The 144,179-nt window shown below is 41.5% G+C and overlaps 2 protein-coding genes and 1 long non-coding RNA gene across 4 annotated transcripts; 1 reads left to right on the top strand and 2 right to left on the bottom strand.

The window, feature by feature from the left end:
- The first annotated feature begins 41,610 nt into the window (after positions 1 to 41,610).
- SLC2A12 (solute carrier family 2 member 12) lies at positions 41,611 to 89,686 on the top strand. The gene is given in 6 exon segments (XM_036318369.1): positions 41,611 to 41,897; positions 61,436 to 62,776; positions 75,224 to 75,346; positions 81,065 to 81,197; positions 87,287 to 87,387; positions 87,390 to 89,686. Coding segments are annotated over 6 exon segments (1,899 nt in total). The 5' UTR covers positions 41,611 to 41,782; the 3' UTR covers positions 87,476 to 89,686.
- Positions 41,946 to 46,679, bottom strand: LOC118660697. The gene is made up of 3 exons (XR_004969014.1): positions 46,105 to 46,679; positions 42,776 to 42,915; positions 41,946 to 42,225 (listed from the first exon to the last, which is right to left on the bottom strand). It is a non-coding gene; the product is annotated as an uncharacterized LOC118660697 (long non-coding RNA).
- On the bottom strand, positions 88,085 to 118,716 carry TBPL1 (TATA-box binding protein like 1). Of its 2 annotated transcripts, none has more exons than XM_036318370.1 (7): positions 118,419 to 118,716; positions 98,703 to 98,881; positions 96,114 to 96,196; positions 95,896 to 95,959; positions 94,016 to 94,119; positions 93,833 to 93,927; positions 88,085 to 88,526 (listed from the first exon to the last, which is right to left on the bottom strand). In XM_036318370.1, exons 2-7 carry the CDS (start codon positions 98,835 to 98,837, stop codon positions 88,411 to 88,413), a joined length of 597 nt encoding a protein of 198 aa, XP_036174263.1. In that variant the 5' UTR covers positions 98,838 to 98,881; positions 118,419 to 118,716; the 3' UTR covers positions 88,085 to 88,410. The 2 variants fall into 2 exon arrangements, with proteins under 2 accessions (XP_036174263.1, XP_036174264.1); XM_036318371.1 differs by lacking the exon at positions 88,085 to 88,526 and adding an exon at positions 91,320 to 91,851 and having other exon boundaries at positions 118,419 to 118,713.
- Between the last annotated feature and the right edge of the window lie 25,463 nt (positions 118,717 to 144,179).

Here is a 144,179-nt window from a genome sequence, read left to right as displayed (position 1 = left end):
TGGGTATCTGTCTAACATTTCCCCCCTCAAGGATTTTTGGCATTGAATTCTTTCAGGGAAAAGGTGGGTGTAGGGACTTTTCTATAGCTGCTTCCTGCTGAAAGGGGCTGACGTTTTTTCCTTCAGAGCCAAAAATCTTTGTGCTTTGTCAGAGGGACAATGAGGCCTGGACACAAAAGGAGGTTGTGATGGTGTCTAGGGATGCTATTTCCTGAGTACAAGTAGGCCCATCCTGGGATTTGGCACCAAATGTTAGGGTCGCCAAAGGAGGTATGCACGAGCCCGAAAATGGTAAAAAATTATAAATTTATTAAGTCATCTGGAAACCAGATGGGCTGAGCCCCAAGACGGCATCAGCACTCAGGGATGGGGAGTCAGAGATTGTAAAGGACTCTAGGTGGGGTTTTTTTTGACGGGGAATTATCTGGGTGGGTCCAGATCTTGGGCAAGTCCAGAGGGGAAAGTTATTGGTCATAGCAGATGGAATGTGGTCTAAGCGAAAGGGAATGTCAGTTGTGAAATGATCTAAAGGTCAGTTTTCCAGGGGAGGGGATATCAATTTGGTTATTTGATCAAACCTAACAGTGAATATCTCATCAAAACTGAACATTCACAGCCTTTGGCAAGACTAATGATTTACATCTTTGTTCCAAAGGTATTGTTTATAAGACCTATCCTTTTTTGTTCATAAACCGACCTGTCAACTTTCATATTTTAATTTTCCAGTTAATTTATAAAATAATAAAGTCAGATACAATAAACTATTTTAGAAATTTAATCCGCCCTGCTGCACATATACATTACAGGAAGTCCAAATATATCTACTGGCTGGAAGGCAGTGACTCTGTGCAAGAACTCAAAATGTTTATTCCTCAGCTAAATCTACAACAGTCTAAAAGAAACTCCCCCACATGTGGACTGGGGAAGAGTTGGTTGTTTCCAGAAAAAGGTATCAGGATAGTCTATCAGTTGGGACAAGAGAAAGAAAACATATTTGTATGTTGCCTTTTATGTACTAGACACTCATATATTGTTGACATTTCCAACTCACAAAAACTATGAGAGATTATTTTTTCCATTTTTTAGATGAGAAAACTTAGGCTCAGTGAAGTTCAATAACTTGCCCAAGGTCATTTAACTATTACAATAAATGCATGGCTAATCCAGAATTGGAACTCAGAAATATTTAGGTTGAGAAATTGTGTTCCTCCCAAGCAGAAACAAAGTGCTCAAAGCAACTCTTCTTCCTTCAATGACACTATGATTACAAAATTTGCTGCTAAGCTGCTGCTGCTATCACTATTGTTAATATTGCTATTATTTGTTTAACTACACTGAGGAACTTGAAGTAGACCAGTTTCTCTGTCTCTCTACACACTAAAAAATACACACACGCACACACACACACACACACACACACACACACACACACACACACACACCTGGCAGCTCTAAACACAAACATAAGTTATTGGGAGATGCAGAAAGCTTATATCAAAGATCAACCATCTTGGCTTTGTAATATCCTTTTGACTACCAATATTCATTGGCTTCAAATCTGATCACCTTTAATAAATTTTCAGAGACTACATATACCAACATGAAATATATATGAAAGTAAAAATCGAGGAGAGAAATTAGGTATTTGGCCCAAAGGACAATTTTTGGAAACTTGTAAATGAAGAAGCACAGACCAACCAAGCTATTTCTGTTAATCAGGTGTTGTTTCTTGTGAAAGCATTTGGCTGGTGAATCATCTTAGTAATGCTTTTTTTAAAAAAATCAGAAATCTGCTGAGCTAGCTTTATAGCTGAACTGATGTGGTTGAACATGATTCTAATGCTTAGTTGACTCAGAGAGATTCTGTTTGGCCAGCTGTTACAAATGAGATCACTTTGTATGAAAACAGAGCAATTCTTGATACTCTAGGTCCCCATCTGCTTGATTAGTTAGATTTCTTAGGATTTATCTCCACAAACATTTGGAAGGGTCCCTGGGTCTTATGTGTGTCTGAATCAGTTTCTTTTGCAATCTGTTAGGGAAATGGATAATCCCAACTTACTTTTAAGGTCAGACTCCAAAAGGCAAGATGATAGTTGTGGGAAATCTCCCATTGTCCTCAGCTGATTTTTTAAAAATCTTAACTACATGCAGTAAACTTCACAAATCTTTAGTGTACGGATTAGTGAATGCAAGAATTTATTCTATAAGATAAGGCACCAAACCCAGGTTAAAGTACTCCATTTGTCTATGAGGTAATCATTTGAAGAAATAGATAAAAGAAAGGATAGGCTTTGATGAGGTTTAAGATGGGAGAGTTTAGAGTTTTAGTGAAGCTCCTGGGATCACCAGGTGTCAACAGGAGCATTCTTGAGAAAGCGAGTAAGCCAGAGAAAAGAGGTGGAGGAGCCATGTGGGCCCCACATTTGGACAGCCTTGATTTCATGAATGCAATAATTATTTGTAAGCACTGAATTAAGACCCATGTTCAATCTTTTCTTTTTATTTTTAACAATTGATTTTTAAGTATACAAGCACTAAATGACCTTTTGGGTTGTTTCTATACAGGAGATAATAATAGCAATTGTGATATCTAATACAGAACATTCTCTGCGTGGGGCTGTGTACGTGCTTTGCAAGAGGTCCTTTTAAAGATAATTCTTTGATTGAAGAAAACTTCACCAAAGATTTTGAGTTAGTTTGGAGCTGAGAGAGAAGCTTGAGTTTTAAAACTTTAAATTTCAGTCATCCTTTTTTCTAGTTAAAAAAAGTTTCAATCTAATAAACATAAATGTTTATCAGAAAACCGGAAGAGCAGGAGCCCACTCCACTGCCAAACAGGCTATTGTAGTAAGCAAACATATTGGCGCTCGTGTTAAATATTTAGTAAAGGTCTGTTTACAAAAATATATAATGACACAGAAAAAAGCTTAATGACATCATGCTAAAATTGTCTAAATGCCCAGGTTTGAATTCTGGTTCTGCCACTTTGCAACGGTGAGATTTTTTTACTAAGTTACTTAACCACCCTCCGTTTTGTCATTAGTAAAATGGAGATAATCGAACTGTCATGAGTCTTAACTGAGCTAATGCAGATGAAGTGCTCGGCCCTGCACCTGGCACATGTAAGCCCCCTGTAAGTGTCAGCCATTGTTATTACCACATCGTCATCTGTGAGTACAGCAAACACAAGCTACTCATGAAAAAAATAAGAATAGAACGCACAATTTGGAACAAGCCAAAGAACTACTACAAGCAGTGATAAAGAACTTTACAAGACTACAAGGCAAAACTTTACAATATGAAAATAAGTATCAGTTTATACTAGTAGCTAAACTAAGCCTTAAATTTAGCGACATCTGCTGGGAGAAAGGTGAATTCTTCAACTCATTTACTAAAGACCTATCAATGAATTCAATTCAATAATTTATTGAGCACAAATGCGATTTTAGATGCTTTTCTAGATTCTGTGAACATGGTGATTAATTCCTGTGGTCAAGGTTAGAGACTAGCAGTTCAGCTATAAGCTACCTGTGCCTGAGACAGAAAAAAAAAATGGGCATTATCACTATTGACCTTTTAATTCTGTTCAGAAAATGAGATCTATCACCAAGAAAAATATTAATGGCAAAAAAAATTAAATGGCAATACAAGGCTGATCTATAAATCAAATATAAAAATGAAAAATATCGGTGTTGGAAAAGATAGAATGAGACCAATTAATGGAACACTTGGAAAGTGTTTCAAAGAAGTCGAATTTTTTTAAATGACAGGGGAGAAGGGGAGCTCTGAATGTTTTTGAGCAGAGAAGTGATAATAAAATTACCATGCTTGGAAAACTAACTTCTGGTAATGTATAGTATGGATTGATTTCAGGATTGATAAAGAAGAAAGAATGATTAGGATACTGGAATTATTAATAGCTAGGATGATAAGGATCTGGACTGACTTGATTCCAAAATAAGTAGAATCAATAGTCAACTTGGCCAAAGTGATTGTATTGGACTTCTATTTTTTGAGACAAACATTAATAAAATATGTGCGTCTGTAAAAATGGACAAAGGAGTATATATGTGTGCCCATAACCAACATCTGCTCCCACAATCAGATAATATCAATCACTGCTTTATGTGTGACAGGCTGCTATAAAATCACACTACTAAGCACTTTTATCTCTACCTACTGAAAAATTATCCTTCTGAATATAAAATGAGTTCAAAACATCTCAATTAAATATTTCCCAAATGACAAGAAGCAACTCTATGTAGTTCCAATCTCATATGGAAAGACAGGGTCAGAACAGAATCTTGATCCCTCATACCACAAATGCAATGGACTCACTTACTCAGCCTGCAGAGGCATGAATTCAAGTGCTCAAGGAATGCTTAAATAGGATTGATTTTGAAACTTACATCATTGACAATTTTCCAAAAGGTATTTTTTCTATTATCCATAAATGAGTGAGATCATGTGGTATTTTTTTGTTTCATTGACTGGCTTATAAACTGATGAACAAAAATAGATACAGAGGCAGAGCAGCATCGAACAGACTGTCAAACTACAGCGGGAAGGTCGGGGAGGGTTGGGGGGCGGTGGGGGGGAGGGTAAGAGATCAACCGAAGGACTTGTATGCATGCATATAAGCATAACCAATGGACACAAGACACTGGGGGTAGGGGAGGCCGGGGGAATGTCAAGGGGGGAAAAAATAAGACATATGTAATACTCTTTGTAATACTTTAAGCAATAAAACAAAATTTAAAAAAAAATAAAAAATAAAAAAGATACTTTTTCTAAATATGCTTTTTTGCCCTAGTTATAAAGAAAGTATATTTTTATCTTTCCTCAATTTATTAACTAGCAGTACCTCAGAGTGGACCTTATCATCGATTGCTCAAATTGGGAGAATTTTGAAAGTGAAAGGAGGTGGGACAAATTCTAAGCTGGATGGACTGCCGAGGCCTCAAACCCGTGGACAATCGGGATGTGTGCTTGTCACGGTCACAAGTGAAATTCGCCTCGACTCCTCTGATTGCATCTACCATGAAGTTCCGTATGCACATCCATCCCTCGCTGGTGTACCTCTCCTCCAGACCAGTTTGGCCTAGTGTTCTTCTGACTGCTTGCCTCTGTCTTTTGAAGGTTTGCGATAATACACAGCTTCCTGAGTTTCGGAAATCTCAAACTAGCCACTTGACCTTGTGCACAGCTCCAAATCTACCTCAACCGCAGAAGGGCAGTTTGTTCATTACTTTGATGCTCCTCCCTCAAAAAAATAATAATCATGAGAATCAAAGGAGATCATCAGTGTGAGAGAATTTGAAAACTAAATGTACATGAATAAAGAGACACTGGTAAGGGAAAGCAGAGAATACATGAGTCAGTGGGAGCAGATACAGATTTCATTTGCTACTGTGAGGTGGTTCATCCTGTCTGTTGAATGATAGGAGCGAGCTTCCCTGTGTCACTCAAACCAAAATTCTCCCTGTTGCACTTAGGGAAGTATGCTAATTATATTGTTCCAATTTGTAAGAGACAGAGGCACATTGAGGCTATCTTGGGTCCAAGGTTGGTGGTTAAGGACGCATTAAGAAAAGAGAAAGCCCAGCCAGCATGGCTCAGTGGTTGAGCACTGACCTATGAACCAAGAGGTCACGGTTTGATTCCCAGTCAAGGCACATGGCCAGGGTTGTGGGCTCCATCCCCAGTGTGGGGCGTGCAGGAGGCAGCCTATCAATGATTCTCTCATCACTGATGTTTCTATCTCTCTCTCCCTCTCCTTTCCTCTCTGAAATCAATAAAAATATATTTTAAGAGAGAGAGAGAAAGAGAGAGAGAGAGGAGAGAAGAGAGAGAGAGAGAGAGAGAGAGAGAGAGAGAGAGAGAGAGAGAGAGCCCTGTGGGCAGCTGCACAGCCAGGGCTCGGCAGGATGCGTTCACTGAGCACAGCAGAACTCCAGTGGCCCGCCAGTCTCTCCGGAGCCCAGCTCCAGCTCCAGGTGATGTCCCTTCAGAAGCTGGTGTCTGTTGCTTCCTGTCCTGGGTTTTGCTTCAGCAGTTCCTCTGCTGGTAGCTTCTGCTCCTGTGGTTAATGACTAAATCTGCATTCTCAGCTGCAGCACAAGTCTTGTGTATTCTTGGATTCTACGCTTCTTGCTTTCTGCTTACAGCAATTCTTTGTGTGTTTCTCTTCTGTGTTCATATCTGAAGGTATGCCATTCAGGAGCCTCAAGGAGGGTCTCTGACTGGCTGAGGGAGTCACCATCAATTGTAGAGCATTCCTGCTTGGGCAGAGCAAACATTTCAGAGATTATTAGCTAGATAACAAATAGCTGTTTTATGTTAGATGCTGATTCCTGGTATAAGGAGCATACGAAGCTGGTGATGTGTTAAAAATCTTCAGCTCTGAGCTGCCATAAGTGTTCTCCTGTTTGATGAAACTCTAAACCATACCATTTCATGTTGCATTAATTCATTTTTCTTCAAGACTTCAGTTATATTACTTTATCTCATTTATTCTATATTCATAAGGCTTTCATATTTTGAGGTCTTAGAAATTCACACTTATCATATAATTCATAACACCTAAAATAATCAAATATATCATCTTTGAATATGAGCACTCTCTATAAAACAATAAAGTAATGGTAATTATAATTATCTCTCATTTAATTGTCATATATTTAACATATATTTATCTCTCTAATTGTCACAGGTAGGTATGATTAACCTCATTTTGCAGAGGAAGAAAATGAGTCTTAAAGAGATTGAATGACTTGTTTAAGGTCATAGGACTGGTCTACAGTGACAAGTGGGGAGTGTCTATACCCAGAAAAGCCTGTTCAAGTCTCAGGGTCTGAAGCCTAATGGAGTGCTCATCACGTAGGCATCCTTGTATCCTGCTCTTCAACCAGCCATGGTAACTGAAACTCAGACTCCAACAATGAAAATAGGTGCACCTTGTTAATCTTGATGTTTGTGCAAAGCAACCTGACAAGTTGGTAGAGCATGGTCCATTGCTCCAGAGCAAGCCACAGAATCATCAATCACTAACACAAAGGACATTCTGAGGGCCACGTTCCCAGGGGTCGCCCAAGGGTTCATCATGGTTCCTGGTTCTCTTGAAGGCGTGTAAAGAATAAGAAACCAGATCTGTGTTACCTCTCTCTCTTTTTATTTACATTTTAAGTATAATGTGAATTAGAAAACCAATAGAGTTCTATGGAAGATATTCACAGTTTATTAATTTTAGGCTACAATGAAATGATGGAGTATATGTAAAAACACTTTTGATAACCATATTTTTGAAAATTTTTATCTAAAACACAATTGGAAAGTCAACATAAAAACTCAAATAGTAGCAGGAGATGATCTTTTAGAAATTATTGATGCATTAATAGATTCTAGCATACAAGCAAAAAGTATACTTTTGAAAAATAAGTGTTATTACATTTAATCTATATAAATTTAACACAATATTTTAAGTTAAGTTAATGTTATAAGCAAAAAAAGGCAGGAAACAAAATTCAGTGTACATATAGCCTTTGAAATAATCAAAAGTACTAAGAAAATTTGAAGAAAAAGAAATTGTGTTTATGAAAAATGTATAATTGATACTAAATAAATGACAGAGCATGTAGATATTAATGCCAACTTATCTACATAGAAAAACACTTAGAAATATTAAAAAGATTTATCTCAACTGTAAATTACAAAGTCTGTTCCATCTATGACCCAAAATTAAATTTTAAAATCAATTCTTTTCCTATGTAGGACATAACAACACTATTAAAAAAAGAGAGTAGCTATATCGAAAGAACATTGTAGCCTTTCAAATGCCAAAGTAACTTGCAGAACTATTGTAACTATGAAACATTTTCTATTAAAATGAAATGCTGACCACAGTAAGGAATGCGATATTGATGAGCAGCAACATAAAGTTTTTTCTTAAAATATGTTTTAAGTCCCATTGTAATATAGCACATTTTCAGGGATAATTTCTTTGATGCATTTCTAAAAACTTCTTTTTAATATTACAGAATGTATGTAACTTTGCCAAAATTGGTCAGTGGTGGAGAATGTGGCCCCTCAAAATCAAATTTATAAAAAATGGCATAATGTTTACAATGTCACATGAATGTCTAATCTAGTAACCATTTCTGTAGAAAAAAAAAGACATTGGAACTATCACAATGAATTTTCTTTCTATGAAAGAAATATGGGTGATAATTTTATAACAAATTATTTATATTCTAGTGCCTTTGAGTCCCTCATTATTGCAAATAAAATTTAGATTTTATGTTAATTGACTTTATTTACATAAAACATACAGAATGATTTAATTTTTTTATAATTATTATCTTTTTCTCCACCCTCCCACTTCCACTCCCATGCCCGTATCCATGGCCACACCAACTTAATTCCTTTTTTTCTAAAGATTTTTTTTTAAATTTTTAGGGAGAAAGAAAGGCAAAGAGAGAGAGAGAAACACCAATGTGGGGACTGAGCCCAGAACCTGGGTGTGTGCCCTGTCCCAGAATGGAACCACCAACCCTGCAGTGCACGGGATGACTCCCAACCAACTAAGCCACACCAGCCGGGGCCAACTTAATTCTTTGCTGGTCCTAATCATCCAAACAAAACAAGGTAGGGTTTTCTTCAGCAAAATTCCTAGAAAATAAAGAAGCTCAAGAATATTTTTGTGTTTGTTGAAGCTGAAGAACATATCTCTTGAAATCAGAGCCTTGACCTTTTTTTCCCCAAAAAAATTGGCAATTGGGGATGAGAAGGTACTGTTTCTTCTCTCTATCCTGATATACAAAGCACTACAGATTATCCTGCCACAAAAATATTTAGCTCCTCTCCCTACCAAAAAATACCATCAAAATGACAGAAAAGATATAAGAATATGATACATGAAAAAGGGTACCATCAATGGAAAAGAAATTTCTAAGAATTCCTAAAAGACAGATATCAGATGGGCTTTTACTGATGAAGCACTTAGTAAAGAGAAGCCACAAACTAAAATAGGTGTAGCTGTGAGAGAAGACATTTACAGAGATTGAAGCTGTTTTTCCTAAGAGTGCCCTGGGGGAACCCACAGATCCCAGCCTCTGTGGGCAAGTTTAGGTACAGCAACAAGGTCATGAATAAAACTGGCTCGGGCAGTCACCTCATCTCACTTGCCCACTATCCCAACAGACCAAGCATACAATAGGCAATGGCCAAATCATATTTTTTTAAAAGAATTCTGACCCACAGCCTGCAGCAAGCTGCCCAAGATGCCAAACCCTTATTTATACTAACTAGCCCAGCTAGAAGTCAAATTTGGAGGAAGTAGGAGTGCTATGTCTAGTAATAGTCCAGGAAGCTGAACAAGTTCTATAACAAGTTGCCTTCAAATGGCCAGGACTTGAATAATAACTGAGAGCTCTAATTTTTGTTCATGCTTTTAACTTAGGACCAACGAGAGAAAGCCAAATATGTACCTCCAACCAATCACATAGGATGCCCCACTTCCAGTTAGCCTGCCTACAACTTCTTTATTCCTAACGGCCCCCAACTGGGGCAGGCCTGAAGCCTTCTCTTTTTTCCATTATAAAGCTTTCCCACTCCTCTGCCTGCCTTAAGTCCTGCCCAGCACGCGTGTTGGTGGCTGACTGCTTTGCAGCGCTAAATAAATAGCCTTTGCTTGTCTCATTTGGCTGGTCTTTGTTATTTCCAGTTCTCCAAAATAAGTGGTGCCTGCTTCACAGAGCTCCCACCAGAGGCTAAGAGTTACAGATGGAAGCCCAATTTAACGTCCAACTCTACCACGGGCCCAGTGGGACTCAAAATAAAGATTGCTTCATCCAGTAACGGATTGCAGAGAAGTCTTTTTTTGCCAAGTGTGAGGGCTTTGTCCCACCTGCTTACTATCCACAAAAACATCATGAAGGTGTTTCTGGCTGTCTGCCTCGCCTGTCCACATCACACACACAGGTCTCCCATTAAGACATTGCATAGGTTGCAGTTTCTCTTTCAATACTTCGGCTCGGGCAGTGTGGTGTATGCATGAAGAATGAAACCTTGAGGATACGTTACTTGACATTTGAAGTGTTTTATGTTCTCCAATCAAGAATACACACTCCTGAAGTAGTTAAAACACTTTAATCAGACTACCTCACTCCAGACACTGCTGCTACAGGCTTCAACTATTTCCATATGCATTATAAGGATGGTTCATCATAGTAAGAGCTGTTAGAATTCGTTTTGTATCGTTAAAGTGAATAACCAAGTTATGTGATTTGCTTGCATGACCTGGGGTATAAGAATCTGATGAGGACAGCTGCCTAGCCCCTTCAGAACTCTCATTCCAGGCCTCCAAATAAGACCTGGTCACACCAGTTCATAAAAATCACCTGCCAGGACTGCATTGGCGAACTCCTACTGCCAGAGTATTGCCACAGTTAGTGAACCCTCTGTGCAAGGTCGTCACTGAGCTTTCAAAAACAAGCTGCAGAGCTGGCTCCCATCTGTTTGCCTGGCATATTTCGACCCGAATCTTGCTTTCATGGTAACACATACCAATAGTAAGGTTGTATAGTGATCCTCTCACTCTCTCCTACTGTTAGTCGCTGGAGACTGCTGACATGTCCCCAAAAGAACCTATCTCAATGGACAGAGTAGCTTAGGTCAGTCTAAACCAAGGGGAAAGGCTTGTTTTGGAAACTTATCTATAAAATGTCTGAGAAAAATAGATGCCATTTATCAAAAGTAATCAACAACTTTCTTACCTTTATGAAAATGAATAGGTAACCAAGGCCATCAGGCAGTTGAAGAAAACTCGTAGGATTCTTTTAGCATTTACTGTGAGGATTAAATCAGACAACATGTGTGAAGCTCTTAGTGTAGTATCTGTCTTTTGGTGAGTTCTCTAAGTGGTAATTTTACCTCTAATAATTAAGTGTAATGTCTGTGAAATAGTCCATTGAGACCCTGGACTTTTATTTACTCAATAATTCTCACATAAATTCAACACATTTAAAAAAATTCCTCCTTTATCGTATGCCCTGGGGGTATAGCAGTGAACAACAGAAAGGCCCTGACCTGCAAAAGCGTACATCTTAGAGTGAAGACACACTGCCAACAGACAGACAAGCAGGGAGCGATTCATGTTCCAAATTAACATAGAGCTAGTTCAGGAATGGAAGTAATGGGACAAGGTAATTAGCATGGTTGGGGGAGGCCTTGCCTGGAAGTCACATTTGGGCAGGGGTGAGAATGGTGGGGGGAGCACACCATTGCAGCATCTGGGGGGAGCGTACTTCGGGTGGATAAACAGCACGCGCAGAGGCTCTGAGGTGGGGTGAACTCAGAATGCTCAGGAAGAGCTAGAAGGCCAGTGAGGCCCAGGCACCATGTGGAAGGGTTCTGGGAGGAAATGAGTGCGGTCATCCCTTGCCAATTTCTATAGGGCCTGGAATTCCGGTCAGGAGTTTGAATTGCTTCCTAAATATAATGGGAGGACATTGAAGACTTAGAACAGAGAAAGGCCATGATCTGGTTGACATTTTTAAAGATCAATTTAAAGACACCTCAGTAGTCCGGGGAGAGAAGATAGCCACTTGACTTGGAGTTTGGCCCTGGAGGAGGTTAAAAAAGGTCAGATTAGGAATGTTATTTTGAAGGTAGAGCTGATGAGTTGTTTGTGAACTGAATTTGAGATGTGAGACAAAAAGAGAAATTAAAGACATCTCTAAGACTTTGGACCTGAGCAATGAGGTCAAAGATGGGTGTCATTTACGAAGAGGGGACAAGAACAAAGTAGAGCTGGGGTAGGATCAGAGGCTGTGTGGTGACCCGAACACCAGGCTTGGATGTGTTGTGGGAGTTCTCTGCAATTAGTATAAAAGTCTCAATGCAAGAAAAGTGACCATTCTGATTTAACAAGAGTAGGATTCAGAAAAAGAGACAATGAGGAAGTCAAATGACCAGAGAATTAGACCCTCAAGGACTGAGGCAGAAACATCTGGTAGCAGATTCATTACGTTTCTGATGATGAGGAGCATGGGTTATTATTTAACGGCACTGTGTGTTAATTGTAATTTATAAAATAGGTATATGACTGAGTCACAGATATTATGATGGCAGCATCCCCAACCCTCCTCCCCATGACCTTCTGAGGAGGACTCTGAGGGGCCTTCTGTACTCCTGGACTATTTTTTTGACATTGATCAAGAAAATCGATGAAAATTTGGAGCTGAGAAAAGAAAGGCAAATTTGTACTGTAAAGGGCATGAGTCTGCAGAATAAATTTTAAAGGCAAGGGACATGATGGCTGACGGGAGAACAGAAGAAGCATGGGAATGTCACAGTAGCCTACCCTCAATGAGTTTCAGATCTGAGATTGAATGGAATGCTGAGCTCTTGGTCTTCTGTATTCTAGAAGCTGTTCTTAGCGAGTATATGCTGCATTCCAAAAGCAGGACTCATTTTTTATTTATCTTTTTGAAATTTTGTCACCATAATAAACAGAGTTTATAGAAAAAAATGTAAAACTTCAAAATAAAACTAGTGCTGCTTATTTTTAAAAAAGAGGTTGTAAACTAAAAAATAAATATATTTAAGAGATTGATTAACTTCGAGTGAAGAAAATGAAACATCAGTAAAATTTCACACTTTCATTATATTCTGCTACTGTAGGGCTATTGGAACAATGGGAAATACCTTAGCAATTAGGGGTGTTCTCAGAAAGCAATAAAGAGCCTTTCATTCAGTTTTGCCTGAAGAAGAAAGTAATAATACTAGCTAATACTCATAGAGCAAAGGTTATATGCCAGGCACTGTTCTATGTTTGTCCATTTTATGGACGAGAAGGCAAAGACCCAGAAAGCTCTAAGTAACTTGCCAAGGTCATACAAGTAGGAGACAGTGCATCCGTGAAAGCCAGTATGCTTAGTCACGACACCAAATTGTGAAATTTGTTCAGGAAATAGAAGAAACCCTCTTCTTCCATCTATGCCAATTTGAATAAAAGTCATAAAACAGGCCCAAATAAAAGGGAAACAAAACCGTCACCAAAATTGCATTTTGTAAGAGACTGAACTAACATTACCAATAGGTGGCAACGTTGGCTTGGGAAAGTCTGGCCAGCACCCTGCAAATAATCCTCACAAAAAATTCCAGCCCTGAAGCAACCAGCAGCTCTTCATGGCTTTTTCAAAGAGGATTTTTGCTTCTGTTTGCAGAGGGATGCTGTTGCTTTCTTCTTTTATAATTTCTCTCTAACCTTCAAACATTAAATTTGATTTGGAGCAAAGAAAAATTCTAGAAAACATTAAGGTTTCACAAGATTTCTGAAGTAACACTCTGGTTGGATAGAAATAGTACACAGATGAAAATAAAAATTCAATATCTTTGTATGTCATTTCAAAAACTTAAACATTCATTTTTATCTTTATTTACTTGAGGAGAGAAGCAAAACACATTTTCCCATGATTGATGAACTATAAAATCACAGAATTTAAAAGCTAGAAGGTAATTAAATTTTAAGTTCTTCATTATATTGCAGACTCACTGAGGTGAAACACTGTAAAGTAAGATAAATAAGATGAGTTAATAGAAAAGTCTTTAAATCATTTGTCTTATGTAATGTAAATTTTTTGTAACTATTTAGTTGCCTAATTTTTCCAGGATATTGATTGTATTGTTCAACCTATGTTTTCCACTAATAGTAGCAAAAATCACTTTTTTAATGAGTGCATGTCAAATAGCCATGAATGCTGCTAATTTAGCCTCTGCCTGAGGCTACCCAGCAGGAGCTAAGGAGAGATCTGCAGATTCCTCTTCTTTGTTTGGGATTTGGAGGTGCCCAAATGAGGCCCACCTGTGAAGCAATGCAAGCTACTGTGGACCTTGGGCCTTCTTTTGGAAGTTCTGGGTCTCTCTGACCCAGCTACAGTTTGTTAGGTAATGTTCAGATTGCAAAGGGCCAGGCCTTTCATACGCAAAAGCCTCTGTGCACAGCTTGGGTGGGGCGGGGTCTCAGGGGATCAACAGGGTGGAGCAAACAGCTATGGCTGCTCCTCAGCCTTGCCCTACGAGGCTCCATGTCTCAGTGTCCCTGTAATCTCCACAAGCACCTCTGAGAGAAAGCCGATGCCAGATAGTCCAGTTTCTCCCCATATTTGTCTGGGTCTCCAGAGACTCGCCTGGAACTGGAGTTCAGAGCAGTCGGGAGCTTGAGACTCCCTCCCGATTGAAAAAGACAACCATGTCCTCAGTGGCCAGCCCTTTCACGTGCGCCTCCGTACCTCTGCACTTTACTTCCACACCTCCTCTGAGTCTCAGTGTGCTTTTCTCTTTTCTTCTAGTTGTAGAATTTCCACTCAGCCAGCTTTCCTGGATGATTCTGGATGATGTCTGTTTTGTCTTTTAGTTGTATTTTTGAAATGGTTGTGTGAGGCAGCAATTTCCGGTGTTTACCTATGCCGCCATCTTGGTTTCTCTTGAGCTTCTTTTCTGTACCAGCTGATCTGAGGCTGTAACTGAGGATGGGTTATGGAGGCTCCAACATGACTTTTTTCTTTGAATGCACCTGTGAGGTCTTCAGAGGACCCCATGAGACCTCACATTGCCCAGTCCCCTGACATGGGTGATACACTCCCTAACTGAACTGTTGTGACAACTCCCACCCTCAGCATCAGACCCAGTGGGGTTCCTTTTCCCCGAGACTGACAGGACTACTTCATTAGGTTGCTCTCTTGCGTAAGGCTCCTTCCAGGTCCATCCATTTACAGTCCTCACTGTCCACTTGGTCCATGGTATACTCAAACATCCTTGAGTATACCACCTGCCCCCATCACAAGCCTCTTTCCTTCCCTGTCTTCACCTGTGGTTTCAGCTTGGTCTTTCTGCGTTGGCTTCATAGGTATGGCTCACCCACGTCCCCAAACTCTAGGAAGCACCCACCAAGCTTCCAAGTGTGTCTCTGAAGCCAAAGCAGAAAGACTGAAGCCCTTCTCACGAGGCTTGAGGAAAGAGGAAGCAGCTCTCTCCATCAGCTTGCCAGCCTTTTTTCAAAGGAACTCCCTCTTCAACCTTCACCTCTTACATCCTTTGGTGAATGTTAGAATAGGATGTTAGGGTAGGTCAGGAAAACAGCCCCTTTCAACAGCACCTCCTTTGGGAATGTGAGAACACTTCCACCTATTATTTTCAACTCAACCTTTGGAGGCTATAGTCAGAATTGAGAGCAAAAGTGTCCTATATTAACACCTTATACAAACACAAAAGGCAGGGTTCAGAGTACCCTATTCTTTCAAGCCCAGACTCCTTTTAAAGTAAAGGGGTTAGGATTCTGGCTCAAAATATTGGATGAGCATATGTATTACAAGTAAAGAAATGCAGAGGGGAAAGCAACCCCAACAGGCAATGAGTGGATTAGAGATTTTGACTGATTTCTGGAATATGAAAGAAGATTGGGGTGCACTGTATTGAATGACAAGACAAGCCATCCGTCAGGAGAAGGCTGACATATAGGTGGCAGCTGTCTCCTTTGTAAGCTCCAGGGAGGCACTAAGCTTAGCTCTTGCTTATTCAGAGCAGAAAGGGGGCTGGCATGTATTGGGAGGCTTTCTACAGAACAGTGATGCTGGTGGCTGCTTTCCCATCTGTCTTCACACTTAACAGGCAGCCAGCCACTATTGTCTTCAGTCATAGGGAGGAAAAACTTGGAGATGTGGTAGCTGAAGAAAAAGTGAAAAAGTGACCTATTACACTGCAGTTAGGGCTCCAAGAGTAAACACTGTCACATCTAAGTAAAGCCTTAGCCCTTTTTGTCAACAAAATTAGCATATGTGTTCTCTGAAGGGCTCCCACCTGAAAGTAAACCCTGTCATTCTCACACACACACACACACACACACACACACACACACACACGCATGCCGGAAGCCAGTCCATCCTTGCTGCTTGACACAGTCGCTGCAGGAAAGAAACATCTGCACAGCATATGTTTCAAGGGACCTGGCGTATATAGCATACTGTTCTTAATATGTTTGCTCCCCTTAGCGCTGTGTGTTTTAACCAAGGTCACCTCTCCGAGAAAGGTTGTTTCCCCAGGTAGGAATTTTTCCCTGAAGTCAGGGAGGGGATGCCTCTCCTAGAAAGGTTGTTTCCCCAGGTAGGAATTTTTCCCTGAAGTCAGGGAGGGGATGAAACTCCTTAACTAAGTGCCAGGTGGGTAGTTAATCACTATAAACAATCATGCTTAAGCTACATAATCTTTACTCCCTGGAATGGAGATAAGAAACGCCCTAACCTTTGTAATAGAAATTGAGAGGATTAAAATCAACTGGGATAAATACGGATGTAACAAGACAATAAACAGCAGAACCTCTCTGGAGATCCAGACCAGAACTTGGCTGGAGATCCTGGCTGGAGATCCTGGCTAGGCTGCTGATCAACTGAACGCTGTCTCCGTGTCCTTCCTTCTTTGCCGACTCCGTCTACGCCTTTGGGGACCCCTGGACCTGCTGGGGCAGGACCCCGGTGCACACACACACACACACACACACACACACACACACACTTCTCCCCAGACAGTATGCCAGTTTCAGATGCTCTTTGGGAGAAGAGATCTATGCAGGGGCTTTGGAACCCATGCCAACCACCCCCATTCATTAGTGTAGCCTTTCATGTAGAAGCAGGAAAAGACAACCAAGAGCCATTAGACCAGTGGTTCTCAACCCGTGGGTCGCGACCCCTTTGGCGGTCGAACGACCCTTTCACAGGGGTCACCTAAGACCATCCTGCATATCAGATATTTACATTACAATTCATAACAGTAGCAACATTACAAGTTATGAAGTAGCAACGAAAATAATTTTATGGTTGGGTCACAACATGAGGAACTGTATTTAAAGGGCCAGAAGGTTGAGAAGCACTGCATTAGACCATCACCCAAGAGATGTAGGCAAGCACCACAAGCAATGTGTGGTAGAAGCTGGAAGGACCCTGGCCTCTCACAATCTTGTAGAGAGACGCACTTGATCTGGGGAGCAACTGAATACATGGTGGGGCTGGGCTCCAACATAGAAGTCCAGATTTCTGTGGCTCTTTGTTAAAGTGAGTATGACAGTGGTCTTGAATGTGAAAAACAAACATTTTGGCCTAGTGTTTTAAGAAGTCTGAGTTTGGGTGCCAGTTATTTAGGAACCTCCTGGGAAATGCCAGCTGTCCACATCTGAAAAATTTGAGGGTGCTTGCTACTGTGAGAAGTTGAATTTGGCCTCCCAGTGGAGGCAGGCAGAACACTTGATTACATAGAAAATATCAGGCTCTGCCCCTGAGAGGCGTGAGCTATCTGTCTCAGCCAGCTTGTTGCCAGGTAACCAAGAGCGATTTCCCAAAATTAATCATCTAAAGAGAAGGACCAAGAAGAATAAACAGAATGACTAATTATGAAGAAATCAAAGTTGGCCCAGGAAGCCCAAGAAAATTAAAAAACAGAGAAGATATTGTGCCCACCACACTCCCCAGTAGCATCTGCTCGCCTCCTTGCCTTTGGAGAAGGGCTGAACGTCACAACAGACTCACTTGAACAATAGGTCTCATCCAGCACCAAACTTGGCTGATAATTCAGAGACAACAGGAAGAGCCAGGCACAGATGTGGCATTTCTTTTGGAAGGAGCCCAAATCTGCCAAACTCAGCTTTTAAAAATGTCTCTCTCAGCCTCGTTGGAGTGCATTTTGTTTTCAGGTTAACAACTGGTTTCTGAACAATGTATATGTTGGTTCCCCAGCCAGTCACACTACATAACTCCATAAATTCCAGGCTTATTTACCGTAAGCCATCTTGACCTGATAATTTTCCTTCCTTGGATTTATTTTAAGTTTTGCTGAAGAAGTTCCTCAATTTTTTTCCCCAAAAGGGTAAATAGTAGGACATTTTCTGCGGTATGCATGTCTGAAAATGCCTTTATTTTGCTTTCATGTTGGAGTGATGGTGTGGGTTGCTATATAACTCTAGGTCTCTAGGTTCTCTCTCTCTCTCTCTCTCTCTCTCTCTCTCTCTCTCTCTCTCTCTCTCTCTCTCCCCCACCCCCTCCTATGTCCCCTCAGTGAGGCAAATTCCTGCTATAAACCTTTGCCTTTCCAACTACCATCTTCCCTCGAGCATCAGACTCTGTTGTCCTTTATCTATTAAAGGTTATTGTTCCAGCTATTGCCTCCTCTCTCCGGAGCCACTTTATTTTTGCTCTTCTCTCCCAGGTCACTACCACCAGCATATAAACATGTACAGGGACCAAAACTCTGCCACCGTGAAGCTGTCCTTTTGGGATATTGATTTTAAGCTCTTTATTAAGAAACAAAAGACTCAGAAGGAAACTTTGACCCTCCCCTCTTTCCTGCCCCAAAGATTCAGACAGAGAAACCTGCTTCAGGAAGGAGAGTTTAAAATGTTTCCTTGGCCTAGTTTGAATTAAGTATAGCAACCGAGAGGGCCTCGGGAAGGCCCTTGTTTGCTGGACACCTCCTGTGTCCCGTTGTTTTTGAGTTGCTTAGCAAGGATTTTCCTGCCTGTGTGTTCTGTGCCTCTCTTTCTCAACTATCACCCTTTCTCACTTCTGAAATCTAACACCCATCTCGCCCTTCCCCTTTTTCCTTTGTCCAAAAATGTCTTACATAGCCAATGTTGCCTTACTGTCTTTGGAATATTTATGGTGGAATGATCACACCTATGTGAATTCCCCATGTGCATGCATGAAACTTTGATTTTCTCCTGTTAATCTGTCTGTATTAATTTGATTAGAAACCCAGCCAGGAAAAAAACTTAGAAGGTGGGAGGAAACGTATTCAGATTTTTTTAGGCCCTGCACATGCAGTGACTTTCCGCATGTTAAATACTCTCTCCTGATCCTGCATCCCTGTCCAACATATCTCATCCACTCTATTTAACTTAATAGAAAAACTCTTCCAGTATGTCAACTATGTTTCAATAAAACTAGAAAAAAAAAATGAGTTTTTAAAAGCCCACACCTCCATAGCATTGTCTATAGTTTCTGGCTCTGGTTTGTCTCTTCCCATCCTCTTTTGAACCAACCCCGAATGGCTTCTACCCCCAGCATTCCACCAAAATCGTTCTTGCGAAGGTCACAGTGTTCCCATGCTGTTAAATACAATGGGGAGGGGGGAATTATCAGTCCTCATCTTTCTTGACTCATTAACAGATAAAATATAGTTTTGACCTTGTTGACCACTCCCCTTTCTTTGAAATACATCCTTCATTAGACATCCAGCACTCCACAGTATTGTGATTTTTCCCTACTTCACTGGCCTCTTATTCTCAGGAGGAACAGGCAAATGAAGAGGAAAAATCCCAGAGCATAGATTAAAGGAAAAATATCTGGTCATGAATATGTGTATAGAGGGTGGGGGTGACTAGGAGGTCTGGGAGGCAGCAGACAGAAGCTAGGATGGCCCCTCCATGATCCCCACCTCCTCCACCTTCTGGTGTTTATTCTCTGGTATAATCCCACCCATCCACCCCCCCCCCCACACCCGCCCCCTTGAGTGTGGGCTGAATGTGTGCTTTCTTCTAGTGAACTGACTATAAAAAGGTGATGGGATGCCACTTTTATGATTGTGTTACATTATGTAAGATCCTTTCTTGCTCTAAGACTAGTGCGAGGGATTCTCTTTCCCCAGAGGGCTTTGAAGAAGAGAGCAGCCACGTGGGAGGCCGTGTGGCAAGTATCTGAGGGTGGCTTCTAGGAGCTGAGGGTGGCTTCTAGCCAACAACCAACAAACCAGGAGCTCTCAGTTTCAAGCTGCAAGGAAATGAATTCTGCCAAGCTTGAAACTAAGTTTTCCCCAGTCAAACTCCAGATGAGACTGCAGGCCCATTGGTATCTTGATTTTAGCCTTTGAGACCCTGAGCAGAAGACTCAGCTGAGCTGTTCCCAGATTCATGACCCATGGAAACCATAAGATAGTAAATGTGTTTTGCTTTAAGCTGCTTTTTGTAGTAATTCATTGTGCAGCAATAGATAACTGATACAATGAGAGGTCAACCCCAAATCTGGTGAATGGGAGTTCCAGAAATAGAAACTAGTAAAGGGGAGAAAAGAGTAAATTAAATAATACAAGGATATTTCTAAAATATAAAGAAATTTAACAACTCAAGTTGAAAACTGCTGAGAGTGATTAATGGATAGGGAGAAATAATATTCACACCAAGATAAAATTTCAGAATACCAGATCTTGAAAGAGGGGGAAGAAGACAACAATTTCTCTAAAAGGAATGAAAATTAGGTGGCCATCCTATTATTGAGTGGCCTCCAAGTTCTAAGGAAAGGTTGTTTTAACCTAGAGTCATATATCCACTCTTACACCATTACTCCAACATGAAGGAAAAGTACTAGTAAAGGTATTCTCAGATATGCATAGCTCAGAAGGTTTTCTACTATTTATTCTCTGGAAAAAATAACTGAGTGTGTTTAGGAAAATTTAAAAAATGAATTCAAGAAAGAAGAAAGTATGAGGTCAAGGGAGAGGAGACTAACCCATGGGGAAGACTATGCAGTGGACCTGGAAAGCAACCTGTTCAAATTAAAACAAGACGTCAAAGAAGGTCAGTGGATTCACCTTGAGAAATATCACTAAGAAGCTAGATGACCTTAGTGAAAAGGTAGCGGCATATGCTTCTTTTAGGAAAATAGAAAGGCAATTAAAAACTAAAAAAAAAAAAATTCTATAAAGAAGTGAAGGTTCAAATATGAAGCAATCTAAAATGTGGTATAATTTTGAGCAATTGATATAATACAAAACTATACATTTTTTTATTTTAACATTTGGGCTTTTTCTTTTCTAGTGTTGTTATTGCCATGATTGTCTAGTTATTAATTTAATAAAGGGAAAAGAGCAAAGGGAAGTCAGACATTGTTAAACCCTCCCTTACCCGCTCTGGTACCTGATTGAGTGTATGAGTGAAGGGATAGAACAAAGCGGGAGGCAGACACTTGAGCAGTTGAGTGAAAATGGCACAGGGGAGGGGCTTGCCTGTCATTCTAACATGGGAAAAAAGATAATTGGCTGGAGGGGTGGAGCCACTGCAAGCCTGCAAAATCTTGGAAAGTTAATTGGTTAATTTGAAGAAACTCCTGCTTAAAATCTCCAGACAGAGTTATCCCTGTCTCGTTCTCTCTTGCTCCGTGACCTGTCCTCTTCCCCTTAGCCATGTGGCCTTAGCAGCCGCATGGCCCATGGCTGTGTGGACTCGACACACAGGATGCTGGTCTGGACTCTATTTCTTTTTCTTTTTTTAAACCATCATTAATGATTTATTCCAGTCTTTTTTCTTGGCACATGTTTGTCTTTATACATAAGAATATAGTTATTTTGCAAAGTAAGGACCATATTCTATGTACTGCTTGCTTTTTATTTAACTTATGATGATATATTCTGAAATTTTGTTATTAAATATTCTTTGAAAACATAATTAGTAGCATCATTCCACGCCTAGACTTCTGCCTTCATTTTCTCACTTACAAACCAGGTCTCAGCAGTCCTCCCCAGAGGGTAGGGGTTGGGCAGGGGGGGAGTGGAGACCATCCCTGCATGGTCACCAGGCTGGCCCTGCCACCTCACCTCTGAGTCTCAGGTCAACACCTGTACAGTACAAGGGTCATAGGGGGGCCCAGGGGTGACTACTGGAGAAGCCCCTGCACAGCACAGGATGAGCATTCGGCACCCTATTGTGCCACCCACCAGCCTCCTGGCCAGTCTGCTGTTTCCAGGACAACCAGGGAAGCCCAGTGAGTGACAGGTCCCCCACAGCCTCTCCCTTGTCTCTTAGGGCTGTGCGACCAGCCCTCCCTCCTGGGGCCTCAGGCCAGCCTGCTCCATGTCCCTGCATGTCGTACCCAGCCTGGCCTTGTTGAGGACGTCACATACAGCCTCTGCTCTCTTGGATGCCACACCGGCCCTGAATGGCTGCCATTCTCCCGGCCTCACTGCTGCCAGTCCTGACCACCTGTGAGTGGGACGCCTAGGCTCAGAAGCGAGGGTTTCTGCTAGGAATACTGTGGGCCGTTGGACTCTACTTTAATATAAAGCAGAAACTATGGGCAGGGGCTTTTTCTGGCCCTGCTGAAAACACGGTTGGACTTTTTCCATGGTGAGAATGAGGGACATGGGACATTGGAAACCCAGGGGTTTATTTCCACCCAAATAAATATTACTCACCCTCCCAAGGGAGTCTCAGGAAATTCTCTTCCTCAGGGCATGGCAAGAACTCCACTTCCACTGATAACAGTGTTACAGCTTTTAGTGACATATGAGTACATTTCTTTCTGTATCCCATCATACTGCTTCACTTAGTTCTATGGTGAATAATGCATTCAATAAGACATTCATAATCGTCCTGTTGTAAATGAGGTATAGCGAATAGCAGTTGTTATAAACCATCTATAGACCAAACATACATAAAGTAATTAAAGCTGGAGGCACTAAAAACATAAATGCCATAAATATTGAGAATGTAAAAATAAGTTTAGTCTTAAAAGTTGGGAGGGGCTGTAGTGAGAATTGCAAGCATGTGGGAAAAGCACCATAATGAACTGGGAAGAGAAAAGAGGACGGGCAGGTCTGTGCAAGTGAAGGCGCCAGGAGGAAGAGAAACCCCTTATGCACTCCGTTCATCCCGGCTTTGTGTGAGAGGGGCAGGTTGGGGCACCTCTCTCTAATTCCCAGAAGGACTGGGTGGGGGAGAGGCGTAGGCTCTCTGGGTGCCCCTAGAATCAATCCATTCCTCTGAGATTCTGCCAGCCTTGCTCCAAATGCTCAAGATATTGTGAATGTGTGTTGAGGGGGGTGGGAGAGGGAGCACAGGGAAGTATTGCTTCTTTTAGGCCTGGAAATCATAAAAAACAAACAAACAAATACCCCATTCCCTCCTCAGTTCTGGAGGGGGCTCTCCAAAACCTCCCTCCCCTGCAGTTGCTGGGGTCTTTTCAACTCACTCCACTCCTCTTCCTCTTCGGCAGCTTAATTCCCCTCAATCAGCCCGGCCTAGGCAAGACAAAAGCCAGGAGGAGGGGTGTCTCTGGGTGCCTGGCAACCGCTCCTCCCTGCAGTGCCGCACAAAAGCGCAGGGGCTGCTGAAACACAAAGGCCTGGCTATCTTCTGGGATAGGGGACGCACACACACCCTAGCAGCTAGATCCAAATGCAAAGGGATATTTTCAAAGAATGATCTCACATCATTCTTCTCTCCCTCCCTCTGAAAACTACTTCCTATTCTGTCGTCCCTCCAAGAGAACCAGGTCTAAGTTTCCCAGGAGGTTAGTTCCCCCCAGTGCAGCTTACCAGTTAGAGAAGGGTCTTCCTCAGAAGTCGTGTTTTACACTCACATGCACCCCAGGCTTAGAATTCTCTTAGTTTGCTGAACCTGGGCTACTCTCCTCAAGTTTGGGGGAGCAGTGCTTGGCTTAAAGGCAGCTGGCGAGAAAGAGAGTCCATTTTTGACAAAAATAGATCTGGTTTTGGGTCAGGGGACTGTGCCCTCTTCTTCCTCGCTATTCTTCCTCCTGTTTTTAGGACGTTGGTAGGGTGGAGTAAAAGGGAACACTAGAGGAGGCAGCTCAGCTTAATTTTTTATTGTTCGGAGTGTTCCCACTCCCTGAACCCTCCCTGGTTCTCCAGTCACCCAGCACTGTGACCAACCTGAGCTTCCTCTACACCATAAGAACAGCAAACACAGGGCCTCTGGCTTCCCTAGCCTTCAGTGGTTGCTCTGAATCTTCCCACCATGAAGCTAAGCAGGACTCCTTGTCTTCACTGGAGCCCCTGAGAGCCTCCTGCATGTGGCAATGGCTTCACTTGGGTTCCAGGCCACTCCTTCAAGGACTAAGGAGGAGCCATGTCTCTTTGATAGGGCACCAGACCAGAGGGTACTCTCTGTGCCTCAGCATCCAGCTCCCAGGAGACTTGGAGAAGGGTGCCCACACCCCGCTCCCCAAAGCCTGCAGGAAGTCATCAAGGCTTTTTGTGGTGGTGGTAAATTCCCATTTATCACAGCAAGCAGGATATGGGCCACTGAAGTCAACCCATCCATGTCATGCTCCTAAACTCATTGAAGTGACCAATAGCTTCCTGGCCCCTCCCTCCCCCTTTCTTCACCTACTTCAATGGCTAAGAGAGCAACTGGGATGGGGGAGGGATACACAGAATCCAAGGAGGGTGAGTAAGCAGCAGAGTGAGACACACAGCTTTGCACGTGCCCAGGCCTGTTTTAAATGAGTTCTGAGCTATATGTGTTTAAATCTCCTGGGTCAGCTCCTTCTGTACCAAAGACTCTAATCTGAGAATAAATACAGACCCAGCCTTTTCGACATTCTTCGGTTGGGCACTTAGGGAATAGATGTGCAGGCAGAATCGGCTGGTTTTCAGTGGATCCTAAATCTTCTTCTAAAGTTCTTAGACATTCTGGGGCAATGTCTGAAGAAAGGTAGTTCTGAGCAGAGTCTCTATTGTGCCCCCTGCCCCCTTTAATATGTTGAAGTCCCAACCCCAGGATTTCAGAATGTGACCTTATTGGAAATAAAATCTTCACAGACGTAATTCGCTAAGAAGAGGTCATACTGGAGTAGGTGGACCCCCTAATCTAATAGGACTGGCATCCATTTTAAAAAGAGGACATTTGGACACAGACACACACAGGGAACTCCAGGTAAAGGTTGCAATTATGCTGCCACAAGCCAAGGACTCCTGGAAGCTGGGAGAGGTACCCACGCCCCTGTAAGTGCACCAGATAGCCACTGTGACCGAGGCCCTGGCGCTTCCCTGGGGGAGGCATTTGGGATGCTTACCAACTGTGGAATCACAAAACCCTCTACCTCCTCCCCAAACTCTCAAAGCCCCACATGGATGGAGAGGGTTGCTTCTCACTCCAGCCCTGTACTGGATTGAATAGTGTTCCTCCCCCAAAGGTATGTCCTTTCTGCAGCCTCAGAATGTGATCTTATTTGGAAATAGGGTTTTTGCACATGTAATTATTTAAGATGATGTCACACTGGAGTTGGATGGGTCCTAATTCTATATTACTGGCATCATCCTTATAAGAAGAGCAGGAAGGCCACAGACATAAAAGGCGAACACCAAGTGACAATGAAGGAAAAGGTTGACGTGATGTGTTTACAAGCCAAGGAATGCCAAGAATGGCCAGCAACCACCAGACACTAGAAAAGGCAAGGAAGAGTTCTTCCCTGGAGTCTTTAGAGAGCATTTTGACATCTTGATTTCAGACTTATAGCTTCCAGAACTATGAGAGAATGCATTCCTGTAGTTTTAAGACACCTGGTTTGTAATACCTTGTTACAGCAGCCTTCAGGAACTAATATAAGCCCCAAGCACTGTCCCACCTTCCCTTCCTGCTGGCTATTGGATAATTCAGCACAACCCCCTCCATCAGTCTGGACTTTGGTAAAAACCAAAGGCAGGAGGCAGCTTGTTTTCTCAGGGTCAGGCCACTGCTGCCTTCAGTCTACTGCTCACCAGCCTGAAGCAGGGCATCCAAGCCTTGCTTCCCTGTGAGAAGCCAGATGGGAATGGGCCAGGGGTGAAGGACACACTCAATATCTCCATAGATTATTTATGTGGATGTCATCCAATACTTGTAAAGCTGATGGGAGAAAAATGTCCTTGCGTCAGTTTTTCTATTTGAATTTTTTCATCACCAGATATATTTGAACTCTACGTATCTGGTGTTATCGCACACCAGTGAAGGGTTCAGAGTCAGAAATAAGCACACAGTATGGCTCAGCCACTCAAAAGAGCTATCCCAGGTCTGCGCATGCTGTTCACAGGAGAGAGAGCGTTACTCCTTCCTTTCTCAGGCTCAGAGCCTGTTTCATTAGGTAGAAGCTTACAGGTGTCTGTTTTCCTTTAGCCTGAAGTTCCTTCTTAGGTTCCAAGTAGGAAGTGGAGATGTAGAGAAGATAAGGTTCATGGAAAGAGATGTGTGAAGAGCTATACAGCCTGTCAGGCCTCTCTGGCACTCAGCAGGCTGCTCAGCCATCAGAATTTATAAAGGAGGGAAAAGATCAGGAAGCTGCTGCTCTGCTCCCATCTCAGCCTTTGTCCTGAACACAAGACCATTGCCTCAACACCCCACTATGTAGCTGTGAATAGCTGCAACCTTTTGCCAAATCTGTAGACAGTACAGACACCAAGAATAACAGCTCAGAGGTACTGGACTGGCCTTACGCTATCTTCATTGCTATCCACCTTCCTACCTCTGGGTCCAACCCTGGGCCTCCAGCAGGAGTTCTCTGAGCACATCCTGGCCTCTGTAACCACACAGGAACTTCATTGATGGGAGATAATCATGCATCGGCTGCCTCTTGCACACCCCACACTGGGGATCGAGCCTGCAACCCGGGCATGTGCCCTGATTGGGAATTGAACTGTGACCTCCTGGTTCATAGGTCAACACTCAACTACTCAGCCATGCCGGCCATGAGCTTCATTTCTTTAATATAACTTTTTCCTTAATTCAAGCTAGCTTTGTCCATTCTAATACCCCATGACCCATTGCTGTTGAAAGGTCTCCTTTCAACCAGACCTTTCCACCTTTGTACATCCTCCAGGTCTACTCCACCTTAATCTTTAGCCCTTAGGACATTATATTCTGGCCAGCATCAAATGGTCTTACGAACAAAGCCTCAAGCCTGTTGACCACAGAAAGAGTTTCAGTCAAACTAAAGATAACATCTTAACTTCAGTTCTGTTTCAGCCCCAGGCCCATGAAAGTGGAATGACCCTACCGGCGACAACCTCATGAAACCAAACAGAATGACGCCATGGCTGACATGCAGACCTGATTCAATGATCAACAGCTCTGTACCCTGGCCCAAACCAATCAGTAGAGCCTATGATCCCAATTCCCTTAGGGACCATGATTAAGAATGTTTTCCTGTATACTCTGTCTGTGTGTGGGTCATCGAAGATCCAGGTCTTAGTGTACAAGCTCATTTGTGTCTCTGGGCTCAGCACCATTTCCTTAAATAAACCTTTAACTTTTTGTGCTGAAAACTACTCGTGTTTTATTGAGCTTTGATGCATGCAGAGAAGTGAACTCCTTTACCAAACACCTCTCCTCCCTGAACTGTTCTTCCCCAAAGTCCCCCAAAAAAGAGCATTTCTCTCCCACCTTGTCCAATCTCATCCCTGGCCTTGAAGTTTTTCTTTTTGATTGCTAGATCTGCTCTTTTTCAGGATGATTGTGGAAATTTCCACTTGATTCCTGGAGTCGTATCCCCATTCCAGAGGGGTTAACCTTCTGCAGCCTCAGAAAGACAACAGTTTCCACACAGTAGACCAGCATTGGCACAATTCCCCAGGCCAGAAGGATTTAATCTGGCACTATAGCACTAGAGACCAGTTCAGGTTGAGCTTGGTCAAATGTAATCCAGTTGCTTTTATTTTTTAGAAAGACTTTTAAAAAATAGTAACTTTAGATTCACAGCAAAATTGAGCAGAAAGTGCGGAGAATTCCTATATTCCCCCTGCCTTCACTACCAACATCCTCCACCAGAAGATACATTTATTACAATTGATGAACCGACATGAGCTCATCATAATCACCAGAGTCCATAGTTTACATTAAAGTTCACTCTTGATGTTGTACATTCTATAGTTTTTTACAAATGTATAAGGACATGGATCCACCATTACAGTATCACACAGAGCAGTTTTACTGCTCTAAAATTCCTCTACATATTCATCCCTCCCTTCCCCAACTCCTGATAACCACTGATCTTTTTATTGTCGCCACAGTTTTGCCTCTTCCAAAATGCCTATAGTTGGAGTCATAGTCATACAGAATATAGACTTTTTATATTTGATTATTTCGTTGAGTATATGCATTTAGGATTCCTACATATCTTTTCATAACTTGATAGCTCTAGTTGTTTTTTTTTTTTTTTTATATATATTTTATTGATTTTTTTACAGAGAGGAAGGGAGAGAGATAGAGAGCTAGAAACATTGATGAGAGAGAACCATCGACCAGCTGCCTCCTGCACATCTCCTATTGGGGATGTGCCCGCAACCTAAGTAGATGCCCTTGACCGGAATCGAACCTGGGACCTTTCAGTCCGTGGGCTGACACTCTATCCACTGAGCCAAACCGGCTTCGGCAGCTCTAGTTGTTTTTTGTTTTGTTTTGTGTTTTGCTTTTTTTTTTTTTACAATTTTTCCAATATGAAATGGGTGTTGGGCCTGTCTGCTCCTCATGCACACTTCAGGTCTCAAGTTCCAACATATGGCAAATCCCCACCCTTCTTTCTATCTACCATCAATCTATTTAGAACAAGAATTCAGAAATGAGAAGACTGTCAAAGGAAATGCACACTAATGTGGTTATTTGAACTTAAAAATGAGTTTAAATATTTCCTGGTAAAAAATAGGTATTATTCAATTGTTTGGTGTGACACTGAAGCCTATCATGATATATGACAGATATTATCCACAGACTGAATCTATAGTTTCTTGCTTTTAATTAATATATTTAAACATATATACCTTATTCAGTACTCTAGAAAATACAGATTTTGCAACTATTTAAGTTTATGGTAAAACACTTAGATATCAGCCTTAAAATGTGTAAAGAAGTACAAAAGTTCTCAAGAGTCTTCAAATTCTTTTAAAGTGTGCTTGAGCAAAAATGTTTGTGGCAACTTAGTAAAGAAGCAGAGTCAGCTTCATATTTTACACAACAGTTACTCTTCGAGACACCATTGTTGAACAACTCGATACACTCATTACCAAGACTAATCCAGGAAATACTCCATCTATTCCTGCCCAATGTTAACTAAGGCAGGGAAATGTGTAAAGCATAGTAAAATAATGACTAAAATAAAATTTCTTTAAGAATGTTCATAAAAAAAATATACTCATCATCTAATTTCCTGACCATGGCGAAATTGGCCATTCTATACATTTTTAATTGCTCACTATAGTGTTTAAATGTTTTAGCATGTAGAGAAGGAATAGAAAGTACCTGAGTAAAGAAGGCAAGAGAAAATTATATTTACTAGGGCATGATGTTAATAATCTTTGTCCTGTTCCTTACCCGTCTCTTGACCTTGGACTCGTCAGTCCTTTGTCAGGAGTGAGGCAAAGTGATAGTTGTGTCTGTAGGACATAGCAGCCCCACATCAGGTTCAGCAGCACAAGTAATTTGGAGTTAACATATGTTTTTTTAAAATAATTCTAAGAATCAACGATAATGGCTTCTTTTGTAGATCAGTTTTCTTTATATATATAATTGATTTTTTACAGAGAGGAAGGGAGAGGGATAGAAAGCTAGAAACATCGATGAGAGAGAAACATTGATCAGCCACCTCCTGCACCCGCCCCCCCCCCCGCCCCCCCACTGAGGATGTACCTGCAACCAAGGTACATGCCCTTGACCAGAATCGAACCCGGGACCCTCCAGTCCACAGGCCGGTGCTCCATCCACCAAGCCAAACCGGCCAGGGCTAGATCAATTTTCTTAATAACGACTATGCATCAGAAAAACATTCCTTATACACCTGAAACTAATCTATAATAATAAAAGCATGGGAGAACATATTTGCCAATGATACCACCGATAAGGGTTTAATTTCCAACATTTACAGGGATCTCATGAAACTTAACAAAAGGAAGATAAACAATCCAATAAAAAAAATGGGCAATGGACCTAGATAGACACTTTTCGAAAGAGGACATACAGAAGGCCGAAAGACATATGAAAACATGTTCAAAGTCACTAATTATATGAGAGATGCAAATCAAAACAACAATGCGTTATCATCTCACACCTGTCAGATTGGCTATCATCAACAAATCAACAAACAACAAGTGTTGGAGAGGATGTGGAGAAAAAGGAACCCTTCTGCACTGCTGGTGGGAATGCAGACTGGTGCAGCCACTGTGGAGAACAGTATGGAGCTACCTCAAAAAACTAAAAATGGAACTCCCATTTGACCCAGTGATCCCACTACTAGGAATATATCCCAAGAAACCAGAAACGCCAATCAGAAAGGATATATCCACCCCTATGTTCATAGCAGCACAATTCACCATAGCTAAGATTTGGAAACAGCCTAAGTGCCCATCAGCAGATGAATGGATTAGAAAACTGTGGTACATATACACAATGGAATACTATGCTGCGGTAAAAAAAAAAAAAAAGGAACTCTTGCCTTTTGCAGCAGCATGGATGGAACTGGAGAGCATTATGCTAAGTGAAATAAGCCAATCAGAGAAAGATAAATACTACATGATCTCACTCATTTGTGGATTATAGAGAACAACATATACTGATGAAAAGGGACAGACCCAAAGACTGAGAAACAGCGATCAGGCTATCAATCCCCAGAAGGAAAGTAGGGGAGGGCGGGGGTAAGGGGAAGAGATCAACCGAAGGACTTGTATACATGTATATAAGCCAAACCAATGGACATGGACAACAGGGGGATGGGAGCATGAGTGTGCGGGGCGGGGGGGGGGGGGAGGTTGGGGGTTAATAGGGGGGATGAGGACACATTTGTAATACCTTAACTAATAATAAAAAAATAAATAAAAATAAAAATAAAAGCATAATATGCTAATTAGACCAGACATCCTTCCAGATGATCTTCTGGACAAAGCCAGGACTGGGAGGGAAGCCCAGGTCCTGGGTATCAGAGGAAAGCCGGTGCCGGCAGCCGGGGAATGAAGACCTACTCTTGCACGAATTTTGTGATCAGGTCTCTAGTATACAATGTCAACTGTATTTGAAAAATTCAAGAAAGAAATAAAATATTTTTTAGAACAAGAAAAACCTCTCTTGAGCCCTAGAAAGGTTCATGCTCAGGATAACACCTTCACACCTGAAGCACTAGCACTCCAGTAAGACTTCTTCCCAGAGCGCACACCCTTCTATGCCCAGGATTGCTTCAAGTGGTCAACTCTGCTTCAAATCACAGTACAGTGGGGCCTTGACTTACGAGTGTCCCGACTAACGAGTTTTTTGAGATACCAGCTGTCTCTTGGCCGATTTTTTGCTTTGAGTTGACAGAGTAATTTGAGTTAACAAGCTCTTTAACGAGCTCCTTAACGAGCTCGGTCTCGGAACGAATTAAACTCAAGGCCCCACTGTATAAGACAATGAAATAAGAATTTTGGGGAGGAGGCCATTTATGACTAAAAAGCAAAGTGTTCTTACTAAATAGTATTTGGGATCTGGAAAATTATAAAAAGATGGTCTTTGGATATATTAAGAACAAAGAAGTTTCAATCAAAGGTTTCAGTCTTTGAGATTCACATTTAGAAAGGAAGGATATGAGAGTCAAAAGAAGGTCAGGCACAAGTGCAATGTAGTCAGGCAGTCTGGAAGAGTCTCCTGTTCTTCCATAGGAGTGCCTTGTTCATTGTGCTATTCCTGTTACCTTGCATTGTACGAGGCACATAGTAGACACACAATAAATATTTGGATGGATGGATGGATGGATGGATGGATGGATGGATGGATGAGCTTTTGAATCAATGTCCATATTCCCTTTACTCCAGGACCCAAGGACACCTGGTCAGGCATAGATAGAGCACAAACAAGCAGATAACCAGAGCCACAACAACTGAACAGAATGGTGGATAAAAGCAATGCCCAGGATTGACATGGTGTTTTGTTCTCTCTTTTCCCAGGAGATATTGGCAGCCAAAGTGCCATCCTCTCAGTCCCTTGCAGCTGGGAACCTGCTTTCCCTTCTATCTATCAAAAGGAGGAAGCAGAGAAAAGCAAACTCAGATTTGAGCCCTGCTGTGAGCAGTGCCATCCCATCCCACAAATTATCTTAATGGCGATTTCCCAAACTGTGCCTTTCTAAAAGTGAATACATTTGTTTTTGGTGGAGAAATTAAGGATTTGAAATTAAAGAAGTTAGGAGAAATCCACATTAAAACTAGTTTCTGTAATGAAAAAAAAATTTTTTAGAGATTATAAATTTTTTTAGTGACTCAGGAACAAGCATACAATATGGAGAGTTTCTCATAAGTTTTACTTTTTATACAAAAAAATGTTTTTATTGATTTTAGATAGAGGGGAAGGAAGAGTGATAGAGAGATAGAAACATCTAATGGCTGCCCCTTGCATGCCCCCTACTAGGGATTGAACCCACAACCTGGGAATCAAACCAGTGACCTCCTGGTTCATAAGTCGATGTTCAACCACTGAGCCACACCAGCGGGGCTCAAACTTTTTAAATGATGAAAGAGCCCTATCATTTTTAAATTTCTCAGAATGCCTATTAACATCTCAAAGGACACCAAAGCTCTGTAGAGCACAAATTAGGATGTGGCGTCCTAGCAAATTCGTTCCCTTCTTAATGCCTAAGTTGATTCTCTCATCTTTAAGGTATCAACTCTATCTATGGAAAGACAAGAACTGCAACATTGACCCCTGCCATTTCATGAGTAACCTCTTGTGTAGAACAAGAGCAGAACATACTTTTGAGATAACTTTGACAACCTATTATGGAATCACTGTCAGCCATGACAGTTATGTCAAGTGCTATGTCAAGACTGAGGTAATGGAATGTAATGGGAGCACCTTTAGGAGAGGACTTGAACATCCAAAAACATAAGTTTGGGCATTTAGATAAGGACTTCATCAGGACACTGATATGAGTGGGACCTCCACCTCTTATGGGCTGTAAGACTCAGAGCTCCAACCATCCAATGCTCAAGCTTGGCTGTACCATGGGTCACACTTGGAGCCCTTTCAGACTTCCACTCCACCAGACATGCACTACCACTGTAGCTGCCTGGCTTGAGATCTACACCCACTTCTATCACATAAGCTCCCCCTCTGTGTGTGTAACTTGCGTGTGACTCTATTGGCTCTTTGGGGAGTTCTCCCCTAATAAACCTGGCATTGTGGAAAGGCACAGATGTGTGTGAATAACTCATTTTGGGGATTCTCCCTTGCTCAAGACACTTCTCGAAAGATGGAGGTTGAAAAATATATCCTTTATACTTGACATTTTCCTTTCTCACCTTCTGTTCTGGTAGGTAAGGCCAGCCCCCAAGTTTTCATCTGAGAGTTAAAGATCTCACCAGGGGCCTCCAGCTGGGTATGTGGCTCTGTGAAATGTTGAGTCAGGTCATGTTATTGTAAAGGCTGAAGAGTCATAGACCTTTCTGGTTTATCACCATTGTATCAGTTGCCAGTCTACTGTCATGTGCTGTTTCCATTCTTATTTAGAAAGAGAGCATGATTTGAATGGACAAATAGACAAAGATTTGATTCTCTTCTATACTTATTATTGCTGTACCGTTGATGAATAAATGATATTTACATTGTACCTTAACAGTTTTAAAATGCTTTCAAATACTTTTTCTGATTTTTTTCTTAACTAAAATTCTTTGAGAGAGTTTGTGTTAGGGAATGTTTGAACTCTGGCCAACACTAGAAAAAATGAAGTTGCTGCTTGGCTTTGAAGTGATTTACAGAACTGAAGGGGAAAATAAAAAGAACAAAGTCTTGGGAAGAATGAGGAAAATTCTGGAGAAATGGATAATGGGAACTAGCGGATAGTGTTTTCTGGGTTTTGCCATGGGGAAGGACTGACTTTTCCACCCAGATGTAGTCCTTCTGTCACCCCTCAAGATTTACATTCCAGAGATAGAACATCTGAATGTCATGGCAGGTAGTTACAAGCCTACCCCTTGGCTAAGGGATGGTCCACCATAAAACAGCATGTAATTTTTCTAAAAAGAAATTATAAGAAGATTTCCAAAAGAAGAGAGCTTGGCAAAAAGAATTAGTGGCTTTAGGCAAAGCAAGTGTTTGTCTCCCTATCTTAGAGTTGAGGAAACCAAGGGATGATTTGAATTACCTAAGGCCATGTGGATACTGAACAGAAAAGCTAATGGTATAATTTATACTGTCTTATTTTTGAACCAGCATTTTTTCCATTATTACCTTATACTTCTATGGAGTCTCTTGGATGCAGCAATAACAAAAGCTGTCATTTATCTAGGATCACTGTGGTCAGATACTGATCTAAATACTTCCTGTATTAATTCATTTAATCCTCATAAGAGTTCTATGACATGAGTGATATTATGATTCCATTTTAGAGATAAGGAAAGGGTGTATAAAGAGGTTCAGAGCTAGTAAGTGGTATGGTCAGAATTAAAACTAAGACTAGTCTAGAACCTACTTTCAAAATCATGTTGTAATGACACAAGATCAATTTAAAGTTTTATTGCTTACACCCTCTTCTCCATCCTTGTGTCTGACATTTCTTTCAGCAAATATTATGTGTGGAACTCAAGTTTTCAGATGTCATGCTAGACTCTAGAGGAGTTGCAGTGAACAAGGTGGTCACGACGTGCCCTCACAGGGTTTACAGTCTAGTAGGGAGAACAAGTTAGTAAATCATTACTAACCCTATATACTCTATGCTTAACCCTATGTCAGTGCTACACTCTGGGCACGGACACATAGGCCAGCCTGGTGTGATGGAGGTCAGACAAAAATGCACCTTTTAATCTTTGTTTTACATGCATGATAATGTGGAATATGTGTATCATGAGTTGGCCCAGTGGGTAGCGGGAGAATTCCTGGAAGACCTTCCTTTACTAAGAGAACAAGCACCAGTTAACTATACACTCAAGTGCTTGTAATCCAACTAAATGAAGCCCAAACCAAATGTTTTTCCACCTTAACTGTTCCTAAACCAGATCCCAAATATTCCATGGCCACTCCTATGTCACCTGACATAAGGAATACAGTGGGGCCTTGACTTACAAGTTTAATTCGTTCCATGACGGAGCTCATAACTCAAATTACTCGTATGTCAAATCACTGTGACGTTCGCTGCACCAACTAGCGGTGGGGTATCTGAAGCTGACTCGTAACCCGAATTTTTTTGAGCTTGCAACTCAAAGCAAAAAATCGGCTGAGAGACGGCTCATCTCAAAAAACTTGTTAGTCGGGACACTCGTAAGTCAAGGCCCCACTGTATGCGACAGCAAAGATGTCAGTGTCGGGGTGCAAAGAGTTAGTGGTCTTAACTGAGTGCAGTTAAGTATTTTACTTTTGCAAACTTTACCAAAGTGTATGGTCATAGAATGCATCGCTGGGCCCCTTCCAGGGCCTTGGAAGGCCAGTGTGAGTGAGGGCCTGAAACGGTGTTAGCTTTGTGATTCATCTGCCTCTGCACATATGAAAAAGGACTCAGCTAGATGAGTTCAGACAACAGCTCCAACTTGGAGACTTTACAGTTAAAAATAACTCCCAAAGCCCTGCTCTGAGCTGGTCCAGCCACCACTGGGCCCAGAACTCTCAACATATATCTAGTAACCTTGAACACTGGACATGGAAGCCAGAACCATGGCCACGTCCATGGCTGGAATGAGGCTTGAGAATCCTGTTACTTTGTGCTGCCAGCTTCTGGTGCAAAATCCAGGGTGTGTGACCTGCTTGGCACAGCCTGGTCCTAGGTGTAAAGGAAGCCAGAAAAGAGACCTTTTCTAATTTCTCTGTGGGAGACAGTGTACTAGTGCCCTCATCATTGACCAGCAAATAAGGAGACATGTAATGAAGGTGGACCAGAGCTCCCACGCCAATAAAGGCTGTTGTTGTCACACGGCATTGAGCAACTTTTTATGACATTATGTTATAAAAGGAAGGATAGGCTTAGTCACTGAATAACTTTATGTGATTGCCTCCAGGCAAAGAATATGGTAATAGTACTGAAGATTTAAAAATTAGAAATAATTTATTTGGAAAAACAGCTGATCAAATGGAAAAGTGTGCTCATTTTATATAGCTAAGCAATGCCAAAGCAGACTTAGACCATGCTAATAGATACGACAATGCAATTTAAAGGAAGATTATAATTTGAACAACCCTATTAGTTGGCCAAATGCAACTTTGTGCAAATTAGAAAAAGCTGCTCCTTCTTCATGATTTTTACTATTTTTTTCTGGAAATATTTTTTAAATAAATAAATAAGCAAACCTCTGCTGTCTATGAATGGGGATGGCCCACCTATACCAGTACTTGTGCAGTCTATAAACTGCATTAATTTTGCAGTTTTTTTTCCAGAGTGTGCCTTTATGTCTCTTCTGAGTAACTTTCCACCTCAACCTCTAGAAGCACCAATGTTCTGATGAGTTTCCACATGGCTTACCTCTGCCAGTTCTAGCTCTTCGCAGAATGAAATCAGAGTGTGTTTCCATAAAACATGCCAGCCCTAATTTTGAAGAACTTTTTTCAGAATTATATTTAGATATAAAATTTTATAACAACATCAAGAAAACAACTTTTTTTTTTAAATATATTTTATTGATTTTTTACAGAGAGGAAGGGAGAGAGAGATAGAGAGTTAGAAACATCGATGAGAGAGAAACATTGATCAGCCGCCTCCTGCACACCTCCTACTGGGGATGTGCCCACAACCCAGGTACATGCCCTTGACCGGAATCGAACCCGGGACCCTTCAGTCCGCAGGCCGACGCTCTATCCACTGAGCCAAACCGGCTTCGGCAAGAAAACAACTTTTTAAAGAAAATACTTTTTACACAAAACTAAGATTGATAAATTCCTTAAGATGATCTAAGATTGCTATTCCAATATATTGTTTATTTTCAAAATTTCCAAGTTCCCTTGTAAGTCTATACTAATATGCACATAGATCTTAAAAATCATGGTAATGGTAGTCAGCATGCAATTTGATACTCTGATTTTCCCATCTAAAAGCATAGAAATTATTGCTATTAATGATTTATCAAATAATTTAATACCTAGTGAACATATCAATGAATTTAAGCATACTTCTGTAATCTGAGGAGCTTTAATCAATCTTATGATTGGTATTATTCTACACATGAGAGAAAAGGTTATATTTAGAGATAAAGAAAACTTTTAGAGAAGAGTTATTTAGATAGCATAATCAGATAAAATAATAAATATTCTTCCAAAAATCATACCAGGTGGAGTATTTTATTGGAATATGGCTAATAAAGAGCTGAATTTATATCTGGATATTTTTTGTCTAAATGTCATATTTCCTCAGTTGTGTTTACACTGTAATGAACCATTTTAGAATAAAAACTCCGGGGGTACATTTTATATAACAGTGCAATGGGATGCACCATGGAGAAGCAACGGGGTGTAGTGAAAAACATGTGGATTTTGGAATCAAATGGACCTAGACTGCTGTGCTTTGAAATGTTACGTTCTGCAAAAAGACTTGCACAAGAATGCTTACAACAGCTTTATTTATATTAGCCCAAACAGAACAGCCCAGGTGACCATCAGCAGGAACATGGATAAATAAACTGTGATAGATTCACTCCTGGAATACTATTTAGATAAAAGCAGGATGAACTACTAGTACACACAGAACCATGGATGAATCTCAAAATTACGGTCAGTGAAAAAAGCCTTACACAAGAGTACACACTCTGATTTCATTCTGCGATGGGCTAGAACTGGCAGAGGTAAGCCATGTGGAAACTCATCAGAACATTGGTGCTTCTAGAGGTTGAGGTGGAAAGTTACTCAGAAGAGACATAAAGGTACACTCTGGAATAATGAGATGTGGATTGTCCATATGCATGTGCTTTTCTGCGCTCATATAATGACACCCTTAGGATTTGTGCAGTTCATGTCTCAAAGGAAAAAGAAGAACCTGAAGATATGTTGAATTCCAGTTGATGATACACACACCAAAGTATTTCAACTTACTTTGACATGCATGAAAAGTAAGATGGATCAATGGATGGATAGAGGGATTTATATATAAGTAGCTGGGTAAAGAGCATGCATAGTAAAATGTTGATTATAGGATCTAGGTTTTCCCTTATGATTGACAATTGTCATGCTTAAAATATTAGAAAGTGGTTTTTGACCTGAGGTATGTTCCATAAATTTTGAAGTTTCAATTTCTGCAAAATGGAGGCAATAGTGATACCATTATAATAACCTGGTTTTTAAATAACAGGAAAGGAGTAAAGGGAAGACTAGATAATACAGACATGCCATTTATACAGCTCTGTCAGGAAGCTGCAGTTAACATTCTCCAAGGCTGTTCCCCATAGATCGCTGAGGGAAGGGACTGGACAATAGACACATGCCCAGTGAGGTCTGGGTGACATGGGAAGATATTTATCTGTCAGTCACATCTGGGAGCAAGTCAGTGGCCAGAATAGGTGTGGCCACTGCAAGGGTGCAGAATCTGAGATACTTAACTCCTAAACAAAGGAGACCCACACCTCTCTCTCTCTCTTGCCTCTCCTGCTTGCCCACACTCCTGGGACTCCTGTTGCAAGGGGCACAATCCCCAGGATTCATGCATGTGGCTCACAGCCATGTGGGACCCACACAAAGGACGAATGAACTGAATCTAGTCTGATGTTACGTCAGACCTGGCTCTCCCATGGAAGGGAAACTCTGGACACTGGTCCTACTTTGGGCTCTGCTGGGGCCCCAGCTGCACAATTTCCAGGACTGGTTTAAGAGACATGGGACTTTGCAAACTAAAAAATATAATTCCCACGCCAATAAAAACCATTCACTCTCCCGTGCGAGTCTCAGAAAATTTCTTAAGATAGCACAAGAACCCTATTCTCACTAGTGTCAGGGAAATTGGACCCACTGATTTCTCCAGCAACAATAGTATTCACTTCACAAAATTGTGAATTTTAAGAAAAATTGCCATCAAAATGGGCTTGGTATATAGATGTTCACACGCTATATGAAGTTGCTTGCCTTCTCTTTCATCCCCTCTTACCTGTCTTGTCAATTTACGTAATGATATGTATTTTTGGATTTGATAGCATTGCCTATGAGCCAGTGGTCTAAAATGGTATGTATCGAAATTAAAGAGGCCACATGGGATGAACTATCTGCTGATTATACATCACTTGAGTGGAGGAATAGCTTTCAATGATGGTAGTGGCTCAAACTCCATGGAGGAGGGACAGCCTGTGTTGACACTTACTTTAAAGTGATTGACAGGGAGGAGAGAGAGAATGGACCAAGCATTGTAAGTAATCCTCATATAGGTTTTGATATTAAAAAAATAAATAGTTATTTGACTCACATTGTGAGTGCTCGTTTACTTAGATATATATTGAGGTTTCTACTACATGCCTGGTATTGTTCTCAGAGGTGGAGATACCAAGATGGGTGAGTGCACAAGACAGATGTGTGCCTGTTGTCTTGGAGTTTACATCCTGGTAATGATAAAGTTAGTTGGATTCATAGGGGTCAGTTTTTTAGCCAACAAATACTGAGTATTTACTCTGTGAAAGGCACTTGGAATATCATAATACATCAATACACATAGCCCATGCACTTGTGAATCTTACTAACTAGCAAGTCAGGTAGATTTAATAAAATCATTGCATGTAACTATAATAAATACATTGTAAGTGCGCAAAAGACTGGGTTGGGGCAATACAAGGTTCTTAAACAGATTTAGGCAGGAGACTATTCCACTCTAGGCTGGGTAAAAATAATTTCCTCCCTAAACTTTCCTCTGAGTTAAGAGAGTAAAGTCAGCACAGAACAGAGATTGGGATAGCCAGTGGCCCAAGTCAGGCTAACAAAGGAATGTCAACAGAATTGGTGCACCAGGAGGCATTGTGGCCAGTCGCTTCGTTTGCTTAGTCCTTTTGATTTCTTGTTGGCTTATGCCTTAGGAGTTCCTGTACAGTTGGGCTACAGATAGCAAAGTGAGAACTGTTAAATTGCTTTCGGCCATTGTAAGGATTCTGGAATTAGGTTTATCTTTTGCCTAGCCAAAGACTACAACAAACACCCCAACACTTCCATGGTGCCAAAAAGCTGCTGGAGACACAGAGCTGGAATTTAAAAAAAAAAACACAATTATACCACTGATTCATTGTAAGAACATGTCCCCCAGCTGAGGTCATTAGTTCTGAACAGAAGGAAGATTAAAGCCAAGAAAATATGGAGAGCTGGTGAGAAATATGTGCCTCACAGATAAAACTGCTGCTCCTACAGTCGCCACACATTCTGGGCACAAATAAAATCTAAGGCATCATTGCATTACACATTTTTTTTTTTTTTTTTTTTTTGTGGGGACAAGCTGATCTGTGGGATTCTGAACTAATCACTTCTTCATCAGGAGGGGACTGAGCTATGTTTGGAGACTTCCATTTTTCAGCACTATTAGCAGACAAACAAGAGGTGTATAATAAATACTAGTTGAGTTATTACAAGTTTGTTTCTATTTATTACCTGATTCCCTGAAGGATAAGAAAGATATGAAAATATCTAGTGAAGAGCAAAGGAAATGTACAGGTGATATATTCATTTAGAGCTATGTCATGATCCAGCCAAAATACTGAAAGTGAGTCCTGTGTGAGTTAGCTTCTGCCTCTACCAGCATAAATTTGTCCAGAGGAATGCCTAGTCTGCAAACCATATTTCATGGCATCTTCTTAAGGTCAAGATGGGCTGAAAGTGAAGGAATCCAAGAAAATCAGAGAAGGGCAAGGCTGGGAATGTAGGGTATAGAAAAGTTAGAGCATTAGGCCACCTGGCTTCATGGTCTCAGCTCTGCCACTGCCTAGTTGGGAGGCTTCAGGCAAGTTACTCGGCCTTGACTCTCCTGTGATGTGGGTGTCTGCCTCACACATTTTTCTCAAAAGAATCATTTGAGTTCATCCCCTGATCACAATTTCTGGCACCTAATAGGTGCTCCATAAATTTCAGTTTTCACTCCTAATGGTTTTCTACAATAATTCTGATTTCTGCTCAAGATTTTTCAATAAATAGGATTCGTGACTACGTAGCTGAAGGCAAACTATCCTAAAACTGTTAGACATTTTCTATAAATATACTCACAACTCAGGAAAACGTCCTCTTTCCCAAGGCCTGATCTTGTTTCAGATTGTATGACCATCACACCCACACGTAGGCACTTAGTCTGGCCTCTCTGAGTGGGAAACACCTCCTCCTACAGTCAGTCTATCACACAACCTGGCAGACTTAGGGTTGGTTCTTCTCTTAAAGACAACTGTGCATGAGTAAACTGGATGACTTTGCTCTCATCCCAGGGGCTAAGGAGTCCAAACAATCTATGCATTCTGAGTGCGTGTATGCCTGGTCTCGGCCTTGATTTGTCTGACAGGCTCTGGAGAGGGAGCGTCCATAAGGCATTCACCAAATCAGGTTGAAACAATTAAGACGTTTCATGCTTTGTGTACACTGGTGAGTGTCATGACTCTTGGAATAACAGCATTCTTGCTGAAAAATTGACACACTTTCCCTTCTGGTGTGTGTTGGCATACAGCGTTCCTCTCTCTGCAAGGCTAACTGATACCATCTGCGAGCGTTCTGGGCCCTCGCTCTCAGCCCGCGTTTGAATCTGCGCCTCTTTGCAAAGGTGCAGGCAGCAAGCCTAAGGGCCAAACGCGGTGCCCGACCTCCCTTTCTCCCCCAGCCTTTTAACCCCTGGCGCCCCGCTCTGCCTCCGAAGGCGAAAACAGGGCGGGGAGACATGGCCCGCCCACTGCCTGTGATAGGCTGCTTGGAATAGCAACAGCCTGTGTCACCGAAAAGGGCAAAGCCTTCGGAAATAGAAACAAAGTTGGTCACAAATCACATTGGCTTTGCCCGAAGTTTTTTTCACCTTCTTGAGCATGCGACCATGGGGCGAGTGACCACTACTGTCGCGGGGGGCAGCCGCGGTGGTGCGGTGCGGAGGGAAGGGCTGTAGCTTCTGCCATGGGACCTGTTGAAAGCACCGAGGGCCCCAGTCTGCTGCACCCGAAGGAGAGCCCGGCCGAGACGGATGGCTGCGACAGAGCCAGCGGCGGCCGGCATCCTCCCCGGGCCAGAGGTAAAGTGAGGCAGATGGGCTGAACTCGCATCTCCCCCGTGTGTGTGTGTGTGTGTGTGTGTGTGTGTGTGTGTGTGTGTGTGTGTGAGAGCGTGCTGGGTGCGCGGAGAGAAGGGGACAGAATCTGGTGGAAGGAGTGACAAGGAGGTATAATGTGACAATCGAAGTTCCACGAATTGCTGGGCTGGGTCCCAACGATGGTGCGGACAACGTAAGGCATAAATCTTTTTTCATTTTGAGACGGTTGACCAGGTAGTCACGTGTCAACACACAGGCACCCACACACGGGCACACAGACGTTTTCTCATTTGTTGTCACAAATGGACAGCTGTAACAAGTGGACATTTTAAAATCAGCACTTTAAGTAGGCTCCATGAAGTTATTAGTTACATAATCGATGAACACAACTTTGTTTTTAAGGTCCCAGCATCTGTTTGTAATGAATTAGAGCTTTATTCTATTCGGAGCCTAACACCGCTGCCGCCTGGCTCCTGCTTTCTTTAAACCCAGCCTTTTGAACGGAGGTTCAATATGTTTTCTTCTGGAGGTGAAATTGGCAGAAGTTTTAAATCATTTCAGTTATCTTTGCTACGCCAAAGATAACACTTTTCTTCACTTCCACATGTACAACTCCCACACACACATTGCATACTTGTAGTTGCCTCTTCCTATTCATTCAGTTTGTTCTCAAAAGAATAGACAAATGTATTTGAAATGAAGCCAAACACAAATAATTCTCCCCTTCCTAATGCTTTCCTCAGCTCTGCTCCCCCTAACCATACAATACACCCCCGGGCCATATATTGAGATTTCATGAATAACCCAAAACACCAAGTGTTACAGAAAGCATTCTCCTTGGAATGGCTCTACCTACTTACTTTTGCGTTGTGGGCCTGTCTGCTCTTGGAGTTCAATCCACGACCGCTCTCACGGAGGCACAGGGTGGCACCTCCTGGGCTCCGAGAAGCTGTCCTTCCTTGTCCTGCTCCCTGCTCAGCCTTCTCTTGATTTCCCACTTCTAGTAAAAAATGAATAATATTTGAGGTTATCTTTCAATGGCCCAGTCCTCTCTTAAGCAAGGCTTTCTCTAAGTGTGTTCTCTGGCTGGAGTCTAAGGGCAGGCAAGGGAAACTTGTATTTGGGGGTAAAGAGAAAGAGTTACAAAGTTCTCTCTGAACTTCTGCAAGATTGAGCTGAAGGGCAAGTTGAGGCTGGGACATCAACAAAAAGGTGATAATGATGACACACAGAAGATGAAAAGAAACTTTTGCCTGGAGAGACCTCCACTGTAACAATTCAAAATTGACTATTTAATTTTGATATGGCTTTGAAAGCACAGTGGACTCTGAATAGGTTAAATAAGGTAAGAAGTGTGTATATTTGCAAAGGTTGAATACATGCACAAAATGTAATTTAAAGTGCAACTGTTTATTTTTGAAGAGAAATGAAAAATGAATAAATACTATAAATTATCTTTTATTATGTAGAAGAGGAAGCCTAAATGTTTCCCTAGAAGTTGAAATTAATACAGCTTTGATTTGTGCTGTATATGGCTTATTTTTAGATAAATCCAAACCTCTTATTATTACTTTTGTAATTTCTTTCTAAGTTGTAAACATCTCCTGATGCCCAAGGCAATTATACATACATACGTATATAATGAATGTGTAGTATAGATTCACTCTACTTAACCTTGGCTATTGGGATTATATTTTAGTTTGTTTGATGAAGATGTTGAGGCTTAATGAAATAATATTTGGCAAATATTCCTTTCGACTTCTTTATATTTTTAAACTTCCACGGTTTCATTCAGAGTATTTAAAATATGCTTACTAATGATCATACTATTCCTGCATGTGAAGGTAGTCAGTTTTTCTCTGAGTTATACAGTCCAGGACAAGATACTGAAAAGTGAAACACAACAGAAGTCCTAAGCTCTGTGACTGCACCCCTTAATGCTGTTAACCACAAGGAAAGGTGTTGGCAGTTCTTCCTTGACCAACCCCTCTTAAGCTGGAAAGAATGCTTTATTTCAATGACTAGAAGCTAATGAACTAAAATTCATTTTCAAAAATCTATGACACAAAGTGGGTACATGTTTAGTCAATTGTTCAATGTTCATAGACACGTTATAATTGACTTTATAGGGCAGGGTTGAGCTCAGTCTGAAATCCTAGTGCTTAGAGCCAACAACAGATATAGGTGAAGTCAGAGACATGGCCTTCTGCAGCATCCCACCCAAGCAGGACATGAGGCCAGAAGATGTGTGGTTGGCCCAAGTACATGCAGTGGCTGGTGCAAAGCTGACTCCGGCCACCTCTGGCCTAGGCCTAATGCCTGTTCCTCCATCTCAGACGCTGGGTCTTCTAATTTCATGACTCAAACACCAGGTGAAGGTGAAGGTTTCCTTAAGCCCCTCTACCCTCCTCTCCCCACCAGCACTGCTTTTTCTTCTGGGATCTACCCTGAAGGTCAGAAGCCAAGAGCAATATTCTCTGCGTGGGTGCAGTTCTCAGCACTGCAGGTCCAGTGCTGACACATCAGAGCCTAGATCCCTAGAACTGGACTCACTGATCCAGCAGAAAGGGCTGTACTTCATGCTAAGACCCTTCTAAATCCCAGATACCACAGGCTGAGATTTAATAAATGCACACTTGGCCAGTGGTCGGAAAACTGCGGCCCCGTGAGTGTGGCTCTTCCACAAAATACCACGTGGGGGCACGCACATACAGTGTGATTGAAACTTCGTGGCCACACTCAAGGGGCCAAAGAGCCGCATGTGGCTCGCAAGCCGTGGTTTGCCGACCACGGCACTTGGCTAATCAGATAAATACTCTAAGGCAGTGGTTCTCAACCTTGGCTGCACATTAGAATCACCTGGGAATCTTTTTAAAATCCTGATTTCTGGGCCTCATCCTCTGGAAATTCTGTTTCTTTGGAGGCCCAGAAATCAGGATTTTAAAAAGATTCCCAGGTGATTCTAATGTACAGCCAAGGTTGAGAACCACTGCTCTAAGGCATTTTCAAATATGTTTAAAACTGAACTTTTTATGAATGGAAGCTGAGTAGTGGTCAGTACATTAGATAGGTAACCATGGCCTGCCTCATGGAAAGAGGGAGGTGGGGAAAGGAAGGCCCTGTGTCCTGGCTTCCTCACTGCCCCCTCCCCTTCCTGGTAGCCCTGAGCAGGCAGGATCCTGGCTGGGGGTCACACTGAGCAAACTGCAGGTCCATCACTACTCTGGTTAGGCAGGCCCCATTTCTTTGGTTGGGGCATATGTACTGTGCCCCTACTGAGTATTGGGCTCCCAGATTTAGCTCAACTGGCCTCTTGAATTCAGTCAGGACCAGCTTTCTCAGGCTTCCTTGGGCAGCCCCAGGGAAAGCCTACTTGTAAGAAAGACTGAGGAGACTTTGGGGAACAAACTTATCCCCAGGGAAGAGAGTCAGGCCAACCAGCTTGACCTAATAACAAAGCTTTAGGTGTGAGAGAAGCAATACTATCAATAGACCAGTCACTTTGGGAATCCAGGTCGGGGCCACTCCTAATTTTCCAGGCTTTCCATAAATTAAAAAGTGAAGTGGCAAAACCCATGGCAAAAATTATGATGTTTTTCATGGTGCAAAATATAGATCTTATAACATAGAAACCCACACCTGAAACCTATATGATCATGCCAGCCAATGTCACCGAATTAAGTTTAAAAATCTCTCAGTGAAAAAAAAAAGGCAAAAAGTGGAAGTTTCTTAATGAAGAGCATCTACCAAAAAAAAAAAATTATTGTGTTTTAAAAACCTATATTTAACAAATAAATGTCTGAGCACAATAACAAATTGTTGTGTGTAGCTAGACATTCCCAAGGACGTGACAGGATTTATGGACATGTGAATTTATGAGGACTTACAGACTCTTTTGTGTGGAAATACAACCAGATTTACAGATAACCATCTCCCCTTCCACTTCAGTCACTTATCTTTCTGTCACTGTACATTTAACCTCACTTGAAAATCACCTCAAAGCTCTAAGCTTGAGGTTTTTGATGACTGCAAGGTCTGGGCACCTGGCTTCTCCAAGATCTAGGAAGGGAGAAGCCCTAAACAAACATGGTGAGAGCTGTTCCAGGCTCACCCAGATCTTTCCTTCCCCGCCCCCCCCCCCTTTTTTTTTTTGAGAATGAGTGGCATTGATTTGCATGGAATTAAATACCTGAGTTTCTGAGGTCCCCTCTCCCTCCGTCCAGCCAGCAAAGAAGTCCAGCTGTGTGTCCTTAGCAGAGCTGGGTTAAAGCCCTTGCCCACAGTTTCTGTTCCATGTTTGCACATTCCAGTCCAGCATCAGGCTAGCTTGTGTTCCCAGCTGTAATCCACCAGTCCATTGGGCATGGGGTCCACTTGGCCTATGGCTTCTGGGATGAACTGCCGCTGCCCACTGCTGCCCTTGTTGCAAGCCTCCTTAGTGTTTAGAAGATGCATGCCTGTGGGGGAAGTAGGGGGAGGGGGAAGAACACGTGTGCTCTCAGGAGGGAGGGTGCGCTGGCTCACCCAGATCTTAAAGAGCTGTTGTTCCCCTTTAAGATCATGTCACCAAGAAGGGCAGAGAGGTTGCCACTTGGCACAGACCACCTCTTGGCTGTCACAGCAGCAGCAGCAGCAAACACACACATTAGAGGGAACCTGTGGTGGCAGGTCCTGGAAAACCCGGACAAAGGCAGGCCAAGGAGCCGCCAAGCAGTGCCGCTGCCCTGGATTGACTGAAATGAGCTGGCAGACACCAGTGTGCATGAGCTGCTTTTACAGTGAGTGTCTCCTCTGATAGGTCAGTGCCCTGTGCCAGCTGTTGATTATTTTAAACCTTATGCTTCTATCAGTAAGATTGCCAGCAGGAGCTGAGGCCTAGAGATCCCAGGAACATGCCCGCTGGTCACTGATAGGACCTTAATGGGAGCATATTTTTTGTGAATTCTCCAGGGGGTACTTTCGAGAGGTCTAGATCTTATAGAAGCTGGTAAGAACAGAATTCAAAGTACAATGACTCCACCCTGGAGCTGCCTGAGGAAATTTCCATTTACAGGTGGATATCAAAGGTAAATCAGCTGGTTTAAAAATGCAATTTTTAATTGCTGTAGCTGTGCAGGTTTATATTTTTTGTCCAAGAATAGTTAGCTCTTAGATCTGGTTTTGTAGATAGCATTTTCTCAACAAGAGGAACCCAAGTGCTATTTAGCTTCGGGGCTGAAAGAGTTCTGAGAGCTCCAGACCTCCATTAGAGTGCAATTAACTTGGGCTTTCGGAGCCTAAGCAACTATTTACTCAGAGTTTATGAGCAAGAACTGGTTCTATAAGATTCTTAAATTGAGAGGAGTCTGAGCTCCCAATTTCAGTGCTGTTGCTCATAAACAGTCTTCCCCAAGAGGATGAGTTATTGGATAAAATAAGGGAATGAAAGCCTGTAAAAGGACACCAAGTCATGGTGATGAGAAGGGAAACGTTGGAATGGGCTCGTTCGCAGGGAATTATTTGACCTGTGGGGGCAGAAAAATAAATTTGCCTCTTACCTTTCTAAGTTCTGGCTGGACTAACAAATTAACAGGAAACAGATGAACAGGAGAAAATGACCACACTTATTACATATGTACATACACGGGCCCCAAAAGAATGTGAGACGGGAAGACAGATGAGGCAGTTAGTTGAGGCTTATATGCCATCTTCCGCTAAGGAGGGAGAGGGATCTTGTGGTTTGGGACATCATAGGGCAGGAAGGTCATTCATATGCAGATGAAAAGCAAATGTTTGGTAAATAAATGTTTGCTGGGCCACACTTAACAGTGGAACACAGAGAAGACTCTGATCAAAAGGGGCCTTGCTAGGTTCCTCTCTATCACACCTAGTTCATACTAAACTGTAGTTGGCTATGTGGTAGCTCTCTTCCTGGTTCAGGTCCTCTCTCTAAATCTTACTAGGCAGTTAGAAGAAGGTCAATGATTTTCCCCTCTGAGTCTTTCTTTTCTAAAAAATAACCAGCCTAAAACAATCAATATTCCAAAAGGCATACTTTGGGGGTACCAAACCCTTTTACCCGTCAGACCAAAGACCACATAAGAATTATTTTCCGCCCTAACCAGTTTGGCTCAGTGGATAGAGCATCGGCCTGCGGACTCAAGGGTCCCAGGTTCGATTCCGGTCAAAGGCATGTACCTTGGTTGCGGGCACATCCCCAGTAAGGAGTGTGCAGGAGGCAGCTGATCAATGTTTCTCTCTCATCGATGTTTCTAACTCTCTATCCATCTCCCTTCCTCTCTGTAAAAAATCAATAAAATATATTTTAAAAAAAAAGAATTCTTTCCCGTCCTATCTTCCCTCAAAAAGTATCCAATAATAGCAAATGGCACAAAACCTGAATCCCTCTCCCACCCCTAATGCTTCCCAGCTGAAACTTTGGCTCAAATATATTATCTTTACAGTAAATCATATATTCATGTGGTTTTTTCTACTTTATTTGGGCTCAATGGTATTATTTTCCTTCTTATGTCACAGCACACTCATTTATGCATGTGCTAACTGGCTGTGTCTCAGTGATATACTAATTTTTTATACAATTTAAGTAGAAGTAATAATAAGACTAAGGTAACTTATCATGTTATTCTAATTTTAGGAGGTTTCATTCTTTTTTAACAATGACTCACTTTATACTGTTCTGCCAAAATATCAGGGAGAAAAATGCAATCTTTTTTATGTAACTTGTAGGAATGTGTTTTTCCTTAAGTAAATCAAATGTAATTTACCTGTAAACTGTTACATTTTGTTGCCCTTGGAAACACTTGTTTCTTAGAAACACGTCTGACTCAGGTCTGCCTGGCATTGCTAAGCTCTGGGAGTGTTAACTATGTCTGTATTATTTTATCCAAAATGTTGTGCTCCTGCACACACCTGTTGCCACACTTTGTGGAAGTTGAAGTCAGGAGCTATGTGCAATGCTAACTTAGTAACCTGCCTGCAATGCTACCTCACCTCAGGTGTGCAAGGCTTTATAAGAATAGGGTGAAAGTTGCAATTAGAATTAATTTGTACAGTGAGAGAGCATTCCCAAGCTGAAAAAAAAATGTTTTATTTCCATTGGGAAACAAAACTGCAGAAACCCTAAGACAAAATCACAGGTAAAATGTCCCATGTTATAGGCCCACTTATGCAGGTACTGCCAAAAACAAAGGAATTCGAGAATTTATAAAAAGGCATAATTGTTATGCTGGATACAAATATCATTTTACTTTCTTTGCTATCAGTAAGAGAGACTATTTCAAAGTTTTAGTTCCCTGTTATAGATTTTACCCCATCGTTTAGACTACACAGATCTTTGTTGAAGATTGTGAGCCAAGAACTTTCATTAATATTTTCACTTTTTATCTTTACAGTAAGCCAATGAGATAATATTGCCCCCATTTCACAGCTAAGGAAACAGATAGAGAGAGCAACAGCCATGCACCGGGTCTCTCCTATCTCATTTATTCTCATAACAACTTTATAAAGTAGGTAATAGTAACACCTTTATTTTAGGAATGAGGACACAGAGGAACAGAAACGTTAAGAGACACATCAAGGACTAGCTGGAAACTAATCAGGCGCCCTGATTCCAGACTGTTCCTTCACCATTAAGCCCAGGTGACTCCTAGAGAGAAGCAAAGTGACTTGCTCCAGGTATCTCCGAAATCTGAACCTCAGAACCCTAAATCCAAGCTAGGGTTTTTTTTTCACTTGACTAACCACCCAGCACTGATGTCTTTACCTCCTGCCCTGTTCTGTGACCTGACCAGGTACACTCATTTCAGAACTTTATTGTGTTCTAGTTTAGCTAGTTTCCTAATTTTACATGTAACGTGTCTTTTTCTATCAGATTACAAGTTCCCAGATAGAATATGTATTCTTGGATCTATCAGAGCTCCGAGTTCGGACTTAACCCTAAATAAAATGCAAGCATGGAGGTGAATATAAAATAGGGCAGTAGCCTGGCTGGCATGGCTCAGTGATTGAGTGTCGACCTGTGAACCAGGAGGTCACGGTTTGATTCCTGGATCATCGCACATGCCCAGGTTGTGGGCTTGATCCACAGTGTGGGGTGTGCAGGAGGCAGCCAATCAATGATTCTCCCTCATCATTGATGTTTTTATCTCTCTCTCCCTCTCCCTTCCTCTCTGAAATCAATAAAAATATATTTAAAAATTAAATAAAATAAAATGGGGCCGTAAAATGTTAGATTTCCAGACTCTCACTGTGTAACCCTCGTTGAAAGAATTTTCACCAACTAGAGAAAGAGATGTTTCATAGCCCCTTAGACACTTCTTTAGAGGGAAGTTTTGGTCCACAGTGCAATTCTTCCCATCCTGTCTTGTCATTATTATTTCTCTTTCTATATCTCTTCAGGGATTACAATTTCTAAGATTCCAGCAACTTTGGGCTAGATGGGAAAGACAGTGTTCGTTGCATTTTGGGACGTGAAATCAGTGTAAGAAGGGGCAAAGCCTAGAGGAGCCACTGGAATGTGCATTCTAGAAGTTGTAGTTTTTCATGTGCTATTTTTGACAAGCAAAGGACCGACAGTCTGCTTTAAATAATGCAGGAATAATGTCCCCTATTCACAGTCAGGGGACCCTCCAAAAAATTTCTTTCTGAGTCCAATGGAGTCACACCAGAAAAATAACTTCCAAATGTCAGAAATCTGGCTAGTAACTGTGCACAGCAATTGCTCCTCCAGGTCTAAGAGAAGCTTACAGCTGCACCTGGGCAGCTAGAATGAGGTTAGACACTGCCAGCCTAACAGCTGTTGAAACTACCTTCTGGTTTTCTACCTTTCCTACCTGGGAGCTAAAAGAGTCAGATACTCACTTCTTGGTCTCTCTTGCAACTAAATTTGACCACAGATCCCACTGATTCTGGTTAATGAGATTCTGGGCACTTCTCACAGGGTTTTGTTTTGTTTTTGCCCCATTTATTGGGGTGACTTTGTAGGGGAAGAAAAAACGTTTTCCTCAATCCTTTCAGGGTCCCACGTTGGATCTGAAGATTAAACTGACAAAGACAGATTAATGGGAGAAAAGCAACCAAGTTTCTTTAATACAAGTTTTACGAGATATCGGTGTCTTCACAAGGAAATGGAGACCCACGGAAATTGTTGAACCTCAGTATTTTTATGCCAGGTTTGGTGTAGAAATATGAGAGGTGAGGGAGTATGAGATACGTGTAATAAACTGGGAGAAATTTAACAAGACCAGTTTGTTTGGATTCCTCGTGGCTTCTTTTTGGAGATAAGATCATTCCTTGTCTCTAGTACAGGGAAGGCACTTCTCACAGGGTTTTTTTCCCCCTTTATTGATTAAGATATTACAAATGTGTCCTTACCCCCCCAATGACCTCTCATCCCCCCCAATCCTGCCCTCACCCTCACCCCCTGTTGTCCACATCCATCGCTTATGCTTATATGCATGCATACAAGTCCTTTGGTTGATCTTTCCCCCTCACCCCCACCCTCCCCTGCCTTCCCTCTGAGTTTTGAGCATCTGATCGATGCTTCTCTGTCTCTACATCTGTTTTTGTTCATCGGTTTATGTTGTTCATTATAATCCACAAATGAGTGAGAGCATGTGATATTTATCTTTCTCTGACTGGCTTATTTCACTTAACATAGTGCTCTCCAGCTCCATCCATGCTGTTGCAAATGGTAGGAGTCCCTTCCTTTTTATAGCAGCATAGTATTCCATTGTATAGATGTGTCAAAGTTTTTTAATCCATTCATCTGCTGATGGGCACTTAGGCTGATTCCAAATCTTAGCTATTGTAAATTGTGCTGCTATGAACATAGGGATGCATATATCCTTTCTGATTGGTGTTTCTGGTTTCCTGGGATATATTCCTAGAAGTGGGATCACTGGGTCAAATGGGAGTTCCATTTTTGAGGAAACTCCATACTGTTCTCCACAGTGGCTGCACCAGTTTGCATTCCCACCAGCAGTGAACGAGGGTTCCTTTTTCTCTGCATCCTCACCAGCATTTGTCATTTGTAGATTTGTTGATGATAGCCATTCTGACAGGTGTGAGATGGTACCTTTTATGACCTGCTTCAGGGGGAAGAGTTAGGGGAAGGCCAGAGGGAGGACCCTTCTGCTTCTTAAACTCCTTCAGCTGAAAATATGCAATATGCCAAGATACCATATTTTGGAGCACTGTGTCCTGAACTTCATCATCTTCCAGGTGCTTCTGGAAATTTCCTTTCCTGGTAAAAGGAAAGAAGTCTTGCCCTAAGCCTTCTTCCATTGTCTCTTGCCTTTGAATCTGGTTGTGAGTGAATCTTATGCGTGAGGCTGTGGCAGCCACCTTGGACCTATGATGACAAGTCTGAACAAAAGCCAACCCTCTGAGGAGGTGGGAACAGCAGGATGGATAGAATTCTTTGGAGACACCAAACTTAACTTGGTCTTCTCTCTAATTACACAACAGGTGCCGTGATGTTTTAAGCCTTTGCTTGTCAGGCTTGTGGTTTCTTGAAGTCAGAAATGTCACCACTGATTTGTGGGGACTGGGTACAGAGAATGCAGCAGATATGGTTTTTGGCAAGCATGTTTTAAATACAAAGGCAATGCATGCATTCTAAGATTTCTTTTTACGAGAAACAAGTTTTGTAAAGTATCTGATTTCTGTCTTCTATAGTTTTTTTTTTTAAATCAACTTTGAAAAAAGAGATTTAAGTCAACATCTAATGAATGGTAAGAGTAAACGGAGGTGAGGCTGGAGCTAGCTGAGAACCAACATGCAAACAGGCCTATAGAGACGCGGACAGAGTGTGAGGAGGCTAAAAGCCCAAGAGAAGAATTGTTACCTGAAATCTGTGATGTGGAGGATAAATATGAGAAGTTATTCTAGATGCACATAAAAAGGACAAGGAGATAGAGATAAGAGAAGAAATGAATACATATATATATATATATATATATATATATATATATATATTCATGCTAAAAGAATGATTCTTATATAATCTGGGAGAAAAATACCCCAAAATACTAGAAGAAATCTTTTTTTAGTAGAAGGACTCAACTAGTTGCACAAAACCATAGAAGAAACAAGCACTTTATCCTCATTGAAGTTCCACATTGAAGGAGGGAGAAAAGGAAGGAAAGAAAGCAAAGTTCCCACCTTTTTGTCCGAGAAAGGTCAAACAATAGTAGGCACAGAGAGAGGCCAAAGTTTTGTGGTCTGAGTTTCATCGTATGCTAATGAAAGCATTGCCATGCAGGGGAAGAGGTAATGCTGGTTAAATGGAGGCTCATGCCCAATTTTTACTACCACACTCATTCCAGGGATAAGAGGCCGCCTCTGGGACCTTTGTCAGTTGTGGGAAACACCACACTCATCTCTCCATGGCACGTGCCCTCTGGGAGAGAGTGAGGGAACTTTCTGGTTAAGCCAGAGCTGCTCCTTTGCTCCTCCTTCCTCATCCAACACCTCTACTGAGCTCTTGCATCAGGTACAGTGGGCCCCCATGATACAGACACTTCTGCTCTCAAGGAACTCCCACTGTAAGGCGGGAAACAGAGGTAACTGAGTATAACTAGAGGTGCTGTAAGGCCCCGCACACAAAGGCAAGAGAGAGCAGAGAGATTAATGCTAAGCAAAGAGAGGGAGTCTGGGAAGGTTTTGGAGAGGAAGGGATGTTTCAGGTGGATCTTCCAAGATAAATAGGGTTTCTCTAGACCAGTGGTTCTCAACCTTCCTAATGCCGCAACCCTTTAATACAGTTCCTCATGTTGTGGTGACCCCCAATTTCATTGTTACAAATTGAACATAATTAAAGCATAGTGATTAATCACAAAAACAATATGTAATTATATATGTGTTTCCCGATGGTCTTAGGCGACCCCTGTGAAAGGGTCGTTCGACCCCCAAAGGGGTCGCGACCCACAGGTTGAGAACCGCTGCTCTAAACTCTGAAGTAAGGGGAAGACCATGCTGGGAGGGGGAACAGCATGAAGAGAAGCACCAGTCTGCAAAGGTACAGAGCATCTCCCAGAAACAGTGTGTGGTCTGCGTGGGCTGGACAATTGATACCTGGAGGCGGCAGGGAGACTGCACACCTGCTCCACTGCTAAGTGCCGAGTCCGGGCTGAGGCACTGGGCTGACATTCAATAAAATACAAATACACGAGTGACAATGAAACGCTTCATGGTCTGTGCAATGCTTTTCGTGTTAGCAGGTTAATAATAACAGTGCTGAAAGCTTTAGAGAAATGCTAACAGTGTGCTGTTTAAATGCTAGGCTTTATGTAAACATTAAGTTCTAGAATAGATGCTAACCATTACGTAATACTAGGTATTAACCTTAGTCTGCTGACAAAACTGCATGGGGGAGACCAAGGGCCAGTATTTACTTATTCACTCAAGAAACATTTATTGATTAGTCACCTTGTGCCAAAGACTAGAGGTGAGAATAGAGATAGAAGTAAAGCAGAGTTGTTGGCTTCAGGAAACTTTCAGTCTAATAGGGAGGACAAACAGGTAAATAAATGAATGCCTAAAAAAGTGACAGGTGCCCTAAAAACACACATTCCGTGCACAGTGGGGCTGGGACCGGAGCAGTAGAATAAGGCAGAGCAAGGTGGTTGTCACGGGAGGTGGCACTGAGATGACTCTTGAAAGATGGTTGGTATTCAGGGAGAAGGAGCAGAGAAAGGGGAGACCACAGATACAAGGAAATTTGGGGGCTACTATAAGATTTCTCAAGCAAAACAAGAAATAAGGGGTCTTTTAAATTTGTGAAGCATTCACAGTTGGTCAAGCTGTATAATTACCTGGCTACTGTCCCCCTCCCCGGCCCCCCCCAAAAAGAAAACATGGGTGCACATGCTTTTCATGCTGCAGGATTGGGTCAGCCAGCAAGTGTTTATTGTGTGTGTGTTATGGACATACGCTGTGCTAGGCACATGGGGAGAAGGGGAAAAGAAAGCAGGCAGAAACTCAAATATTGTGAAAAAGTTGAGTGTTTCCCAGTTCATTGTGGTTTCATCTGCGTCCTGGTGAGCTGGGCAGACAATGCAGCCTTTGTTGTAGTGGTGGCTGCAGTCTCCAGGCTTGTGGGGCTGCCTGTCCTTTGTGCAAAGCCTCCTGGCCGTGATCTCATTTGTGATAGGACCAGTTTCACTTCATTACCTGATTAAAGAACCCAATCCTCACTGCATCGTCAGACGGCTGGGCTCTGGCGAGGCAGCCACACAGGCGGTAGGCATGACCCAGAGCCTGTGGGACCAGCTGCTGGTCCCCAGCCAGTGGCCACTTGTGTGCTGTCCACAAGGGCTGAGCATTCCTTATGGCGCTTTGGAGACCACAGGGGCGTCAAGGAAGGGCCCCTGTAAAGCTAGGCCATGAGCAAAAGGGCTGGGAAAGCTAACCTTCCTCGGGAACATTAAGTGCAGACTGTTTGAGTTCAGGGTTGGGTGTTGGTTTTTTTTTTTTTGAAAAGACACTAATTGTGATTCCTCGCCCTGCTCTCTCCTTCAGCACTGGCTGCTGCTCCTGTCCCCCCAGCCGCCCCAGACTCTCCGATCGTGTTCAGGCAAATAGCAATCCCACCTTCCTGCCACTTCCTTTCTCTTTCCTCCTGTTCCCTGACCGATTTCCTAGAAGAGTTCTCTTTACTTTCTGGCATCCATAGGATAACATCTTGCTTTTATCATCGTCAGCCAAAAAGCAGACACAGGAAAACACCCACCCTTTATGTCTCTCCTCATTGCGTTTGTGTGGTAAAATAGCACCAGGAAAATGATCTGTGAAGGAAGTTGAGGGGGAGGAAAACCTTTCCTCTTCCCTCAAGGTTCTTCTGGCTGGTTTCATAGTCAAACAGACACGAGGCGGATTAGCAGGAGAAAATAACCAAATTTAATTACATACATATGTATGGGAATGCTGCACACATGAGAGTCAGAGGTAGAAACGGAAATTGAGGTCTATAGGACTTTCTGGGCTAGGGGTGAGGTAAGGTACCTTGGGGCTTCAAAAGGCAACTGCAGGGAGAGAGCATGTTCAGTAATAAGCAGTTTGCCCTGCCATATAGGTGGGTAAAAAGATATTTCTGGTGATAACTCATATAATGGGCCAAACTCCTAATTTAATTTTTTCTAGGTAGTTAAGGGGAGGAGTTTCTCTAGGGCCCTTAGAGTCTTGGTCTCCTTTAGCTCACAATAGTCTGCAAACCCCTGCGGCACATCTTGGGGGACTCATTCTGCATCACTGCAAAGTCCTCAGGGGTCACAAGGCTGCCATGTCTGGAGCATTAGGGACTAGGTTTCCACACTGAATTGGAATTAAAATCCTGAGTGGGCAGGCAGCTTGAGGACTGTAGTAGACAGGCAGCAGTAACAAGTAGCAGTCATAAGGTGAGTGGGGAAGCTCGTTTGGGGTAGTACCCCTTAAAGCATACAACGGGGAAGGTATACTCCTCAAGTAACATTCAGACAATGAAGACCTTAGCTTAATTCTAAAGCATATAACCCATGTTGGTATACACATCCCCATGTGAGAATAGGATCATAGAATCCTATTACAACTTTGTAAGCTTTTAAAGGTACATTCCCTAGATAGATTAGATAAAGGGATATTCAATTTTTTTTATTTTGTAAAAAAAAAAAATTTAAGCAATTCTTTTTTTTTATTATAAAGTCAATGTTTATTAACATACTGTTCATTTTCAAAATTTAAAAGAATTTACAAAAATTAATAATTTCTTTTTTTGTCAAACCTGTTTTCAAATTGATATCATTCTGGTCCAGGCACTGCTGATAACACAAAGCAATGGAATAGCAAACCTCAAGAATCATTTTGTTCAGGATTTGTGCGCCCTCAATTCAGTGACTGTTGCGGTTTTGTACCATAAACTTTATCTTTTATGTATTGCCCCCCCCCCCCAAAAAAAAAAAGTCTAGTGGCACTTTAGGATACATTTTTTTTGTTTAAAGCTTAGTCTGGCTTCACCCATGATTTCAAACCAGTTAAACCTGAAAAGGAGTGAAAATTAAATGACTTATCAGATGTTAAAGTGTATATACCTTTTGGGGGGGGGTACCCAATATATGTATATACTGGAGTGGACCAAATAAGTAGGTTTACAGTTGTGAGCACGTGAAACACAGACTTTATTCTTGTGTTATTATTTATTAACCTGCAGGTCTTTTCCCATATGAACAACTGTAAACCTACCTTTGCTCACCCCTGTATGTACAGAGAGGCAGACACATTAAATTGTATTGCGGACAGTTTCTCTTCTCGGCCAGCTTGGTTTGGACAGAAAACTCTGCGGCTCGTCCTTCTAAGTTCTCCCCCAGTTAGTTGGGTCCTCACATCCACTTTCCACCTTCATTGTAAGCTCTTCCCCAGGAGCCACCATGGGAGGCAGCCAGCAAGGTGGGAGTCCCAGGAGGCGGGGTCCCGGACACCTGGGGTGGGGAGAGGGTGCAGCTGCTGCCTCTGTGGAGGTTTGGAGGGTGGGGAAGAGGGTGTAAACAATTCTTTTTTTAAAATATTTTTTTAATTGATTTCAGAGAGGAAGGGAGAGGGAGAGAGAGCTAGAAACATCAGTGATGAGAGAGAATCATTGATTGGCTGCCTCCTGCACACCCCCTACAGGGGATCAAGCCTGCAACCGCATGTGGCCTTGGCCGGAATCGAACCTGGGACCCTTCAGTCCACAGGCGGATGCTCTATCCACTGAGCCAAACCAGCTAGGGCTAAGCAATTCTTATAGAAATAGCTTATTATATCTCTGAAGAATTATACTCAGTGCTAGCTGCTGGGTCTCGAGAGGGACATGGACAAACTAGGATGGTTTGTTTCCAGACCCTTTGCACACACCCCAGTCTGTCAGTGTCCTATGAGCCCTGGTTAAAAGAATGAGGCATATGAAATTACATCCAGAAAGCAGAAGAAAAAGCTGGGTCCCTTTCCTCTTGGAAGATACTTCCCCCAGACTACAAGAAGCTGGCTTGTCCACCCCTTACTCCCACTCCTCCTTAATCTGTCACCTCAGGCTCTTTCTAAAGTAGGTTAATAGAGCACCAAAGGAAGGGACGCTGGTATTTCCTGGGGTCTTTCCTTCTGTGGGGAAGCAGTCATTCCCATCTAACAGAAGGGAAACACTAAGAAGGCAGCATGCATGGTCAAGGTGCCAAGGACAATCTTCTGTTACTTGAGCAGTTCTGGCATCTATTCCCCCACGCCCTTGACTCAGTATCCCCATGCTGTCCTCTGTCACTCTAAATCCCCTTCTGGGGTGCCTCACTCAATCTGTCTCGTAAGTGTTTCATTCTCCAAATCACTTATTTCTTCAATCTGAATATCAGAGACCAATCGCTAAAAGATACATGCTAATCAACACATCGAATATAAATAAAATGAAGAATGACAAGCAGAGATGTGAAGCAATATAATAATAGTCTTATCCAAGTGTGAGAATTTAACCCAATTCTCCTTGTGGTTGAGGATTTTAAGATCATGTGGGAAAAAGAATATGTGGAAACTGAGGACATAAGTGAACCTATAATAGTGATTCGTGCACGGGTGGGGTCCCTGGGCCTGGCCTGCAGGGATCAGGCTGAAACTGGCTCTCTGACATCCCCCAAGGGGTCCCAGATTGTGAGAGGGCACAGGCCAGGCCAAGGGACCCCACCAGTGCACGATCAGGACCAGGGAGGGACTGTGGGAGGGCTCCAGGGCGTGTCTGGCCTGTCTCTCCCAGTCCCAATCAGCTGACCCCAGCAGCAACCTAACCTACAGGTTGGAACATCTGCCCCCTGGTGGTCATTGCGCATCATAGTGACTGGTCAAACAGTCAAACGTAGGACACTTAGCATATTAGGTTTTTATTATCTAGGATAATTATATGTAATAGAGACTCATTAGAATGTTAAGTTTCTTGAGGCGTAAGAGCTACATCTGTTTTTGTTTCATTGGTATATATGTACCCCCAAGTACCTAGGAAAATGCCTGCCATGTAATGTTGCAAATATTTATTTGTTTTCATGATTAGCTGGATAAACTGCTGGTTTAATTTCAATTCAGTGGCTTGTGTTCTTAAATTACTTTGATTTGATTTGATTTGATTATGGATTATTGCCTTTTTATTTGCTCCTTCATCTAATCGGGTGGGGAACATCCACCCTGCGGGCCTTATAAGGCCTGCGAAATCATTTGGTCTGGCCCTGCCAAGGCATTAGGGGTGAGTTGATTAAATGTCTGACCAAATATAGCAGGCTAGTTTTTAAGCTGATAATTTTATATGGCCTGAGAATGATGCTATAAATATCCAAATGGTCGTTGGCAGAAAAAAAGGTACCCAACCCCTAATCTAAATATTCAATTCTTTTTCATTTATTTTTTGGAATCTCCCACTTCTTCATGTCCCACCAGGGTCCTGAAGCTGTAAAGTACCTTGGATATGTGTGGGGGGAAGAGATTTAGAATACCTTTATTTGACCAGCTTCTTTCACTAGAGCTAAGCAGTATTTTTAACCACACTCTCTGCCCCTGTTTCATCAGGTTTAAATAGCTGTAGCTCAGCCTGTGATCATTGTGTCTGAGCACATGTTTCTACTTCTTTTACACGCATTTTATTTCTGCTTCTTCTCCATCTCCTTTACTGCTACCTCCTCTTCTAAATGTTGGTGCACCTAGGCCCAAGTTCTAGTCCTACCTCTCCTTTTTCTCTCTTCTGTCTCCCTAAGTGATCTCATTCATTCCCATTGCTTTAAATACCAAATACATGCCCCTGAATCCCAGATACATACCTCCATCCTTGATCTACCTTTTTAAGCTGCAAATCTCTATACTCAGTCTCCTACTTGGGTAAAACAAACAAGACATTTTCATAAGTCTAAAATGGAACTTCTGATTTCCACTGCTCCTCCTCAATCTCTACGCAACCAACTACTCAAACCATTGAGCCATCTTGGGTTCTGATCCACTTCCTTACCCTCTAGTTCCAGTTCATGAGCATGTGTAGTCATTTTTATAACCTCCAAATTAACTCTTGAATGTACTTGCCTTCAGTTTCACTCCTCACACCCAAGTTGGAGCTAGCATCATCTCTTGTCAGGACTAAGGTAACGCATGGCTCCCTGCTACCCATCTTTGCCCTGGAAGTACTCGTCTGCACACAGCAGCAAGAAACTCAGTGACAGTGCCCTCTTAGCAGTCAGTAGGCATTGACTCCATATAATTGGGATACAATAAAAAGTTGTCACTGTGACCTGCCAGGCCTACATGAAGTGTCCCCTCTGTACTTATGCACGTCATGGATGCCCTCTCCACCTACCTCTTCAAGCTTATGCTGTGCCCCACACATGATGTGCTGGCTTTTTGACAAGTTTGAAACATGATCTCAGGCCTTAGAAACGGCTGTTTCCTGTGCCTGCAATGTTTTTTCCTCAACTACTTTTTGTTTGTTTTGTTTCTGTTTTGACAAGTTACAGACATCTGTATACCTACCACCAAAATTAATATTAACATTTTGCCATTTTCCTCAGATTTTTAAAAAAGATATACTTTTATATATTTTTTTATTTATTTAAGAGAGGAAGGGAAAGGGAAAGAGAGATAGAAACATCAATGAGCAGAGAGAATCATTGATCAGCTGCCTCCTGCATGCCCCACACTGGGGATCGAGCCCACAACCCGGGCATGTGCCCTGACTGGGAATTGAACTGTTCATAGGTCAACACTCAGCCACTGAGCCATGCCGGCCAGACTTCCTCAGATTTTAACATTATAATAATAGAAAAATGGAAGTAACGATTGAGCTTTCTTCCTTATGTCCCATCCTTTCCTCCTTACTCAGAGCCAATAATGGATATGGTTGGTTTCCTGCCCTGCATCCATGTCTCCCTCCCCTCTTTCTGACAGCCTTGACTTCTTTAAGGCACTCACACCTCCTCCCATCCCTCCCCACACCTTCATGTGCTTCAGCAAAAGCCAATGTTGGCCCAACTGTGGCCAAGAGACAGCAAAATGGTTTCCTGGGAGCTGTGCTCATTCTCCCCAGGGTACACAGTGGGAAGCTGGTAGCACTTCTTGAGGTTTCTACCCTCTTTATTCTGCCCTCAAGCATTTGCCTTTAGAGAACCAGGATGGAACCAGAGGAGCCAGGCTATATAAATTTCTGATCCAACGCCAAGGCAGGAGCTAAACGTACTCTTGTTTGTTCAGTCTTCATCATGTCATCTGCTTATCTTGCATAACTGTTGGCTCAAAACTTAGAGCAACATAAACATCACAAATAGAAGGAACTAGCTTCCTAAATGTCTCCACCCTCCTCCCAAACAGAAAGAGGATTCTTTCTCTTATAGCTAACCATTTTTTTGGTTAGCATATTATCTTACTATATTCTACTTATGTGTGTGTTTGTACTCAGTGCTATGAAAAACTTACACAAGGTTAAGTCCCCATTCAGACATAAAGTGTTTAAAAGGACAATCAGAACTGACCTCTCTGTTTCTCCTCTCTGCTTGCAGGGTGCGGCATGTTTACTCTCCTGTCATCGGTCACGGCAGCTGTCAGTGGCCTCCTGGTGGGTTATGAACTTGGGATCATCTCCGGAGCTCTTCTTCAGCTAAGAACCTTGTTAGTCCTGACCTGCCAGGAGCAGGAAATGGTTGTGAGCTCCCTCCTCATCGGGGCCTTACTCACCTCTCTCACGGGAGGGGTCCTCATTGACAGGTATGGAAGAAGGGCTGCCATCATCTTGTCGTCCTGCCTACTTGGACTTGGAAGCCTAGTCTTGATACTCAGTTTATCTTACACGGTTCTTATAGTGGGACGCATTGCGATAGGGGTTTCCATTGCACTCTCTTCAATTGCCACTTGTGTTTACATCGCCGAGATTGCCCCCCAGCACAGACGGGGTCTTCTGGTGTCACTGAATGAGCTGATGATTGTCATTGGCATTCTTTTGGCCTACATTTCAAATTATGCATTTGCCAATGTTGCCCATGGCTGGAAGTACATGTTCGGCCTTGTTATTCCCTTGGGAGTTTTGCAAGCGATTGGAATGTATTTTCTTCCTCCAAGTCCCCGGTTTCTGGTGATGAAAGGACAGGAGGAAGCTGCTGGCAAGGTTCTTCAAAGGTTGAGAGCCCTCTCAGATACAGTTGAGGAACTCACTCTGATAAAATCTTCCCTGAAAGATGAATATCAGTATAGTTTTTGGGATCTGTTTCGTTCGAAGGACAACATGAGGACCAGAGTAATGATAGGCCTAACACTGGTATTTTTTGTACAAATTACTGGCCAACCAAACATATTATTCTATGCATCAACTGTTTTGAAATCTGTTGGCTTCCAAAGCAATGAGGCAGCTAGCCTAGCCTCCACTGGCGTTGGGGTTGTCAAGGTCATCAGCACCGTCCCAGCCACGCTTCTTGTAGACCATGTCGGGGCCAAAACCTTCCTCTGTGTTGGCTCTTCCGTGATGGCAGCCTCATTGGTGACCATGGGCATTGTGAATCTCAACATCCACATGAACTTCACCAATATCTGCAGAAGCCATAGTCTTATCAACCAGTCCTTGGATGAGTTGGTGTTTTATGGATCAAGAAACTTGTCAGCCAGCAATGAAACTCTTAGAGAGCCCTTTAAGGGGATCACTTCCCACAGCAGAAGCTCATTAATGCCCAGGAGAAATGATGTGGATAAGAGAGGGGAGATGACCTCAGCGTCCTTACTAAATGCTGGACTGAGCCAAACTGAATACCAGATAGTCACAGACCCTGCGGAAGTCCGACCATTTTTGAAATGGCTATCCTTGGCCAGCTTACTTGTTTATGTTGCTGCTTTTTCAATTGGTCTAGGACCAAGTAAGTATTTCATTTTTTATTCCTCCTCCTTACCCCTTATAAAGGCTAGTGAATTGCTTTTGACCAATGAGAGCATCCCACTGCTATAGTATCTCATACACAGGCCTACTAGAAGCAGGACATGGATAATATCGGAAGAAAGTATGCCTGGCTTATACCTGCTTAGTGAAATGTGCAGGGCCAGTATCCACCCAAAGGGAAGTTCGCAATTATATGTCCCACAAGGATACTTTAAAATCAATTGATTGGAGGTGAACCAGACTTTGAAAGATATTTATTGTCCAAGAGAATATATTGTTTTATGAAAGCAAAGTTTACTGAGATAACATTTTTTTAAATATCATTCCTGAGTTTTTCCATAGGTGAGAGAGGGAAAGTATCAAGGTTTTCTTAAAGACACTGTAGTGGGTGCATTCCAGTAATAATGAAGAAGAAGGGGATTATGAGATGGAAAGAAGAATGCATTATTTCTTTAAGCTATTTTATCCCTAGAATAACCTCCCAGGGTACTTTACTCTCCCCTTTGAAACAGAGAATGGGAGTCAAGTTACTCTTATTAAACAGAATACAAACAATTTACAGGGAGATAGCTACAGGATGTTTTATTTTTGTAGCCAGTCTACTCCAATGACAAAGTTTAAACCCTTCTCTGGAGCAAAGTCTCTCAGGTTTGCTAGAATAGGCTGTTTGTTGAAGTTCCCTAGTCTTTTAGCTTCAGCCTGAAAGTCTAAACCTCTCTGTAGAGAAGTTGGAAAAGGTCTTTTGTACATCTCCCTAGAAAATAAAGTGCTTACTCTATCATCCTCAACTCCCACTTGCATGACTTTCAAGACCTTCCACCATCTCACCCAACTATATCAGGCTGTTTATACAACTCCTTGGGGTGCCATTTATAATGTGGTTTATGGAGTTATGCTCAAGGGCCACCATTCATACAGGAGTACATACTAGTATAGACTCCACATGGACAGCAAAGTGAACAGTGTCCCTGGCATTGTGCAATGGGGCAATACCTTATCACTCTGGGCTTCTTTATTTCCCACTGCTTTACACTTCCTCGACCCTACCCAAAGCTCAATGAAATTCTTCCTACCTTTAAAGCTCAATGAAATTCTTCTCTCCTCTTGGAATTCACTTCATTCTTAGAGGTCTTTATGTGTATGAACTACTAGTTATTTCTAGTGTAGAATAGGTCAGTTCTGGGCTATAAGAAGCCTGAATTTAAATCAGAAAACTTTATTCTAATCCCAGGTCTTCAACCTACTAGCTGTGTGATCTTTAAGTCAACTATCTTCATGAAGCTGTTTTTAATCTATGAATTGGGTATAATAATATCTGTTTTATGTCACAGAGTCAGCATCAGGTGAGCAAATGTATGTGTGGTTTGGATGCTACAGGGTATGATATAAATGGAAGTTTATACACATAGTGTAATATAACATAGTCCTTACTGATATAGTTATTGCTACTGTATGTTTTGGTTTATTAGCTAGAATATGGTTACTAGATTATCAGCTCTTTGAGGAAAGAAATGACATTTTATATTTTTTTCTTCTCTCCCTTTAAGTGAGTATAGCATAAATCTGTTTGAAAGCCATGCATGAACACATTTGTTTCTAAGGGGGCGGGGAGGACTTTAAAAATAAAATGCAGATATAGGAAAAATCTCAAAGTGTGCTTCTTTACATATGTTAAGTGATCTATGGGCAAACTAAGTAGCACATAAGTTAGAAATGCTAGGCGGCCAAAGAAACTCCTGTTTCTGCCAAACATCATCGCGAGTTCTTTTGCAAAATAATTCGTCACATGGGCATGTGATGAAAATCTCTTCCTGTGTTTGCTCATAAGAAAAGATGCAGGGGAGTTAGTAGTGCTTGGAAACAAGTAGTGGGAGGCATTTGGGGCTTTTCTTTGTTAAGTCATAGTTATTGGGACATTCAGGCACAGAGGACCTAAAATTAGTCCCAGTTTTGTTTTTGTTGTTTGTTTGTTTGTTTGTTTGTTTGTTTGTTTTGACACCTCTGCTTTTTGCTACTACCTGGAGAAGTGAGTCCCTTTGAGAATTTCTTAGACCCCCCCAGCAACACTAGTGAGGTAGAGAATCTCAGATTTGAAGTGGGTTTGGGTATGGGAAAGGGAAATAGCTTGGTCTCTCCAGCTTGTAATTGTAATGCCGAGGACTGAGCTAGGCATTCACTCCCGAGGCTGGGAGGCATGCAGCCTGCGACAGCATTCCCATCAGCCGCTTGCTCTAAGTAGAACAAGCAGCGATTTCCCATCTGTGGTTTGGGGCTATTGATTCTCCTTGAGCTTTTAGAAGGGATTTGAGTAATTTTCCTTTCTTTTTTTCCCCTCGCTAAGGATCAGTCATTTTTGTCCATATTCATGTTGTAGTTTATTTTTCTTTTCTGAAGAAAGCATACCACAGGAATTCCAATTCAATCACCAAAATTGTATTCTAGAGCATTGGTATAAGCTGCAAAAACCAGTGGGAGGTTCAAGAAGATTTTTATTAGGAGCAAGATTTTCATACTAGATCTTGAATGCTTTCTAAGACTTTTAACCTAATGTGATTATTCTCAGATATTTCATTTAGAGAGTTGATTGCTTGTAATAAAGCAAATCCTTTCTATAAATAGAGGTATAAAAGAAAATGCACATGTTGTTCTAAAGTAAAATCGAAAGCCAGATTATACCATTTTCATTAAACCTTCTTAAATATGGGTTGGCTTAAAAAAAACATTCCTTAATTGCATTAAATCATGCCATAATTTCTTCTGCCAAAGGAGTGTTTCTATTTTTTTTAGAATTGCATGTATGTTCTATGTCATTCCACTCTCTGGTCTTCTAACTGTAAAATAACAGGTTGCTCTAGAATCTAGAATTCAGGAGGGGAAATGAATTTGATACCAAGCAATCTTATGTATTATATTTTAATGCATTTAAAATATTATTCTAAAAAGGAATTCATAGCCCAAAGAGTTTAAGAACCTCAGCCCTGCATTTCTTTACAACTAATACTAAAATTCTTCCATCAAATAAAATCAGAATATATACTCCATTGCTTTTATTGGAGACTATTATTAAACATTTTGTTTTCCATAACTGATCTTTCACTTCAAAATATGTTCAAAATCTTACCCTTACTCTCCACAGTGTTTCCGGAGTGATCCTGATCATCATTTTAGCTTCTTTTAATAACAGTATTTTTCTGTCGTGGTTCAAGCATCGGGGTAGAATGGAAGAATCCTGACATTGTGAGGACTTAGAGCCCCATGCTTTATGAGTAAAGCAGAGCTGAGCCCAAACACAAAGCATAAAGTTATTATCTCATGAGTTCATTTGAGGTGATACTTGTGTAGAAACCCAGCCTTCTTAAAATAGCAAATGTAACTCAGAAAAATGTGTGTGGCTGTTCTGTTCACAGTGATTCCCAGCGCTTTTCTAAATCCACAGATTCCTACGTCTGTACAATTAATTAACCTCCTCTTCCATCTCGTGATTATATATATTTTCATTATGACCAAATGAAAGGAATTTGTCCAAGGTCACATATTAAGTTTGGTATGCGACTGTGACTGCCATCCTTTTACTACCTTTGTATTCATACTGAACACTGACAGGTGATCCCCAATCATCTGCCCCAATCTCTTCTGTCGAATAAGCAGGAGTTCAGGCAAGAAAGCACCTTGGAGTGACCAACAAAGGAAGAGAGAGGGAAAGCCTGGGGGTTCACTGATTCACTCACTCATCCAGCACGTGTGTATTGCTCACCCAGATTCAGAGATGGCTGAGTGAAAACCACACCCTGCCCTCATGGAACGAGTGTGGGGACAGGCAATGAGCAAGAAAATGAAGAGAGGTACGATCCCAGGTCAGGAAGAGAGAGGTTAACATTCAGGCGGAGGACGAGTGATACAAAATGAAGAGGGATACATGAAAGAGCATTCTTGGAGGAGGGTTATTTCCGATGGGTTGGCCAGAAGAGGCCTTTCTGTGATGGTGACATTTGGGCCACGGCTCATATGAAGAAGGCAGTGTGAAACTCTGGGAGAAGGGAGTTTCAGCAGGGAGAATGGCAGGTCAAATAGCCTTGAGAGGGACATGAGCTGAAGGTTTAGGAGAACAGCAAGAAAGCCTCCCAAGGCTGTATAACGTGGTGTTTGAATTGGGACGAGGCTTTGGCATCATTTTGTGTCCCAGTCCCACAAGGTAGGACTTTGGACAAGTCAATTCATCTCTGCAGGCATTAGTTTCCCTACCTAGAAAATGGGGCAATATTGTCCATCTCACAGTGTAATTATGAGGTTGAATGGAACAGTCTGCATGTGGTTTAGTGTCTGGTCTGCAGCAGAGACTCAGTACATTTAGTTCCTGGTGCTGTTATGTATCTGGCTGTGGTCAAACTGAGATGAGTAGCTCTGATAATGCCAGGACTGACCTCAGCAGGCATTTTGCTTAAATCATGTCAGAACACAGGTAGTGCTCCGTACCTTATGCTGCATTGTGATGCCATGGTCCTCCTGACCTCCCTTCTATAAACCATTTTAGTCAGGTCAAGAAAAAAAAATACATTGGTGGCTTGGAATATGGTTCAATTCTGGATGACCTACAGTTAAGAGAGCTTCCTAGAGAAACAGACAGGCGGTACAGAAAATCCCTAGGCTTTGTGAAAGGTGATCGATGCGATGGATGTCGGCTGAGAAACACCCAACGCCTACTCGTATAAGTTGGTGCAACTAATGTAGACTCTATGTCCTCTGCACAAAAACTGTCTTGCTCACTGTTGTTTCCTTGGGTCTGACCCACAATAGGGACTCCATAAATATTTGTTAGATGAGTCAAAAACATCTCAGAAGAGAGAGAGAGAGAGATGTTTCTGGACCTCTCTCAGCTTCTGTGATTAAAGGGAAGCTCTCTCTCTCCAGTCTGGGGTTGTTACAGCCTGATCTCCTCTGGCATGAGTCTGAGTCAATATCTAGGGAATAAGAGATAAACGTGGCTTGTGTAGAACTCTCTGGACATTTGATCAAAAATTATATCTGAGTAAAGCTACTCAATTGAGAATTCAGGGTCATCTCCAATTCAGTTGATGACTAAAGAAAATTGATGTTTTTTATGTACTAAAATTAAGGCATTTAAAATTTTTATGATGTTAAGATGTAATATTCATCCCCAAATATCTATTGTTTTCCCCAAATATGAGACCCAGCCCTTCCCCTGGAAAAAGAAATAAAGATTGTGATTTGCCATATCATGGGGTGGCTATTCCTATCTTGGTTTAATAGTTGAATGTTTTAAAACCTGTCTTTTTACCAAAAATAATTTAAGGTAATTCTTTCATGGTTTTCTGAAGAGAAATATGTGAAAATCTGAACCTGGAATTTGGGGGTTGTTTTTGCTCACTTAATTAGTATTTAGAGCTCTTAGGAATATTTCAATGGATTATTTCAGGCTTAAGAATCACATTAAATCCCTCAGATATGAATGGGCAGTCCAAAGTTAATAATAGCAATAAAAGATCTTTGTAGAAAAATTATACCATAGCCACAAGTAATCAAACTCTCAAGAACTGCAAACTGGGTGGTATGTTAGACCACTTGCAAACTAGCAAGTTGGCCTGTCCCAGTTTTATGGATGTTGGCAAAAGAATGCATGGTCAGAGGCAAAGAACCATTTATTACTGCTAGCAATAACAATATCAGCCAGAATATCAGCAGCTGCACCAGCTTGATTTTTTTCTGCAGGAAGACTTTATCTTTAATTTACTGGACAGTAAAAAATACCTTTGCTTCAGATGAGACACTATGTCTATCTTCCTGGCACAAAGGCAGTTAGCAAGAGACCCATGGGGAACTGTCTCTCACCTCAAATATCCTGCTTTTCTGCTTTTAACAAAAAAATAGAATTTTTTTAAGGCTCAAAAATTATAGAGCCTAGCTTTGCTTAGTTTGGTTTTGTGGAGTTTAACCAGCTTTTTGGAAGATGGATATCAGTAGAAAGCATAAGACCCATCTGCTGTAACACTTAAATTTATTTTTATTTTTAATCCTCACCCGAGGATATTTTGATATAAAGAGAGTGGAAGAGAGAGGAAAAGACAAAGAGAAACATTGATGTGAGAGCAACACATCGATTGGTTGCCTCCTGCACGTGCCCCACCAGGCCCCAGGCTGGGGAGGAACTGGCAATTGAAGTACATGCCCTTGACCCAAATCAAACCCTGGACCTTTTGGGTTGCAGGCCATGCCCTATGCATTGAGCCAAACCAGCTAGGGCTAAATTTAGATGTTCTACCTACATAACTCTAGCTCTTCAAATTTTTCATGAGATTTTTGCACAGTTAAAGATTATGACAACTCCAGAGATGTGGAACAATAGATTCTAATTTAGAAGTTTATTTAGCTGCTTCACTCTAAAATATATTGGTTTTAGAGCAGAGAGGCTTACAGGCCAGAAGGACATCAAATGTTTCAAAAGATACTCTTCATATTTTTCCCTAGACCCCGGGCCCCTGATATGCAGAACTATCACAGTTAGTGTTTATCATCCTTTCCCACCATTCTTATGATCATTACATATCTTTACAGAAAAGGTATATTGCACAAATTGTTATTCTTTACACAGGAGAGCTTTGTTATCAAGTGCAGCCATTACACAATCATACTCACACACAGGGTTTGTGTTACCTTTAAGATCTTGCAACCCTTTTATCCCCCCTTTTTAAATCTTAGGTTTCAGTAATTACCAATATTCATACTGCTACTGCTCCTTTTTTAGTTAATTAAGTCAGAGGTCATTTTGATTGATTAAAGTGGTGAATTATTTGATCCTCTGGTGTTAGGAATTAAAATAATGAAAAATAAACAAAAAAATAGTGTCTGAAGGGTTTTACACTATAGTTGCACTCAAACAAAAGGGGCAAAACTTTTAAAGAAATATTGTACTCTTATCTAATTAAATCCTATTTTCCTCTTTGGAGTCAGATGATGAAGCAGTAGTACTAACAGAACCAAGGAATCTAAAATTGCGTTTGTAGTGTTTGGACAGGATGACACCATCCATCTGTTACCGTCAGCAACTGTTCACATAATACATCTATGCTGACTTTATTTCCAGCTCAGCACATCCATAGCCCTATGACCTTGAAACTTACAAATATTGGACAGTAGCAATATTAAAGAGACAGACTAAGGTTTTAACACTATCTTAATAAGCACAAGCATTCATTTTTTACTTTACTATTTTCCAGAACACAAGGTTACGGAATTTTCCAAGGAGCACTTGCAACATTAAAAACTATAAACTTTTCTGATTGAAGTCCAAAGCATCAGGCATGAAAAAGCACAACATGGACTGTTACGTCTGAAACTTGACATTGAAGTTATAGTTTAAACCAGAAAAGACTAATTTCTTATAGCTTCCCTCGCCTCTCCGCCCTCTCCTCCCGCCCCCTTGCATTTTGAACACTGATTCAGTGGTCTGCAAACTAGGATATGCATACTTGCATACTCCTGGCTTTATTTTCCAGAATGGTCCTTTAATGATACTTCAAAGGAAATAAATTTGAATTTCAAAAAAAATCTGTTTCCTAACATTTCTCCTTCCCCTCTCCCCAGTTATGTGTTCTTCCACTTAAAAGAAATCACACCTTTTGCCCATCAGAAATCTTATGATACATGATGTCTCACATTATAAAAACCCCGGAAACACTAATTAAAGAGACGACTGGAAATACTGATGTAGGTGTTGGGTGAAAAATGACTCCTATAACTAAAAAATATATTTTTATTGATTTTTTACGGAGAGGAAGGGAGAGGGATAGCGAGTTAGAAACATCAATGAGAGAGCAACATCGATCAGCTGCCTCCTGCACACCCTCTACTGGGGATGTGCCCGCAACCAAGGTACATGCCCTTGACTGGAATCGAACCTGGGACCCTTCAGTCCGCAGGCCAACGCTCTATCCACTGAGCCAATCCAGTTAGGGCAAGACTCTAATAACTAGATAATAATCTTTTTATAAGCCTAGATGTTTTCAATAATTTGCTTTCAACAAAACTGAAGTATGACCTATACAAGTTATCAGCTGATATTAGAAAAAACTTTGGTTGTTAATTAGAAGAATTGAATGACTTTACTATCATAAAATTTCTTCAACTCCCCATCCACTTTCATTATTCTTCAGAACAATAAATTTTACCTATTTAAAGAGAATACATGAATCATGTAATTCTAGAAGTAAGTGACATTCACCTTGGAATGTCTTGGTTTGTCATTTAAGAAATTCAGCTTGGTTGAATTTTTTCCCCCCACAAGGCCAGGAGTGAACAAAACTCAAAGAGACTTAGAGAAGAGAGAATACAAAAATAAATAAATTAATTAATTAATTAATTAAAGCTACTAACACATCATTGTTGATGTGGGAGATGGTGACCTATGGTGGAATATATTTTTTAAAGACTGTAATTTTCCCACTTAGGGAACTTATGAGGCCAGAACCTAAACATCTGGTTGGAAGAAAGTGGGTATATTCTCTTTCTAATTCACATGAAAGTAGCCCTTTGCAATGAGAGAGATGGGTGTGCTGCATGCTACTTGCAAAGGCGGTAGAAACTGTAGGAGTTTGGCTTCACTCCTCCAAAGTATAGGATTGGCTCCTAGGCAAATCAAGTTGTTAAAAAGTCTGCAGCCAAAGCACAGAATTTCCTCCAAACTTGGTAGGAGTGCTCTGGTGAGAGTTTCAAAACTTCCATGTGACTTTCAAACCTGCGGCTACCACACCAGGTGGTTCAGGAAGAGCTCCAGCCAAACGGAAAGTGTGCCGGGAGCGCCCCGAGGTTTAAATCTGGGAGCACAGGGAGAGAACTGACAGCCTCAGCGGGAAACACTGTGCCAGTGGCAGCAACATGGAGGAGGGAGGAGATGCGCATGGCGGTTTACATGTGGCAGGGCTCAGCCATTACCACTGACAGCCCCTGTTAATCCAGGCCCATGTCCTCCACTGCACACACAGCCACTTTAACTTATTGCCCATCATGGTCTTTTTATGACACTCTGTGCAGCCATAAACACTCTGCAGATTTCATCAGAACCAGGCAGGTTCTGACAGGCAGTCTGATTTAATATCATGTGAAATGTGAGTCCAATATCTGTGCACAGTTATCTCCCAGCAAATCCGTGCAGCATAGGGAAGGCCTGAAAGACGTGCAGATGCTGACATTTGTAGAGAGAGATATTGCTGAGGTAGTCCTGGGGTGTGTGGGGTTGCAGGTGGAATAATAGGGGTCAAGGAGGATTGTTTCAGGACCTGCTAAACTACAGTGGTTGAGCTCACGGCAGGCATTCACTTTGTCTCTGGATACTCTCTGGATTCCTCCCAAGCAAATAGCACATAGCATCTCCTGTGGGCCATGATCAAGGAAGGGGACAGTGAGGACAGCCAGAGAGAGCCACCGCTTCTCTCTGAAATTAGGCCATCTCCTTCGAAAAAGCATCAGTGGTTTTAAGAAACTTTACATTATAAATACCAACGTATCAAATCCGCAGGTGAGGGTCTGTACCGTTGTACGGACTGAAACAAGGCTTCTCTGCCTGTCCTGTTTGGGGCACTCGCAGCCCACGCCCAGGGACACGGAGGCCTGTCAGAGTCTGGCCCTGTCTTGCTCCTAAGTCCTGGAGAGGCTCTGACCCTTTCAGTAAGTTCTCTCTTGCTGCAGGTGCCATTTTGGTTTTTATTTCACTCTCTCTGGATCTGAAAACCTGTGATTTTATGGTTCTGAAATTATGGTTAAAATAATAGTCTCCTTATTTTTGACTTAGACTCCATATTAGGAGGTGAACTATCCATGTTGAAACACATCAATTTTGTTGCAACATCCAGTCTATGAGATAAACCAAGGCTTCAGTTCTGGAATTCTTTCTCTGAGAAGTAGAATTTAGAAGGAATTCAGAATTCTTTCTAAAAAGAAGTAGAAGCTTTCAGCAATGCTACATTATCTTTTGAAATGTCAGCTGTAAGGTTTGCCCAACACGTTTCCATGAGAGACCGAGGGAAGTCACTTCCAATATTCAGTGCATTGCCCACTGACGGGTCAGACTGCGCGAGGGCGTGGCTCGGTGCTGCATTGGGTATGAGCCTCGGAAAGGCTCTCAGTGTGGAAATTGGGTGGGAAGCTCTTAGGCAAGCCCTTGGCAGTTCAGACTGAGCACTTATACCTAGTACCTCCTGCATCTGTTCCATCTTTTGGTTGGCGAGACCACACTTCCTGTAACAGCAGGACCAGCTCATTCTCAGCTGTGGCCAACACGGCTCTGATGACCTCAGCAATGACAATCCCCAGGCCCCACTAAATGATTCCAAGAGGCTTCAGTATGACAGGTGGGAAAGGAAAGAACAGGGTGAAGAGGTGATGAGGTGGGGATGGAAGTAAATCAAGAAAACCTGTGCTGCCAGGTTGGCGTGGCTCAGTGGTTGAGCATCAACCTATGAACCAAGAGGTCAAGGTTTGATGCCCAGTCAGGGCACATGCCAGGATTGTGAGCTCCATACCCAGTGAGGGGTGTGCAGGAGGCAGCCGATCAATGATTCTCTCTCATCACTGATTTTTCTATCTCTCCCTCTCCTTTCCTCACTGAAATCAATAAAAATATATTTAAAAAAAGAAAAGAAAACCTGTGCTAATGCCCTCACTTAAAGAAAATGAGCATGTGCTTCCCTCACTTCCTCCTCATGGCTGCTAGAGCAAAAGGCTGTTGGGGCCCTCTGCTCTACCATGAACCATGTTAAAGACCCGTGGCAGGAAGGGACACAGGGGCATTGGTCTGTGATATAGATTGTTTAGCTTCAAAAAGTAGAATTTACATAATTTTATCTTGTATTTGCCCAAGGACAGGTTATTACAAAGGCTTCACCAGAATGATGCAGTTGTCATTCTACTCTGAGCCAGATCCCAGTCTTGATCCCATCAGGCAAGGCTACCAGAGCACTGCACTGATCTCTAAGGACAGAATCTGCGAGAACCTAGTGAAGGGCAAGAAGTGGAGGGGAGTGATGTAGAAGTATGTTTCTGAATTCCCTGTGAATTAGAACACTAATAATCATGGTCATTTTCTTCCAGGCTTTAGAGATAACCCTATATCGATTTACTTGGAGAAGATAAACAAGAAAAAAAAAATGTTTTTCCTGCCCTCTTCTATTATTTTTTTATTTTTCTTACTTGAAAACAGCAAATTTATTAGGAGCAGATGTTTCCTCCACAGTGTGGTAGTATCATGGAAGACATTAAATTAGAGGCACAGCTGACTGCGTGATTCTGGCATAGGTGGCCTGAGTGGTTGCTGGCCGGTGGGACCCTCCCTGGCTTCTGGCTCCTTCCTCCCACCACCTCCTCTGGGCTAGGACGGTGCAGCTGGTCGATATATAATTGTTGGCCTTTCAACACAAGGTGACTTAGTCAGCAGTGAGCCAGGGCTGGACAGCTCCTAAATCCTTTCCTCAGAATCAAACTATGTTTGAACTCTGCATTTAATTATTCATTAACAAATATTTATTGAGCCACCACCAATCACAGCACCGTGATTAAAACGCATGAGTTCCAGAGACTGGGCGCCAGGGCTCCATGCCACCTCTGCCACTTATGTGCCCCATGACCTTGGCTAATTATTAACTCTTTAAGCCTCAATTTCCTGTTCTATAAAAGACAGACAGTAATAGCTCTTGTCTGGTAGCATTTTGTGAGGATCAGATGAGGTAAGTTTTGTAAATTGCTCAGCCCATTGTAGGAACTCGCAGCCAATTTATTAGGCAAACTCGGTTTGATAGGCTGGGAGCAGGAGATAAGTTCATTTGCTCCTCCACTCCCCTTTCTAAGGCCGTAAGGCAGGTCCTATAAGATTCCCTGTCACTCTCAGATAATAAAAAGTCTTCTGATCAGTGTTCATGCCAAGAAGAGTCTCCTTTCAGAGATTCAAGTGTGTTGAGTCTGGTATGCTAATCAAATCTTGGAGCTCTATTTAATTTAGAGGTTCTCTCTATTTAGCTTGCCCCAGGCCAAGGAAGCACAAGCAGGACAAGTGAGAGTATTATGTTCTACCCACTCAGTAGCTATGATGTTGGATTTCTCCAAGGTCAAGGGCAAACGAGATTACAGGAAAGGGCCCGGAGGCACTGACGTTAAGGTTCTGTGCTTGGCAGGTGGCCCCACCCACTGCCCTTCTCATTTGCATTTGTCAGGCCTGTGTCACACACAGCATTTCAAATCCCCGTCCCTACTCTGGGGACCATTGCCAGGCTTTCTCAGAGTTCCTCCTGAACCCTTCCCCACTTGGCTCTGCTCTCCGACCACAAATCAGGCAAGACTAGGGCAGAGATCCGTGGGCCACCCCTGGGTGTCAGTGGCTTTTTGATAATTTTGCTGTCCCTGCCCCCTCTGCCTTTTCCTCCAGTGCCCTGGCTGGTGCTCAGCGAGATTTTTCCCGGTGGAATCAGAGGTCGAGCCATGGCTTTAACTTCAAGCATGAACTGGGGCATCAACCTCCTCATCTCGCTGACATTTTTGACTGTGACTGGTAAGGATTCGTCCTCTTCCACTAACGCCTTTGTGCTCTTAGGGCAAATGTAAGGGAAGCACACTCAGCTAAAAAAAAAAAAAAAAAAAAAAAAAAAGGCAAAACAAAATATTTTTCTGTGGACATTGTCAAACACATTCCAAAGTAAAGAGTAGCAAGGAACCTGATGTACCCACTACCCAACTTAAAGGGTTGTCAACCATAAGTCACTTAAAACCCCACCTGCTTATGCCCCCACATTATTTTAAGGCACATCTCAGACAGCATGTCATTTGTGTATAACATTTCAGCATGGACCTCTAAAAGATAAGGCACTTAAAAACTATAGCCACGCCCAGCCAGTGTGGCTCAGTACTTGAGCCTTGAATCATGAACCAAGAGGTCACAGGTTTGATTCCTGGTTAGGACACGTACCTGAGTTGCAGGCTAGGGCCCCGGGTCGGGGGGGGGGGGGGCGGCATGCAAGAGGCAGCCAATCAATGATGTTTCTCTCTCATCATTGACGTTCTATCTCTCTCTCCCTCTCCCTTCCTCTCTGAAATCAATAAAAACATATTTTAAAAAAATAAAACAAGAAATAAAACTATAGCCACACTATCATTATCCACCTAAAATATTAATAAAACTTCCTTGGTGTCAATATCCAATCTGTTCATTCTTCAAAGTGTCTTATAATTGTTTTTTATATTTTGTTTGTTTGAATCACAATCCAAATATATAACTTACAATTGATTGATATGTCTCTTGTATTTTGTAGGTTTCATCTTCCTTTCTCCTCCCCTCTCCCCTACTTTATATTTTTAATGAAGAAACTGGGTCATTCATCTCATCATTTTCCCCAGGCGGGATTTTGCTGATTGCCGTCATATTATGTGACCTTCTGTCCCTTGTGTTTCCTGACAACTGCTGTTTAGATCTGGAAGCTTGAAGAGATTTGGGTTTTCTTGTCTCTTTGTTTGCAAACTCCTTTGTAGGTGATTGCGTGTCCTGCCATCGAGGCATATGTCATTTGCTTGTCTCCCACTTTGTTGCAACCACTTCCTTTGAGCATCATTGCCCAGATCTGTTATTTTCTCTCTATCATTCCTTCTAAATTTTTATCTCTAATACTATGCTAAGGAGAAATTTCTTCTATAACTACTAGAAGGAATTTATAATAAGTAATAGTTATTTACCTACCCTGACGTATGGGTCATATAAGAAAGGAAAGATAAATACTTGAAACTTTCTCTTTATTGTTTAGTTTTTGAAATAATGAGAAAGTTCCCCAGCATCCTCCAAAATTGACCAAGGAGTTGAGTTTTCTTCCATATATATATAGGGGGATATAGCGGGGGTGGGAGGTGGGAGGGAGAGAGAGAACGAGAGGTTGCAAACAAAGAAACAAGAAAATCTAAATCTTCTTAAGCCTCTATTTTCAACTGGTGTTCCACAAGAATTTTTTTAAATGCAATACCTGGTGCTCGCTTTGGCAGCACATATACTAAAAATTGGAACGAAAAAAAAAATGCAATACCTGACTATTCAGTCAGGGGCACAACCTCTTCCCTTTAGATTGTCAAATAAAAAAATAATAACAGCCAGCACAACAATAACTGTCCCATGTGAATGAATCAAAATTATAAATTTTATTTGCCAGATTGGCAAAAAACTGTATTTTTGGTGTGCTGCAGAATTTTAGTCATTAGCTTATGTGTGCATAAGATGAAAAAGGCTGAAAATCGCTGCTCTAGATCTAAACTGCAGCTTACAGGAAACAAAGGACAGAAGGTCATGTGATATGACGACAATCAGCAAAATCCCGCCTGGGGAAAACTATGAGACAAATGACCCAGTTTCTTCATAAAAAATGTAAAGTGAGGGGAAAGGTGGGGAGGAGAAATGGAGGTAAAACCTGCAGATTTTAAGAAACATATCAATCAATTTTAAGTTATGTATTTGGGTTGTGATTGAAGCAAAGTATAAAAATAATCATAAAATCATTGGAAGAATGTGAATAATATGCATATATTATATATAAATTCTCAAAAGTGGATGTATATTAAAAAATGTAGATATTTATACTAGTACTAGAGGCCCTGTGCACAAAAATTTGTGCACTTGGGGGGGTCCCTCAGCCCTGCCTGTGCCCTCTCGCAGTCTGGGACCCCTCGGGGGATGTCCACCTGCTGGCTTAGGCCCACTCCCCAGGGGATCGGGCCTAAGCTGGCAGTCAGACATCCCTGTGGCAGCGCAGGAGCCCTCGGGGGATGTCCACTTGCCAGTGGGGAACAGGCCTAAGCTGCAGTTGGACATCCTTATTGCTGAGAGGCTCCCACCACCACTGCTGTTCTGGCAGCCGTCAGCCTGGCTTGTGGCTGAGCAGAGCTCCCCCTGTGGGAGTGCACTGACCACCAAGGGGCAGCTCCTGCATTGAGCGTCTGCCCCCTGGTGGTCAGTGTGTGTCATAGTGACCAGTCATTCCCAGTCTTTCTGCTGTTAGGGTCAGTTTGCATATTACCCTTTTACTATATAGGATAGAGGCCTGGTGCATGGGTGGGGGCTGGCTGGTTTGCCCTGAAAGGTGTCCCGGATCAGGGTGGGGGTCCCGCTAGGGTGTCTGGCGAGCCTGGGTGAGGGGCTGAGGGCCGTTTTCAGGCTGGCCACATCCCCTTCAGGGCGGGGGTCCCCACTGGGGTGCCTGGCCAGCCTGGGTGAGGGGCTGATGGCTGTTTGCAGGTTGGTCAAGCCCCCCAGTGGGGACCCTCACCCCATGGGGGTTTGGCCAGCCTGGGTGAGGGGCTGAGGGCCGTTTTCAGGCTGGCCACGGCCACAGCTGGAAGCAGGTATCTGGGATTTATTTAACTTCTATAATTGAAACTTTGTAGCCTTGGTCCCGCTTGAATCCTGGGTTGCCCCTGGCAGTGGAGGCTCCCAGCCCCTCCTTGAGCAGAGGCCACACTGGCTGGAAGCAGGTATCTGGGATTTATTTATCTTCTATAATTGAAACTTTGTAGCCTTGAGTGGAGCTCAGGGCGGGCCAGGGCAGGCGGGAAGCTTGGCTTCCTCCATCGCCGGGGGCAACCCAGCCTCCTGCTTACTCCAGCTCTGTGGCCGCCGCCGTCTTTGTGACAGAATGATGGAGTAAGGGTGTGATGGTTATTTTGCATATTACTCTTTTATTAGATAGGATATCTTTATATAGTACTTCTGAATCTTGTCAACCACTTTTTTTTAAAGTACATCTACTTACGGAAACTTCGCAGTTGTTAAATAAGCATGGCTTAAGTTTTTATATAAAATTTGAAAATGTTTGTATCCTTCCTACTTTTTTAGAAATAGCCCAAGATTAAAGGAAACACAGGAACTAGTCATTAACACCAACCATACCTCTCCTACTCAAATCACACTCTGAGACCTGTGCCCTTCACTTTCACACATACACACACACACACACACACACACACACACACACACACCCTAGTCTGCTATTTGATGTGGAGAAAGAGAAATATGAGGAAGAATGGAAATGATAAGGGACAGAAAAAGATGACACGAACCTCTGGGAAGAATAGCGAATATATGTGATGTCCTCATGGGCTTGTAGAACCAACACTGGGAAAGTGAATCCACTTTTTACAAATCCTGGGGTAGTCTGAAATCTGTAGATGGCATTTAACTGGGCTAAGTTTGAAATTCTATACTTACTTTCAAATAATCAGTTTTCCAAGTCAAAACTTAGGGGTAGCAAGTCCTTGGACACCAGCCTTCCTAGTGCAAGTTCGCTGTCAATAAAGGAGTGTCCCAGAGAGACAGACTTACTCGCAGGGGGCATGACACAGCTGCCGTGCTATGCTCGGCTCTGAGTAAAATATTTTTTAGAAGGTTGTTTAAATATTTTAAGAGGCTTGCAGTGTGTCCACCAAGCAAGTGCAAGTGCAATCTGGATGACATGGACATGTGACCTATTGTTACCAAACTCAAGGGGTCCGCTGCTTGGGTGTTCTAGTCAAGAATGAGACATGTTAGGTAGTTTTATTTACTTGCAGCAGGTAAAGGAGACAGAAGATTGATATCCAAAACTCTGTCCCCCAAGGGAGGCTTAGCCATTGCTTATATGCACTATTTGGTCAGTTATATGTTGTTACATGTATTACGCCGGGTTCCTGTCCAGCTTATCTGCCTTACAGCAGGTCTGCAAAATACTGTGCTACATTTTTGCATTTGGCAAGAATAGCCTTTAGTAAGAATGACCCACGCCTGGAGACACGTGTCCTCTCTAACGTTGTTTGTGAAGAACAATTGCAGGAGTTCAGGATGTTTGACGGAGAGGATGCTCAGGGAGGGGTGGAGGGGCACAGACACATTTGAACGCTGTCTTGAAGAGGGATTGGGAGAGCCGACCCAGAGGGCAAAGCAGAACCTCCGACCAGAGTTCCTGAAAGGCGGACTTGCATGTAGGAACGGAAAAGGAAGGCCTTTTCAACAGGTGGGGCCGGCTCACCATGCACAGAAAATCTTTGGAAAGTGGCGAGCCCCCTGTTACTGAAAGTGCTACTAGTAAAACAGAACAGGAGACATGTTTGATGAGACAACCTTTGGGGTTTTTTTACTCTCTATTCTGGTTTTATGCCCCAGAAGGGGAAAATGACCAATTGTACAAGCACTTTATTAAGCACTCACTTGGGTCAGACTCTATGCTGAGGCGAGAAGAGCACAGACGCATCAGTTTAAATAAAACGCCAGGACAGCAGTGCTGTGTCTGCTTCCTGCCTCTCCTCCCGGCACAGCTGGGTGGTTATACGGTCAGCTCCTTCCACTGCACTCATGGAACTGCCTCATACATAACTGTCCGGTTAGGTTCCTAGCTGACCAGTCGTGATTTGTGGCTGCAGCTGCTGAGGGCTGTTTGCACAGTTCCAGCCTGTGGTTGGTCTGAAGGGCCAGCTGCCTCCTTACTACCCACTGCCACTCTGGACTTTCTGCTGCAGAGCCAGGGGCTGGCCCAATGCAAATGCAGGCTCAAGTGCATAGGGGGCCATCTCGCACCAGTTAGCCAGCTAGTGGTTAACGTATCTTGGCCTTGGTCAGTAACCGCAGAGGAACTGTACCTTCGGCAGGAAGTGGTTTGAGGGAAAACTAGGCTTCTTGCTGCTGAATCTGAGCAAGTGAATGCCTTTCATTAGAACCACCATCCCTTTTTTTTTTGTAAATCCAGGAAGAAGCATTGCAAATACACTAGCTACTAAGTGATAAAATATTGCCAATAGGTAAATGATTTATTCAAATCAGAGTATAGAAGGGTGAGTTTGTTCCAAGAAAATCCATCTGTATCAATGTGTCTTTTAAATGTCCATTAATAGAAAGCAAACTGCTATAGCAGTGATTCTCAGAGAGGAATTGTGGAGCCTGAAGAGAGAGAGGAGATATTTTACCTTCTGCTTTATATGTTTCCAGTTCTCTTTTTGCAGTGAGCAAAGAGAAAAGCATGCTCACCAAAAAGATAGCATTGGGTGTACATTGTGATGGTTGCAAGACTGCTACTTATTCTGCCAGAGAAAGCTGGGGTGGTTTGAAAACATGAAGCTTTCCGAGGCTGGCTGTAGCTTTAATTTCCCAGGATACTGTCTCGTGTTTGAAAATACCTGTTTTTATATATGTTCTAAGAAGCGGCTGTCCACAAGTGGCATCAAAGCAACACCGAATGCATTTCTAACCAATCCCTTTCATCCTCTGTAGATCTCATTGGCCTGCCCTGGGTGTGCTTTATCTATGCGATCATGAGTCTCACAGCCCTGGGGTTCATTGTTGTGTTTATACCTGAGACCAAGGGATGCTCTTTGGAACAAATATCAATGGAACTGGCAAAAACGTAAGTATGATGTGCATTGCTCTCCAAACAGCACTTTTTGGTAAAAAAAATAAAGTAAATAAATAAATAAATGTAGCTTTTATATACAACCAAATCATAATAACATCTGAAAGTATTTTAGGATATTTTCTTTGGTGTGGAACCGTATCTCATAGCATAATTCCAGTTACTCTGACGTGTATTTAGTTTGGGTGAGTCAGCTAAGGAATTAGAATAATCGATGCTTTCTTACAAGTGAACCGTTCAAAGCTTTCTGCAATGATCAAAGGACCCTCCCATCTCCTCAGCTTTCCCTGATGCAGGGTTTGTTTGTTTGGGGTTGAGGGTAGATCCTGGAACATCAGGCTCACCTTGTGTTAGAAGCACGGGCTTCAGTTCTTCCATCTCTATCCTACCTGATGGTCTCTTTAAGCCCTTGCTAAGATTATCAGGAAAATTCAGGTTTAAATGTCTACACATTATTCCAAATAAAGCACAAAGTAAGTTTAAGAAAGATTAAGAGTTTCTGAGGAAATTTGCATTCAGAAAACCTGTTAAATAAATTCCAAATGCAGGCATCACTTTAGCAATTTCACTTAGAAGTGGGCGGTCAGAAATTCCTTTTCTTTTAGTAGCAGAACTCACAGTTCTAACGGCTGAAACAGGCCTGGGGAATTCAGCCTGGGGAAGGGGTGGTGCATCGGGAACAGGAATGAAGGGGAACTGGTTATTCTTCCCAGGAGTCAAACCTTATACTTGAAAATGTAGAGATACTTGTTCTTGGGTTTGAATAAAATGGGAGGAAACAATATATTTATAGTTTGTGACTTTCTTCTAAAGATACTTTCAATCCACTAGAGAGAAATGTGTGATTGCTACTGAAACTGTGGGCATAGTGATTCTCCAGCTTTTGTCTGAGTGATGGTAGGCATGTGTATTTATATAGACCAAACTGTTAATCCTCGTTTATTAAGGTGCGTGGTCAGCAGGATTGTGGGAAATGTTTTACTTTTTACTTTATACACTTTTAAATGGTTCACATTTTAGAAACAGATCACTTTAGTAAAAAGCAAAAAAACTTTTCTCTTAATTCAAGCCATAAGTTAAACATCAAACTATACAGGTAATTTTTTATAAAGATAAGGTCCTGTTTTTATTATTTTTTAAAATATATTTTTATTGATGTCAGAGAGGAAGAGAAAGGGAGAGAGACAGAAACATCAATGATGAGAACCATTGATCAGCTAGCTGCCTCCTGCACACCCTGCAATGGGGATCAAGCCCGAAACCCGGGCATGTGCCCTTGACCGAATCAAACCTGGGACCCTTTAGTCCGCAGGCCGACACTCTATCCACTGAGCCAAACCAGTTAGGGCAAGGCCCTGTTTTTAAGAAAAAATGAAAATGATACTCATTTACAAAGAGAAATACAATAGTCAGGAAGGCAACTGCTCTGTGGGTCACAGGATGTGACTTAATCTGTCTGTGCAACGGGAGGAGGAAGAGGTCTGTTCAGATGAGTGAGACACTGGCTATCCCAAGGCTCTCCCTCTCCCACTCCAGATATTCCTTATTCAGTTCTTTGTGGGCCATCTCCTATGGGCCGGCTCTGTGCCAAGAAAGAGCTGATGATACAGGAGACAAAGAGTCCATAGCTTTTTTAAGAGGCAGATAAGAAAACAGACATTTAACACACTGCGTTGGAAGACACGAAGGAAAGTGCATTGGAGGATTTCATCTATAAACGCTTCCTGAAAGAGGCAATTCCAGAACAAGGTCTTGAAAGAGTTATCTGGGCAAAGGGACTGTGTGGAAGTCAGAGGAGGGGTCACACGTAGAGGCCAGTCCACTTACCAGTGGTGGGTGAAGAGGGCAGGTTCTGAGCTGGGGATCGAGAGGTGAGCCCAGGGCACAGGGCACAGAGAAGTCAGGAAGGATCTTGATTCATCTTGTAGAGTTTGGATTTTTATCCTGAAACCAGTGGGCATGAGAAAAACAACAGGACAGGAGGGGTGGCGAATGAGGGAGACCTTTGAGGAGTGTGTTGGAAGAATCAGACAGGAAACTACGAGTCTGGTCTTGGTGCAGGGATAGAATCTTCACAGCTCGGAGCAAGACTGGAAAAGGCAGTTAAGGGAACAGGGATCTCTCTAGCTTAGAGAACTAACCCGGTATACACGGGGACATTCACTGAAGTCAGACCCAGAAGCGGAGAAAGGCAGGTTTGGGAGGCAGGAGTCTGGTGGCTGGTCAGGGATTAACCCTCATCAGTTTGCACAGGGTCTGAGGTGCCTATGGGACATGCAAGTGATGGGAAAAGAAGGCCAGTGTTTACTGGGAGCTGGAGTTGAGGAGAAATATCTACGCTGGAGAAATAGATTTGTACTCAACACAGAGGTCCACAAGCAGGGGCACATCCACATTTTGTGGAGCTTAATAAGCTTTTGGGCCCAGTTTAAGAAAAATATCACAAATTATGAATGCAAAATTATACACGACAGTGTGCGTCTTGGAAGGGCTGTGCGGGTGAGGGGTCCTGGGGCCTGTTTCATTGGCGTTATGGAAACCCACCTTGGGTATATGCGCTTTTGAGCTACCCATCTACTAGCTGGAGGAGCAAAATCCCTTAAAATATAAAGGTTTGTTAAAATTCTTAAAACACAATGATTAAAACACTGAACCAGGGAGAACGTGGTAATGAATTCATCAAAGGAAGCTACCCTATTATCATTCCTGTTTTGCACTCTTTCTTATAAAGTACAACTTGAAGGCCGAGTTCAGGTTAAGAAACTGTTAGATCTATTTTTCACAGGGGGCTGTCGGAACGTATCAAACTGCAGACCAAATGAAAATTTGAAAGCAAAACTTAAGAGAAGCCTGTCTTTCCTTCTAGCAGATCTCCAGAATAAGACATTCCCCAAGAACATGTGATCCAAAACTGAACAAAACTATTGTCAGCATCTGGGGTGGGGAAGGAATCTAAATTAGTAAGACTGAATCAGGACATGTTTTTACAAGAATCATATTTCTGTTACTTTTGAGTCATGCAATAACTCAAACTTAAAGCCAGACCCTCTCCAAGAAAGTGATAAATTGCAAAGTAGGATAGAAGTGAAAGCCAAGGTACTGTCGACCCCTAGACAGACCACACAAGCGCTGGGAGGTTGGTGTTGAAGAACAAAACCACGTAAGGGCTCTGGTGCAGAGAAGTATGAAAGATGAGGTGGCAAAACAATCCTGCATTTTAAACGCGTTCATAGCAGCAGGAGCATCTGCTGGGGTGTATCCATGTGGTGGAGCCCGGGACTGATGGCAGGCAAGAGACAAAGCTGCTTGCAGAAATCTTGGAGAATTCCCATTTATGCAACACTAAGAGGCTGGGGCGTGTCTTAGCTTGATGCAGCAGGTTGGCAAAGGCTTTGAAAATGAAAATGTAAGCAGCTTGAAGTGTGTAGATTGATCAAAGTATGTGTGAAATATGCCTGTAGCAAGGTTCCCTGGAGGGAAATGTCAGAGACAGAAATAAGAATAAAATACGTAATGGTACTGGAAAGTTATGGAACCAGCGAAGGAAATGTGGGGTGGCAGGAAGCCTGGGGACCTTGCGAGGACTGGGAAGCGGAAGTTAACCTAAAGACTGAGGAAGGACACTGCTGAGTTACGGGGGTCTGTGAATTTAGGAGTTAAGGAAACAATGAATTAACTTTTGTCACCAGGGTAAGCGATAGTCCTGATGTGCGTATCCCGATGACTTGCTAAGGAGTGAGAAAGGAAACTAATATCAACTCCAAATCTGATAGTACACATTGCCTAACATTTTCCTCTCTGGTATTTGGAGTTGGGTTCTTTTACTTCTATTCCTACCAGCCTGAAAAAACAAATATTCTTCCAAAGTTGTTAAGTTTCTTATAAAATAAAGTGACTCAGCTGAGAGGTTGGGAAAGATTCCAGCAAAAATGTAATCTGAAAGGATTTTGTTTTGAACTCCTGCCTTGCAAGTTAAAAACTCAAAATGGGACATTTGCCACATGTGCTATTTCAGTTGGACTTTACTCCAACTTAAGTGGAAACATATAGAGGAACCCAAGTTCTTGTTTTGTAAATATTTTAGTTCTGAGGCCTATTTTTCACTTAAAAAACAAATTTTTTTTATTGATTTCAGAGCAAAAAAGAGGAGAGAAACATCAATGATGAGAGTGAATCACTGATTGGCTGCCTCCTGCATACCCCCTACCAGGGATCAAGTCCACAACCCGGGCATGTATCCTGACCTGGAATCAAACTCACCTCCTGGTTCATAGGTCTACGCTCAACCACTGAGCCACACCGGCCAGGCTCTTTTTCACTTTTAATAATTAATTTTATGTGGCCATTTCTTCCTTCATTCATCCAAATTCACTTATTCAATAAATATTTACTGAGCATCTATTATGTGTCAGGCATCATTCTAGGTGCTACAATTAATCAATGAGCATAAATGCACTGATAAAATAGTGATTGGTGGCTACTTTCAATTGAGTGAGCTGAGAAATTATTCTGAGAGGTAACATTTAAAATAAATCTAAGTGATAATCAAGAGCCAACAGAACAGTCGGTGTAAAGGATAAAGCAGAAACACTTGAACTGTTCCAGGAATTGAAAGAAATCCAGGAGGCTGCAACCTTTGAGATCCAGTTTAGAAATTCGATAGATCCTGGTATGTAGAGATTTATAATCTGAGTGAGTTTGGATTCATTCTAAGTGTAAGGGGAAGCTACTAAAATATTCTGAGCAGAGGAATGACATGATCTAATTTACATTTTACCCCTCTGCAGTCACATAGATGAACCTGGCTGAGAAAGCACACAAACATAGGCCTGGTCTCATTTAAAACCATGAACACTGACTTCAGGTAGCCTGCAATGCTGCCTGGCCATTACACACCCATCCCTAGTCCATTACTGGCCTCTCTCCTAGGTAACTGCTCAGTAACACCTCTCCGGAAACCTCCCCACCTCCTCGCCCTCCTTACTCCCATTGATGGCCTTGCGCCTGACTTCATTAAAAGAAAGGACACACTTAGAAGGGAACGTCTATAACCATCCACATCACCCTCACATTTGTATCCAATACACCGTCCCCGCTCTCTCTCTCAGCTCCATCATTCCTATGTGAGGTCAAACACTTGGCTCCCTTTCTCTTCTCCAACAGTTCTCCCTGCTCACCCCTGCATCATCCATATTTTACCTCATTAGCATAGAAACCTGGTATGGTATTTTTTCCCCATCCTAAAAAAAAAGTCTTTGATCCCATTTTCCTTTCATGTACTCATCAATGCTCCAGCCATTGGTGGCTACTTTCTGTAGGTACAGTACTTTACTTGCACTTCTTCACTTGGTTTCCTCCCTAACTTCATTCCAGTTTCTGATCAAATGTTACCTCTTTAGAGATGCCAGCAGCATATGCCACCCCCCCCCCCAAAAAAAAAGTCATTCCTTCCCCCTTTTCCTCACTGGCATTTTCAGTACTTGAAATTATATGCTTAGGTGCGATCCCCTCTACTAAGTCCTACCCTAGTACTAGGCACGTTGCAGTCACTTGATAAACTGGTTAAATTCCAGAAAAAGCTATTTGAAAGGGGAGAGAGGTTCAAAGGTAGAGTTCTCTTTTTTAATAAATGTGAAATACTAGAGAATATTTTCACGCTGAGGGGGATAATCCTGTAGAAAAGAATTTAATGCAGGAGGGAACAATGAAAAATAGGATTATGTAGATATATATATTTAAAGGCATATTGGCCTAAGTTTAAGAAATGGAAAAGAATGAGAGATCTGGGATGTACCTCCATTAGTCCTATGCAACTCTCTCCTTGGAGTCTTTCTCTGAATATCATATAGGAATGAATCGTGCCTGAGAAGACCCCACACTGACATTCTGTGGTATACTCAATTCTATGATACATCAAGGCTCTGCCATTAAAAAAAAAAAAAAAAAAAAAAAAAATTCTTTTTTTTTTTTGCATAGCTAAAACATTAAAGCCCAGAGAGATTTAAAAAAGAATAGCTTGCACATTTTTTTCAAGTACTGTAAACTAAGAATGACATTTTCATTAGTGCCTCTTTCTCTTTCAGGAACTATGTGAAAAACAACATTTGTTTTATGAGTCATGACCAAGAGGAATTGGCGCCAAAAACACTCCAAAAAAGAAACCATCAAGAGCAGCTCTTGGAGTGTAAAAGCTGTGTGGGGGGGGACAACCAAGGCAGTCTGGTCCAGAGACCTACTGGCCTCAAAACCTTATAGATGTTGATACAGTATAAGAACGTTTAGTACGGAGTCTTCATACCAATACATGTTGACAATGCCATGTTTTGTCTTTAGTGTCATGAAGTTAATTTATTAAAACCACCTTTAATCTCCATTCACAATAGGTGAATGAGGTAGAAGGCCCCAAGACTCTCTTTATTATTCTGAGCAGGATACCAGGTAAAAAAAATGCTGGCTGGTTCTACACTTGGCACCTTTTCACAGAGTAGCTTTGACAGACTGAACTAGGGATACAATCACCTTTGCCTTCAGTTGTGTATGTATAGAGTTGCGGTTTTATCATTCAGATACATAAGTGTCTAAACACAAGCTTGTGGTTTTTTGCCTACTAAGACTACTTGCACTGGGTCTTGTGTAAAAAAGAATCAGAACACAATGTGGACAATTGCACATACGTTCTACATTAGGAGAGGGTGCTGGCTAGGCTTTTAGTGATGAATCCTAATTACAGTTTAACAGGTTACAAACATTATGCATCTTATTTTATGAATTGTGAACTACAATGTAAAGTACCTTTTGTGAATTTCATATTAGCATTATAAAATAATGCGAAAAATAATTCTTTAATGGCTGAGAAAAATAAGCATGTTCTCATCCATTTAAAAAAGATGAATAGAAAGGACAATATGAAATTCCTGGGACCATATTTATTTAGAAGTAGCTGTTAGTAAAACATTAGGAGTCAGGCCATTAGATTACTTATCCCAATCTCTAAGCAATTACATTTGACTTTTCAAGCCAAGCTTATAAAGTTCTCTTTGTAAGGCATCCATAACTTAATAGTGATCCGGTTTCCTGTAATTATTTGCACTCCTCAGGATTATCACTACCTCAGGTTATGGCATACAGGCTATAATCAATGCTGACTTTCAGATGATTACAGCCATAATACCTGACATTCAGACATCAGGACAATTGCTGTTCTTCTCTATGCTGAAACAGAGATCGCCGACTGCACCAGAAACTTGGGTTTCCACCCACACAATGAGTTGCTCTCTTGTGCATTTCTCCAGTTGACTTTTAAAACTTGGTGAAGCATTTTACCTATAGAATTTAGATATGATAGAAAACTACAGTGACGAATCTCAAACCACTAAGTAGTAATCCATTACATTACTAATATTCTAAGTTATGGAAGACACTAAAAAAACTTAATGAGCAACCTAACTTGAGAATGAATACAAAAATATGATTAATCTGAAGAAAAGAGAATCCTGAGTCAAAAACAAGGACCCTTTTTATTTAGCCTGGAATTTTCCTCCTGGGATGTAACAAACTGTCCCAAGCTTGCTATAAGGGTATATGATACTACAATTCCTTGTAACAAAGTGGAAGACTAACTGTTGTAAGAAATAGTAAAACTAGCCCGGCTGGCATTGCTCAACAGTTGAGCACCAACCTATGAACCAGGAGGTCACGGTTCAATTCCCAGTGTGGGGCATATAGGAGGCAGCCAATGAATGATTCTCTCTCATCATTGATGTTTCTCTCCCCTTCCCTCTTTCTATCTGAAATCAATAAAAATATATTTTTAAAAAAGAGTATTAAAAAATAGTAAAACTATATTATCAGAGACTCAGGAGAATGTCTAACAGTCCTGGTTCTGAAATGTACTCTCTCGATTAAAACTGGCAGGGGAAGTTATGAGGAAAAGAGATTTGAGATAAATGACATTCAGAAGACACTACTTGCGCTGGGTCTTGTGTAACATTTCATATGCAAGTTAGAGCATGCATTGGTGTGGTTTTTTCCCCCCTCATTTATTTGTTTTGAAGAAGAGAAAGTGTGTTCTGTAGAGGATAAATTTAAGAAATTTATTATAAATCTTCAGTGGAATTATATTGAGATTTTAAAAAATCAAGATAGGTAATCGATATAAATTTTTGTGCTTTGACAAGCATCACAGAATATAAGATATTTAACAAAATTGTTATGTTTTCTTTGAAATTCAAATGCTATGTATACTTTAGCTATCTTGGTTTAGCCATTCTTTGTTAACGGGCAGGAAACTGTTTATCAACCTATTTATTATGTTTATTACTAGTGATTTCAACTTCAGTATCTTAAAATGCTTTGTAATATTTTTCTTTTCTATTGAGTCTATAACTAAACAACTCTATCTTCAATCTAATTTTCACCCAATACACCGCCAATCAGAGCTTTTTGATTTTCAAAAATAAAAGGGGAAATACTTCGAATTTGTATGTATATAGTCACAGTTTTTATTTATAAAAACATTTACAGCACTTGTGAAAAGCCAGCAAAAGACACCAACTGGCTCCTTTCTCACCAACTTTGCTAAGTTCCGTGGGTTGTCCAGGCCAGTCAGCCAAGTGCCGCTCCTGCAGCCTGAAACCAGCCCTGGCCAGATTGTCTTTCCTCCTCTTTTCCAAGAAAGCATTTTGATGAGCTGCTTACTGATCTACTAGTTTTTAAGTCACTCGAATACTGAAAATGTCATGACATCTGGTTACATACCCTGGCCATATAATCATGTTTTTTCCCCTTTTCCGTATTCCTTTTTTGGGAACACAGCAAACCGGACGTCACTTATTAATTACTGTTAATTAAAAATAAGTGGAAAATCTCAAATTTAAAAAGTCTTCACAGAACCTGTAACCTTTTGATTGAATTTTATTCTCTATTTTATGAGGTTAGCTATCCTATTGGAACTTTACCGGCAAACACAAATGTAAAAGTAAGGACAAGAGAAGTCTGAAAATCACGGTTAAGTTTTTCACAAGAAAGAAAATACAAAAGTTAGCATTTGCCCTTGCTTATGAGGGAGTGAGAGGCAGGGTAGGGGAAGATATAGAGAAGACGACAAAAACAAAGTAATATGTATTGTTCAGTGCAGTGCTTAAACTAAGTTTTCAAGATTTATAATACGGTAAGGAAAATGTACTAGAATATAGAGGTTAAGATACTGCAATTTTTCACAAAGGTTTCAAACATTTTTGAAATTCAGGTTTTAGAGGAAGACTGTGTTGGAATATTGTCCCTATGGAGAAGCTGATTTGATTCTGGACTAGGTCTTATTTCTAGGTAAAATCACTGTTTATACTAAACTCCTAAACACACAGGGCAGAGCACAATGGCAGCCTGATCCTGCATTACCATTCCAAGGCTGTGGCTGAGCCAGACAGCCGCTGTTTCAGAAAGGCGTATTTATCACTTTAAGAGTAGCCATCCTATATACTCAGTAGTCACTCTTTAGCTCCTTTACATAAGACACAGCAAGGGAAAGACAGATCTTGCAAAACGGCTTTCAAGTTCAAGTTGAACTAGATTATGATACCGTGGCACAGAGGCAACTAGTGGAACTTCTTATTAAAACAGCACAATATATCACCATGTGACAAGACAGTATAGCCTTGAGTACCAACCTAAGATTATTACTTTCCTACAACTAGAGTTGAGTCTTTCCAGAATACAAAGGTACATATGAGGTACAACCCATCATACCTTCTTTCTTATAACTATCTTGTAAGTAAGAAGTTTCTCTTTTTAAAACTACACTTTTGTAACTTTTAAAAGATATCTAACATTTTCTAGCATATTAAATTAGCAACATAAAACATTATGCTTAATCTATAAAGTTCTACTTTGGTTCCCTAGAATTTGTATACATGTTTTTATTTCTAATCTTAAAAAAATCCCTATTTGATATTTGGTAACAGAGAATTAAAAGATTATATATATTCACAAAACATACTTCAAAAAGAAGCCAACACACTTTAGCAAAAGTCTAAGCTTGCATAGATTAAAAAAAATTATGAATACAATTTTTATTCATAGAAAATGGGGAATAAAATTTATAGAATGGATATGAAGAGAGACCTTTTCCAAACTTTTATTTGTGCATATTCAATTGAAAAAGATAACTTTTACAGGTTCTTTGGTGCCCATATTCAGCATACAAAAATGTAAAAGACTATTCACAAATAAAACACATTAGCTCAAACTGGAAAAAAATAACAACAAAACAATTTAAGGTAGTGCACACTGTGACAGCTCTGCTTATGGGGACATGAGAATTACTGCGAAAATAAATAGAACGTCCTTCTGTAAAAGCAGCAATGTCATGTCTTGTAAACTTCCCTTTTATATTACAGCAAAGTCTGAAATAAAATCCAAGGGGACTGGAGCTTTTTACACTGTAGCCGTGAACGAATAAAAGAGTCTATTTCCTCAATTACTGTTGGTCCAGTTTCCTTTTGTTTTGAGTCCAATGTGCAGCAGGTTTTAAAAGGTGCTCAGTTAGGGATTCTAACCAATTAAGTGATGAATTATAAAATCTCTTTCCTGCTTTCAAACACAAACGGGTAAATCTGTTCCACGGCAGTAGCGACAGCCTTTACATTGGGCCCTGAAACACATACAACGGAGGAAGGGGTGAGAAGAGGCACGGAAAGCACTGGGAAAAGCTCAGTTCTCACAATTAAAAATACCCAAGCAGTTCGGGGGTTACTGTTTTAAATAATCTACAAACATAATTATACACATAGTCATAATGAAAACTAAGAGAATAAAATTTTCCTTGGACAATTAAAGGAAATCTGAAACAAAAATGATGTTACTCATCTCGTTTTAGGGCACCAGTGTGAAAAGAGCGTAGATAAAAAAACTACACACAAACTATCCCAGAGGAGAACAGAAAGTGCTATGATAGGACTATTAACGGGAGAAAGGACAAACGGGCCCAGAAAAACATTCTCCTTTTGGAGACTGCAGTCTGGCTTTTTGTGAGGCTACAACTGAAGCTTGCGGGAGTCGGAAGCCCAGCAGAGTAAAGCAAAGCTGCTTCCCAGGTGCTGGGACGCGGAAGCTGTTAGAAGCCACCTGGTCTACAATGCCCACAGGTTTACTGCTCCTTGGCAGCAATATGTTTACCACCAATCTGGCCATCTCACCCTCGCAGCTTACTGAGGCAAGAGAACACAAAAAAGCACAAGGGAATGAGGTGACGCTGGGAATAACTTTTAAAAAATGTAATCTTTCATTTAAATAGCTCAAAAGAAACATGAAAGTGGGTAATAAAAAATATTTTCATAACATTTTGAATAAAAATGGTTTCACTAACTATACTTACCACCTTTGAAGGATCCTAAAAAACATACATATGGACCTGTATACTCTGACAATCTGAATACGTCTTACACTGGTCCACTCCCTTCCTGACTCAGTTTACCCCTACACATAGTACAGTGCTTTGCCCATGGGAACACATACTGAGTATGTGTTCACTGAATTGTTATAGAATTTCATAAAATATTACAGATGTAAATATATAACGCATCCTAATTAACCAGGTCAGTTGTCTTCAGTTTGTTATTGTGTTGTTTAAATATCTATTAACTCGATAAAAGACAGATTTTACATATGCATCATTTTATTCTATACTTAGTAGAGACTTATCTGTAGACTTTGGGGCCCCTCAGAAGTCTGGGTTCCAAAGTACAGAAATGACAGTTGAAAGAAGGGAACAAATAGATGTGTTCCTCACCACTCCACTTTTAATTCAGGCACAGCCCTGGCAATAAGCTTGAAAAGTTTCAGAAGTAGGTGTGAAAACCCATGGGATGAGTCAAAACTAAAACTTATTTATTGAGTGTTTAAGGTGTTAATAATTTTTATTCTCCTTTAAGGATTGAGGGAAGAAAAAGAAAAACTCAAGGACACTAAAGAAATTTCCCTTAACACAAATGTGCCAAAAGTTGGGTCTGATTCCCAAGTAATGTCTCTGTACAACGTACAACCATGGCACCTGTACAAATCATCCTGCGGAGTCACTGCTACCCTCTGACACCTAGGCCTAGTGTTTAGAAACCGCCCCTTCCAAATAGTTGACTCAAAAGATATGTAACAAATAGGTACAAATTATATTTACATCTTTGCTTATGTAAAACCTTTATAAAGTTCATAAAACTGAATTCTCTTAAGTATTTTAAATGCAAGATATTATAAGTTTAAAAGTAATATTATGAAAAAATATACTAGAATATTTTTAATAGCTCAAAACTGGAAACTATCCAAATGCCTGTGGACAGTATACTTATACACTGGACACTGCACAGCAATGAGAATGAATGATCTATCACTACACGGAGGATGAATCCCACTGCGATAATAATGAGTGAAAGAAGACAGAAGCAAAGTACTATGATTTTAAAACAGTATATGAAAGCAGGTCAAACTAACCTATCATGTTAAAGTCAGGAGACTGGTTCCCCTTTAAGGGCAAAAGTGACTAAAGGTGACAAATTAGACATTATTTCTATTTTGGTATGGGCACCTCTTATTTCATTCAATACAGAATTAACAAGTTTGGTTTCAATATCATAAAATACCTGTTACTGTGATGCTTCCTGTTGAAAAAATCTGTAATGTAGCTCGTAGAGATTTTATCCGATAGCACACAGCAGGATGAAGTTCAGGTTCATAACTACACAAAGAAAGCCACAATGTAAGTATTTATAGCCTGACAAGTAATTTCAAATTCGGTAAGTTACTTTGATTTCTCAAAGACCTACCTGGCATGAGGTCTATTGTTCTTCGTGAATTCTGGCAAACGGATTTCAAATGGCATGTTACACACTGCTAAAACATTAACAACCTTAAAATCTGTAAATATTACCTTTAGGAGAGAAATAAAACTCAGTGAATTATTTTGAAACAAAAAAATCTGCTCATCAGAGAAATCCTTAATAAATAAGTTTCAATCTTTAAAAAGCAAATAAAACAAATATCTTAAGCATGGACCCAGTATTTTAAGTTATCAGTGATTCATTAAAGAAAAACAACTCAAAAACTTTAATAAGAAAATAAAACCTGAGATATTTGCATGATTGAATTTCATGTTTAATTTAGTTTGTTTTGTTTTTTTATATTTGAAATGGGATATTCAGTCTACTGGGATAGGAGAGCAAAAAGAAAAAAAAAATGAAAACACAGTCCTCTTCTCAAGAGTTTAAATGGAAAAGTTGTTACTTTAAAACTCAATGAATAGTTGAGTATACACTAAACTCCAAAGATCAGACTTTTTCTTATATGCAGTAAGGTAAAATGATCTTTCTGTGAGCTTAGATGTTTGCTTTCTTTAGGGGGACAGAGTGAGGGATAAAGGGATAAAATTGTGCTTTTTAATTTATTGGAATTTCTCTCAACATTTCTAATTTTATGCTAAGATAAGAAGCTCAAAGGCTAAAAATAATGTCCTCTCAAATTAATAACTTCAGCAACTCCTTGACTGGTTTTATCTTATCTTTTCAAATGTTCCTAGTAAAACCACAATTCTGGATAAATACCCATCCTCCAGCTCAGTACCTGCACAAGATAGCTGCAAGAAAGCCATAAAATTGTGCAAAGTGCCCCACCATTTTTTGTCTCTATACCACCTCTCTTCAAGCACCAGAACTCCCACACCCACCAGCTCGTCAGTGCCTTCCTCTCACCTTCTACCTCAGAGGAGACTGAAGTCATCAGAGGGAAACTCAACTTCCCATCACTTCCCATCTAAAGTCAAAAGAGCCTAGGCTCATCTCTTTAGGGACTCGTCTTTATCTTTCATTTACTCATTATCTTCAAGTGACTCAGCAAGTGCATGATATGTATTAATTTTATTCAAATTTATGCCTCTACAAAATTATATTTGATGAGGTTACCCAGCCAGCGATGATCACTGTTTAAGTGTGAGAGCCTGCCAACTAGTGTGTACATGTCAACAGGGTCCTGCAGCTCTCAGCTCATCCTGAAATATATATGTACACTACTCTTGGGATGATCAGAAATATGTGATGTTTTTGGTGGTTGTTTGTTTTGGGGGGAGGGAGAGGTGGGGCATTGTTAAAGGTGAAAAAAACTTAAAGAGTTAAAAAGGTATTTAAGAAGTGGCAGACGGAGGCCAGTGGATCCTGCGACTGTGGAGGGCGAGCATTTGTAGCATTTTATCTTGTCTACACATGGGGGACTGAGGAGTTTGGGAAATCCAGAAGGAAGAACCCATCCACCTATGAAAACGACAAATGAGCAATTCATATGGAGGATGGCTCCCTGTCTCTGAAAGACCCTCCTCTGGGAGATGAGTCTACATCGTATAGTGTCTTGAAGACACAATAAACTTCTTATGGGCTGCAAAAAAAAAAAAAAAAATGTAGTTAACTTGTAAGAAAACAAGCCAGTGTCTCTCTATAAGAAGAATCTGAAAAAAAGTCAGGATCCTTTAAAAACATCCACGTGGACAAATTTTGCTACTAACTTTTTATACTGAAGAACAGTATAAAAACCTTAGGAAAAGGTCAATCATGAGGGTAGTTTCTGTCGTGATTTCTTTAGTCTACTAAATTCAAAGTTTTAACTTTACAATAATAAATCCTTGAATATTTGCAGTTTGGATACACTTTGAAAACGTTACCTGAAAACCTAGTTTCTGCAGACTGCGGGCTAGACGTCTGGCACCAAATTTAGCTTCTTCTTCACTATGGTTTTAGGGGAAAAAAAAGATTGTTATATAGGAAATCAATTTTATACTGAGGAACATGACAAATTGTACATATGATTTTGTTTCTAAGTTTACAAATGTTCCTTTCATGAGGCGGAAATTAAAAAATTAAAAACCCAAATAAAATTTACCTTGTTGCTCCAGTGCAAATAATTTTTCCTGAGGACCAAATTGTAGCTGTAATTCTAGGTTTTCTAAGTTTCATTAATACTTTCTGGAAAAAATAAAAAAGTACATAATAAGGATTAATTTTCATTTACAGAGTGGAACAAAAGTAGGCTTACAGTTGTGAGTATGCAAAACAGTTATTCTTAATAATTATTATTAATTATTGTATAATTTTTCATCCAAACAACTGTAAACATTCTTTTGCCCCACCCTGTATGCTTCTGCTCTATGTGGCTATTTTAATGTTTAAATACTATTCTAAGCTTTCCCACAATCAAAATAACTGTTCCCTGCATCATCTACCCATTCTGAAATCAAGTACCATACTGAACAAAAGAATGTATTAATCCAAAAGGACACTTAATTAAAAAATACATGGACTATATAAATCTCTCACTAATAATACTTAAAACCAATGAGCTACCAAGTATGTAAACATTTCTTTTCTCATTCCACTCCAGTCACATGATTACAATTTATAATTTGCACGGATCCTCAAATCCCCACATCTCATGAGCTGTGCAGAAGCTGTTATTTTCAACTGGCATATTTTTTCTTCATATTTTCATTTCATTCAAGTTTCTCACCAGATGTCACCTCCATAGAGGGGCCCTCCCTGACTCTTCCACCAAAACACCCATCCCTTTATTGCCCTGTACATGCTAACCTTGCTTTATTCAGCCTCATGGTATCCATCACTACTTGACATTGTCTTACAGTTAAAATGCCTATTATATATTCTAGTTCTATATGCAAATTTTGAATGCAGGGGAAAAGTTGGAGCTAGAGATATAATTTTAAATATGGAAGGCATTTAAAGCTATGGGTTTGAATAAAATTATTTACATTGTGAGTATAAATAGGTCAAGAGCTAAGATCCAAGATAATATGTGAATTTAAATTTTCATTGCAACTTTTCATTTATGGAAATATTTATCAAATTCCCATTATATGTAAGAGATAAATGTTTACTGAATAATGTAGCACATAAATGAATCAGATATTTCTCCTTAAAACTCTTGTTACAGTTTGAGGTCTTCCTTTTCTCTGTTATATGCCATATTATCAAACTAGAAAGCTATTAAATCTGGGAAGACAAAAATTAACAAAGACACAAAATAAAATCTGAGTAAATAATTATAAATTTTCAAACACAAGTGGCTGGGAAACACTAGACTGAGTTTATTCTACGTTTGTCTTTCACCACCAGCTTGTCCATCAACTCAGCCTTTTCAGTTAACGTTCCTAGGAAAAATGACTTCCCTGCCATATGGTATATTAAAAGTCTCAAAGTAGCATTAGGCAATTTCTTCTCTAAACTTTTTAGCAAACCTATTTACTCCTTTAAAAAAAAAAAAAAATGAAGATGGCATTATTGAACTTGAAAATCTTTAATTGCGGGTCACTGAAAATTTTAATTCAACTTCACTTAGTTTCTAGCACTAAGAGCTAATAATAATTTTCCTAAGTATACTGGCATCTAATTTTTAGAGCTTAAATAAAGCCTTCAAATACATTCTTAATTTTCATAAAAAATATATGATATATAATCTCATCAATCATTGGTTTATAAAAGCCAAATGAACACCCACTGTATTGTATAATTTTAATCTCAAAACACTAAGGTTAAAAAAGCAAGTTAACAGCTTTTATTTTCAGTATTATAGGTTTTACAAAAATTAAAATTTAGAATGTACAGGGTAGGATATGAACCATATTTTCAGCAATTTGCTACTGAAAGAATACCAACTATCCTGGCTAATTAAAGAGGGCTATCACAGCATGCTACAAAATTTACAATCTGACTTTCTCTATCCTAGGACACCATTCAAACATAATTATCTATATATATAAAAGTCCAAGCGATTGGCTGGTTGACGTGCACTGATTACCAGGGGGCAGACACTCAATATAGGAGCAGAAATCACAGGCATGGAAACATGGGACAGACTGATGAATCTCAGAGGGAAGGGGGGAGGGAGAAGGGTGGGAAGAGATTAACCAAAGATCTTATATGCGTACGGATTCGTGTACTGGTGGGGTCCCTTGGCCTGGCCTGTGGGGATCAAGCTGAAACCGGCTCTCTGACATTCCCCGAGGGGTCCTGGATTATGAGAGGGCAGAGGCCAGGCCGAGGGACCTCACCAATGCACAAATTGTGCACCGGGCCTCTAGTATTTAAATAAATATACATACATAAAAAGTACAAAAGTCGCCTTCTTCAGTCAAAAGAAATTGAGAGAACAGTATAAAATGTCTAGTAGCCAATGAGTTCTTTGGTAAGACTTGGAGATAAGTATCTCCAAAAGCTGCTACTTCATGAGAAAAGGTGCCACTTCTACAGGGCTCACTATTGTATCCAGCACAACTAGCACATGGTAAGGTGCTCATAAACTATCTATAGCAGTGGTTGCCAATCTTTTGGACCTCACGGACCACCAGTGGTCCACGGACCACCGGTTGGCGACCGCTGCTCTATAGAATAAATACATTTTAGTACATCATTCCTAGCACTATACAATTAGCATACATACCAAAATTCAGATACTTACTCCAACATCACGCTTATAAATTACATTTGCTCCCTCCAAAGCAATCTTCCTTAAGTTCAAATGGCATCTTGTTCTAAAAACACAGACTACATTTGTAATTAGAATGTCCAATGCAACATCACTGTCTGCATCCATTGGGATAGTTTAAAAACTTAGCTTCCTGCCACGAAGATCACATCCTGAGAAACAAAATAAAATAAAGTAATTAAACTTTAATGTTTTCTGAATTTTTCACAAGTAAACTTGAAAACTAAAATGCAAAAAACAAATCTATACTATTTATTTTTAAATGTTACTCAAATCAAATCATGTCCCTTATTTTCCCCACTAAAAATGCCATTTTAAAAAGATAACATCATTAAAATCTAACTTTCATTCCTTAAATTTAATTAGTAACTTTTACACGCCAGGCGGCTGCCAAACTTATCTCCTGCTACTTGCCTATACCACCACTACGTTCCAGGTGTATCACAGTCATGGTAATTCTCCGAACACACCAAGTTCAAGGGCTGCACTTTGTGGTTCCAATGTCTAATCATTAATGGCACTATAACCCATCTCACATTTGCTAGGGCTATAAAAAGTCAGACCTATTTTTCACTTATTTTGAGTAAATGACTTAAGTTTAAAGAAGCAGAAACATTATTTATAACATTTATAAACAAATGTTTCTCATTTACCAGTCATTCATTCATTGTTCACCTACTGAACACCTATACATTGAGGATACTGGAGGAAAAAAGTGTATGAGGCCAAGTCTTTTGTCCTCAAGGAGCTCACAGACGTGTGTGTGTGTGTGTTGTGTAGGAAGGAGCTCTAACAAGTAGTTAGCACAACACCATTTTTACTGAGATCTCAATCTTCCAAAATACGTATCTTTTTAAAACGGACAGGAAGCATTTCCATAAACAAACAAAATGAGCCCTAGTTTGTACTATGCATAAAACCCATATTCCAGCTAAAAAAATTTTCTTTGAATGGGTTTCCACATCTTAAATAAATAAGCAATGATAATTCATCTTACCTAATTTACAAAGAGAAAATCAGAAAATAGCAACAGATATAAATTATTATGTGACTAAACAATGAAGATGCCAAGTGTCCAAATAAAGAAAATTCAATTTTCTTTTTCCGCCTTCCACTATACTAGAACCCAGGAACAAATCAGACCAAGACTTCCAGCACCTCCACAGGATCAGACTGCACCCAATTCTGTGTACCAATTGTTCCTCAACTGCATTGTATTTTCTCACTCTTAGGTTTCCTACAATCTGCTTATTTTCTCATTTTTCTGTTCTTTGTGTATGTTTAAGCAACCTCAAATGATTTTTATGTATAAGGTGTGGGGCAGGGATGGCAGTGGCCCTTATTAATAGATATATAGGTAGATTAATAAGCAGAGGACAGAGGCAGTTTTCAATACTGATCTTAAGCAGCAGGCTCAATGTCTGAATAATCAATTACTAGTTATGACAACATGGACAAGTTATGCAGTCTCTCTGTGCCTTGGTTTTCTCAGATGTGACATGTAATAATGGATGGTGCCTATGAGATAGTATTGGGGGATTATATAAAATGTATGAAAAGTATTTAGTACATGTATCTTGGAATTATAACACAAAACCAAAAGTGATTATGGATAAAATGAGTGTTCAAATCAACTGGCAGAACAGAGGTTTCTTAGCATCACTTCCCATGATGACATTTAACTGTGAGGAAGAGGCTCCAAGTTGCTCACCTCAACATCCACTCCGTCCTTCCTTCACAAGGAGCAGGACCCAGCTGTCTAGCCACATACATTGTGGCAGAAATAAAATACTACACATTTCAGGCTCCCAGGCAACAGGTACAGCCAAAAAGCCACACGACTCTGTGACTGCCAATAAAATGTAAAATGAAATAGTTTTGTGTCTTTTGGAAAGTGTGCTTAGAGGGACTGATCTAAGCCAGCAAAAAAACCCTTTGCCTTTCTGCCCTTCTTCATACTTGCTGCCTAGAGTCTGGATGTGAGAGCTGGAGCTCAAGGAGCCATTTGGAACCATGAGACTCCGGGTAATAAAACTCCTTATTATCCCTGCACTTCCTAATTCTAGATGTCATGAATATGAGAGAAAGTCTATTTCTGTTAAGACCCCCATACTGGATTTCTGAAGTATGCAGCCAAACCTAATCCTAATTGACACACATCCCATGAGAATAAGCTACAAAACACTATTTAAGGAGAAATTACATATAAAGAAACTATGTCAAATTTACTGCTTCACAAAGTTGGGGTTTTTTTTTACATCAAATAGGCTAAAACAAATTCACTCAAATCTACTTCTGAGTATTAAATTAGTAAACTGAAGAGAAAATTCAAGGACAATATGTAGGGTAAAAATAAGTCAAGATAGACGGGGTAAAGCAAACCTTTGTGAATGCAAAGAAGCCTTGAAATTCAAAACAGATGATTATTTTTATACTGTAGCAACTTAAATTCTAAAGATGAGGTCACACACATAGTTCATCATAAGTATATATTTAGATACTTAAACAGCCAAAAAGTTAACAATTATTGTATTCAGAGAGCTGGCATCTGAGTGATTGTAAAACTTTTTTCTTCTCTTGTTTTGTAGACTAGATTTTTCTTTTTAAAAACAACAAATATATATTAGATTTACTATAAGAAAAATAAAGTTAATTCCATTTTTATTTAAATATAGTTATCAGTTATTTTTCCATTGCCCACGGTCTGATATGAAGACATGGTTTAATCAGGTGTTTTTTCCTGTTTCTGAAGTAAATACCTAGTATAAGTTCAAATATATCCTTCAAATAAGAAGCAAAGTTCAAAATTGCAGCTGTCCTAACTTCAGGAAATATTCTATTTCTAGCTTTCATTAAAATGCACTGTAGAGTTGAAGCAACTTCTTCTTCGATCCATGATTTTTCAGACAAGAAAGAATACACTGTTCTTTAGGTCCTCTTTCTAGTGGTATTTAAAAACATTCCTTCAGCACCTGAAATCTTAAAGCAGCACCTGGAAAACACTGCCACCTCCTGGCTTTTAAGTCAAATTGCACCTAAGACTACTACATTTTAAATTCCACACCAGAAAAGACACTTAAACTGAAAGGCCACAATAAACATCGTAATAATATTAACTAAAGGAAAACAAACAAATAACCCTAAAGAAACCTTAGTATACAAAAAAGTAGATCCTAGCTACTTTAAGTGTATTCAAGTTGCATATGAAGATACTGAGGGAGGGGCCTAAAAGGTTTAACCACGAAGTTGCCATCCATGATTTAAGAAATGGCAGAAGGGAAGGCTGGATATAGACTAATTTGCAAACACAACATGAACGCACTTGTTCCCCTAGGGATCATTTTTTTCTAAAAGTAAGACATGGCATTTAAACCAACTCTTTGTAAAGCTCCCAAAATAGCAGATTAGAAAACAGTTTGTACGGCGATTCCAACCAATTCCTATACTTGACAGTCTCCCAACACATGTCTGTGACCAAGATGGGAAAAAATAAAACATTTTGCCTTTGAGAAAGAGGGTGTTCTTTTACACCTGTTTAACAGTACAGCATATACCTTACTTTTCTGGAAATTGGTAATAATATCACTGTATCTCCCAGGGTGCTTCTAGGGATTCAATTTAATTATCTATGTCAAGCACATAGTACACACACCATGTTTAATAAATGGCAGCTATTACTATTTGATAGATTCACATAGTTGAATATTGTAACCAAATAGTATTTAATGAATTGGTACAAAACTTGAGAACAATCACATTACCAGACAGAGAAAACTGAGGTCTTAATAGGTCAGGCAGGAGTCAGCGATAGCCAAAGGGCTAGCGCTTGTTCTATAAAAAAGGTTTTATTGGAACAGCCATACTCATGTTGTTACATAATGACTATGGCATCGTTGAACAGTTCTGACAAAGACCAAATGACCCACAAGTCCAAAATAGTTACAATCCGGTCTTTTAAGAAGGTAAGTGTGTGTGAGAGAGAGAGAAAGAGAGAGAGAGATAGGAGAAGGAAAGAAAAAGAAAGGGGTAGGGGGTAGGGCTAGATAATTAACCAACAGTTAGGGAGGGTATAGAATGAGTCTTCTATTAGGTGGGAGATGAGACTAAATGGTTTCTAAAATCCCATCTAATTCTAAAATTCCCAATTCTAACAGCTTAGATGAAGACACACTTAGACAAAATTTAGGAATTATATTTTAATTCTGGAGCTACTGCATTAGTTTAGTTAAATTAATATCCCAATTCTGAACTTCCCACTTACCTTCAACATGCATTTGTGTTCAAAGGGGCAGTAAAGGAAGAAAGTTAGATGCACTAAGGCAGCAGGTTCTCAACCCGTGGGTCGCAACCCCTTTGGGGGTCGAACGACCCTTTCACAGGGGTCGCCTAAGACCATCCCGCATGTCAGATATTTACATTACGATTCATAACAGTAGCAAAATTACAGTTATGAAGTAGCAACAAAAATAATTTTATGGTTGGGGATCACAACATGAGGAACTGTATTTAAAGGGCCAGAAGGTTGAGAACCACTGCCAGCAAACAGTGAACAAGATTGCAAAACCTTTCACTTGTTTGGCAGGGTAACATTCTGTCATGAGGACATGTTTTCATGCATGACCCAAGAGCTTATACTTCAGGAACCAGTCCTCGGGGTTGGCATTTTTATTTTCTAACCACATGAAAAAAAGCCATTAATAATATGCTTGGTCACAAAAACCCTTGTATCTCCCAAGGAAAGGAGGATATATTATATCAACATCTATATATATAAAAAAGGCTAATATGCAAAATTTCCCCGTGGGAGTTCGGAGACCAGGAGTTCGATCACTCACTATGACGTGCGCTTGACCACCAGGGGGCGGCTCGAATGAAGGAAGGCCCTTGCCAGCAGCCAGAAGGCCCCGATCCGCCCTGATCACCGGCCAGGCCTAGGGACCCTACCCGTGCATAAATTTCATGCACTGCGCCTCTAGTATAATATAAATCATTTAACAAATGCTTACATATTTGTTAAATATGTAACAATCAGATAAGGATCCATTGCTCAGGGTAAGTCTCGGTCTAGATTGGAGGTGAAAATTTGGAAACCCCAGTACAGAAGGTAATTAAAACCACAATGGGTAAAATAAGTATTTGATGTACAAAATCTTCATCACATTACATTAAACAGAAAGTTAAACGATGTTCACTACATGTCTGCAACTACTGTATCTCTGACTCACTCTAAATACCAATTCTGAAAACTGGTAAGCATGTGAATAACTTGCATCAAAATAAAGTGTTACACTTTTTAAAATTTCATATTAAGAAAACTACAAAAAAGTGTTAATGGAAGTTAATTAATAATAACAACTCTGACAGTCACCAGCAATTATCTATTTTTTAAAATAGTAAAGAGTAGTGTACTGTATGCTTCAGTCGATAAAAATACTTGTAATGGTAAAAGGGGGTGAAGAAAATGTAAATGATACTGATTTTCTGAATGGATGTTAAGGAAAGAGAAGTCAGTGGTTTACATTCTCATGAAGAAGTTCCAATTAAAGGAGAATGAAAATGTGGTTAAGTTAAACTTAATACTCAGTTAATTTAAACCTATGTTCATATATATTGATAATGTTTAAACAGCAGCCTTCTTAAAGATTTCAGGCCAACCAGCATGGCTCAGTAGAGCATCAACCTTTGAACCAGGAGGTCATGGTTCGATTCCCAATCAGGACACATGCCTGGGTTGCGGGCTAGATCCCTGGTGGGGGACATGCGGGAGGCAGCCAATCAATGATTCTCTCTCATTATTGACACTTTTATGTCTCTCTCCTGCTCTGAAATCAGTAAAAATTTATTTAAAAAAAAAGAATTTCACTATTTCACAATGTACTACAGTGTATCTCTAATGGAATAAAACTTGGATGTTGAAGATGTGGACCCTAATGGAAGGTACATGACAGCTCTGAACTGTTCCTACCCTCACCTGTAAAATGCAAACAACCCCATTTCCTCACCACATAATTGTTTTAACAGATTAATGAGCACCTCACTAATTAAAAATAGTCTATTAAAATAATGTCATTAGTCAGTGCTAACATTAATATTAATCTGAACCAATGTCTAATTACAGATAACAAGAAAAAAACTGTATTTTACTGAATACAACCTAAAATTTGGGGATTCAAATATCAAGCATATCAATTGCTTATGTAAAAGCAAAATTTGGACAGATTTAGTATTTCAAATTAATGGCTTGGTGTATGGCTTTTAAAGAAGACAGCATGGCCCTAACCGGTTTGGCTCAGTGGATAGAGCATCAGCCTGCGGACTCAAAGGTCCCAGGTTCGATTCCGGTCAAGGGCATGTACCTTGGTTGCAGGCACATCCCCAGGAGGGAGTGTGCAGGAGGCAGCTGATTGATGTTTCTCTCTCATTGATGTTTCTAACTCTCTATCCCTCTCCCTTCCTCTCTGTAAAAAATCAATAAAATATGTTAAAAAAAAAAAAAAAAGACAGCATGTCATTTTCTAATTACATAAGAAATACTCAAAAAAAGTCACCCATAATCCTACCACAGTGATAATTACTAATTATTTTCTATGCTTATATTGACACATGTTTTGAGGCTGCTAAATCCATATATTTATCTGTGCATATTAAACAAGATTGGGGTCATATGTATATGCTGTCGTATCTAGTCAACAAAGGACTTTGTAAAAATCTTTGACAACCTGAGATATAAAATCAGCAATATTAAATTAATTTTCTTTGAATGCTAAAGAGGTTGAACTTTTCAAATATTACTAACTACTATTTATTATGTTAACTGTCTCATATCCTTTATTCATTTTCCTTCTAAGATTTCTTACTGATTTATAAAGGCTCTTACACGTAAAGAAATATTAGTATTTTGCCTGCTTATGCTATTCCTTTTGCTAAAATTGATCTATCCCCACTTGTACACCTGGCTAACTCCCACTTGTTCTATAGCTCAGCATCACCTTCATCCAATCAATTCTATAACAATGAACTGGAAATCTAAGCAGTCGTAGCATGCTAGGGGATGGGGATCCAGCAGTAAACAAGACCTGGTAAAAGGAATAGCAGATGTTCTCAGCTCTGAGGTGAGTTAAAAGTATGAACTGTTCGACCCTGAAGGAGGGCCGCCAGCACGGCTACAGCGGTAAGAGTGAGTGGGAAATTGGCATAAGATCAGACTGGAAATGCAGGGAGGGGTCAAATCATAACTTCTAAACCATGTTGAAACTTTTCATATTTATCCCAAGAGCACGGTGAACTTAAAAGAAAAGCAAAAGATGACATTTTTGTTTTTAAAAAATATCAGTGCCACTTTTGTAACAGAAGAATGAGCTAGTAGATAAGAATGGGCAGAAAACTCAGTCAGGGTCTATCGTGCAGCAGTCCCGGGGAGAGATGACTGTAAGTAGGCTGATGACAGGGTGAAGGAAAACGGAAAGAAGCAGAGAAGAGAGACATTTTCTGGAGACAGAATGAACAGAGCTTTGAGACTGACTCAAGGAAGAGGGAGATGGTGCATGACTCTAGGTTTGTGGCCCAAGATACCACCTAATCTATTCCACTCAACTGACTAGAATAGAAACACTGGAGGGAGAGCAGGTTTGCAGGGGCGATGGTAACCGGAGGAGGGGTACGGATTCTGTTTTAGATATGATGAACTGAAGGAAATTGTGAGACATCCAAGAGGAGAGACAGAAAAATCAGATAAGGGTCCAATGCTCAGGGTAAGTCTAGGTCTAGATTGGAGGTGAACATTTGGAAACCCCAGTACAGAAGGTAATTAAAACCATGATGGGTAAAATAAGAAATCAAAGGGACTAAGGCATCTGATCCCCAAGACTAAGACAGAGTATCTCTACTTGGAGTCCCATTACCATGTTGCTATGCATACCACTGTCACTGCATTTTCCCACCGTCTAGTGAATGTTTCTATTTATATGTTTCCTTGGTTGACAATAAGCTTTCCAGATGTATGATCAAATCTTACTTATTTCTGTGCCCTAGCCTTGGCATAGTTCCCAAGGCACTAAGCACACTCAATACAATGTCTGTAAGAGTTTAACTGTTAGTTTGAAATTATTAAGAAAGCAGTATCTATACATATGCACACATGCACACACACACACATTTAAGAGCTCAGACTCTGGGGCAGATTACTTGGTTAAATCCAGACTCTACCATGTTATCAGTCATATGACCTTGGGTAAGTTATTTAATGCCTCTGTGACTCAATGTCCTCACCAGCAAAATAAGGCAGATAACATTACCCATCACAGTGTTGTAAACATTGAAATTTCAAAGCCCACAGCATAGTACTTGCACACGGTAATACGCATTCAAATTTAACTATTCTCATTGTTGCTATTATTACTTTCCTTCCTTCATTCTTCCACGGTTAGAGAAATGTTCAAAAATAAAAAGGATTTCCAGTTATTCACTGTGATCCTTAAGCTTTGGAGCACAAAAGCAGATCATGTTCTTCCACGTCTAAAAGCAAGGGGTAAAAGTAAAGAATACTATTTTGATGTATCTGGTAAATGAAATTGGTATTTTAAAAATAACTAAATTTAACAGTGAATTTAAAAAAATCTCCAGTAACAAAATCATTTCAAACAAACCAACAAAAAAGTTATTGGTTGGAATTATTAAACTGAAACAAAACTGTTCATCGTATTCTTTTCATTTAAAGTGTAAATTTATCATGTTCATTTCTCCACAGGTCTTACATATATCTCTATTTTCCCATATTATGGGTGAGCATTTAGAAAACCAGGAAGTTTATCTTTTTCTAGAGAATCTTGATATTTGTCCCAAGTTACTGATAAATAACCACAATTTGTAAGACTAATTTAGCCATTATGCTGATGCTACTAAAACAGCATCATTTTATAAAGATTATTTTCTTTCCAAGTATAAATATTAATTCACTAGATAGCTCACAAACAGAATAAACCCTCTCTCAGCTTCTGGTTGGTGTCAGGGTTGGCATGGATAAAGTTCAAACTTCTCTGCATTCTGATTTTTATTTCAAGAGTATGAATGCAGGGGTCCTAGCTGGTTTGGCTCAGTGGATAGAGCATCCGTCTGGGACTGAAGTGTACCGGGTTCGATTCCGGTCAAGGGCACATGCCCAGGATGCATGCTGGATCCCCAGGAGGGGGCATGCAGGAGGCAGCCGATCAATGATTCTTTCTCATCATTGATGTTTCTATCTCTCTCTCCCTCTCCCTTCCTCTCTGAAATCAATAAAAAAATGTATATTTTTTAAAAACAGAGTGTGAATGCAGGGTTCAAACTCGAACTGCTGACAGCTCATCAAAAAGTTAATCAAGAGAAAGCACTGCAAGGTGAAAACATAACAGGTGAAATTTCCTATTTTGACAGTTTCCTTTCAACTACTTTTATAGGTTTACCTTTCATCTAAAATGCCTGTGTTGATGCAGACAACCTGTTAGAGTCTATGCCATTTCTGACTGCCAGGTTAGGAAAAGGAAGGTAAGCCTGACTGGTGTGGCTCAGTGTTGAACGGCGACCTATGAACCAAGAAGTCACTGGTTCAATTCCCCCGTCAGGGCACATGGCCAAGTTGCGAGCTCCATCCCCAGTGAGGGGGGGGGGGGGGGGAGAGGGTGCAGGAAGCAGCCAATCAATGTTTCTATCTCTCTATCCCTCTTCCTTCCTCTTTCTCTAAAATCAGTAAAACATATTTAAAAATAAAGAAAGAAAGGAATGTAAGATTATGAAATTAGCTCCTTGGAAAATAGTGTATAGAGTTCAAGAGTTCAAACTACTCTAGTTAGGTTTTTACAATTTGGTAAAAAATCTAACATAAATAAAAGCAAACAGGATTACAGAATAAATACACTTTCCATATATAAGCACAATTAAGAATTTCTGGTTTTACGCAGAACTGGTCAGATTTTAAAATGATAAAAATGGAGAACTTGGCTAAAGATCAGAAGAAAGCCATAAATTTTTTTATAATGGAAACTAAGTTCTATGAGAAAGACTAAAGGACAATGATTTAAAAGTAGCACAATAGAAAACTGAGTAATTAAATAATAACATACAACTAAAAGAACACATACTAGTAACAAGAGTGACAAGGAAGTATTCTGACTGGAACAGTGGTTCTTAACAAGAAATTTAAACAAACAAAAAACTATGAAGAGGCTCAACTCCCAAAGCATTGATTAACTAAGGTTTGGAGGGCCCTGGTTTTTAAAACATTTCCAAGTTGTTTCTAATGGGCACCTGGTTAAGAACCACTGGGCTGAAACACCATAACACAAGTTGTCAAAATAACAGAATTATCCTTTCAGTAAATAGATCCTTAAAAGGAGCTATCTCCACATATCAGGACTATTTATCAAGATTTCTGCACACTGTTTACCAGGTATTGATTGTTTCCCTAACTCAGATTCATGCACTGTATCATCGCAATCTGCCTTTGGCCTCTGCATGACATAAAACGTTACCATGAATGGCTCTTTGCTTAATACAAAGTCACAGTTGAAACTCCTTCCTACTCGACCACTCCAGGGCATAACTGGGAACCCCCAATTCTCAAAATTCTTCCTCTGGCACCACCCCACCCTTTGCTTGGCTTCAGAGGCACCTTTCTTCTTAAATTCTCCTCCTAGCTCAAATACTTTACCATCTACTCCTTAAATCAGAAGTTCTAAACTAAATCCCATTACAGGCCTGACAGCTCAACAATAGTTTCCAGAGGCGAGAAACCCCTTGAAATTGTTTATGTACACACAAATTTGAATGTGGCACCAGAGGAGGCCATTGTTTTCTTTAAATCTCAAAAGAGTTTAAGACCCCTGAAGTTTAAGATCACTGGATAAATCCTTTTCTTCATTAAACCTTCAGGCTTCAATTGCTATACATGAGTTTATGGCTCCTAGCATCAATGATGACCTATCAGAAATCAGAACTCATATTCCTAACTGCCTATGAGGCATATTCATTGAATTAACACATCCAAAATTAATCCCCTCAGAAATACTTGCTGTCCCTTGGTTCTTAATTTTAATGGAGCTACCATCCAACACTTACACATTTGAGTCAGACATTTCAGAACCATCCCTCATCTCTTTTTTCTCCTATACCCAGTTAACTTCTGATGTAGCTTCTTTTCTGCATCCAAAGCATCAGTGTTTTATTTTAGGCTTTCATATGTCATTACGGCTACAGTCTTCTAATGGAACTCTCTGCTTCCCATCTCCACAGTCTGGTCCATCCACCAAAGAGGCAACCAGAATTATCTTCCTGACTGTGCCACATCCTGCTTAAAGACACATCTCTTGGCTCTCTCATATGGACAAAATAGACTCTAACTTGCTTTGTTATAAATTCAGTGAGCTTCACGTTTCCAAATATACTATAACCTTTTCTACTTTCAATACACTTGAGCAGTCTGAAGTTACCAATCCTCTTGCAATAGCAGACCCTTTTCTGAGTTTATATCTGCCTAGGATGCCCTTCCCCACTCCTTCAATTAAATTACTACTCATAATTGCATTCATTTACAATACAACTAATGTATCTAAACACTAGGAATATAGCTCAGAACAAAACAGTCAGGTAAGGGACCCTCGTGGAAGTTGTATTCCAGTGGAAGAAACAAACAACAAATAGAGAAGTAATTAAAATAGAGAATATAATCTACATTATAAAGGAAATAAGATGTCACAAAAGAAACTTTAAGAGAAGAATCCAGGAAGGCCTCTTAACTTCCTCAAAGATGAGAAATTCTTAGAGTTAGATCTTCAAGGATAAGGACCCAGGCAACATGAAAAACTGAGAGAAAAGATCCCCAAAGCAGAGGGCACAGCAAATGCAAAGGTTCCGTTATAACTGTCTCATGATCCTTGAAGAGAACTGTTTAATATAAATGTGTTTCTTTAAAATTTGTTTTAACAACGGGCACTTGGTCATCAACTCAATAGTTATGAATTAAATGAATACTTTAAGAGCAATTAAAAGAAAGGATTGTTGGGGTGGGGAAACAGTGGGAAGTATAGACATTTTTCACTATAATAATAATCTCCATAGGTCCACACCACTCAAGCTCTCCAACAGTACCCTATTATTTCCTTACTAGAGGCCCGATGCATGAAATTCGTGCAAGAGTAGGCCTTCCTTCCCCCGCTGCCGGCACCGGCCTCCCTCTGGCACTGGGGACCAGGGCTTCCCTCGAAGCCCTGGCTTCGTCTGGAAGGTAGTCCAGAAGGTCGTTCGTTCGGCTGTCCGGTCTAATTAGTATATTATGCTTTTACTATTATAGATTTCACTTTCTGGTATGTTCTGCTTAGCACTCCAGTTCAGACCCCCAAATCCTGAAGGACAACTGTGTTCCAGGAGCTTTGACAAATACAGAAATATAATGCATTTCTGATGTAAGAAAAGAATTTAATTAAAACACATATACAGACCCTCAGCACTTTTGATACATATTTCCTTTCCCCTCCTCTAAGAGTTTTGCACTCCATTTCTCCCCCAAGGGTCCTAACTCATCCATATGCTAAGTCCGTTCCATGATAGCTGGTTATAGACTGGCTACCTATCTGTTACTTTCAGCACAGTAACCATTAAACAGGGTTTGATAAAGCTATTACTCATCTCTTCACAAAGTGAGGGTGAGAATACAACACAAGATAAATTAAGTTAAGAATATAAGACATTTGAAACTCTTCCAACTTAACAGGCCCAAAACAAAAAGCCTAGAAAGAGTAAATTAAAAGACACATATTCTTAATGCACATACAAATTAACAATTATCCAAGTAATTTGACCCTACACATTGAAGCAGAATTTTCAAGATTACTGGCTAGCCAAAGATTTTCTCTGCCAAATTGATCTAAAGATTTACAATAGCAATGTACTGCTGAGAAAATGATAAAAGTATTAATATAGCTTTTTGTCAGTTGTGAACTGTTAAGATATGTCACATCACTTACCTCAGGCTCCCCCTATCACCACCACCAAAAAAGAGTAGAGAACTGAGTTAAGAAATCTAGTGTGCCTTTGAGATTAGCATACAAAGTTTGTGTTGAGGAAGGGTTAATGAACTGTGTCTGTCTTCAACATGGCTGTGTTTCCTACAACCACCTAATCTGCCACCAGTGGAGATGCTGGGATGTGGTCAACCCATGAGCAATTATGGGATGCTCATTCCAACTTCACTAGATTGCACCTGCACACAAGAAACTGGAGATTCCCAAGAAGCAAACTGTAGCCATAAGCAGGTAAGAAAAAAAGGCTTGTGGTTCAACGAAAGTATCTGGTCAACTAGAAAGAATGAGTTAGTTCTTGTTCCACAAATTTCAGGTTCACCATGAATCTTAGCTGAGGTTCAGGCAACAATTGTTTCTATAAATATTGACCATAGTAAAAAACCAAATACCCATCTTCATATTTGCACTTTTAGGTTACATAGTGGCTTTATTAGCTTTATATCTGAAGGATAGTAACACCTGTCCCTGAAATAGTTGGTGAAAAGAACACTAGGGAAACATTAACAATGTGTTAGATAGATCTTTATCTCAAAACAGGCAGGCTTTATTATGGACAATAGTATTGACACCTTGGAGACGTTTTCCTAAAAAGCCCTAATATAGTGAGTGTGTGTGTGTGTGTGTGTGTGTGTGTGTGTGTGAGAGAGAGAGAGAGAGAGAGAGAGAGAGAGAGAGAGAGAGGGGGGGGGGGGGGGGAACAGCTATAATCATTTCCTGGCTTATCTGTATTTTTTAGATTTAGAATCTATGATGGTTACGGGAATAATATTAACAATATCACATCAATACTAAATTTATTCTGGCAACACAGTCATTACTCAAATAAATCAACAGTATCAAAGTAGACTTTACTCTCTTCAAACAGAAAAGCAAATCCACACTCTAAGCACAAGCATATTTGCCAATCTTTCTTTCAGGAGGGGTATAAAAACCAACTAAAACAAATAAAAACAGCACAATATGGAAGGAATTATAAAACTTTACCCCTGTACATTTAAAGCAAAATAATACTTTAAAAAAAAATATATTTTACTGATATTTGACAGAGAGGAAAAGAGAGGGATAGAGAGTTAGAAACATCGATGAGAGAGAAACATTAATCAGCTGCCTCCTGCACAACCCCCACTGGGGATGTGCCCGCAACCAAGGTACACGCCCTTGACTGGAATTGAACCTGGGACCCTTCAGTCTGCAGGCCGACAATCGATCCACTGAGCCAAACCGGTCAGGGCACAAAATATACTTTTAATAACATATTTTATATAAACCTCTATAACACATATTTTATATAAATATTATTTCAACTAAAAACCAAGACCTGGATAGGAGCCAAAATAGGAAAGACAGTTTGCAATTCATTGTATTTTAGCATTATTATTTATTTTCTAGTCAGCAGTTTCAAATGTGCATACTAAAACTAAACTATAATATTTGGACTTAACTTTAAAGTTAACCATTTCAGTAGCAGCCCAAAAAGCTATAATCGTCAAGTTATCCCCTTAGCTAGGTAGCTCAGCATTTGGTGTTAGTCTTGCCATACACAAGTAATTTTGCAATTTCATGCAGTCATTCTCCAGCCACTTGAATTATTGGAGCCTGGCAGCAGTGTCAACTCCTGCTAAAGTTACAAGGTAGCCACTATCTAGAACATTTATAGTGACACAGAAAACTCAAGTTCAATGGCTTGACAATGATACCAAGTTTCAAGTTTACCATCATTTAAGGTTATACAAGTAAAAAATAGTGTCTTCTAAAGAAAGACTAATTCTGCTAAATGAAACCATTGGAGTCTATTGCTTTTATTCAGAAGTACCATACAGCTAAACAAGCAGTCAAGTCCACAGGGAAATAGCATTTCAATAGCTTCCACACAGTGCCAGACAAGGCTTTGTTGGCCTTCCTTTTCCAAGAAACAGAGATATCTCTTTTTACTTAGTCCATCTGCCATAAGTGATAACCAGATGCCTGTGTGACAATTCAAAAATTAAAACAAGTGCTTCCCCCCCTACCAAAGCCTAAGAGTAGACAGAGATGAGTCGAACAGTCAGTGCTCACAAAGAATTTCAATGCTTTTATAGAAAGCCTCCAAATGAAAGAAACGAAGCATTCAAGCCAGCTAATGGTTCACCTTTAATGTACTACCAAGTACCACTGCTTCTGGCACCAATGGATACTTTTTCATCTAACTATGCTGAGCATTGTTCTAAGCATTACACTTAGTAACTTGCTCAAGGCCACATTAAGCAGCATCGCCACCCTGCTGAATGCAAGCAGGCTGTATTCAGAGTCCATATTCTTAAACTCTATACTAATTCTAATCCCAAGAAAGTGTAACTAATTTTGATCAAAACTGTTCTGTCTCAATGTAATTTATCAGGAGGAGAAAGGGTAACACCATTTAATTAATAAAACAACATTTTACTTCTGTTTAAAAGTTGTGAGTTAAAAAACAAAAGCATACCATGGACCGATGTCTATTGACAGATGTTTATGATGCTAAACACAAAGCACTAAAGTCATCCATACATGTCCTGAGAAAACTCTGTCCTTAACACACAATGGGATGTTCAGTATTCTTTCTTGATGGATGAATATTGCATGGTCCAAGTCACCAGGCAAACTTTTATGTAGCATTTTTGGGGGTGAAATTTGAAAGTCTCATGATTGACTCCTACATGAAGTCTGATTTGAACCATCCCAGAGTTCACCTCTGTGTGTGTTTTCTTGAACACTTTACAGGATCCCCAGAAGTGTGCTTCCAGTATAAAACTAGCCATTGAAGCAAATTCTGCATTTTATCACCCTTTAGTCAAAAGATAAAACCAGATGTATACAATTTCTGACATGACCTGATTCAGAATAATGACATACTTCTGGAATATTGTTTTCCCACAATCACACACACACACACACACACACCATCTCTCTTCTAAATAAAAGGTTGATTGTTACTATCTGGCCTGAAAGACATCAGATATGTATATAATTTCACCCTTTTGAAATTTCTCAAACTGGGAGTCTTGTGACCAGAACAAATACTGTATCTACTGAAGGCAAGTAAACCATTATCATTACTACTACTACTATTATTATTTATTTACTTATTTATTTTTAGAGAGAAGAGAGAAATATCAATGTGAGAGAGAAACATGGATTGATTGGTTGCCTCCCTCACCCATCCCAACCAGGGATGGAACCTGCAACCTGGGTATGTGGCTTGACCAGGAATCAAACCCGCCACCTTTTGGTGTATGAAACTACGCGCCAACTAACTGAGCCACACTGGCCAGGGCAGTAAACCATTATTTTTATTGTTTGAATTGGTTAAAAAAACAAAAACTCTAATCATGTTCAGGAAATGTTTGCTGCTTATAACTAGCAGCTAGTATAAAAAGTTGATATTTTAAGGATCAAGAATTAAACTACTAATTAGATTAGATGCCTAAAGGTTGCCCTCATCCACTAGATTAACTCCCTGAAGTAAAATAAAAATATATCCATTAACATTAATCTTCAAAATACACACACACACACATAAATATACAACATGATGACAAGTCATGGTCCGAAACCTCAGGGAACTTCTAATTTAGCAGGTATGGATGAAATCCATACACCAGTAACTACAGCTCCAAGCAGTATGTAATAAAGGATTTAAAATTCAAAAATTCTGTCTGTCATATTTTGGTGTTCATGCATGTCATTTCTCTGCTATCTGCATGTGCACAAAAGGCACTAGAAGGGAAATACTTTTCATCCAGCTTTGCACACCTGACGTGGCATCAGGTTTATAAAAGGTGCAACAAGTATGGGTGTAAATTACAGGAAATCCTTATTTATTATTTCAAAAATCACAATATAGCTATATTTTCAAAACACTAGAGGTTTTAGTTCAGAGACACTATGGAAACATTCTACTATAAATTCTTCTAAAATCGATTTAAACTTTATTTTTCATAGCAATAATTTCTTCACATGGTCTATGATGCAACAGAATGAAATGAATCACCAGGTTATCACAGCCTACTTCACCTAAAACAGCACTGATACTCAACTGTATTATACAATATTTGCTGATTTTTAAATAATGTATCACATCCATAAGAAATAGCACTCTCCAAAAATATTCATCTATGTGTTTCATATATATTTCTTCTACTTTATAACAAATTCTATATATGTATACATCCACAAAAATTTTCCACATGAAGAAAAATTTGTGGGAACCACCTCAATTGTCCCCCTAATCTGGCAAAATGTAATTTTGGTCTAACATTCAGGTGCAAAATGATCAGAAGAGATTGATGTTAAAAGTGTTTTAGACTAAGAATTATGAAAATCTAAGGTTCAATAAATAACCCAAAATAGTCTTTTATCTTTAAAAAAAGTGACTATGTCTACAATCACAGTATTACTTCTGAACTCTTAAAACACCTTCTATTCTAAAAATTTAAATATTTTTCATGGCTTATTTCCATACAATCTTTTGATTACCTGCTGTACTGCACAACCAACAGTTATTCAGAATGAATACAGAACATCTGACATGACCACTCCAATTCTCCAAATAAAGGGAGGGGCACAGAAGGAAAATGCAACACAGTGACATTAATGAAGAGGATCTACAGACCAAGGACATATGATGAAAACTTCCTAAGAAACAGAAATAATACAGACAGCATAAAAAATCCTATTTTTTATTAGGACACAAGAAAGGTGAGGAAAAAAGACATCAAATGTTGGAATTGCAGCAGAGTGCAGGGAAAGCAAAAATTGGATTGTGAATAAAGGTGGAAACTAGGGCTTGACGCCCCACTCAAATATAGAAGGAACAGAAGCAACAGCTAAGAGGTCTAGGTGAACTGAGTGTGATGCAGCCTTGACACGGAGGACTGAGTTCACTGTGTCTCATCTACACTATGAAAATCCTGGGGCTGACCATCCAACAGTCGCAAGTGTGATCATCTCCCAGTGCAGCCTCCACAGAAGAACAGCTATTATGAAAAGATTATGCAACAGTCCATTCATCTAACCTGAAGATGACAATACCAGGTTTTTCTTCTTGGCGTCTTAAAATGCCATTTTAAATTTCCCAGTGTGTTGTACTTCCCATCTTTGTTAAAGGAAACTGCTCACCTCTTCACACAGGAAATTCCTTTAACAAGAGACACTGCACCTCTCTTCCATGAAAAAGGCTGAGTGTTCCCGCATCAAATTCAAGAACACACAGTATATCATTACAGTTTCTGGGGCTCATTTGGAGGGCAGAGGGTACAAAAAGGGAGGGCTGGACATAAGGATGATACCTTTTTGTTTAAGAAGTCAGGCTTAGCAAAAAAGGTGGGGGACAGACAGAAGCTGTGCTTGACATAATTGCTTCTGTGACCTATCCGTTTTATTCTCATCCTCAAGTTTATGTAAAGAGCTTTGTTCCCATTGAACACAAAAAAATGGTATTATGGTGGTACGTATATGTGGCCTTTTCAGTATGCCACAGGGAAATCTCATTCACTGACCTAGAATAGTTTCGGAAAGTATAAAACCTTTAAATAGTGAGTGATGTAAGGCTTACGGGGGCAGCATAAACCTGTAAGTATTGAACTGGCCATATGAAACAGTAATTCTTTAAACGAGATAGTGATAAAAGCCTCTTGGAATTAACTGACCATTTCCTTAAACTTTCAAAGAGACTGCAGCTTATAGCCGAACCTTCTTATATTTCTTTTTCAATTTCCCCAGAGACTCTGCCATTGTTTCTTCACACAAAAATCACACCAAGCTTGCTTCCTTTCCTTTTCTCGAACCGGTTGAAAGGCACTGTTCTTAACGCGCACACACAAGCCCACGCCGGTGAACTGCCAGTGTCGCCTGGGAGCTGCAGGTGACAGATGCAGTCACAGCTCACGGATGTGGACGGGCTGCAGCCCGAGCCTGGTTGCAATGCGCGCACCGACACCACCCGCGGATGCACGTCTCAGCAGCAGAAGAGAGTTTGAAAAACCGTCACTTCCAATGACATTTACTTCTAGGATTCTTCCTGTGGTCAAGCGCTCACCCCAACCCTTGTCCCGGCTCAGCCCTACCCACAATTCATTCTCTCTTCCTCAGTTTCTAGAATCTAGATCCTTCGTCACATCTTTTGGTTAATAAAAATAATTACCATCAAGCGGGTCTCTCGACGCAGATGGGATTTGGGGGCCCTCCTGCCGCGGCAGAGGCCACTCAAGTTTTCTGGGAAACCACGCACCCTCAGCATCTGTGCACGACCCTCCCGGGTGAGGGCTGCACAGGGGCAGACAGGGAATCTCCGGCTCCCGTCTTTCCCGGGGGCGGCGGGCACGAGAAAGAAACACCTCTTTCCTTCTCGACACCCCGTTGGAAGACGCTCCCCGGCAGCGACGCCCCACCCCCCACCTCGCCGTCCCCCAACGAGGTCCCCAAATGCCCCCCCTGCCCTAAGAGCCGGACCCTCCCTGGACTCCCGGACCCGTTTCCCAACCGGAGCGCCCCTCCTCCGGCGATCCGCCCCCGCACACCCCGCTCGCAGCCCGGCTCCGGCCCCGCACACCCCGCCCCGCGCCCCGCACCCGCACTCAGGCCGCCCGCTCCCCGCCCCGAGGGGCGCCTCCAGGGTTACCGTGGGAAGAGGGGGCGGCGGCAGAGGACGCGGCAGGAGCGCTGATACCGGTGGCGTCGGACGCGAAGGATAAGCTGGAGGACGAGGATGATGATGAGGCGGGCGCGCTCCCCAGTCTCCATGGAACTCCCGCCCCGGCCCGTTGCTAGGAGCCCCCGAGGCACGGGCTCCCTCTTTCGCGCTTTGTTGTTCCGGGTCCGGGGCGGCCGCTGCTTCCCCGCGACAATAAATAGACTAGACGCGGGGGAGCATAGAGACAGCGCTCGGAGGCTAGAGCGTCACCGCACTGGGCTCCCCCCCTCTGTGCCCCGCTAGCCACTCCTTTCCGGCTCTCACTGCTCCCGTCACAGTCTCCGCCCTTCCTCCCACTTCCGCTTCCTCCTTCCTGGCCCCGAAGTCCGGCCCCGCCTGCCCACGAGCTTGTCGAAGTGGGGTAGGGGTAGGGAAGCGCTACTGTTGCTTGGACTTTTGCTTGAAGCCGTTTAAAAAGATTTTGAAAAATCTCTGTACCCCTTGTGCATATTTGGCTGATACCTAAACTCAAGTACGTAATTTCTGGCGTAAAGTATAATATAAATGGACTTAAATTTTTTCGAAACCTTAGAGCTTTCTCTTCTGCTCATTCAATTTATAGAAAAAGACCACCATTTAACATAATTAGCAAAGCTAGACTTTAACAACTAAATTTTCTAAGACATTTTCTGTCTGGAAAAAAAAAAGCCCTACTTCGCCTTTCCAGTTAAACGGGTTAATTTACGACGTCGCGTAAAGCTCTCATTAAAGAATCCTAATCTTAGTCCTACAAGAGAGCGATAGTTGACGGATGATGGATGGATGGCTGCATTGATAAGAGGGGGGTGGGTAGGCAGATAGAAAGATCTATAGATACTTAGGTAGGTGATAGGCAGATAGATGGATAGATAGATGGACAGGTGATAGATGGATGAACGGGGACCCGAGGTCGCACACTGTCTCCTGTCTCCTCCGGATTCCTTACTTAGTGTTGGTTTGCGGCCAGGACCTACCTTGGGAGTCGGAGGCTTTGGCGCCGCGCGGCCCGATGCCGGGAGGACGGGCTGTGGGAGGGGGCGGCGAGGCCGGGACTGGGGCGCCGGGCGGGAGAGGCAGCTCGGGCTGGAGGGCGCTCACCGGGGAAGCCGGGCGCCTGGGGACTGGGACCCCTTCGGGGCTCTGCGCCCAAGTAACCAGGAGACGACCCGGGAACCCCGAGGGGGCACGCTGGCCGGTGTGAACGGCTGCGGTCCGCGGGCGCCCTCGGGGCTCGGGGGTTGGGGGCGTGGGGTGGCCTAAGAGACGCGGGCGGGAGCGAGACTCGAGTAACGAGTAACGCCCGAGAGCCAGGCGACGCGGAGCCCAGCGGCGCCCCGAGCCCACTCCCGGGCTGCGCGGGCCTCCGGTTTAATAAAAGGCCACGAGGCGGGCTCCTGGGTACCTGGCCTGTGATGGATGTGAATCGTAGATGGAAAATGATAATGCCGCCCTCCTTTTGGAGGAGAAGGCAGGGGCCGACTTCTGGGAGATTTGGGTGTAGGAAACCATTGGGACATTTCATTGTTTAGGGAGTCGGCAAGGATGCCTCTTGATCTCTTGCTTCCCCCTCTGGGTGTTAAATTGTCTCAACACTTACAAGCTCTGTAGAATCATGGCATTTCCATTTCTGTACTAAATCATTTTTGAATAATAGCAAATAATTACAGCTTGTGGTAGGTAGCGTGAAGAGGGCTGGGTTAGAAAGTGATGCCTGTGGTACTAGGGAGACAACTTTCAGGAGGTAACATTTCAGCCGTTCTCCAAAGGGGATGGGAATGGGAGGGATGTGGATAGTGTTCCAGGCGGAGGGAACAGGATATGCTGAGAGTGCTGTGCTGGAGTACTAGCTTAGAGAGGGCATCGTGGTCAGAGCAAGAAGAGCAACATGAGATGAAGTTGGAGAGAAGCTAAGGCCTTGAATATTCAGTGCCTTGTAGATCATAGAAGGGAGTTTGGGTTTTCTTCCAAGTGCTAGGGGGCATGAAGGGTTGTAAGCTGTCCAGTATCACGGTTTGATTCACCAAGCAATGAGCGGCAGGAGGAAGGCTCTATTCTGGTGATTACTGCAGCTGCTGAAAATCAATTTTGCAGCGACGGTGACCCAATTTTAAGATCTTTCTGAGGCACCCTCCTTCCAGGGGACCAGCATGTACCTGATATCAAGCACATCAATTACTTTGGACTCCCTTTTATCATAGATCAGTCAACAATTTGCCTCACTACAATAGTTCCTCGTTTTGGAACTGGATTTGGTTTTGCTGCAAACACCACCTACGGACTTATTGAATGCTTATACATTGTCACATTAGCCTATACACCATTCCCCTGACAAAGGAATTCATTTCATGAAAGAAGACAATGAGATAAAGGCCATGGGCTCCACTGGACTTAATGGTGCTCCATTATTCAGGTGCCAGATAAGGTTAAAGTATACAGTGATGTTCTGAATCAAGATTCTCAACTAATACAGAAATTGACACATAGGCTAACCAAATAGCGAGCTTTATCAATTAGATCAGTGCTACTTAAAATGTGATGTATAGACCAAAGCCAATCTGCAAACTGTACTTATCAGCAATGAAATAGATATAGAAATTAAGAGGAGCACTTTGAAACTTTTAATAACTTGACACTACTGTGACAATTAAGCATGCAGTTTCATATTTATGAAAGCATTTTTCTGTGTTTGGTTGGTAACTAAAACACAAAAAATTGATCCTTCACCACAGATAGTTTTGCTCACTGAAGCTCTAGCTTTATGAACTTGGTTTAAAATAGTCTATTGGAATATTTTAGCTACTGCTTGCTGCCATTTGTACTATGAGATAGACAGACTGGTTCAGCATGGCCTTTATGAAAGAGACTAGAGGCCCGGTGCACAAAAATTTGTGCACTCGGGGAAGGGGGGGGTCCCTTAGCCCGGCCTGTGCCGTCTCACAGTCTGGGACCCCTTGGGGGATGTCCACCTGCTGGCTTAGGCCTGCTCCCCAGGGGATCAGGCCTAAGCTGGCAGTCAGACATCCCTCTGGCAGCCTGGGAGCCCTTGGGGGATGTCCACTTGCCAGCAGGGAGCAGGCCTAAGCTACAGTTGGACATCCTTAGCATTGCTGAGGAGGTGGGAGAGGCTCCTCCACCACCGCTGTGCTGGCAGCCATTAGCCTGGCTTGTGGCTGAGCAGAGCTCCCCCTGTGGGAGCACACTGACCACTAGGGGGCAACTCCTGCATTGAGCATCTGCCCCCTGGTGGTCAGCGTGTGTCATAGTGACCAGTCATTCCCAGTCTTCCTGCTATTAGGGTCAATTTGCATATTACCCTTTTATTATATAGGATAGAGGCTTGGTGCACGGGTGGGGGGTCGCTGGTTTTCCCTGAAGGGTGTCCTGGATCAGGGTAGGGGTCCCGCTGGGGTGCCTGGCGAGCCTGGGTGAGGGGCTGAGGGCCATTTTCAGGCTTCCCACAGCCCCTTCAGGGTGGAGGCTTGGTGCACGGGTGGGGGGGTCGCTGGTTTTCCCTGAAGGGTGTCCTGGATCAGGGTAGGGGACCCTGCTGGGGTGCCTGGCCAGCTTGGGTGAGGGGCTGATGGCTGTTTTCAGGCTGGCCACGGCTACAGGCCAGAAGCAGGTATTTGGGATTTATTTATCTTCTATAATTGAAACTTTGTAGCCTTGAACGGAGCTCAGGGCCAGCAGGGCAGCCGGGAATCTTGGCTTCCTCCATTGCCGGGGGCAACCCAAGCCTCCTGCTCACTCCAGCTCCATGGCCGCCGCCATCTTAGTTGGGTTAATTTGCATATTTGCTCCTGATTGGCTTGTGGGTACAGTGGAGGTATGGTCAATTTGCATGTTTCTCTTTTATTAGATTAGACTAGAGGCCCGGTGCACAAAAATTTGTGCACTCGGGGGGGAGGGGGGCCCCTCAGCCCGGCCTGTGCCCTCTCGCAGTCTGGAACCCCTCGGGAGATAACGACCTGCTGGCTTAGGCCTGCTCCCAGGTGGCAGAGGGCAGGCCCAATCCCTAGGTGCAGCCCCTGGTCGGGCTCAGAGCAGGGCCGATTGGGGAGTTGGGGCGCCGCCCCCTGTCATACATAGAGCAGGATGATCGGGAGGTTGTGATTCCACCCTCAGTCACGCTAGGGTAGGGCCGATTGGGGGGTTGGGGCACCATCCCCTGTCACACTCAAGGCGGGGTCGATGGGGAGGTTGCGGCGCCACCCCCTGTCATGCACAGAGCAAGGCCAATCAGGGGGTTGGGGCACTGCCCCCTGTCACTCACAGAGCAGGGCCCATCAGGGGGGTTGGGGCTCTGTACCCTGTCACGCACAGAGCAGGGCCCATAAGGGGGTTGGGGCGCCGCCCTCTATCACCCACAGAGCAGGGCCAATGAGGGGGTTGGGGTGCCGCCACTCTCACACTCAGGGCAGGGCAGATGGGGAGGTTATGGCTCTACCCCGTCACACACAGAGCAGGGCCCGTGGAGGGGGTGGTTGGGGCGCCGCACCCTGTCACACACAGAGCAGGGCCGATCAGGGGGTTGGGGCGCCGCACCCTGTCACACACAGAGCCGCAGGGCGATCAGGGGGTTTGGACGCTGCCCCCTGTCACACTGATCCCGGTGCCGGGAGGCCTCACGGCTCCGCTGATCCTGGTGCTGGGAGGCATATTACCCTTTTACTATATAGGGTAGAGGCCTGGTGCATGGGTTGGTGCTGGCTGGTTTGCCCTGAAGGGTGTCCTGGATCAGAGTGGGGGTCCCCACTGGGGTGCCTGGCCAGCCTGGGTGAGGGGATGATGGCTGTTTGCAGGTGGTCACACACCCTTCAGGGTGGGGGTCCCCACTGGGGTGCCTGGCCAGTCTGGGTGAGGAGCTGAGGGCTGTTTTCAGTCTGGGGTAACTGAAGCTCCCAACCGCTCCTTTTTTTCTTTTCTTTTTTTATTCTGGGCCAGCTTTAGCTTTGAGGCTTGACTCCAGCTCTTAGGCCTCCGCTGCTGAAAGTAGGTTTCTGGCCTTTGCTTACAGTGTTGCGATCCTGCTGGCTGAAGCCCGGCAGGTTTCTGGGGTTTTGTTTAGCTTCTATGTTTGTTACATAGCTGCTTGCAGCTCAGAGGCCTGCAGCGGCAGGCAGGGAACGTTGGAGTCCTCGTTCACTGAAGCAAGCAAGCCTCATGTTAGTTTCAAGCTGCCTGGCTGCCGGCCGCCATCTTGGCTGACAGTTAATTTGCATATTGCCCTGATTAGCCAATGGGAAGGGTAGCGGTCGTATGCCAATTACCATGTTTCTCTTTTATTAGTGTAGATAGGCAATAGTAGGATAATACTTACACAGTGTTGTTAGGAGTCCTTTCTGCCGGTGGTTTAGTTCTCTAATACTGATGGGGATCAGATATCTACCCTGTCCCTTGAAACAACTGAAATTTCTGCCCCACATAAGGTTAATGCACTAGGAATGTGAAGACCCTGCAGAGTCAGGAATGCCTCAGGAGTCCTCTCAAATATCTTCTGCTAAGGCCCCTTCCCGTTATGCCAGTTAAGTGGTATACAGCTTAGGGCATAAAATCTGATGCTGTAACCTGGCTTTATGACCCCATTCTGTTCCCTCTGGTTGCCCTCAGATAAAGTCTATGGCAAAGATAATGAACTAAGATCTAGGGAGATTGACACAGTTGCCAGGCCAGTTTCCAAGAGATAGAAACCAGAAGGGCAGAGTCCATATTCAAAGCTCATGTCTCAGTGAGGTTTCTGATAACAGCTAATGGATTCCCCCCAAATGACATTGATTGAAAGCCAAGAAAGATTTAAGCTATTGCCAGATGACCTCAGCCTGGCAAAAGGCATCTACTGATTATGCTGCCTGAAAGATAATGTCCCAGTCTCTGGATCTGTAGAAAGGTGAATTCAGTTGCCAGGGCAGTCCCAGGAGATTTCTTCTCACTCCTCCTCTAAGGCAGGGTCTTAGGATAATAGACAAAGGAAGTCTTGCCACTTTGACTGACCAAAGGTCTCATGTGTCTGCTGGAGAAGTGATGTCTTCCTTACCCTTATTACTCTTGTCCAGCAGTTTATGGTATATGCTTACAACCATTGCATATTGAACCCCCTTTTTTGCCCCTTATCATTCATTTTTATTATCTCATCCCCCCTTTATTATATAGGGTGTCCCAAAATTCAGGCAAGATTTGAATTTTGCGTGAGCATTAACAACAACAACAACAACAAAAAATAAAAGCCTAATTTTACTTGGTTTATTGAATCAGATTCTAATATCTGTTGCCCTTTGATTTCAATCCCTTCAATTTGATAAACATTACCAAGTACCAATTATGGCCCAGGAGCAGGGACAATGAAGACCAATGAAGACCACGGCTTTGCATATGTGCCAGCAAAGCCGTGGAGGCCATTTACCCGATGTGCTATTCCATACATAACCCTATACTGTATACTTTATGAATCAATAAAAAATTTATAATTTTTAATTATAAACCTGTGTTTTCTATCAAAATTACTTTTTGAGTGAATTTTGAGACACCCTTTATATTTGTGCATTGGGGAAAATTTTATTATTCACCATTTAGCTATAGCTAGACCTGATTGAGAGTGACTATACTCAAAGATCCTGAATTTGGACTGGAAGTGACATTGAGTTTCTCCTCCTACAATGTAGAGATTGAGTACATTTTCAATTGCACATGTGATAGTTGCTTTATGTTAGGAGAAACTATAGATAATGGTGAAAACTGTGTGTGTGTGTGTGTACACACTGAGCAGCCAAAGGTGTGTAGGGAACATTTATTGTTTTGTCAGCCCAGAACTTTTCTTTTTGGAAGAGTACTCTTCTCTCTTATATGGGGGAACTACTTCTACTCTTTGCCTACCTCCAATCTTATGTGGGTCCAAATGGGAGGTGCAGTAGCCACAGTGATTTATAGGTGCGTTTCTGAGGTAAGTTGGGGCAATTATATAGTCCCTGTACTGTGTCTGAGTTATTGCTCTCAATTCCAATTCACTCTTTATACCTGCTGTGTGAAGATGAATCTTGACCCTTTAAATATGCTTCTTTTGCTAGCTATCACAGCATTAAACTTTGTCAACTAAGAGTGCTGGAGAGACATTGAAGTGGGAGAGGGTTTTACCTCTTGGTGTCAGGCTCCTGAAGCATAGAAGGCTTCTTTAGAATCTACCTCCTGCATCACTGGTGGCTTCCTCAACCCCATTTGGGGGTGAAGGAAAATCTTCTAAATGGGCATAATGCAAACAGTATATTTTTTTATCTACCATGTCTGGAGTGAGGGATGACCATAATGGATAGTTATGCTTTATCTAGATGGAAAGGACCTGGAAGGAATAGGATTGGAAGATTAGTGACAAGGAAATTTGGGGAAGAAGTATATGAACAGATGGATTTCTCTGAGTGTGAAGGTACACTAAAGATATTCCAAATGCAGAGGAGACTGTTAATAATCCAGTAGACAAAATGGCACACTCTGTGGATGTCAGCTAGCCTCTATCCCCAGCCACCTCAGTGCTTATTCAATCATCCCTATGACAAAGTGACCATGGTGGTAGGGATGCACGCTAATCATTGACCCAACAACCTGGATTTCTCCTTACCAAGGCTCACTTTGCTGGCACTACTGCCAAGTGCCTAACTTGTCAAGAGCAAAGAACAACATTGAATCTCATATAGTCCTATTCCCCAAGGTGAGGAACAAGTCATCATGTGGCAGGTTGGTTTCATTGGACCTCTTTCATCATTGAGGGAGCAAAGATTCATCCTGATTAAAATGATCACATATTCTGGAAATGGATTGGCCTTTAATGCTCGTGTTTTTGGCAGCACCACTATCTGTGGATTCACAAAATGGTTTATCTACCACAAGTGCATTCCACACAGCACTGCATCTGATCAGGGAACTTATTTCACAGCAAGAGAAGTGCAACAATGAGTCTATGTCTATGGAATTAACTCAGTGGTTCTCAACCTTCCTAATGCCACGACCCTTTAATACAGTTCCTCATGTTGTGGTGACCCCCAACCATAAAATTATTTTCGTTGCTACTTCATAACTGTGATTTTGCTACTGTTAACGAATCGTAATGTAAATATCTGATATGCAGGATGTATTTTCATTGTTACAAATTGAACATAATTAAAGCATAGTGATTAATCACAAAAACAATATGTAATTATATATGTGTTTTCCAATGGTCTTAGGCGACCCTTGTGAAAGGGTCGTTCAACCCCCAAAGGGGTCGCGACCCACAGGTTGAGAACCGTTGAATTAACTGATCTTACCACATACACCATCACTTGGAAGCATCTGGCTTAACTGAACAGTGAAATGACTTGCTAAAGACTTAGTTCTGGCCCACTGGGGAGACAACACCCTGGAAAAACGGGATTCTTTCTTACAGGATATATTTTGATCAGTGACCATTATATGGCACTCTCTTCCATAGACAGAATGCATTTGAATCAAGGTATGACAGTGGGAGTGGCTCTTATCACAATTTCACCTAATAACCCACTTTTAGAATTTTTCCTCCCTTACCTGGAAACTTGGACTGCTGCTGATATGGTAACTTTAGTCCCCATGAAGAGAATGCTTCTTTCTCAGGAGATACAACAATGGTTTCACCGAATGGGAAGAGGAGACTACCACCTGCTCATTTTGGGTTCCTTATCCTCCTGAAACAAAAATTCAAAACAAGGGGTAACCTACTGGCTGGAGTGATTTTTTTTCCTTCTACAAGTATTTACTGCATAAATAACTCGTAAATTTAATAAAGAAACCAATAATACATTTATATCAATGAAGAAAGTATACAGCAAAGTCACATACAAGCAAATTATAGCAATTTTAAAATATATATATATATTTTTATTGATTTCAGAGAGGAAGGGAGAGGGAGAGAGATAGAAACATCAATGATGAGGGGGAATCATTGATTGGCTGCCTCCTGCAGGGCCCCCCAACTGGGGATTGAGCCCATATCCCAGGCATGTGCCCTTGACCAGAATCAAACCCAGTACCCTTCAGTGTGCAAGCCAATGCTCTATCCATTGAGCCACACCTGCTGGGGCAAATTATAGAAATTTTGAACTCTTATACTTTCTAAATTAATAACAATAAATAACCCTAACCCCAAAGTATAAACTTTTAGTGAACTGCTACATTCAAATGGTGGCGCTAATAGGGAAATTGGTTTGCTTGTACATAATAAAGGCAAAGAAGGACAGCCTGGAACCCAGGAAATTCTCTGGGACCCTCTTAGTACTTTAGTGTCTAATATTAAAGTTAATGAAAAATTAGAGCAACCAAAAATAAAAGGTAGGGTGCTTGAGGACTCAGACCCTTTGCAAATGAAGGTTCAGGTCACTCCACTAAGCAAAGGAACAAGCTGAGGTCTGGCTGAGGGTAGGAGAGGTACAGCTTGATTAGAGGAACATGAAAGCCATAGATATTAATCATGGTCTTAATTATTAATTACAGAAATGGGGACTTTAGCATCTTTGCATATTTTCTGTTGGCCTTTTGTATCATTTTATTCCTTTCTCTCCTCCCATTTGTATTCAAGTTGCCAACAATTCTATTAGTTTGTTAGGGCTGCTATAACAAAACACCACAAAGTTGGTGGCTTAAAACAACAGAAATTTATTTTCTCATAGTTCTGGGAGCCAGAACTTGGAAATCAAGGTGTTGGCAGCATTGGTTGCTTTTGAAGTCTCTGAGAAAGTATGTGTTCCATGTCTTTCGACTAGTTTCTGGTGGCTGCCTGGTAATCCTTGGCATTCCTTGGTTTATGACGCATCATTCCAACCGGTGCCTCCATCTTCATGTTGTCTTCCCTGTGCGTCTCTCTGTCTCAAATCCACCTCTTTTTCCTATTGAAAGGACACATGTCGTTGATTTAGGGCTTACGCTAAATCCAGAATGATCTCATCTCAAGATCCTTAAGACCCTATTTCCAGATAAGGTCACATTCAAGGCACTGGGGGCTAGGATTAAGACAGACATTTCTGAGGTCACAATGCAACTCACTTTGGAAATTAACTTTACAGTTAATGTTTAGATAACAGAATATTTAGAACTGTGACTGAATTTGAGGATTAATATAGCCAACAATGGACTCCTAGGACTCCGTGTCTCTTTATTTTGGGGAAAAGGTGAGCAATTCACTTGTCAATGATAGCAGTATCTCATTACATATAAATACAGCATTGTTTTGTTGTAGAAAGGGGTTGTAGGAAGCTCAGTAGTCAAGCAGCTCCTGTAATGCATGGAGCTCCTATAATGCATGCAGCTTCTCTTCCCCCTCCTGCAGCACATGGCAGCTCTCCAGTGCCCCACTTCTGCAGCTCATCCCCCAAAACTTCCCTTATGTGGTTTGGTAGGAGCATGCCTTCGAACTGCTTTCCCCACACCTAGAGGGTGGGTTCCAGTGAATTCTGTCTGTCAGTGAGCCATGGCCATGACCTCTCCAACAAAGTCTGGAGCTCAGCCATGTTCGAGGGGTGGAGTCTTCCTTGGGTGTTCCATCTCAACTCTGAGGGTAGTGGTTATTCCTTATAGTGCTATTCCTATATTCTTTAGAGTTTTCTTTATTTCTTTCTAGTCAATTCTCAACACTCCAATCTCCTGTTATGGTTAATTTTTTTTTATATTGTACTATCTCTTCTGAAATTATGGTTTATTTCTTTTGATTGGACTCATTACCCCTCCCCCACCCCCACCCCCACTCCCAGCTCCTATGATTGGTTGGGAACAGGGTATGTGACCAAGTCAGATCAAAGAGTGTTCTACCCCAGGATTTATTGAATTGGATCTGGGGGAAAAAACAATTTCCCTTTTTGTTATTGAGGGCAATAGGCTGACATATCCTCTTCTGTAAGGAAAAGGACAATACTATGAGGAGATAAAGCTGACACAGAGAGAGAAACATAGAGAAGATGGAGAGAAAAAAGAAGCAAGTGTAAAACTGCTTGGTTGGAAAGGATGAATGGTATAAAGAAGTTAGTTCTCTTCAAATGTATCTCTAAATTGAATGTTACCCAATCAATAGTTAATTATAATTTTTAACACAATCAGATTCTAAATGTTATTTGAAAAAGAAAATGCCAGCGTATAACAGACAATTTTGCAAAAGGAAAATATTAAACTGCCAGATATAAAAATATTAAAAATCAGTAATACAGTATGAATTTAGGCAGGGATGGACAAAAATATGAGTGAAAAGAATAGAAAATATAGATCATGATTTAAAGGAAACTAGTAAATGATAAAGGTGGCACTTCAACTCTGTTGGTAGAGGGTAAACAATCAAGACATGGTATTGAGATGGTTGGCTATTCACTTGGAAAAAAACCCATATAGATCTTTAGTTAATAACAAAAATAAATTCCACATGGATTAAGGATTTCCTCTGTCTTATTTTATTTATTTATTTTTATTGATTTCAGAGAGGAATGGAGAGGGAGCTTTAGAAACATCAATGATGAGAGAGAATCATTGATCAGCTGCCTTCTGCACGCCCTCTACTGGGTATTGAATCCACAACCTGGGCATGGGCCCTGACCGGGAATCCAACCGAGATCTCCTGGTTCATAGATCCACACCATATAGATTGACACTCAACCACTTGGATGCTATCCACTCATTACTTAAAGTGACAAGCATTGTCAAACTAGGATAGCATCTCTTATTTAAAAGTATATTCACCTCAAATAGACAAAATATATGTGCAATGGGATCAAGACTTTTTCTCCTGAACAATGCTGGAGGAGACTTTCAATTCTGTGTATCCCCCTTCTCAGACACCATAGATAAAAGCAGGTAGCAACTGCTGTCTTACTGTTAAATTATTTTTTCTTCAGAGAAAGAAGTTACATTATTATTGATCAGGTATTGGTCTTTTTCCTCCAGAAACTGTGCCTTGATTGGATTGTGTGGTTTTGTATTTCTCCTCCAAGAAGCTGTTAGAATTATTTTCATTAGAAATTGATTTTTTTTTAGTTTTTCTCAGAGATGGTAACTTTATACATAAGGATTGATGTTGGCACATTTTCTAGGGGATGGAAATTAAACACTTATCACAGTGTTTTCTGGCTCATTTGTAACTTCCATCACAATCTTCATTTCTTTTGTCCCTCAACTGTACAAGAGGTTTGCTGGGCTTGTTTTTTTGCCTTCCATTTAGAAAATGCTGGGAACATTCTCAGCTCATGCCCTCCCTCACTACTTCCCTCTTCTCTGCAGGTGCTTGTTCAGCTTGCTCCTGAAGGCTTTGTTCCACCATCTTCTTGCCACAATTTTAGTGAATGTAGTAGATTCAGGTTCAGTATCAAGTTGGTTTCAGAATCCTAAGTTATAGCTAGAAGGGATTTTGTAAATCAGTTCAGTTTTATAAATAAAGGAAACAAAGGCCACACTACTTTTCCTACTAGTTTCCGAGTCCAGAATGTGGTTCTGCATCCGTAGGTTTCTTCTGAAACTCAACATGGATTCAGGGACAATGAGAATCTCTGCCCTGAAAATACAGAAGAGGAAACGAGAAACAAGGCTGCCACCCTGTGGCGTGATGATAGAACTGAAAGGAGCGGACTGCACAGAGAAGTGTGAGAATTGGGGAAAGCAGGCAAGGTGGATTTCTGTTAATTACAACAGCAATTGCTATCTTTTGTAATTGTTATTATGACTCATTTAGGGAGATTTACAATAATGTGATGCCCTCTTAGGCTACATCAGGACTCCTGCACAGCATTAGGCCAAGCCCTGGAGCTGCCTGACCTCCCAGGAAGATATAATTGGCAGGACCAAGTCATCCACAAAAGGCCCTTCAGAATATATTTTTTTTATCTTAAAAAATAAGTCTAGATATGCACAATTTTATTTTATAAAACAGAATTAAATAAAATCCATTATAAGATATTAAATTCTTAAAATTACCTTTGTTCCTACCTTTTTTTCACAATCAGATACTTTGGGTGTGATAGTCATGTTATATAAATGACTAGAGGCCTGGTGCATGAAAATTCATTCACTGGAGGGGAGGGGGGTGGGGATCGTCCCTCAGCCCGGCCTGCCCCCTCTCACAGTCCGGGGACCCTTGGGCAGGAGGTGACCTGGCCATCAGGGGAAGGTGACGCCCCCATCACACCTATGCTGCTGCCACTGCCAGCAGTGCAAGCCTCAGCTGGCCCTGGTTACCTGAGCCTCAGGCGACCCTGGGTGGCTGGGGGACTCTGGAGGCAGGTGCACAGCAAGGTCTGCCACCCCGGCGGGGCTGAGGGGACTGGGTGCCACCATCTTGTGGCTGTGGGTGCCACCATCTTTGAGGGTGGTGCAGTCAATTAGCATATTCCCTCCTTATTGGCTGTGGGGACCACCATCTTTGCGATGGCATGAGGTCAATTAGCATATTCCCTCTCTATTAGGATATTAAATAGAATTTAATGAATGGTAAGTGAAGCAAATATTTAAATATTAAGTAGATTTCCTTTCAGCAGTTATGTAAATTTTGCTAGTTTGAGTGTCACAGAAGTGTGCACTGAAATCTATTTTTGGTTAAACTTAAGTAGAGGCCCAAGGGTTGTGTAGAGCACCCTCCCCCCTCCCCGGCACCCCACCCCTTGTGGATGTGATGCTTCCAAGAGCACACTCAGGGTAAGAAGCAAGACCATGAAAACTAAGCCCTCCAAAATGTTTACTATATCAGCTACTATTCTCATCCTAGACAATTAAAAATTACATCAAGTTCCTGGGGTCTGGAGTACCTCACCTAGAATTAATGAGACTGGGAAAGGGGCACTATATCAGCAACTCTTCCCCTGCTAATCTAACAGGGTTAGTAATGGGCTGCACCCTGTAAAACAGCTTAATATTCTTAAAGGAGCCAAATTAACTTAACAGAGCAATCCCCTTTATTATTTAAAAGAAGCTGAGAAGTATATTAACCTCCTTCTATATTTTTAAAACTTAACACATCTAGATAATTAGAAATAAAGGTGTAAAACAGAAGGTGACCAGATGGCCTTATGGAGTCAGACCTGAGTCAGATTTATTTAGATTAAAATTCTAGTGTCACCACTTAGGTGATGACAATTGGTGAAAGTATTTAGCTTCTTCAATCTTAAGTTTCCTCATCTGAAAAATTGGGTAGTATTATCTACCCACTAGGTGGTGGGCAGGATTACACAGGAAAAGGTATGCATTGCCCTTAGCACAATGCCTAGCACATACTCAGTGCTCCATAAATGGTAGGCTGGAGAGAATCCCCCAGCAGTGGAGATATGTGTACAACTAGACTTTGTGTGATCACTATGAAATGTCAAATTTCATAGAGAAAAATCATAACTTCTATTGCCTTTTTTAGGCATTCATCCAAATGTGTCATCCAAAATATAAAAACTGATTGCGAGAAGAATTCCTTAAAGGCTTTAGTGAGGCACCACGTTTTCAGCCTAGAACCTGAAATTTCTTGGCACATCACACACACAAAATTAGTCTCTTGGCAAGAAATTAGGCTGAGTTAGTGAACAGATCACAAATTTTCCCAATTTCAGATTTTTATACACATCACTTACTGTGTGTTCTTAAGCTTCAATTTTCTCATATGTTAAAGTAAAAAGAATGGTTGCATGCACTTGCATGTTGCTTACTACATAATATAGTGCACATTACATTATACTACATCAGGGAGGTAATGTATGCAAGCATTTACTCTAAATCAAGAGTCAATTATGTTCTTTGTTCCCTGGGATTCTTTTATGACTGTGGTATCTACAGATATCCTTGGGAAGTTGATTTACAAATTTATTTTTTTCTGCTAAATAGAAAAATAAAAACACAAGAAGATAATGGTCTTGGCAGTGTTCCATTTATCAACGTATTGCCTCTCAGCTCTCAATCCACTGTTCTGGAGCTCTGTCTTCTAAGCATCCCTCCTTTGCAGCTGGTACAGTGTTAATATTCGTCAGTAGAGGGCGCTGGAGGGACACTGCAAGCGGAAAGTGCACTCTGGTTCACCCATTGTGCTCCTTCCAGCAGTCTCCTTCTGTGGTCCAGCCTCTGTAGGCGAGGCTCCTACAGCAGTGTAGTGGCCAGCAGCATCTAGTGGCCAGTGGAGCACAGCACTTCCCGATGAGGACCTCTACCCAAGATCTCCTCTGGTGACATCTCTGTGGATGGCTGTCACTTGCAACATTCCCAGCCAGGGTTCCCAATTTGCCAGTCTCTGCTTGCCTGGATCCTAGGAGAATGTTCCCTGTATGCTAGTCCCTACCCAAATCAGTTGCTTGTCAGCCTCTGCTCAACCAGCTGTGGACCAGCTCTGGCCCAGAACAATCCAGGAATCTTTTCTTTCCAGTGGACCATAGCCGGTGAAGGAGGCTTCTCTTCTAAGTGTGTTCCATCTGTGGGTGTACCTCCTCAGCCCCGGGGTTCTCTCTTTCTAGTTAATCCTCTGCTTTAGTTAATAACTTTAAATTAAACTTTACCTGTTCAGAGATTACTACATGGTTTCTGCCCTCTAATTGAACATGGACTATCAAGTTGGGTCCTTCATCCAACCTCCCTGAAAACCAATAAACTTGATTTTACCAAAAAAGTGCCTTTCTGGTGACAAAATTTCTTCTGGCCCTCATGTATTCCTGGGAAGTTCTGAGTATAGAATGGAGATTTTGTTTCAGTATGTCAATCATGGCCCTTTTGTCAATCTACCCTCAATTCAGATGTATACATTTTACTAAACGGTCAAATCTATGTTGATGGGAACCTCCAAAAGTTATGCCTTTTCCAGTTAGTAGTTGATTTAATTAGATCAATTTGAACTATTCTAGAACCCACCTTACTCACAGGGCAGCTAATACCTTCAAGGCAAGGTGTTTGAGAAAGGCTTTCTGGAGGAGGGGGCATTAGAGTTGGACTTTGAAGGCAGGATAGGATTTCACAAAACTGAAGTACAGCCATGATCATGGGCTATTTTAGACATAAGGAAAAGATGCAGAGGCATACTTGTTTACCTGGACAAACACATCGGATAGGGAAGCTGTAGGAAAATAGAGTCAGATCATGAAAGGCCTTGGATGCTAGCCAAGGAAACAGAGAGAGACACTATGTTTTCAGGCACAGTTTGTGTCAATGTTGTATAGATTCAATGGAAAATGATCCTAAGACCGAATCAAAAGCACTAATAACAAACTGTTATATTAATAAAGATCTGAGGCAATCTGGACCTATAATAGAACAATGGAAGGTAGGGAAAATATAAAGGAAAGAATAGATGTATAAAAACTATGTAAAGAAAGGATACATTGTTTGGTGTATATAAGAGAGGAAATCTTGATACTCAGTTTATGTGTAGCACAGAAACAGGATCATGGGGAGAAAGAATTAATGTTAATCTTTCAACTTATTTGGAAAAGAAAGTCCATATAATAAATATAGCTGGTTTGCTGATGCTTTCCAAATATTTATTTACTTATTTATTTACCCATTCTCCTATTGCCTCTTTAGAAACATGTTCAGAGGGAAAAGTCTTTTTTATTCTCCTGAATGAAAATTTGGCAAGTCCTATAACTTTTGTGTTAATTCTTAGTACACAGTTTAAAATGTCATGCAATGAAATAATAATAATAAATAAAATGGCATAGAATCACAATTCAGTAATTTGGATGTCCAACACAAGTATTAATAGCAATTTGGAACCATTTTATGTTTTAAACCTTAACTCTGCAGAACAGGCCTACCTGAGGCTAGAAGTGGAGAAGAAAAATATAGTTGGCTTCATCGCAGTCTCTCCTCCCTGTGTTTTCTCTTCCTCTAGCTTCTGACTCCCCAAAGTTGAAACAGGAAGCTGTGGATCCAGAGACTTAAAAGCACAGAGTATTGTTCTAATGTGCTCTCGACCTGGAAGATATTCAGAGCCAAGCTTCATCTTATGGGCTCTCCCCTTTGCCCAGGCAGATGCACCACCACTTCTGGAGGCAACTTGAGCCCCTATCTGTGGATTTTAACTTACTGCCTGTATCCCTCTGCCTTTCAGCTTGGATTGGGCCTATGATGACCTCGTGTCTGCTCTTTCTTTCGTAAGGGGGGCAAGCTCTGGGTATATAGATCCCAGCACAGTATCTCAGACTTGGTTCTAACCTCCCCACGCCCCCCCACCCCCCTGCCCCCCCCCCCTCGCAAAGTTAACTTCTTTGACTTCAGGAAGGAGCCACCCCTCTATCCCCAAAGAACACACAAAGCTCTGAGTAGCTCTAAGGGAATCTCTACACCCCATGAGATAGCAGACTCCTCCTTTTCCCCTTGGCATTGGAGTGGGATGGAGCTCACACCTTAGCCCCAAATCACATACAATACCTTCTTCCCTCAGGAGCAGTGGTTCAATATTTTATAACTTAGTGTTTACAATGGTTTGATAGAACATAATTATCACAAATAAAGAGACTTGACTGTACTAACAGATGCCCTAGAATCTCCTGTATATTCTTTTCTAAATTCTATTGTGTAGTAGCAATCCAATTTCCTTGTTCATCAGGACAAATCACTCCTGCCAATAGAGTAACCACTGTAGTGACATCCTCCAAGGAAACTTAAACATTTGTGGATTGGCATTTCTATTAGGGCTTATGAACAACTGGGTTTCTTTGCTGTCTCTAATCATTATGCCAGTGAGTCCTGCCTTCCTCCAACATCAGCCATCACCACAGTGCTCCCTGTAGTCCTATAAACAGGAAGTTTTATCTAGAGTCATGACCTTTTTTTTAAATGCTAGAAGGAATGTTAGAAATCTTCTTACTGGTGAGGAACCCAAGACACAGAGAGATTAAATTATCCAGGTCAGAGCAACTTGTGCCAGAGCCCCCAAAACTCAGGCCTGTCTATGAGCTTTTGAAAACATCACCTTTTAAAACATGTATTCTAATAAGTTAGAATGTACCTGATATAAAATATTGAGAAAAATAGTGAAATCCAGTAGCATATAATTTGATTTATAAGGCTCAAAAAAGAAAAAGATGGATTTTTGAGACAAAAGATCTGGAAAGCTTATAAACTGTTTGAATGGAAGGCCTCTGAAATGATGCAGAAGGATTGGCAGGTGAGAAATGAAAAGTTAAGCTCAGTTATCACAGGACATGGCTAACTCTAAAGATCTATTATTTATTTATTTATTTATTTATTTATTTATTTATTTATTTATTTATTAAATATATTTTTATTGATTTTAGAGAGGAAAGGAGCGGGAGAGAGAGAGATAGAAACATCAATGATGAGAGAGCGTCATTAATTGGCTGCCTCCTGCATGCTCCACACTGGGATCAAGCCTGCAACCCAGGCATGTGCCCTGACCAGGAATCAAATGTGACCTCCTAGTTCATAGGTTGATGCTTAATCACTGAGCCACTCCAGCCAGGCAAGATCTATCATTTATAGTTTTGGTGTTAATTATCTATATACATAAAAGGCTAAGCAACCGGCTGACTGGTTGACCGGCTGGTAGGTATGACATGCACTGACCATCAGGGGGCAGATGCTCACCACAAGAGCTGCCGAGTGACAGTAACTTTGCAGAATACCCTCTCATACTCCGGGACCCCTCGGACTGCCCGTTTTGGCCCTATCCCCCGCAGACCAGGCTGAGGGACCCCACCTACTGGAGGGACCCCAGGAGGTTGGCTCCAGGGCGTGTCTGGCCATCCCACCCAGTCTCGCCCCACTGGCCACCTTCTAATGAATTTCCTTTCATTGTGCACCAATTCATGCACAGGAACTCTAATCCAGTAATAAAGGTACATTTTTGCTAGTGCACCTATCATATGCTATCTCCCCCCGCCCCTCCCCCCCACCCCCCCACCCCCCACCCCCCCCCCCCACACACACAGACACCTTAGGACTGAGAGCACATACTAGTATTTGTAAAATGGCTGGTTATATCAGTCTAGCAAAATGATGGCCCATCATATTTAGTCCATCTCCAAATGGTTTGAGATTCAATTTTAGCCTTAGGAAAATAAAAACCTCCAGGGCAACCACCTTAGAGGCAGAAAGGAACCTTTGAAATCACTTTCCCAGATATTTCCCCACTACCGGGAGATGAATTAGTCTGGGATAGAGGCAGCTGGGAACACTCCATGTTGGACTAGTTTGGTGAATGGCAGTCTGAGGTGCCTGTAGCCTAGATGCAAGAGTAGGGCAGGGGTAACCAGCATGTCCTGGTAGCCCATCTTTCTGGAAACTGGCACACTTGGCGCTTTTCAGAATATAGGTTGCCATACCCTTTCAGGTCCTTGCATAGAAGAGAGTCTGCAACTACTGGAGAGGAAGACCAAAGCTGGAGGCCATGAGGGTATTACCTTATTCATCTATTTCCAGTGCACAGGGTCCTGCATACAGTGTATACTCAGTGATGGTGCATGGAATGAAGTGAGCTATTATATATCATCATTCTCAGATGCATTATTTTTCACATTCACACATTCAAAAATTGGGATGTATCCCAACATTGGTCTCTTTGTTAGAATTATCTACATTGTTGGTATAGCCCATGCTGGGTTTAATTGAGATTAAAAATGTCTTTAAAATATTATACTCTGATTCAGTATTGGAAAAATGTTATTTTGTTATATAGATAATAAATATAAAATATTATTATGTTATGCACAGGAAAGCATGGAGATAGAAAAGTAGTGTGTAGGAACAAAAGCCCTCGTCACTGAAGAAATAGCTATAATTCTGTATTTTCTTACAAAGTAACATCCAAGTACATTACAGAACGTAGGAAAGGAAGTAAACTATAAATAGATGACCCCATTAAATTTTGTTATTGAGATATGTGCAAAGGATTGCCCATCATATGCTGTATTAATTTCCTGTGACTATCATAACAAGTGACCACAAACAGTGCCTTAGCAAAACAGAAGCTTACTTTGTCTTAGTTGGCCAGAAGTTCAATATCAGTTACACAGGGTCAAAATCAAGGTGCAAGTAAGGCCCCACTCCTTTTGGAGGTTCTTAAAGAGAATCTATTACTTGCCTCTTCCAGCCTCTGATGGCTGCAATATTCTAATCTGTCTTCACAGCACTTTTTTCTCTCCTGTGTATTGAATCTCCCTCATAGTTTCTCTTGTAAGGACAGTTGTAATGGTATTTAGGACCCACACATATAATCAAGGATAACCTCTCCATCTCAACATCCTTAACTTAATCACACCTGCAAGGACCCTTTTTATAAATAAGGCAACTTTTCTAGTTTTCAGAGATTAAGATCTGGTATCCTTGGGTCCACTATTCAGTCTCCTATCCATGCAAAGCAACAGATCTAGACTCACAAAAGCCTCCACATTTCTAAGAATAGGTAAAAGGAAAGGTTGGAGTGATTAATTTATGCTCCCTTCTAACAAAATCAAGAAAGTGAAGTATTGAAATTTGTAGAACAGGTATCAATGACTTGGGAAAAAAAAATCACAATGACAATAAAGGAGAACTCTTCTAAGAGATATTCTTAATAACCCAGAGGACAAAACTGGGTAGTAAATCACTAGATCTTGATAATTCAAAGTGAGAAATGACTCAAAAGGGCCAGACTCTGAATATGAAGAAGTTTTAGGAAAACCTTAATAGTGCAAATTAATTCTAAAAATAACCTGGAATCTCCACTCTTTTCTATATCCATGCTTTATTCAATGTTACATTGCAGCTTCTCCAAAATGGGTAGCCTGTTTTAATCACACTCAAGATGACCTGAAGCTACTGGATTATCACAAAAATTTAATAATTGTTTGCTATTGACTAGATAAATATCTAGGAAAAATGCATGTCATTCTTTCAGGCATTTTGGTAATCAAATGACTTGAAGAAGAGGAGAAGAGAGAAAGAAAACCAAAATTAATTAATTTCCCCATCCTTTGAATATAGGAAGCTCTGTGACTGGCATTAGCTAATAGAACCCAGGCAAAGTGATGCTATGCCAGTTCTGAACCTAGGTCTAAGAGGCCTTGTGAACTTCTGTTCCCTCTTTGGTCTCCCTGAGAACAAATACAGGCTAGTCTACTGGATGGGGATCCGTCACCCTCCTCACTCCAGTCAATACCCATCCAGCCACCAGACATGTGAGGGAGGTCATCCTTGACAAGCTAACTCTCAAATCACCAGCCCACAGATAAAACCAAGTCCAGCGAGAACAGCAGAGTCCATCTCCGATCAGCAGAACTGCCCAGCTGTCCTCAGACTCATGGGTAATAACAAATGTTTATTGTTTTAAGCCATTAAGTTAAGGGGTGGTTTATTGTAAGTAAAAAACTGATACTTGATGGTGGACAATCACTAGAATTTAATTACAGAGTGAATAAATAACTAGGAATGAAATGCACTCTTACTATAAAACAGTTTTTGTAGTATTTTAATGAACTTATTTTGCTTATAATTTCCCTTTTTGTATCCAGAATGGTGATAAAAGGTAAAATAAGTCTAAAATAGATCTTTAAATAAGTGTAAAATAATTCGATTTGGAATAAAAAAGCATCACGTTATGTTCTTTTTTTGGAGGCATTTCTTTCCTTTCTAGGGTTATAATCATCCTTACTTTTAACCTGAGGATTCTCCTATGTTCAAGACTGGAATCCATTTCAGCTTTAATGAAATACAAAAATTCTGTACTCAGATTTCTGCTACTTATTCACTATATAACTTTTCAAGATTTACTTCCCCTCTCTGAGTTTCAGTTGCCCTATATGAAAAATGAAGATGATTAATACTTCCTTGTTAGGGTTGTATAGGTTGAAGATAAAATATGAATGTACTCTGTGTGATGCAAATGGAAAAGAAAATTAAATGAGCTGTATCTATGCTATTATTTCTTAAATATGCCAAAGAACTGCATTTTATTGGCTAAAAAGTGGTGGTGATTTTCTCAATGAAATTGTTCTTTTCCATAAAGTAGAACATTTAGGGTTTATGAACATATGCTTTTATGCTGTTATTCCTACCCTTTCCCCCACCAAAGACACAATAGCACCTGTGAACATGGCCTTTTCCCAAAGCATGTTGCTCACCATTGGTGTAGCAGAATAAAACCAGGTGGCCATAGACAGCCCAGCCCTGATTGCAATAGATTACATTTGTTGCAAACAGATTTGGATTCTTGTTGCACCCAGAGCCTCTATCTCAAAAAATTCTGCCTCAGCCAGCAGCCAACCTGTTCACACATCCCAGCCAACTGTAGCTGACAGAACAAGAGGCATACCTACAACTGACCTGAAGAGTGCAACATGAGCTTATCTGGCAGACAGAAGTATCTCTAAAAAGCTTCTTATTAAGCTTTATGCATTCATTTTTCTTCAAGCACTTACCATGTAACTGTCACTGTGCTAGGTGCTAGGGAAAGCAAGGTTAACCAGCCAGACATGGTCCCTGCCCTCATGGAGTGAGGAGAAAAAGATACAACTCAGTAAAGAAAGTAATAATTACCTGTTATTAATAAGGTGATAAGTGCTGAAACACAGAATTAGGAGCAGGATCCACTGCAGATAATGTGATAAAGTCTCCCTGAAAAAAGACAAGACCTGTATGATAACCTGTTTTAATCACACTCAAGATGACCTGAAGCTACTGGATTATCACAAAAATTTAATAATTGTTTGCTATTGACTAGATAACTAACTATCTAGAAAAATGCATATCATTCTTTTAGGCACTTTGGTAGTCTAATGACTTGAAGAAGAGGAAAAGAGAGAAAGAAAACCAAAATTAATTAATGCCTATCATGTACCAGACAATGCCCACATACATTATCCTACTGAAATAGTCATTACTATACTCATTTTAATTATAGTAATGACTATAAAATAAGTATAGTAATTTGGAAGAACCAAGGCCCTGAAAGGGCAAATTCTTTGTCCAAAGACTCAGCCAAAAGCTCTCTCCACTGTACTTTTCACTAGCTGTAGGTATAAATTATATCTGTAAAAGGCAACAAATGACTTCCTCATCACCAACTGGATTAATTTTAAAATAAATTCCTGTGAACATTTTATTCTTCGTGTTTCACATTATTTTCACTCTTCAAAGTACCTTTTAGGTGAATGATTCTGATCTAAAGGGCCATGTAAATTCAAAATGGATCATGTCATTTTCAACAGGAAAGGGAAAGGACAGATTTCATCTGAGTGTCAGGGAGGGCAGGGCAAACATCCCACCTCCGGTTGATGCCATCTAGTCCCATCGTGTCCGTTTGCTTTCTTCTTTTTTAAAATTTATTTTTATTGAATGCTTGATTTAGTCTTTTCTCAAATAGGCACCTAGACTTCAACATGACAGGTTCCGTTTCACTTCCAGCATAGCAGCAGCACCATGGTCAATTCTTAGCTCCTGCTGCCCTCTATCTCATCTACTCTCTTCACCAGAGTCCGAGTTAATGATTCAACATTGATTGAGGTGCCCGGCGCTATGATGCGTGATGGGTGCAGAAATGAGGGGATGTTGCTCTCCAGGAGTGAGTTCTCACCACTCTTGCAACATTCAGGCTGTTCTCTCCGCCTCTCCACCCCTTTCTCCTCCTTCTGCCTGGGAGGGGCTCTCAAGCCTCCTCCCAGGGGTGGTTAATCCTTCGGTGAACCGGCGGGAGGGTGCACAGGGAGCCGGCCCAGATCTCAGGATCAAAGGCACGTGCAGGAAGAACCTGAGGAAGCCGGCGGGGCCCTCAGAAACGCCGCCAGCACCACCCAGTCTCCAAGGGCAGAGCCGGCATTTGGAGGGAAGGATGAAAAGCTAAGAGAGGAAGTTTGCCTCGCCAGCTGCGTGGGATCTGAGCATCCCCTCCCGGGCGGAGCTGGGTCGTAACCCCAGATCCTTGCCTGGACCCGAAGCTGCACCCGCACGCGGAAAGGGACGGCGACCCTGCCGGCTGTGTGCGCTCGGGCTCGGAACTGGGCACCTCCTTCCCTTTCCTCCCTCCTGCTTCCACAGACTCTGTAAGGGTGTGTGAGGGGCGGGGGGCGTGGGGGGGGGGCCGGCAGGGGGGAGCAGAAAAGCCGCAGAGGAGTCCTTCCCCACTCTGCCTCGGGGCTCTCCCCTGCCCACCCCCTCCGCCCTGCGCTCACCCCGCGCCCGTCTCACTCCTGCACCTCTGCGCCCCAACTGTCGACCGGCTGCCAAAGAGCTGGACGGCTAGGGCCCCAAACCAGAAAAAAAACCAAAATAACACAACCCGAAAACAAGTAAAACCTCCTCCCACTGGGGTGAAGGGAAAATCTTTGCTGACCTGGACCCAGGGACCCTCTTTGCAACTGAGGAGTCGCAAGAGCTTGGGTCCCGGGTTCCCAGATTTCTGTCCCTTTTGGAGGTCGCCTCGGAGGCCACGGCAGCCCGGCCCAAAGGCAGTCAGGTCTTAACTCATCACCTGAGGCCTGAAAGCTGTCCTTGAGCGCCGGAGATGCGCGCGCGTCCACACACCAGGACAGCACAAGTGATTCCCGGGGGTCATTTAAACGTGAAGAACTCACTGCATGCCATCGTGGAGTGAATAGAGAAGTAACTGAGGCTGGAGCCCAGAACGTGCAGCCTCTTAAGAAAATTTCCCAAATATTTCCTTTCCCTCGGCATTAACTTCTTTTGTTTCTCTAATGAGACAGATCCCCAAGCAGTATTCTCCAAGTGTGGTCTCAGGACTAGCAGCCGCAGCAGCCGCAGCATCGCTTGGGACTTGGGAACTGGGTAGAAATACAAATTATGGGGCTCCTCCCCAGATCTCCTGAATCTGGAACTCGGGCGGATGGAGCCCAGCAATTTATTGCCGCCAGCTGTGCAGGCGACTCTGCAGCCCACGGAAAAGCCAGGGGCTTCAAAGTCTGCTGGGGCAGTTTCCCTCCGGTCACTGGGTGTAACCAGCTGCTGTCCACCTTATTTATCACGTACATCTCTTTTTAGAAAGAAGTCTCCGACCTGACAGTGGGGAACCCTGCTAGATGCACTAGTTACTTGTAAAAAGTCATATAAGCAGAGAGAGAGAGAGAGAGAGAGAGAGAGAGAGAGAGAGAGAGAGAGAGAGAGAGATGGGGCTTCCCCAGCTACAGTCCATTTTCAGTATCTGTCCCCTCCTCCTGAGAACTCCCAGACACACCCTAACTTGAAGCACTTCCTTCTCCTTCCAGGCTTCTGCAGCCGGTTTCAGATGTTCTCCTGGCTCTTCCTGAAAGCACCTTCTAAGATAATGTGCTTAACCAAGAGGTCACAGAGAGAACACTCCCCACTCCTTACCCCTAAATACACTGGCTTGTGGCAAAGGGGGAACCCCTTTCCTTCTCAGGCAGCCTAGCCTCCTAGTCAAAGCAGGACACTCCAAGCTCCTGGGCGGTGGGCAGGTAGACTGGCGGTGGAGCCCTGTGGGACAGACTCCAGGAGAACCAGGGGCACAGGGAGGAAGGGTGTGGCGGGTGTGGGGTGCTGATGATCTGCTTTAAGAGGAGGGCACAGGGGGAAGGAGAGATGTTGAGACGGGAAATGCCTGTGTGGGGCAAGCAGGTTTTCATGTTCTCTGGGCTACTGGTGGCCACAGCACAGTAATCAGCACCGCATTGCTTGTTCCTTTCAGCGGACAACTGTGTCATCTCCAGTGCACCCAGGTCCCAGAGCCCAGGCCCCTGTGGGGAGGGCTTCCCCGCAGCCAGACAACCATGTGTGTAGCCCTTCTATTTGCTGGTCCTACTCCCCATCTCT

Source organism: Myotis myotis, unplaced genomic scaffold (genome assembly GCF_014108235.1).
Source record: "Myotis myotis isolate mMyoMyo1 unplaced genomic scaffold, mMyoMyo1.p scaffold_m19_p_7, whole genome shotgun sequence".
Lineage (NCBI taxonomy): Eukaryota > Metazoa > Chordata > Mammalia > Chiroptera > Vespertilionidae > Myotis > Myotis myotis.
This window is presented reverse-complemented; position numbering and strand designations above follow the sequence as displayed.

Excerpts from the sequence above, each read along its gene's own strand:
- TBPL1 (XM_036318370.1), bottom strand. The coding sequence starts at position 98,837 with ATGGATGCAGACAGTGATGTTGCATTGGACATTCTAATTACAAATGTA. Across the intron at positions 95,960-96,113 it reads ATTTGCACTGGAGCAACAAG|TGAAGAAGAAGCTAAATTTG; the intron begins GTAAATTTTATT and ends CTAAAACCATAG. Across the intron at positions 88,527-93,832 it reads AGGAAGCATCACAGTAACAG|GTAAAATGCTTCACCAAGTT; the intron begins GTATTTTATGAT and ends TAAATTCTATAG.